Here is a 109455-nt window from a genome sequence, read left to right as displayed (position 1 = left end):
CATTTCTTAGAGTGAATGGGACTCTAAGCTTGGTATTTTCCTGAATTACAAACATTTCTACAACACTGTCATGTAATGTTTTGGAGGAATTGGAAGCAGCTAGAAGGCAGAGTGGTAGCATTGCCATCTGTCAAACTCTGTTCATATATCAGCCCAGTTATTCTTGGATATTGTGATATTCCTAGAGTGGCCATAAAAAGTTAGCCCATCCCAGCCAGTGTGGTTCGTGGTTGAGCATCGACCTATATAAACCAGGAAGTCATGTTTTGATTCTGGGTCAGCACATATGCTTGGGTTGTGGGCTTGATACCCAGTGTGGGATATGCGGGAGGCAGCCAATCAATGATTCTCTCTCATCATTGTTTCTATCTCCCTCTCCCTTCCTCTCTGAAATCAATAAAAATATATATATTTTTTAAAGTTAGCCCAAAACAAAAAACATACAATCTTTATTTGTCAGATTCTGCTGCAAAAATCCTTTCTCCAGACTAATCTTTTCATATCATCCTTATTGGTACATGGTTGCATTTGCTGCTAGAATTCTTTTTTATTTTAGACTCTCAAATTTTCAACCTCTTTGGACCTAAGCATATTTTTTTTCATGATGTCCTGTGGTTGGTTAATGAGCCACTTATTGAACTGGGGGTTGATTTTTATTGATTTTATTTCATTTATTAGTGCCTACTATGTACAGATCACTGCGTTAGGTGCTCTGGGGTGTCCAAAGATGAAACATTCAGAAGAACTTAGAATACCGCAAGGAAAAGATGCTTACGAACAGTCATCAGTTGGATTTTGGCATCTGAAATAGAGTGTTTCTTTTCTCCCTAGTGACACTCAGGAAATGCTTGTCTCCTGCTGTTGATGAATAATTTCGGAGTACTATGGATCATGCTGAAGAAACTGAAATCCTTGCAGCGACCCAGAAGTACTATGTGGACAGGCCTATCTTTAGTCATCTGGCCCTCCAGGAAAGACTGCACACGAAGGACAAGATTCCGGATTCCATTGGGGATAAGCTAAAACAGGCATTCACGTATGTTGTGTTTTAATCTGTTTCCTTTATTCTGTCATTCAGTTGTGAGAGAAACAAGGTCAAGTGTATAAGGAAAATCTGGCGAAATGGAGGGGGGAAATGGTGAGCACTTGTGATTTGCAGAACTGTCCACAGGGTTGTCCGTGATAGATATTTGATTGAGCACGAGCTTCATTATGTATTTCACCATATTTATTAAATTCCTACTGTGCCTTGGGGATTATGTGTAAAGGCTCCTATAAATAACCCACTTCCAATTCTCCACCACATTCAGAATATCCACCTTTTCCCTTTGTCTCTCAGAATGCTCCAGCCATTCTCTTTTTTCTACCCTTCTATCTCATTTGGCAAAGCCCTGAATTTAAATCCCCAACCTATGCTGTAAAGGACCCTCACTGTCCTGTGACTCTTAATTTTGGAGACACATGCACAGCCATGTTGCAGGCCTGAGAATGTCAATACATGTGTGCCTATTGATACCTCTCAAATTTCAAAACCAAACCATTTGATTACTGCCTCCGGAACACTTGATACTACACCTTCTGTGTTCTGTGTTCATTTAAGCTTCACCTTTCAGGAGAGGTGAAAAATGTATGCACTGGAGTCAGACTCGCTGAGCTTTAATCCTAGTCCCAACCACCTACCAGCTGTGTGCTTGAATTTCCTGGTCTGTGGTAATAATAGTACTTACATCATAGAGTTACTAGGGGATTAGGCTTATGGCAAGTATTATATAAGTGTAGCTATTATTAATATCTCAATTTTCTAAACAAGGTATCAAATCTAATTTGTTTTATTCAAAGATATTGTTCTTACCACAGTTGCCTCACATTTTGCTTCTAATATTTTCCTTCATCAAATTGCCAAATACTCTTAACCACTAAAGATACTGTATAAAAATACCATGCATGCTGCAATAATATATTATATTTTGAATGGAACAAATTGTTTCCTTGTCACAGGGAACACTTAAAATTTTCACAGTGGCCATAGAACTCATCTGTCCATACTGTTACTCGGTGATGTCTTTGATCATTGGCGTAGCCTGGCAATAAAATTGGCCAAGGCCCATAGGGATTAAATGCAAGGCTTTGGTTTTATCAGCTTGGTCTTCCAGTTAACCAAGACAACCAGACATAATAGACTCAGCTATTACACTCCAGTGACAAATGGCATTTTGAGTTTACCGAATCAAAGACCCTAAAGCAAGGGACATATGTTAATAAAACTCAAAATACCTGTATAAATTTCCTTGATTTTATAAGGAAAGGGGAAAACTAATGGGCAGATGCTGGTCAGTGGTTCCACATTCTTCAAAAGTTAACTCAATCAGTAAATAATTCCCCTACTTCACTTTTATACCAACACAGAAAGTATAGTAAGGATTGTTTCTATTAAAATAATAGCTTCTGAGTTATCTCAATTATTCTGAAGCTAAATTTTTCTTCTTTTTCATGGTCACTTGTAGAGCATTATTATGGAGCCGATTTAGATGTCCCCAACAACAACAAATTGCAAGAACAGCTCTTCTTGTCTCTGATCTCTGCAGAGTGAAAGGTTATCCTCAGCACCAGCGTGAATGTTTTCTTACCATTCCAGGATAAAAGGAAGGGGAAATGCCTTGGTTCAAATTCTACAGAAATGTTCCTCATTTTTTTCTCTGTCTTTTTTTGTCCTCCCAGATGTACTCCTAAGAAAGTAAGAAATATCATTTATATGTTCTTACCCATAACTAAGTGGTTGCCAGCATACAAATTCAAGGAGTATGTGTTGGGTGACTTGGTCTCAGGCATTAGCACAGGGGTGCTTCAGCTTCCTCAAGGTCAGTAGAATATTATTTATTTATTTTTGTTCATTTCTCTTACTACCATATCCTCAAACAATTGCTTAATTGACCTTTCTGCTTAATTTCATCATGATTGCAAATTCATAGTTTTTATCATATCATTCTAGTAGCCTTTACCTGTCTAAAAGAATTCTCCAGAAAAAACAAACAAAAAAAACATAACCCTTAAAAAGCCCCAGAGCTAGGAGTAGTAGAATATGGTGATATTGTTTTGCAGATCAGTACAGTTAGGAACTGGCTGGGTTAATCAGTCACTCTGTGAAATGCTCTTGGGGTTGTCATCATTAAGGTTTTTTACGATAAGTTCATATTCTAATTGCAAGAGATCATGAAATGTTGAATCCTCTGCATCTGTGTGATTTTTATATGGGATATTAAGAATTTAAGAACATCTCATTAATTTGTTCATCTATTCACACTTGTTTATCAAGATCTGCTTGTCCCTCCCTGTCTTCATGGAACTAACTCCCTAATCAGGGACAGAGACCTGAATCAAATAAAAGCACATATACATTTTTATGTATAAACTAGAGGCCTGGTGCACGAAATTCGTGCACGGCTAGGGTCCCTAAGCCTTGCAGGAGATCAGGGCTGGCTGGGGCCTCCCTTCCCCAGCTGCTGGCTGGAGCCTTCCTTCATTCTGTGCCACCCCCTGGTGGTCAGCACACGTCATAGCAAGTGATAGAACTCCCAGTCTCCCAGTTGAACTCCCATGGGGACACTTTGCATATTAGCCTTTTATATATAGATAGATGATGTTAAACACTATGAAGGAAAATACAAGATACTATGAGATAATCACAGGGAGACCTAGTTTAAGAAGGAAAATCACAAAAACCTCTTTAAGGAAATGAGATGTGAGCTGAGACCTGAAGGATGAGTAGGAGGCAGGTAAAGAATGAGAGGTATCCAGCCGGTGTTGCTCAATGGTTGAGCATCGACCTATAACCCAGGAGGTCAGGGTTCAATTTCCAGTCAGGGCACATGCGGGGTTGTGGGCTCAATCCCCAGTAGGGGGCGTGCAGGAGGCAGCCAATCAGTGATTCTCTCTCATCATTGATGTTTCTATCCCTGTGCCCCTCTCCCTTCCTCTCTTTGAAAACAATAAAAAGGATGAGAGGAAGGAATAGCATGTGTGAAGGCACTTGGCAGAAAAAGAATGGGGTGTTTGAAGACATGATTTGCAGAATTAACAGGAAGGCAGTGCTCTGGGCGTGAGGTGGGCAGGGGCAGGTCAGCCTGGCCTTGTTAGCCACTTTTGGATTCATTCCGAGTGCAGTGAAAGCTATCAGCGTGCTTTTCACTTGGATTGCCTTTGTAAGAGGTCACTGAGACTGCTGTTTGGGGAATGGATTTGGTTGGTGGGAGGGGCACCAGAATGAATGTGGGAAGTTGATTAGAGGTGGCTATGACTCCTGGAAAAGAGGAGATGGCCAGGGGAAATCCCAGCCTGGACTCTTTAAACACAAGGCAGCATAATGTGTATGTTCAGGGTAGAAGGTCGGGCCGGTGAGGACACTTCTGCTTAAGTTAACATGGTTGTCACGTGTTCATCAGAGATAAAGAACCAAGAGGAAACTACATATAAACCTCTTTTCTAATGATCTCCCTTTTTCTGTCTGGTGTTGAATCCCACAGGCTTAGCCTTCGCAATGTTGGCAGCTGTGCCTCCGGTGTTCGGCCTGTACTCCTCATTTTACCCTGTTATCATGTATTGTTTTTTCGGAACCTCCAGACACATATCCATAGGTAAAAGCTTATACTTGGTACTCTAGCACCTTTCTGTTCGGATTGTTCAGCTTTGCAATGTGCCGAAGACATAGCATGTTTGTTATTAGAACATCTGCTTAATAACAAGTTGTTACTGCATACCCAGTAGGTACTTTAAAATACATTCCCCCCAAGATTTCTAGAACTAATAGCTTTCTTATCATCTTGGCGTAATGGGGGGGAAAGGACAATTTTCTTGTGTAAAAAGAGCAGTTGTTAAAATCTGTGAAATACGTGTTTTAATTCATAATACAATTTACTTGCATCTGGTTTTTCTTTCTATTAGTGGTACTGCAAGTTCCTAATTACCACACGTGTATTGCATTTTCATCTGACTTTAGGCTCTGGATTCCCTGTAGTGTAGTTAGTGTATTTAGGATCAGATTTATAGGGATTTCATAATAGCCTTGGTGCTGCATGAGGCAGCCCCCAGCAAACACAGGCACAATGTTTCAGATATCCATTCCGAGGTAACAAATACCCCCAAATTTAGCAGCTTAAAGCAAGAATCACTTCATTGTGTCTCACAGTTCCTGTGGGTCAGGATTTGGGAAAGGCTCATCTGGACAGGTCTGGCTCAGGGACTCATGCAGTTGAGGGTCAGAAGGGAGCTGGGGTTAGAGCAGCTACAGGAAGCCTGAACCTCTTTCTCTCTCTTGTTCCCCCTCGCCCTCTCCTCTTGCCCTCTGCTCCCTCTCTCTCCCAACTCCCCTCTCTCCTCTCCTTTCTCTCCACGTGGTCCTAATTGGAGTTTTCTCACGCTCAGGGCTGCAGCACGAGCAAGTGTAACAGCTCTCAGGTGGAAGCTGCATCACCTTTTGTTACCTAGCCTCAGAAGTCAACAGTATCACTTCTGCTGCATTTTTTTAAATTTATCTTTATTGTTGAAAGAATTACAGACGTCCCCCTTTTTTTCCCATTGACCCCTTCATCTCGCACCTGCCCCTCCCAGGTTTTCATCACACTATCCTCTGTGTCCATGGGCTATGCAAATCTGCATATAAATTCCCCAGTTAATCTCTCCCCACCCGATGCCCACCCCCACCTCCCCTCTGAGATTCGTCCGTCTGTTCCATGCTTCTGTCTCTGGATCTATTTTGTTCATCGGTTTATGTTGTTCATTAGATTCCACATATGAGTGAGATCATGTGATAGTTATCTTTCTCTGACTGGCTTATTTCGCTTAGCATAATGCTCTCCAGGTCCCTCCAGGCTGTCTCAAAGGGTAAGAGCATTCTTTTGGTTACTAATATGTCACAAGTCCTCCCAGATTCAAGGAGAGGGGGATTAAAAATTAGTCTATCTATTAATAGGGAAATGTCAGAGTTCTAGAAGAGTCTGTGGATGGAAGATGTCTTCATGGTCATTTTTGGAGAATACAATCTGCACACACACCGTTTACATATAAACCAGGAGCAGTGGTTTAATGCTTAAGGAGAACAGTGCAATTTTAGTTCAGTGATGATTTATTGACCTCACCCGTGTTCTCTAGAGTATTGGCAACAATCACATCAGATACACTGAAACTGATTTCCTTGATTGATGCGTCACTATTTCAGGTCCGTTTGCTGTAATTAGCCTGATGATTGGCGGCGTGGCTGTTCGATTGGTACCAGATGATATAGTCATCCCGGGAGGAGTAAACGCAACCAACGGTACAGAAGCCAGAGACGCCTTGAGAGTGAAAGTCGCCATGTCAGTGACCTTACTCTCAGGAATCATTCAGGTAAGACTCTGAGACGGGGAATGGGCTCTCGTTTGTTCATTTCAGAAATATCTATTGAGCGCTCTTGGCTGGTCTGGGTGGGTAGGATCAGCCTGCAAGATCCCCGAGCTCAGAGCTCCCAGCACTCAGGAGCACCAGGCCGATGGTATGCCCTCCTGAAGTTGATATGTTTTAGGAACTAGCAGGCCTCAGCTGGGTACTTTAGAGATCCCAAAAGCAAGAAAAGCTTGAAGCAGAATTGTTTAGTGATGGGAAGAGGCTTCTCAGATCTGCTTGGAAGGAACAGGAAATGACATTGACTCACCGTGTCCCCGGTTCTGAGTGTGCCTGATGCTCTTGGGACTCCAAGCCACTCCAAACCTTCCAGTGTGTTTTGTATAATCAGGGATTGATTTGTTCGCTGCTTAACTGTTGCAGGTGCAAATGTGTAGTGTTAGAAAGTAGTCCAGAAAGAAATGTGTATGTTTTCTGTTGGTTTTCACTTCCTGATCTGTCATGTGATTTATTTGTTTCTTTGTCATTTAAAAAAAATAGTTTTGCCTAGGTGTCTGTAGGTTTGGATTTGTGGCCATATACCTCACAGAGCCCCTGGTGCGTGGCTTTACCACCGCGGCCGCTGTGCACGTCTTCACCTCCATGTTAAAATACCTGTTTGGAGTTAAAACAAAGCGGTACAGTGGGATCTTTTCAGTGGTGTATGTAAGTAAGCAACTTCCTGGTCCTAGTTTTTCCTTCCTTCTTTTCCCTCCTCCTCTTCTATATCCCTTTTACCTTCAAGGCTCACTTTTCTTTTTTCTAAGAATTTTAATACAGTGGGAAAGACTTGGTTATTCTAAAGCTTTTCTGAAAAGAGCACTACAAAATGAATTAAACCTTAAACTCTCATTTTATTAATGTGCGATACTGCCTGCCTTACAAGGAATTTTTTGTTATGTCTTTATTTGGTGGCTACACCTTCACCCTCATTAGCTGAAAAGACAGCTTTTTCTCGGGACAGAATTATATTCTCTTTGGGAACTAACAAATAATTTAAAAGCGTTATGGGGGAACCTAACTCTCTCAAAAACTGCTTACCCAAGCAGGCAAAAAGTAAGTCTATAAACGATTGGGCTAACCCAATTAACCAGTTTAATCTAATAAAAAATATATAGACCTTTGCACCCAACTCGGAGAAAATATAAATTCGTTATAAGCACATAGGGAACAATGGTAATAACCAATTGTGTTGAAACTTACATGTGAAACTGATCACGAATTCTAATTTAGTATCTTTTACACAGTATAGTATAATTAGTAATCAGTAATTAAATATAGCTTTAAAACTCCCATACATTTAGAAACAAAAAACAAACGCCTACTTCTGAGTAACCCATGGGTAAAAGAAATGTTTAAATAATTAGAACCAAATGACAGTTAAAGTACTACTGAAACTTACGAGATGATGCTAAAGCTATTCTTGGGCCTAAAGACCTTGGTAGGTATTTATGTGCCAGACACTGTGCTAGGCCCAGCAGTGAGTGGGCAGACATGGCCGCTGCCCTCTTGGAACTTAGTCCAATGGGAAGACAAATAGTAAGCCCCTAATTGCATAAATGTGTAATTGATTACAATATTGTTCGAAGCTGTGAAGAGAAGGCACTGGCTACTAGGAAAGCTGAATAGGGAGACCTTTAGATTAGGGGTCTAGGAAAGTCACTTTGGGGGTGCCATTTAAATTGAGTCCTGGGTGGATTCAAATGGAATCAAACCGTAGGAACATTCCCTAAATAATTAAATTCTGCATTTCCCACAATAGCTGATAGCATGCTTCTTACTCTGAGATTTTTCTAAATGCCTCGTCACACAGGAGACAGAACAGACGGGGACCTGAGTATGCCGTAGGCATTGCTAGGAAAGGTGTGTAGCCGGGGCTCAGGGGTAACCTACTTTCCCAGGGTCCAGATGAGAATTGACTGTATTTGGGGTGCTGGGATTGCAACCCTAGGATAAAATTAAATGGCTTTCTTTAACTCCCCTGGGCATCTTTTTGAACTTCAGCACCCTCTTGCCTTCAAAGCCCACCTCATTCCTCTTTCATCTGCTAACCATGATTTCTCTCTCTTTCAGCTCTTAAAAGTTTTTCTGTGTCTTTACCTTTGTATTATGCTGGTATCAGCCCCTAATCCTTTCTCAATGCTCAGGACTCAGTACAAGGGTTACTCTTCTGAATTTTATAATACTACTACATTGGCACATGAGCATGTCAAAGAACACTGTAAGATGGGTGGATAAGAATTCAGCTTTAAAGTTGTCTGACTGACGAGGAACAAAAGGCTCCAAATTGGGGGGAGCTACAAAGAGAGCGATTTGAGCCTGAGAACTCTTGACGAGAACGCCCGGTGCTGGGCTGCTGTGTGAATTAGTGCACTAGTGGCTGTCCAGGGCTGCTGCCTGGTGTAAACCCCAGTGTTCACTGTGTTACAGAGTACAGTTGCTGTGTTGCAGAATGTTAAAAACCTCAACGTGTGTTCCCTAGGCGTCGGGCTGATGGTTTTTGGTTTGCTGTTGGGTGGCAAGGAGTTTAATGAGAGATTTAAAGAGAAATTGCCGGCACCCATTCCTTTAGAGTTCTTTGCGGTAAGTCAACTTTCAGCTATTTCTGAGAGGGGTGCGGAAGTGGACGGGAGGGGACAGGGCGTTAGACCTTTTCCCTCTCAGTTCTGCCAAGAGAAGGGTAGAATTTGAAAGGGGAACTTTTACAAATACACTGACAAGAAAGAAAAATCATGAGAGCACTGAATGGATGAGTTTTAAAATATAGGTGAACACTGTAAATATTTTAATAGGAATTATCTGTGAGTGATTAGATTAGGGAAGATTTTTCTGCCCCAGTCTTTTGTTGTCTAATTCTTTTGTAATGAACACATAACTTTAATAACCTGAAAAAATTAAGCTGTTTCAATTTTGAAAAGAGCTAAAAAAAAACAGTTCCCAAACTTTCTTGGTTCCTGGCACTCCTGGGCCAAAAGAAATACCTAACAGTTTCATTTAGTAAGTAGTTAGGTCCAAGCAGGATATTTATGTCTAACAACGTAGGAACTGTTTGTACAAATAATGCACCTAAATTGAAATATGTATATTTATCACGCTGTTAAATAACCGCAGTTATTTATTAATGGGAATGTGTCCACTTCACAAATCCTCATGTCAGATGGGCACTACTGTCCTCCATTTCCTCTTCACTTTGCCTTTGTGCAGTACCTGCTTTCCATCGCAGCAACCACTGAATGCCCAGCTTTGCAAAGATAGAGTATGATCAAAAGGAGTGTGGTAGGAACTGATGTGGAAACTGTGAACTACCTCAAACTAGACGTGTGCATAGTGTCTGATGCACGTCACTGTTTCCCTTGGAAGTTCTATCCCACGGTGCCCTGGTGAGTTCCCCTTGGTACCCTGGGGCACCTTGGTGCGTAATTCGAGAACCATAAGGACAGAAAATAAAAAGTATAGGTGTCTGACCCAAATTTAGCCAAAAGTTTGAGCCACGATAACAACAGGCCAACATTACAGCTCAGGAAGAAACCAACCCCTCTGGTTCTTTCCCGTGCTTTGGTCATGTCTCCATCCCAACAGGACTGTCTAGCAGTTTCGAAGCCTGTTCTCTCATTGGGGCTGGGCACAGAGTTCCTGCTTCGTCCTGGAGGACAGCACGATGCTCTCGGCTCCTTCGCATGGCAAGGAGTCGGGCAGGCAAGGCCTAATTGTACAGCAAATGGTGAAGGTTGCCTTTCCCGGCCTGGGTTCCTGGTTCTGTCCATTTTCCAGGTTCCCTTTAATGGATTCCTTCATGTTTCCCAGGGCAGTGGTTCTCCAGAATTTTTATCATTGTGATTATAGGAATCCAGTGTTCTTTAAATTTCTTATCTAAGTTCTCCTCAGAGCAAGGGAGAGAGAAGCCATACTGGAAAATTTGGGAGAGTCTTTATGACTCCCTTTAAACATAAAATTTCTTTTTTACCATAAAAACACTTTTGAGTTTTGCATTCTATTTCATAATATATGTTTGTGTTTATCAAAAAGCAGGGTTTAAATTATTTTCCACTATATAAAGTTGAGGCAATGGAAACTTAAGCCACATTTATCCTGTGGATTTGAATATTCTGGGAAAATACCCCCCTCCCTCCCCCCAGTTTGAGATGCACAACTAATACAATGCAGGGTGACAGACATAATTGTGACCCCAAAAAAGGGGAAATTCGACCTGGCCAGTGTGGCTCAGTAGTTGAGCATTAACCTATGAACCAGCAGGTCACAGTTCATTTCCCAGTCAGGGCACATGCCCGGGTTGCTGGATCGATCCCTGGTAAGGAGGCGTGCAGGAGGCAGCCGAATATCTCTCACTCCCTGTCCCTTCCTCACTAAAATCAATTAAAATATATATATTTTAAAGAACAGGGAGCATTTCATCAAAGGGGCCAGACGCACCCATGCACTTGGTCTCTCAGGCTGTTGTGTCAGATAAGCTCACCTCATTATGGGTTCCCTGCAGCTGCCACCACCGTGAGGGACCGCTCCCTTCCCTGGACAGCCTTAATTCCTTCTCGGCAGCCCACTCAAAGTCCTGTAGCTGTAACTCTTCAGGATGAAGAAAATTGCCATCCTTCTTGTTTTTCTCTTCTTGTAGCTCACTAAGGGTTGTACTTTCCACACCAACTGAATCTATGCCCTGGCATTCCAGGAAGCTTACGTATGATGAAACGTGTGTGATGGGCACTTGCACTCTGACCCTGACTGAACTGGGAGGAGGCAGCTTCAGGGTGCTCCCCACACATGGTGCTGGAACAGGATCAGCAGGACGATTGCGGATCCAAACATTTTTTTGTTTTATTTTTATAATTTATCTTTATTGTTGAAAGTATTACAGATGTCCCCTTCTTCCCCCCATTGACCGGCTCCACTCCCCACTCTCCCTCAGCTCCCTACCCTCCTTCTACCCCAGGCCTTCACCCACACTATTGTCTGTGTCCAGGGGTTATGCATAGATGCATATAAATTCTTTGGTTAATCTCTTCTCGCCTCGCCCCACTTTCCCTCTGAGATTCGTCAGTCTGTTGCATGCTTCCATGTCTCAAACTCTTTTATTCATCAGTTTAGTTTGTTCATTAGCTTCCACATATAAGTGAGATCATGTGATACTTGTCTTTCTCCTATTGTCTTATTTTGCTTAGCATAATACTCTCCAGGTCCCTCCATACAGCTGCATAGTATTCCATGGTGTAAGTGTACCACAGCTTTTTTATCCACTCATTGCATTTTATGATACATTGTCATTGTACCCCTCTCCCCTTCACAATACACCCCTCAGTGACCTTTATTCATGCCAGGTGATCAGAGACGCATTTCACCTGGCCCACATGCACAGCCAACTCCTGAAAGGTTTCATGGCCTTTTCTGTTTGCAGTCAAGTAGCCAAACACTTCAGCATGGAACAGACCAAAAGGAAAAGGAAAGCATTCCAGGCCACAAGAAAACTAGAGCCCATTTTAATTTTGGGGGGAGAGTCGTCAGGAGAATTTAGAATTGCTAGATGCTAACTATAATTCTTTTTAAAACTGAAAGTTCAAGTGAGAATAGATTTGGTTTGGCTCACATTGTTTGAAGAGCTCATTTTTGTGGCGTTTGAATTCTCATCTGTAAAGGACGTTTGGGTTTGTGTCTGTTCTAGGTGGTCATGGGAACTGGCATTTCAGCGGGGTTTAGCTTGCACGAATCGTACAACGTGGATGTCGTTGGGACACTTCCTCTGGGGTAGGAACACAATTTGAAGTAACAGTGTGACTTGAATAATCAATGGGTCTATTATGGTTTCTAACTCCTGCTTTAGTGATCTTGCAATGAGAAACTCCTTTTATTCCTACCTATCAAATAGCTGAGGGTTTGGGGGGTGGGGTTTGGGGGTTTTTGTTGTTTTGGTTTTTGGCTTTTAGCATGTGCATGGGTTGTTGTTGTTTATTGTGGTTAAAAAAAATAACATACAATTTACAATTTTAATCATTTTTAATTGTACAGTTCAGCAGTGTTAATTATACTCGTGTTATGAAACTCATCTCCAGAGCCTTTTCATCCTATAAATCTGAAACCCCATGCCCATTAAACAAGAACTCTCCATCTCCCTTCCTCAGCCCCTGGCAACCACCATTCTGCTTTCTGCCTCTCTGGATTTGACTACCATAGGTACCTCAGATAAGCAGAATCATACAGTGCTTGTCTTCTTGTGACTGGCTCATTTCATTTAGCATAATGTCCTCAAAGTTCATCCGTGATGCAGCACATGCCAGGATTTCCTTCCTTTCTAAAGCTGAATAAAAGTCCCCGGGGTACATACCAGTTGCTGTTTACCCAGTCATCCGTCAGTGGGTAGCGGTGCTGCTTCCACCTCTTAGATGTTGGGAATCGTGCTGCTATGAACACGGTGTGCAAATATCTCTTCGAGACTCTGCTTTCCGTTCTTTTGGGTGTAACTGTGTGAGGAGCCTCCATGCTAGTTTCCATACTGCCTGCACCCTGTTACAGTCCCACCAGCGTGGCATGTGTTGTTTGGTTGGTTTCCTATTGTTTAGCACTTACCAGTTTTTTAAAACTCTCCTTGGGAGACGTAGAAATTAAGAGCAAAAAGACCTGAGTCTCGCCTGCCACTTTCTAGCTGTGCGACCTTGGGCAAGTCACTGTCCTCTCAAAGCCTCCGTTTCCTCTCCTGCCTGGCAAGCATGGTAACTGATGCCTATCCAAGGCCCCTTGAGAGAGCCCAGGAGATATTAGTGTAGCAGCTAATACGCTGTCAGTGTTCAAGACACAGTAACCAAAAGTTCTGTGGCTCATTCTTTGAACAACTTTTCTAGTTTCAAATCATGTATTACTTCTTTGCTTCATTTTTTTCCCTTTTATCTAACTCTTTAAATTTATTATTCCCTTTATTTGAAGGAGCAAGAGTGACTATGAGCCTCTCCTAGTCTAGCCCTGTTCCTCTCTGACACTCTCTGGTGGTCTCTGTATCTCTCTGTGTCTCTATCTCTTATACTATCTCACTTACCACCCTCTTCTCTTTCCAAAAAACCGAGTCAGACATTTGCCCCGATGTCGGAGGTTGACAGAACCTGGCATGTCCCATCAGACCTTGCCTCTAGCCCCATCTATGAACTTGGTGGGAATCACAGGGAGCAGGAGTTGCTCTTTAAGACAAAGTTCACTCGACAGAGCAAGTGTTGAAGGAGGAAGCATGAACTCAAGTATAACACAGTAATAATGCTTGATTTTCTATTTGGACTTGTAATTTATAAAATACTTTAGCCCAGCCAGGGTGGCTCAGTGTTTGAGCATCGACCTATGAACCAGGAGGTCAAGGTTCAATTCTCAGTCAGGGAACATGCCTGGGTTGCGGGCTTGATCCCTTGTGGAGCATGCAGGAGGCAGCCAATCAATGATTCTGTCTCATCATTGATTTTTCTATCTCTCTCCCTCCCTCTCTGAAATCAAAAAAATATTTTTAAAATACTTTAATACTCGCCTTCTCAGTTGCTGCTCACAATAACACTTGTGACCTACATTATTCCCATTTTATAGATAAGCAAGTTCATTTATTCAGCATGTGTTTATTGAGTGCCTATTATATGCCAGGGGCACAGCAGTTAAAGCAAACATGTGAGCATAAATGCCTTTGTTTTCATGGAGCTCATATTCTCCAGGGGGAGACGGGCAATAACCACATAGTGAGAAGTGCTATGAAGTCAGGGGAAGCCAGGAAAGGGGTAGGCGGGGCTGGGGTTGCTGTTTTGGGTAGAGTATCTGAGAAGGTGACATTTGAGAGACATGAATGAGGTTTGGTGACTCCTGGTGAGTCCCAGCCTGGACCCAGCGCTCAGTCTTCCGATACCCAGTTGTGTGCACTTTCCATTACCTCACACCTGAGTCACTAACATAATTAGTCAAGTGATAAACATTAGTCTTGACTGGATCCAAGAGATAACCCTACTGAATAACTAATCACAAATAATCGGGATAAATGTGAATTCTCACACTTAGACTTCTTTTAAAAATTCACATGCCACCCATATACTTTCCTGATCACATTGTACCCAAACCTGCTTTCCCTCTGTCAGAGTCTTTCTTTTCTAAATAACATTTTACCTTTCTAAAACTTGGCTACTCAGGAAGTTTATCTTTCTGGAATTTTGCCCAAACCCAAGCAGGAAACCAATAATGCCTGCCTACCCACCTCTCTGTCTCTGTATAATCACACCGTTTCAGTTATCTGTGAGTCTGATCGGTGCTTAAAGCAGCATCCATTTCTTTGTGCACAACTCATCAGTCCAGGTGAGGCTCCGCTGGTGGTCCTTTCGCTGCTCTCACATGGGGTCTCTCGTGCAGCCATAGGTGTCTGACAGGGGGCTTCACTCACAGGTGTGACACCTCAGCCGGAGGGCTGGGACTGCTGAGGGCTGGCTGGCCTCTTCTCTCCACATGGTGTCTCTACGTGGTGGCTCAAGGCAGGACAGAAAAGCAGAAGCCGCTTAAAGCACCCGCACAACATCACTTTCACCACATTCTGTTGGTCAAAGCAAATCACAAGGTTTATCCAGAGGAGAAACAGATTCCACCTCTGGATGGGAGAGCAGCATGTACAAGGATGGGAGGAATTTTGGGTCCTATCACAGTTATTTACACACATGCATGTCACTCTTGTCTACACACACGCACATGAGTACATACACAATACAGGGTCCAGAAAGTGACGGTTGACTATTAAAGATCCAAGTTGTGGCAGTACATTCTGTTTCTTGGTTTACTTTCCTTCCTTCATTCCAAAATCAACCCTTTTCTCATATTCTTATTCCTCAGACCAAAGCTGCTCCCAGGCCTTCCCTCTTGGTTAACGCTTCTGTAGCAAAGTGCAAGGGAAAGACAGGAAGTTTTAGAGTCAGACCCCTTGAGCTTGACTACCTGCTCCATCTTGGGCAAATTACTTGACATCTGCAAGCATCTATTTTTTCCACCTATAAATTGGGATAATAGTGGTACCTATCTAGTAGGATTATTGTGAGGACACATGAGATGACATATGTCAAGCATGTAGCACATAATCTAGGCTTTTATGTTGGATTTCTCTCCTCTCTCGCCTCCCTTTCCTTTACCCCAGAACTTGAGACATCCCCTTTGTCGCTGTGATGACATAGTAAGAGAAATAGGCACAGGGAGGTGGATTCTTCGTGTTTTTTGTTGTGAGCTGTTTGACCTGGGACAAGTTGCTTAGCCTCATTGTGCCTCAGTTTTTTTATCTGTAAAATGGCCATTATGGTGGTGCCTCACTTACAGGGCTACTGGAGGTAAATAAGCACAGAACCTGGCACAGAGGAAACACCTAATGATTGTTACTGTAAGAATAATATTATGCATCACTTAATTGGTGGTTGTTACTGTTATTATCTAGCCCAATGTCTCAAATGGGAGCAGGTGCCTTTGAAAACCTTTATTGCTCCTTCCCCCAAACTGTTCTAGGGGATTCCTATTCTTTTCCTTTAGGAAGGAATTCCTAAACTATAAAATGGACCACAGAAATTAGGTTGCCCATTGTTGGGGCTTCAGGAGTCGCATGATTGGCCCCTTCAGACTCCCAGGTGAGACCCAAGGAGTATAATTTGCTGCAGCTCCTTTCTGATGTTAGAAACTCACCTCAAGGGATCCTGGGAAGAAGCAGTTACGTGACATAACAAGGGAGAGCAGTGAGTACCTACTGTTGCTCGGACAGTAATTCTCCTCCAAGGTGACCCTTGTCCGATACCCTCCCTGCCCTCAGACTTTGGTTCGAATGTCTCTTCTTCCTGTTCTGGGTCTTACTTACACCTGCCATGCAGGTGCCATGAGGTGTGCGGTTACTCCTTTTCTAAAGAAAACGGCATCTGATCTCTGCTGATAGCCCATTCAGGTAGAAAGCTGGTGCCCTGGGGTTGGGGCCTGGAAAGAACCTCCGTGTGTCCAGAAGGGCCCTCCTTTTTGCCAAACGAGAGCAAACAAGTATCCAAGCATTGATCACCTCCTTTGTAAATAATGCCCCTCCGAAATGCGCCCCTTTCATTGCTTGTTTGTTTCCCAGTGGTCACAGCACTTGGGTTAAAGTCAGCTTGGTCTTTCAGGCTACTACCTCCAGCCAATCCGGACACCAGCCTCTTCCACCTCGTGTACGTGGATGCCATCGCCATAGCCATTGTTGGGTTTTCAGTGACCATCTCGATGGCCAAGACCTTGGCAAATAAACATGGCTACCAGGTCGATGGCAATCAGGTAATTTTGTGCAGATGTTCCCTAGTGATACAATGGTCATGCTCTGCTATCAAAGGCAAGTGAACTTGATTCCTCTGTCTTGATCAAAAAACGTGTAGTTTGATGGGGGATGTATTTAAAGCATGAATTTATTGAACATTACATTTTTTTCATAATTAACGTAGATCAGATCATTAGAATACTGAGGTACAGTCCTACCTCACCCCATGGGCAGAGGTCCAGCTAGAAAGGTGAAATCTCCAATCTGAGGTTCACAGTTTGCCATACTGCTATTGATGTTATCACTGTTTTTGTTTTTTTTTCAATTTCAGTTGTCATTCAATAGATGGGATCACTTTTTAAAGGTCACAGATTGGGAATAAAATGTTTTTCCAGAACCGTTTTTACTCCTCAGGAAACCTTCTCTTTGGTCATGATTCATCACTCAAACTCCACAATATAGTCTTTGTCACCTTCTTTTATAACATAGCTACAGATAAGGCATTTAATCTGAATGCCATAAGCTGTAATTTTGGCATGACGGTGTGTGTTTTAACATGCTCTGTGTTTCTAAGAGGAGACGAGATGATCCACATTCATATGAAGCACAGTAATCCAACCAGGAAGACCAGAGGAGCCCTGAGAACAGGACTCTCTGCCCCAGGAGGACACTGAATGCCCCAGGCATTCAAAAGATGTCAGAACTACACACCGCAATCCTATATACCTTAACCAACAACAAAAAAGTTTTATCCCTAGTTAATGGACACAGACAGTAGGGGGGCGAGGGCATATGCTGGGGGGTGCGGGAGCAGCCGGGGAGAGGTCAATGGGGGCAGGGGGGAGGAGACATGTGTAATACTCTCAACAATAAAGAACTTAAATTTTACAAAAGTATTGTCCCTTCGAGAGTATTTGGGAAAGAAGGGCTGAGTGCAGCATTTACCTCCAACACTAAAAATTCAAAGTGTTTCCCACCCCCACCTTAAATTCTGTAGTAATTCCTGTTTTGAGCTCATACTAAACCATTTCTTATATCTGAAAAGACAGTGAAGAAACAGCCTATGCTGCTGAAAATGGATATTACGTGGGCCGTCACACCTTTCTGAAGAATAACGGGTCTCTTGTGTGCTTTGTTTCCACATGGAAAAGGAGCTCATTGCGCTGGGACTGTGCAATTCCATTGGATCACTCTTCCAGACTTTCTCGATTTCATGCTCCTTGTCTCGAAGCCTTGTTCAGGAGGGCACTGGAGGGAAGACACAGGTATGTATACGACTGGCTTCTCAGGACTGGTGATTTGGGTGGTGATTTCATTTTAATCCCTTGGTTCTTTTCTGAACCCAAAACTATTCTGCCTGAAGATCCGTGCTCCAGTGAGCTGTGTAGTGAATCAGAGAAAAGTATGATTGATGGAGGCAAATCCCAAGGAGCTAAATCTACAGGAAAGAGGTATACTCTCCAGTTAAATAAAAAAATTATACGATACTCCTTGGCTCAGACTGAGTATGGGAAGGATGCCACGCTATCCAATAGAACTTTGACCAATGATGGAAATATTCAGTATTTGCACCATCCAATATGGCAGCCACTGGCCACTTGTGGCTCTTGAGCACTTACAATGTGACTAGTGCTGGCAAGACCTTAATTTTTTACTTTAGTTTAAATTCTTTTCATTCAAATAGCTGCGTATGGCTAGTGGCCACCACATTGGATAGCAGAGTCTTATCTGACCTCTTCTGGCCCTTATGGGTCTCAGATCAGCACCAGACATCTCCTTTCCCCACCCCTGGCAAGCAGATTTCAGTCCGGGTAGTTCAGCTTCCGTTTAAAAGCTGTAAGAGGAACAGAACTTCAGAGGAGTGGGAAGGAGCTAATAGGTGTATGTAATGGTTTGGGTGACATATATGAATCCATCTTTTCTTGATCGTCTCACATTGGTTATCAAAAGACCAGGACCCACCTAAGCTGGCCTCGCACTCTCTCCTAAAAGCCCCCTCCCTGTGTCTTTTCTCGTGCAGCTTGCAGGTTGTTTGGCCTCGTTGATGATTCTGATGGTCATATTAGCCACCGGATTCCTCTTTGAATCATTACCCCAGGTGTGTAGCTTGGACTTGGTGTGAGGTTTTCTGTGTGTACAGATTTTGCTATTTTATTTGTTTATATTTTTGCAGATGTCTCATGGGTTTTTACTGTCACCCTAGCAGGGTGGTATGAGAAAGGGCCAAGGCTAGGACCAAGATCCTGGTCCACAATCTACCAGCAACTGGGACCTTGGGAAAGCCATCTCAACATCTCTGGGTCTCAGTTTATCTGCTAACAGGGTGTTTGCACTGGCTACTCTCCAAGGTCCCTTTCGCCTTGATCTTCTCTCACCTTATACTTCCTTTTGAAATCTGAGATGGCCTACACTCATAAGACATTTGTTTACTGATATATTTAATCTAGTAGAGACAAAGAGCAATGTTAGAGTAAAGGAAATCAATGTAGAAAGGCCATGGGTGAACTAACTCCTTGAGTACCAAGTTTAATTCTGAACCTCTTGACTACCATGCAGGTTTGCTGCTAGGATATAAGCCTGGTTTTCCAAGGCCCATTTTAGCTAACCAAGTCCTGAAAATCCAGGTGTTCATGGCTCCAAATGTACCGTCACTGCCGCGTAGGAAGTGAGTGGGGAGAGGGTGTGGGAGGGCAGCAGGAGGACAGCGAGGAGCCAGCAAACGGGGCTGTTAGGACACATGAGGAGAGGCAAGTATGGATGTGCTGTGTTTCAGGCTGTGCTGTCGGCCATTGTGATCGTCAACCTGAAAGGAATGTTTATGCAATTCTCAGATCTCCCCTTTTTCTGGAGAACCAGCAAAATAGAGCTGGTAAGTAACAAAGGTGATTGTTAGGTGATTGATCATAGCAACACAGGGATTCGTGCTGATAAAAATGTGAGAATTATAATTTAGTGCAGTCAGTTGTTATATGCAGTATCCAGTTAGGCAAGGTTAGGTACCGTGTGTGTGTGTGTGTGTGTGTGTGTGTGTGTGTGTGTGTGTGTGTGTGTGTCTAGGAAATTGTTAACAGGATTCCTCATAAAGCTTTCTGTGTTTTGTTCAGACCATCTGGCTTACCACTTTTGTTTCCTCCTTGTTCCTGGGGTTGGACTATGGTTTGATTACTGCTGTCATCATTGCGCTGATGACTGTGATTTACAGAACACAGAGGTGAGTGTCCTGCCCAAGATTGTAGTGTTGACTTTAAGTGGATTGTATCTGTCTACAGACTGATCATCTTGACCTTGAAGGCGGTATTCCTAGAGTCCAGAATCAGGCACATAGTGTGTTCTCTGAATACTTATTGAGGGAATTCACCCAGAAAATCAGCTCATGTTTGTATTGTATATTCTAACTCACAAAGCACTTGCCTCTGCATGCTAAGAAACACCAGGACATACTATCAAGACCATGGAATGTCAGATCAAAGACTTTGGGACATATTCTGGCTCTCAAAGCTTCCTGACAACTCACCTTACCTAACTGGGCTTCAATTTATCAAACAAAACTTAAGAAAGCTTCTATGTTAACTGGAGATTTTTATTTTCTCCCCACCTCTTCAGTTGACTACCCACACCCCGGTCAGAGACTCCTAGAAACAGAAAGCAAACCTATTCTTACGTAGAACAGGATGACAGTTCTATCTACTGAGTAGAATGAGAACTTGAGTCATGTATGGCATGACTTGAACTCTGCACAATTCATTTTTAGCCCCATCTTTAAATGCCCAAGTCTTTTGTCCTGACCAGATCGTTGGTGTGGTAGGTGTGTGGTGTGTATTTGTATGGTATGTGTGTGTAATTGCATTGTCTATGTGTATGTGAAGGGTATGTGTTGTATGTGTTTCTGTGAGTTATTTGTGTGATGTGAGATATATTTGCTGTATGTGTGTATTGTGTATGTTGGGGGTGAGGTGTAGGGTGTGTGTGGTTTGAGGTGTGTGGGGAATGTTAGGTTTGGAATGGCACTAGGAATGTGAAAGTCACCATATAAGGATCAAGTATTCCTGAATTCATAGCCCATCCATACGTGACATTTAAATGTGCACAACTTCATGTTTCAATTACATACTGGGTCTCAACACAATGGTATTTTAACACATTCACTCTCTCTCTTCAGTCCGAGCTACAAAGTCCTTGGACAGCTTCCTGACACTGATGTGTATATTGATATAGATGCATATGAGGAGGTAGGACCTTTTCTATCATTTTAAATGGTTGTAAGCAAGTGATGTGATGTAATGTGATTGGCTAACTAAATTTTATTTTCACCTAGGACAAAAAGGGGGGGGTGAAAAGGAAAGGGGTGTACTGGTCAAAGAGAAAATCCTGAATATTTATTTACTCTCTGGATTCACTTTTATAGCTTACACTGTACATTGTACCATACATTAATTGCTCAACCTCCTAATATTTATTTTTCTCTTTTTTTAATGAGGATAAATATATATTGTTGGAACTAAGGTATATATTTACAAAATACTGAAACTGAGAGGATGGTTTGTATGTGCATGATTTTTTTTTCTGATGATTTAAACTGATGGTAAAATATTAACTATGTAAAATATAGGTTAAAATCAGGGTTTAAAATATCCTTTATTTTGAATGTTCTTATGTGGAATCGCAAAGACTTTTATAAAATCTTTTAATACTAGTTTTCTCTGTTTCGTTTTTGCTGGAGAAGAAATTCTCAGATTCACTGTAAGATATTAGGAAATGAGATTGTATTAGGATTACTGTTTTCTCCTCCTTCCAAAGAATTATATGCTGAATTACTTGTTTCCAAACTGCATTCTAGAGTTCAAGGCTTTTTTTTTTAAGGGACAGAAACATCAATGATGAGAGAGAATCATTGATCAGCTGTCTCCTGCATGCCCCACACAAGGGTCCAAGCCCACAACCTGGGCCTGTGCCCTGACCGGGAATCAAAACGGGACCTCCTGGTTCATAGGTCGATGCTCAATCACTGTGCCACACCAGCTCGTCTCCCTGTGTTTGTTTCTATGTATTAGGTAGAGCTGCCATGTCTCCTGGAATTGGTAGAGTGTCCTTGTGTAGTAGGTATCCTGTAGGGCCCAGTGGCTCAGCCCACCTGAGCTGAGCACACTAGGTGTGCCCCTGTGTAGGCTGTGTACACAGTCTTGTAGTTGAGCCTTGATTGCTATTGGCATCACTGGGAGGAATTAACCTCCAGGCCAATTGGCTGTGAGGATCAGCTGTGGAAGACTACAGTGGAAGAGCTGCTGTTCAGAAGACAACCCTGTGGAGTAGGACTTGCTTCGGTGAGGCGTTAGTGTTCACTGAATCTGTCCCTTGAGGGTGTTGCTCATGGATGTGTAAAGTTATGATCTGGTATGGTCTGAAGCTGTCCATCGGATACACTGGCTCTGGGGCCTCCCAGGAGGTGCAAAGTCAACTACTCCCTGGGGCCACCCAGCAGGAGCCACAGAGCAATCTGCAGATGGCTGCTACTTGTGTGGGGCTTAGAAGTGCCCAGGCTAGGCCAAGCTGTGAAGCAAGGCAGGCTGCTGCTAGTGCCAGGTCTTGCTGATGGCCAGCTGCTGCTTGTTTGAGAGATTATAGGTAAGTCTGAAGTCTGAGCCAGGACAGACCATTCATATGGAAAAGCCACTGCAAACAGCTTGAGTGGGGCTGCAAATTGGATGGGGTGGGAATCTCAGGAAATCACCAGGACAGAGCAAACAGTATGAGAAACTCAGATATGGCTGCCAGTCACCTCTGCAACAAGGGGAGGTCTCAGCATAGGAACAATGACTCCAGCAAGCACCCCTGTCTGGGAGAAAGCCACCCCTGAGTTCTTGCTCCAATGCCAGATCATCCAGTTTCTCCCATATGTTTCTGGATCCCCCCCAAGCTACTGCCCCAGCACTGGAGTTTACAGGAAGCAGGACCATGTAAGTTCATGAGCTGTCCTTTAAGAGGAACTGCTGGGTCTCCAGCAGCCTCAATGTCACTCAGTCACAGATCCTGCTGCTTTTACAGCCCAAGTTATAGGGACTTCTCTTCCCAGCTCTGGAACCCTAGGCTGTGGGTCCAATGTGGGTCTAGAACCCCTGGCTTCTCATAGGAGTCCTCTTCAGCAGAGATATCTTCCCAATTAAAAAAAAAAAAAAAAAGCCACACATAGTGTCGGACCAGCCCACTTGTCGCCTCTGCTCCTCCTACCAGTCTCTATATACTTTCATCTTTAGTTGTAAGACTTCCATTTAGCCAGATTTCGGGCAGTTCTGAATGATAGTTCTGTATTTTAGTTGTAATTTTGATGTGGTTGTGGAGGCAGCGAGTACTGGCATTTACCTATGCCTTCATCCTGGTTCTCTAATCAAAATGCGCATTTTTAAAGGCTTTCTTTTCAGTCTCCCTCCTCCAGAGCATGATTAGGGAGACATTATTTTATCTAAACACTATTAAGAGGGCCCTTAGCAACCTCTGTATGAATTTTTAGGTTAGAAGAGGGAGGCTATTGCAGTTTTGATTCTGAAATATATCCATGTTTTAAATTCACTAACATTTTATTTCTCAGGTGAAAGAAATTCCTGGAATTAAAATATTCCAAATAAATGCCCCAATTTATTATGCAAATAGTGACTTGTACAGCAGTGCATTAAAAAGAAAGGTGAGTCACAAAAAATTTTACATTGTTTCTCTCTACATTTTTGTATATATGTGTGTGTTTGTATATATATATATATATATATATATATGTATGTATATATATATATAACCTTTTAAAATGTGTGTGTACATTTTTGTTTATATGTGTGAGTATATATATATGTATACACACACACATATAACCTTTTAAAATTTTTTTAAAGAAAAGGTGAAAAAATAATTTTAGATTTCTTGCTCTTGGGATCATAAGGGTTTCTTTGGTCATGATTAGAACTTGACCCTACACTTTCCAGTTTATAGGAAATCCTCACAATCAACCCAAAGTCTCTTAAATATAAGAATCTGAGAAATCTAAGTTTGAAAAAATGCTACTTTAAATTCTCTTTAATACTTTAGCTTCTGGTTGGCTTGAATCAAGACCAAGAATAAGAAAACGTACTAAAATTCTTGTAATGAGGGAATAACTCAGTTCAGGGATCTGAGGGAAAAGTAGAGAAAGGTTTGGGGTGGTAATTTCGCATAGAAAACCATCAAATGGGCACATTTAAAGATTAACTGTATTTGGGTGGGTTCCTGGGAGCCAAGAAGTGATTTTGCAAATAATGCTCTTCTGTAAAGACGGGAGTGAACCCAGCACTTATTATGGGAGCAAGAAGAAAGGCCATGAAGAAGTATGCTAAAGAAGTCGGGAACGCAAACATGGCCAACGCAACCATCATCAAGGCGGTGAGTGGTCTCTTCCGTGTAATTTTCCCTTCTCTCTTAATTCCTAGTGGCCCCCACCTTTATTCATGATTGAAATTTTAACACAGCATGAAGTCCCTAAAATAAGAAAGCTGAGAAATAATCTAACTATCCTTTCTGTATTAAAAACGCATGAAAAAAATAAAAATGCATGACAAGGTCAGTTATGAGAATGCTTCTGAAATAAGTAGTGATGTAGGCTCAGGAAAACATTGTTGTTTGTTATTTCATTAATCCTCACCCGAGGATATTTTTCCTTTAATTTTTAGAGAGCGTGAAAGGGAGGGAGAGAAACACAGAGAGAGAAACATTGATGTGAGACACATTTATTGTTTGCCTCCCACATGCCCCTGACTGGGGCCAGGATCAAGCATGCAACCGAAGTACCTGCCCTTGACTGGAATCGAACCCAGGACCCTTCAGTCTGCAGGATGATGCTGTATCCACTGAGCAAAAGCGATTAGGGCGGAAAATATTGTTTTAAAAAGTAAACATCATACAGAACGTTAATAAATTTTATCATTAGTACTTAGCCATAGATTCATTCAGCTTATAGTCAAAGGTTGGTTTTTACTGTCCAGGCTTATGGTAACTTACGGTCTATCATGCTGAATAGAATTATTTTAGAAGTTAGGGGGGAAATGGACTAAGAAGAGTGGGTTTCATTGAACCAACAAAAGGGAAATAAACTGAGCTAAAATTGAATATTATGCATGAAAAATTTTTTGTCACAAGGCTGAGATTTGGCAAATATTTTAGAAAAGACCTGGTATAGTCCATAGCTTGAGACTCTAAGGACTAATATTTCCTTATAACTCTCAGGACCAAAATATATAGACTTCTGGTGTGATTTAATTTTTGACACAGGATGGAGAAGTAGACGGAGAAGATGCTACGAAGCCTGAGGAAGAGGATGATGAAGTAAAATTCCCCCCCGTAGTCATCAAGACCACAATTCCTGAAGAACTGCAAAGATTCATGCCCCCAGGGGATAATGTCCACACTGTCATTCTGGATTTCACACAAGTCAATTTTATCGATTCTGTGGGTGTAAAAACTCTGTCGGGGGTAAGCATCATCATGAACAAGTCATTTAATCTCTCTGTGCCCAGTTTTGCCATCAATAAAAATCAGACAGTTGAACTTAGAGTCCCTTTTTGACTCTTAAACATCTTTTGTTGTTGTTTTTCAACTTTTGATTATGGAAAGTTTCAAAAATATTCAGAAATAAAGAGCATAGCGTAATGAACCCCCGCATAAGTATCACTCAGCTTCAACAATTATCAATTTATGGTTAATCTTGTTTCACTTGTCCCCCACACCCACTTTCCCCTTCTCTTATTTTGAAGTGCATCCCAGTCGTCACATTATCTGTAAATATTTCAGTATACTGTATATCTCTACAAGAAGATTCTTTTCAAAGTCATTATATCTTTATTAGACCGTTATACCTTTATTAGACCTAAATAAAATTTAACAAGAATTCTTTAGTATCCCTAATTATCACTGTCCGTATAAAAATCTAAAAGAAATATACAGTTTTTAAATGATTAGCTCAAAAATGCATAATTATTGAAGCAAAGTAGTTCAAGTGAATGTAGTAGAGTGTCTTATATCGGTGAAATACATATTGGTAAAAAGAGACTTACATTTGGCACAGTCAAGAGAAACTAAACTTTATTTCAACATTATTACAGATTGTAAAAGAATATGGAGATGTCGGTATTTATGTGTATTTAGCAGGATGCAGTGGTAAGTACATTTCTAGAATGAGGAGAAATATTACCATTTTTATTTTTTTCTCTTTTTTTCAGTAACTGCATTTGGAAATATTTTTCCCTAATTTTAGTCTTTAGTGAAAATGAAAATCATTCTTCTGAAAATCACCCTAAAGCTAGCTTTGAAATTAGTCACGTACAGGCACCCCTGTCACTGGGCTCCTTGTGGCAGCCTCCTGAGCTGCCGTTGGTGGAGAGGAGCTAATAGGCCATTGCTCTGGGCTAGCATATTTTTTAGTAATTATTTAATGGCTGCCATAAACTTACTTATATAAAATCATGTAGGTTTTTCTATACAATGCCTGCTTTCTTGTTTTATATTACATTTTGGTTAAAACACTGCTTGAAAAGGAACTCTACATAATAGCATAAAGGAAAACTGCTTGACAATGTGCTCTGTAGGCAAACTGTGGAAGAGCAGGCACTCTCAGACCTTGCTGGTGTGAGCGCAAAATGGAACAGCCTCTGCGGAGGCTCTCAAAACAAAAAACACATTTGCCTTTTAACCCAGCAAATCCAGCAATGTGCTACACATGCTTAGTAAGAAACACTTACATGGTTGTTGTCACAGTACTGTCTCTAAAAACAACAGAGGGGAGCCCTAACCGGTTTGGCTCAGTGGATAGAGCATCAGCCTGCGGACTGAAGGGTCCCAGGTTTGATTCCGGTTAATGGCAGGTACCTTGGTTGCGGACACATTCCCAGTAGGGGGCGTGCAGGAGGCAGCTGACCCATGTTTCTAACTCTCTATCCCTCTCCCTTCTTCTCTGGAAAAAATCAAAATATATTTTTTTAAAAAACAATAGAGGGGAAAATCTCAACTGTCAAAAGGGACCAAGTAAAATAGCTAGGCTACATCTATGAGATTGAATACCATGTAGTCATAAATATTAAGTGAGAAGATAGAATTTTTTAAATATTCAGGATAACATATAGTATGCTTTCTTCTGGGTGAGAAAAGGGGGGGAATAAGAATAAGTGTTTATATATTTACTTATATTTGCATAAAGAAATACTGGAAAATGCATTAGAAAATAATGAAAGTAGCCACCTGCGACTGGGGGTGTGATGTCATGGGGACAGGATCTGGAGTGAGACTTATTATATCATCTTAATATTTGAACTATATGAAAGTGGGTTTGTTTTTTATGTTCAAGACTGATGCCCAGAGTGTGCACTAATTTTCTTTTCTTCTTTTCTAGTACAAGTTGTAAATGACCTCACTTCAAACTACTTTTTTGAAAACCCAGCCTTAAAGGAGCTGCTGTTCCACAGCATTCACGATGCCGTCTTAGGGAGCCAGCTTCGAGAGGCGCTTGCTGAACAAGAAGCCTTGACTCCTCCGCCCCAGGAGGATGCAGAGCCCAATGCCACTCAGGCTGAGGCATGAGGAACTCAGCCTGGGATAGGGTAGGAGCCTCTTCCAAAACTACTAATTTACACATTTTAAATACTAGACAGGAGATATTTTTTTCTAATAGTAAATACGAGTAGTCAAGGCTTGATTTGGAGGGTGAATGACGCATAGCAAGATGTATCTTACTTGTGTGGTTTTCTTTTAATTGGCTATTTCCAAGATAAATTGGCCTCTTAACCTGAATGTATTGTGCAGTGACATTTCTGTTAATTTTTACTATTATCTTTGTCAGCTAAGCACTTAAGAATTTTTCTCTTTAAGCACTTTACTTACAAATCAGTTATGCTGTCACCAGATAGGTAGTGTGTTCCTTGCTTTTGTACTTGTTGCCCTGCAGACTTTCTGTAATGAGAGTTATTGAACAGAGGTTGCATACCCACGATTTTCTAGTTCTTTTTTAGAAATAGGCTTTTATTTTTACAGATGCAATATAGTGCATTACAGAAAAACAGAAAAGCAAAAATGAAAAAATAAAACACGATACTGCCACCACTCAAAAATTACCGCTAACAACTTAATGCATATCCTTCCATATCTTTATGAATACATTTATCTTTTAACCAAAATAAGATCATAGGCCACATAGTGTTCTGTAACCTATTTTCTTTCACAATTTCCATTTTCTCATTCCAGAACATTTTTACCATATTCAAATTTACCCCACTTGTCCCCAAATTTGTAGTTGATTTGTCCAAACTAGTATCCATTCTATGACCTTCCACTATCACTGGTCATATCCCTTTAAGTCCTTTAAGTCTATCTAGCACAGTCCCTTTTTTTATGACATTGATTCATTAAAGAGACTGGGGCAGTTATCCTGCAGAATCCCATATTGCTAACGTGTCTACTTGCTTTCTTAAGGTGTTATTTAGCTTGTCCTTTTATATCATGAACTACCTGTTATCTAGAAGTTGTATCTAGAGGCCTCATGGATTTGAAAAAATATATATTTATTTTGCTAGAATATATCATAGATGAGACACATGCTTTAAATTGTATCACATCAGAAAACACATCATATCTAGTTGACCCTACCATTAAATGCTAAGATAAATCTACTAACAGTCTAATCCTCTCAATTACATTTTCACCTTTGTGTCTAGTAAGTTATCAACATGGTGTTCCTTTGGCATCTAATGAATTCCCAGTTCTCCATGAGCCATTCATCCAGGGTTTTAACATCTGGTGATAATACTTGCCTAAACCAGTAAATGTTAAGGTTTGTGAATATTTTTTCCAATTTTCTTATTCCTTCTGCATTTATTAGTTGATGTTTCTATGTAAACTATAGCTTTCCTTCCTCAATTTGATCTCTTTAGTCATCCTTAAACCCAGTTCTTACTAGAAAGGCAGGTTTATTTTTCCCATTTACTTATCAACTTCAAAGAATTTGGTTTAATAAATAGAAGGTGACAAGTTAGGTTTCATTATAAATATAGACTCGTGAATTCTTAATGTGTTTCAGTCTGTTATAGTTACTCTTTTGGTGCTAAAATGGTAACAGTTGTGACCAGTAGGAGCCCCTAGAAATGTTTCTAATAGTGAAGTAGTCTTAAAGACCATGTATTTAACAAAACTAATGCCTTCGCATAACTTACTATTTTCCTTAGAAGTCCAGAAGAGTTATCCGTTAATTCATCAGACTCGGTCTTAAGCCTATGAATGAGCAAAATGCTTATTTCAAGCACTCTTTGAAATTGCTCCAAAGGAGTGGGGGAGATGATTAAGGCAACCTGTCATCAAAAGTTATTGTTGTAACAAATCACTCAGATTCGAAGCACAAATATTAGCTAACCTGCCTAAAGCCTCCTATGCTAAGATTCCCTGCTAATAGTTTGTCTTCTTTATATGTTTTTCTTCTTTAAAAAGTTTTCTTACTGACTCATCTTAATTTTCATGAAGAAAACACGCAGGAGAAAAGTGGTCAGATGCTAGGAAGAACTGTGTGAGCATGGGTCTACTCAAAAACAAACTCTATGGTTTGTTTGCTTTAACTTCCATGAGGCTTCTCAGTAATTTTACTAATTTAATTCAAAGTAGACCCCTCCCTTTTAATCAACTCTTTCCCTAGATCTAGAGTGAAATTAGATTTACATCCAGTTATTTCCTTGGCAATCATCACACGCAAGATCCGATACATCTGCATTCTTATACAGACTGCCTTCTGAAAAAGCATGTAGTTGTAGAACCTCACCTTGTACTAGAAATTTTTGTAAAAGGGCCTGCATCATTTTGGCCATTAAAGTAGAACTTAAGGATTGTAAGCAAGATTATAAAATAGTTCATTGCATATTCCTTAGAACCAGCCTTCAACAAACACTTTACACATAATAGTGACTCAAGTCTTAGTTGATAGGTTGAACGTGTACAAAAATAGTATTTGTCTAGATCTTACAAACTTATGTATTTTTTCTGTCTTTAATGTTTAACCTAAATAGAATTCTACCATGTACATAAAAAGCACTTGTCTTACTGAAGGAAAATTTTTTCAGTATACCTCGGAGAATCTAATGCATTTCAAAATGTATTTTATCTATATGTAAATATTTTGGCATCGTTCACTTAGAATTACTTCATATAGTGGAAAATTTCTTGACCCTTTTTTACTTGTCATATTTTGTCTCTACCTTCTTTCTGGATTTTAATAGCTGCTAGTGTATGCCTTTCTGTTTTTCAGCCCTGGTTCAAATTCAGATTCTTACTGCCCTGTCAAAATGGGCATAATGTACATCAATAAATATAGGGACTAGCCTTTCTTATGGTAGTAGGGGAAAGCTGTTTTCAGGAAGGTCCCATATAGAGAAATGCTTTGTCTTTCTCAAATCCTGCGTAATACGACAGTGGTTGATCTCTACCTCATGGATGGATAGAATGTTTGAAAATATTGTGAACCAAGACTCAGGAAGCTAGTTCATGTCACAGACATTGTGTACTCATATGGCAGCTGATGGTGGGATCCCAATTGCCAATCTCATCTGCAGTGGGACTCAAAGAAACAGTGGATATGAATCCTCTGCAAGCCCTGGAGTAGCTCCTTTGTAGTTTTCAGGTAACATCTAAAATATCCACTCCGTGTGGTTTGATCCTGTACCCTTACCTGTTTATCAGAGAAAGGAGGTGCTTGCCTCCAAAGGTACATTTTGAGAAAATGAGTCTGCCCTCGTGTGTGCATGGAGGGCTAGCAAACCCAGATAATTTGCCCTGGAGTGGGTAGGTGTGGGGGTTTTTTTGTGTTTTAGGGGGTAGGGTGGGGGAGGGGGGGTGTGCCCTTGTGTGGGGATGAAGGAGGGAATGGTATGTGGTGGGAAGGCTTTACTTCCTATGGCTGCCCCTTTAAAGATAGTCAATTTAAATTCTAAGATCCAATAATACTTACTTGGTGTGAGCCTGTATGTTTTAGTGAGTGCAAAGTGCTGTTGTCCTTTTTAGTGTACCTTTCAGGAATGCTTTTAGGATTCAGTGTGTTTAGATTCTTGATATGGTTTGAGTGCTGATACAAGTTGATATGAGAACTGATAAAAGTATTATCTAATTCTCCAAATATAACCAAAATGCATGCAATGGTTTTGAAGCCCCTCAAATCCCAACAAAATGTTCAAAAGCTAGCTGCCTGCTTAGTAACTTGAATGTAACCAAGTTTGAGCATCTCACAAATCCATCTTGCCTTTGAAAAAGCTTACCAACTTTTTCATTATACAGCATTTACTTTATGTAACAGATGAATCTGACCCTTGTGAAAATTAAATTTTTATAAATATGATCACATTTTTAATGTTAAGAATATTTTTTAAGTATTACTCCAGTATTATTTTTCTAGTCATAAACCCTTTGTATTGATTTATCTATCAGCACCCTAACATGTATAAACATACGCCTGCATCTCTACACAGATATACACATGCATATTTTAGGTGGAGGGAATTACTGGTGAATGTATATTTTGTTTTTAAATATGGTATAAGCATGCTAATCTAGATAATATTGATACTATCTGCATATACATGCCTGGGTAAAAACACCCACATTTTTCAAATAAATTATTGTACATTTGATGCATGGCCAGTTAGATTTTTGTCCTGTAACTGAGATGTCAAGATTCAGAGCTTATAACATGTTGGGCCTGAGTGAGGGCAACATGTCCAATTTGAGTTGTCTCAAATTGATGCATATGATGTATGTGGCTATATGAAAAAGTGGTAAGACTTCAAAGAACGTATTCTAAATGCTTACATTTATCAAAATGTTAGAGCAAACCATTTCTAGGTTCTGCTTATATTTTATACCTTATGAAAGACTAGGGCAGGCTTAGGGGAAAATTTTTCTGATAAATTTCACAAAAATGAAAAATCAAAAAAGAATGTCGTTGGATTTTATGAATAAAGGGCTTTAATTTTTCTCTTTGAAAACTGTCCATGTTTTAAATATTTCAATGTGATACTTATAGCATTTTCTATGTTGTCAACTTTTTTGTGAATTAAACTGTATCCACCTCTATTTGGCATTACTTATAAATATTGAACTGCAATAAAAACATTCTTTATTGTGCTTGAGACTCAGAATTTGGGGGAAGGACGGAATTGTGGAAGGGATTTGGTGGTGTTTGCACAAGAAATAATTTTAAAGAAGTCTGTTGAAAATTTCAATGCAACTTATATTTAGATCAGACGTCTAACAGGAATTTTACTAAAATGAAACAAGTACTTATCTGTACAAAGCCAATTCTGGATTTTCTAAATTAGATTATGTGTATATACTTTTTGATTTCACTGTAAATCAATTCTTCTTGATTAATTTGAAATCAAGTCAAAATAGCAAGGCAAAATATATTACATAAGATGCTTCTTCCACTTTAAAAAAATGTTTGGCCAAAGCTTTATTATTCAACGCAGTAGGGAGAAATCATGGAAATGCATGTGATCATGTAACCAGATGAGCTATTCTGGATGAGGGCACAATAGCACACTGGTTAGGAGCACAGGGGATAGAGTTGATAAACTTGTACTTGAATCCCAGCTCTGCAACAAGTCAATTTGGTAGGCAAGTTTTTGCATTCAAGATCCATTAGATCTACCTCACTGGGCAGATGGGAGGATGTAATGACATATGTACAGCACCCAGCCAATATATGCCTAAGACGTACCTGCTCTAAGCAAGCACTTTATGCTATGAAACCCTTAAATGGTAGTGGAGCAAGAAATAACATACACTGTAATAACCTTTTGTGCCTAATGATACTAAATATCACCTTTTATTATACTACAGAGAAAAAGTATCTGGAAAAAAAAACATTTTAAAACCATTTATTTTTTGTGTGAAATGGTTATTAACAAGTCTATATAAGCTTAGGATTCGAATTAAGTGTTTTCATGAGAGCTTCAGGGCTCAGTTGTATGTCATGTAGCGGGGAGTAGCACTGAATTTGGCATAGGACTTAATGACCTTATTTACAGCTTCCAAGAAATCCTTCTCAGTAGCTATTTTTCGCCGGGCTCTGATGGCAAACATACCAGCTTCTGTGCAGACACTTCTAATCTCAGCACCTTCAAACAAAAAGAAAATAATAGGCTTCATTAAAGCAGCCTGGACAGACAGACCAGCAATATAAACAAGACCTTTCAACCTACCAGTGCTATTTGGACACAGTCGTGCTAACAATTCAAATCTGATATCTCTTTCAACACTCATTGAACGCGCATGGATTTTAAAAATGTGAGTCCGACCCTAAAAACAGGGAAATTGAAAAATATTACAATGGAAAACATCACAGGAAGAAAAATTTAAAAAATCCCTTTTCTCAGAAATGGTTTTCTGACCTCTAGATCAGGTAAGCTAAATTCAATCTTCCTGTCCAGTCTCCCTGGCCTCATCAGTGCTGGATCCAAAGTGTCAGGTCTGTTAGTGGCCATCAGTACTTTAATGTTGCCGCGAGGATCAAAACCATCCAGCTGGTTGATCAATTCCAACATCGTTCTCTGTACTTCATTGTCACCTCCAGCACCATCATCAAAACGAGCCCCTAAGATGAAAGGAAAGACTTATCCGGTCACAGGAGCACTAGCATAACCTGAAAGTACTGTTATTCTCAGCTCAAATCATGGCCTCCAGTGCAAGGGAATATCCAACTTTAAGCAAATCCTACAAGAACTGCCTGCTTTTCACAAAACTAATTAGAAAGTGAATCTTTCAAAAGGCTCGTCAGATTTATTTAATATAGGCTTCATTAAAGTATTTTTTTGCCCTAGCCGGTTTTGCTCAGTGGATAGAATGTCGGCCTGTGGACTGAAGGGTCCTGGGTTGATTCCAGTCAAGGGCACATGCCCAGGTTGTAGGCTTGATCCCCAGTAGGGGGCATGCAGGAGGCAGCTAATCAACTGATTATCTCATCATTAATGTTTCTATTTCTCTCCCTCTTCCTCTCTGAAATCAATAAAAATATATTTTTAAAAATAAAAAAGTATTTTTTAAATCCTCTTCAAGGAACTCTGTTGTTGTTGGTTTTTCAAACTGAGTGGAATTTTATTTTCTCTTCTTGTTCCAAACTGAAAGGGATCCTTCTCCCTGCTTCCCCAAATGAGAGGATCCCATCCACTTCATTCCTCAAACTAAAGGAGTCAGGACCAACTCATCCGTAAACTGAGGGAGACCAGGCTAGCCACTATCTCAAGGAACTTTGTTTTTAAATCAATCAAAACACCAGTTGTTTAACAATGTACACCAAGACTAGGCAGCAGAACACATGAAACTTCCACCTATAATGTAAGAAACTGCCCCACTCTTCCACATTTCTCAAAACTCTTCTTAAAAACACGGCTAGAGCCATAATACAGTAGAAATATAACCTACACTATCACCCTATTTTGGATACATTAGTGTACTCTCAGATAAATGTCTGTCTCATTTCAACCAAAATAGCAAAAACAAAACCAAACAAAAAATAAGCCTCCAAGTATATATTTTCATTTTAAAATTATAGAGATACATACTGTTATATTAACATATTATGTACATTATAACACAAAAAATTAAAAGTTAAAAAATAAGCCGAAACCAGTTTGGCTCAGTGGATAGAGCGTCGGCCTGCGGACTCAAGGGTCCCAGGTTCGATTCCGGTCAAGGGCATGTACCTTGGTTGCGGGCACATCCCCAGTAGGGGGTGTGCAAGAGGCAGCTGATCGATGTTTCTCTCTCATTGATGTTTCTAACTCTCTATCCCTCTCTCTTCCTCTCTGTAAGTAAAAAATCAATATATTAAAAAATAATAAAAATACATAAAATTAAATAAGGAAAAATTGATAGTATTTTCTTCCTGCACCCTAATACTATTTTATACACAACCCACCTTGGAAAGCATAACTTCAGAGCATCCTGACATCGTAAGGCTTATGGCTTATTCCAATGACACTATAAAAATTACTTCAGTCACCACACTGCATCAATATACTGGGCTCAAGTTAACCACTTGAGGACATTAACTACAGCCTGTCCCAACTCCACAACGTCCATCCAGTATAAAAGCAAGACTCTATGTAACCTGACCACAGTCCCCTAACAGTGTTACAAGGTCCACGATATTTTCAAGTAATTTTCATCACTAAGTTCCTTAAATAAAAAATGTCTGGACATATGACACTTCTCTATAGTAAGGATTATTCCTCCTATAGACTATAACAACAGTCAAGGCCTATAGAAGTTTCATTTTCAAAATCTATCACACTACTTTACAGCTCTCAAAAATCCATGAAATAAGCAGGGCAGGAATTATCATGCCCGTTATAAGATGAGCAAACTTAAGACTCAAGAGTTAGTTAAAACAACTGGTCTAGATCGCACAGCTAATAGTGTATTTCATCACATCTATGAAGCCAACAGTAACTATTTACGTACACTTTATGAAATACCACCACCAATTAAATTATGCCCCAGTGCTTTCTTATCACATTAAGTGAAGTTGTATCCCAAGTTAGGAATTGTTTAAGCGTGAAAACGTGTCACATGAATGAAATTAGGAAAGTACAAAGATAAAGACTTTGAAAAATAGCAAAGCTATGTCACATTTCTTTTTACTTTAAAATAACATCCATACCTCCAATAGCATCAATTTCATCAAAGAAGATAAGGCAGGCTTTTTTTGTTCTGGCCATTTCAAAGAGCTCTCGAACCATTCGTGCTCCCTAATGGGGAAAAAGAAAATCATTAAGTTAGAGTTAATTTTTAAATCTTTAAAAATATAATAAAAAGTTATACTTCAAACTTTTCAATATTGCTAAAAGTATCCTCAACTATTATTATCCCAGGCTTTTTCCAAAAAAACAACTGCAGTTTGTTACCTATTCCATCAAATTAATCTTATTCACCTTAATCTTGTTAGCCTTAAATAATTTTATGATTCTGTACCTAGTAAATAGCCAATAACTGTAAGACCTGAAGAGGTCAAATTAATAAATAAAGCCACCATTTCAATCAGTAACACTTGAGGAAATAAAAGCATCTGACTTATCACTTGGCATTTCTGATCACTGAATTTGATTTGTAAGTGTTGCTCAGGGACTAAAAGTACTGCATAGCTCAATTCATGCAGTTCCTTTTCTAATTCTTATTGTAAGTATTCTAATCATTAACATTTCAGATACAATATATACAGCCCTAGACTTACTCTCTAATGAAAAAATCTGTGTGTGTGTGTGTGTGTGTGTGAGAGACAATGTGTGTGAGTATAGATAGATACTCCATGTTCTTTCTTTCTCAGTAGACCATAAAAGGTTGGCCCTAAAGCGAAAACACACTTTTGAAAGCATTCACCAGGCATTTCTGGGGTATTTCTCTTACCAAATTTATAGAAAACGTCATATTTCTGAGGAGGATGCATGGTAATTAAAAATGTTAAGCAGTTGTTTACTTCCAAATGACCACAAGGGAAAGCTGGTGGCTTCTACATCTACTAATTACAATCCAACAATTAAGAAATTTCGGGTCTCAATCTTTCTATGTGAAACTGCCATTTTAAATTTCATCCCTCCTTTATAAATTTTTCACAGCTACAAATCCTTTGATTATGATCAATTTACTTTACCTCACCGACATATTTCTGTACAAGTTCAGATCCAATAACTCGAATGAAGCAAGCATCAGTCCTGTTAGCAACTGCCCGAGCACAGAGTGTCTTGCCTGTACCCGGTGGGCCAAAGAGAAGCACGCCCTTGGGAGGCTCAATGCCAAGGTTAACAAACCTCTCTGGCTGTGATGGAGACACAATATTTATAATTATCACACTTCTATATAAAATATTTCTACATCAATATATTTAAACCAAAACTATTAAGTCCACAATCTATATACTTGATCTAAATAAGAACTTTACTTATTCTAAGATATAAGATATAAACTAGACTCATATCTATAATAATAAAAAGGTAATATGCTAGTTAGACCGGACGTCATTCTGGACAGGGCTGCGAGGGAAGCCTGGGTCCCGGGTGCCAGAGGGAAGCCAGTGCCGGCAGCCGGGGGAAGGAAGGCCTACTCTTGCACGAATTCCGTGCATCGGGCCTCTAGTAGATACATAAGGCTGAATGGCTTTTAAAGGCATTTCTGCTACCCAGGCTTAACAATTCTTTTTTTCTAATTTTAAAATAATTGCAGTGTTTAAAGAACAAAAGTTATTTTCTGGTATTTTATATACTAGCTTTCCATTATCATCCCAAGCTTACTTCAATTCCATTAAAGCTCATTTCTTCTTGATATCATTCAAGCACACAGTTTCTTCTACAATAAACTATAACATTTAACATACTCCTAAAGGTTATACCTCAAACTCCTGTGTCACTAAAAATAGAAAATCTTTTTTTAATTGGCTTGACCACTCAATCCTTTTGCTTTCTCTTCTCGAACTTACCTATTCTTCACACCTCTACCCTCTATCCTCTATCCCAGTGATGGGCAACCTTTTGAGCTTGGTGTGTCAAACTTCGCCAAAAAACTGAGCATAACTCGGGTAGTGTGTCACTTTGAGGAAAAAAACATTATTTCACAAATGTTTCATCCTCAGGAGCAGCAAATGTTTCATCCTCGGCATGTGGCCACCTCAGCGGCCGTGTGTCATCAGAAATGGCTACGCGTGTCAGTGCTGACACGCGTGTCATAGGTTCGCCATCACTGCTCTATCCCCTCAAAAATTTCCATTAAGGAAATTATAAAATTTAAAAAGCTACCTTATAGATAATTTTAGTGCACAGTGTACAACAGGCTATCATATCTTTATACAAAGAAATTTAAAATGCAACATTCAGCCACTTACGTGAAGTAGAGGGGTTTCAACTACTTCTCGAAGTTTCTCAATCTGTTCCTTACAGCCACCCACATCACTGTATGTGACATCAGGTTTTTCCTCTACCTAAGAGAGGGAAGAAAATGTACAACATATAGCCACAGATTTTTGAATACTAGTCCAAAAGTTCTATCTAGTAGAGTAGACCCAATACCCTAAAGAAAATCAAATTTATAGCAAGTAATAATTTTTTTAAATGGAATATATCGCCCAGTGCACTAGAACCACTTGCTATATTATGATATTGATAAACTAGCAAAGACTAATAAAGACTTTCTCAACTGAAAAGTGATTTAGAAATTTTGGGCAAATCAAACATACCAACATATTAACAATATATATCAAAGTTTCAAAATTTCTTGAGATGGATGCAGTTGTATTCTAAGTCATGCCATTTCTTTTCCCTCCATAGTTTCTTACCTGCATCATGGTAACTGTTGGGTCAATCTTAGGAGGCAGTGGAATGTGAATTTGATACTTATTTCTGTCCACACTAAAAAGGTAAAAAAGATGCTAAGACATTCAAAAAACTTCCTAAGTGAATTATGTATTCTGTAAACATTAATTACATTAACTCAATCCTTATAACTATCCTCTACTTATACCATGTTATCTTAAATAGGCTGGCACACTCACCTCTCAAATTCTGCATTTACTTTGATTATGACATTTGAAGTCATTCAATAAAAGCCATAGTGGGGGTGGGGGAAAAGAGGAAGGTGGGAGGTCAGGAAGTGGATGCAGAACCAAGGATGTTCAAATGGAAGTACTCTGCTAGATCATCCTTTGGTATTCCATGGCAACCAGCACATTCATTCAAAAGATAGCCAAGGGTGTGAATGTGACATGGTATCTTTAATGAAAAATTAGTATTATAAACAGTAATCTTACCCAACTCTCATCCCTTCTTCAATGTCAGTAGGTGCTACCTGATCACTGAGGTCCACCACAAACTTGGCAAACTGCTTCACGTTGATAATGTACTTTGGGTCCTCCGAATCAGCATTGATTATCTTTGTACATCTAACACAGCAAAAGACTTGATTAGAGTAAGGAACCGAAACCACTAAAACGAATTCAAGTAACTAGATTCTCCCCTGGGCATGCAGCACACTAAAGAGCAGGTGTAAACTAGAACTGCAGAAACTGGGCCACTGTTAAAAGATCCTTTTCTATAGATATGCTTAATTCCAAGAGCCCACTCAACTTAAGCCAAGCCGTAACATTTTTAAAAGATACATACCCCTGGAAATTTAACCCAAATATTTCATCATTAGGAAGTTCTCTAATTTCTTGATTTTCGTAACTATATTACTTTATTAGTGATACTTCTCTATGTCTTAAGTCAGCAATTTGCAACTGGTGTGCCACAAGAATTTTTAAAACATGCAGCACTGACCTCATTTCCCTTAGATTGTCAAGTAAAAAAAATGCTAACAGCCAACACAACAAAAGCCATCCAGTTGAATGAATAAAAAGTATACCTTTTGTCAAATTGGCAAATATATTTTTTGGTGTGCCACAGAATTTTAGTAATTAGTTTGTATGCCATGAGATGAAAATGGCATACAAAACCGCTGTCTTAAGTGACTTTCCTTTTTTATTTTCCCTATCAGAAGACAGTCATCTTGTCTTACACTAAGTAATAAGTGTTTTTCCATTCTTTCCTGAGTTTATACAACAATTTTTATTGTTGTTGCTGTTTTTAACTTAAATGTATTCTTTTTGTGTGCCATATGAAGGAAAATTTATAATAATGTGTACATTTTATAGAAAGTACTCTACTGCCTTTCCTCTTCCCTATTATTTGTGTACTGAAGAAAAACAAAAACAAAAGACAGAACTCATGTTAGCGAGAACTCATGTCATAATCTGTAACAACAAATACAGGGAAATACAACAGTCTCTGGAGTATGCATATGGGTAGCACCGACAGTAAGGTAAAGATGTTTTGTCCTTGAAGCATAACTGTGTGACAAAACTCTGTTTCCTGTTACTAGCCAAGGTCTACCAGGGAGGTAGAATCACATATATAAAAGTATTTATCACTACTTTATCTGACAGACCCTGCCAACACTGTATGCACAGATACGGAGTTTTTAATCCACAGCTGAAAAGGTATAGACTATACAGGGACCTCAACTTCCAGAACGGTGCAATAAGAACCTTTGAGAGTATGCTCCTCCTTGAAAGTTAAGTGAATGCTGGCAAAAATAGTTTTAAAAAGCAAGAAAGATTAGCATATTAGAAGAGCAATCACAGAGGTCCAATATTCAAATAACAGAAGTCCAAAATAGAGGACTTCGATTATTTGGATATTAGAAAATGGAAAGAAGGAAATTATTCAAATAATTTCAAGAAAATGTGCCACATTGAAGGACATGAGAGCCCAGCATCATGGATGTACATACACCAACATCAAGGCACATCATCATGAAATTTCAGAACAAGTGACAACAAGAGAAGACCCTACAATTTCCAAAGGAAAAACAGGTCACATAAACCGAAATGAGAATCAGAATGGCTTCAGACTAACACTACAGATGGAGGACAATGAAACGATGCCTTCAGACTTTTGAAGGAGAAAGAACTTTATACCAGCCAAGACATTTAAAGACATATATGGTCTCAAAATATTACCTCCTAAATGACCCTCTTTCACGAAGCTACCAGAGAATATGGCCCATCTAATGAGGGTGAGAGTAAACCAAAAAGAGTTGGTACACAAGCAATAGGAGAGAGGCAAAGGGAACCTCCAGAGTAAGATGCTTGGATGCTTGTGATGCAACAGGTGTAAAGGGCAACTGGTCTAACTGAAGCAGGTCAGAAACTGCTGGGGAAGATCAACCTGAGAGCTGCAGCTGGTGCACCTGAGGTATACACGAGAGAAAACCTGAAGGAGATGGACCTAATGCATCTGAAGAGCAGTTTGGACACCAGGGAAAACTGAGGGGTTGATTTAGTAATACACATACAAAACCAGGCAATTATGACAAGTAAAACAAAAAGTGGTACAAGGAAAAGAAATCACAGTTTATTTCCTGGCTCTTTATGAATAGGGTTTATTTAGCCATAATTATACTGAATAGTGATCTAACCTAAATTTTAATATAATTACATTAGGAGGATGTTGGGACAGGAAGCTATACAGCAGGATTAAGAGGACCAAACTATTTTCAGTATTTGTTATGTCTGAGAAAGGGACAGTGGGACAGTGAAGATAGAAGGGAAGATTTTCACATCTGCCCTGCATCTTTCTGTATCACTTTGAATCTTTTATATGATTATGGCTTCACCTATTCTTGAATAATTGTTTAAGACATACAATTTTAACCCCAGATACTTTTGTAGAAAGCTTTATTTACTTGGGATTTAGAATGAAAATTCTTTATGAACTATCACATTATACCTGAGACTCAAATAAATTTCCACAGGACATACCTCGCAACCTGCAAAGGCTGTTCACTCTGGAGTGTTTGCTTATCTGCGGCCAAATCCCAGAGTGCTGGTGGGGCCAGGCCGGTGTCAGACTCTTTAATACCTACATAAAGAGATTATAAAATTCACTAAAATGTAACGCATCCCTAAAGCAAACTTTCTCAATCTTTGCACTAATGACATTTTGAACTAAATAATTTGTTGTGGATGGTGTCCTGTGTATAGGATGGTTAGCAACATCCCTGACACTAGCCACTAGATGCCACTAGCACTGTCTCCCCCTCAAGCCCTGAGAATCAAGACTACCTCCAGACACTACCAAATGCCCTGAGGGGTGGAGGGGGGGCAAAATTACCCAGCTGAAAACTGCTGCCCTAAAGTAGTCATAAGCCAAAACTTTAATAACATATTTGACATTTTTTGTGGTCAAATATTATAAAATGTCACCACTGAAATTCCTAAGAAGAAGTTTCCAATTACTAGGCAATAGCCCACTTACTTCAAGCAGTACCATGTGAGATCTTATTTTTATTCAATAAGAAACTTTAACCTGTCTTAAGAGTTTTGGCCTAGCCGGTTTGACTCAGTGATAGAGCGTCGGCCTGCAGACTGAAGGGTCCTGGGTTCGATTCCGGTCAAGGGCACATACCCAGGTTGTGGGCTCAATCCCCAGTGAGGGGCATGCAGGAGGCAGCCAATCAATGATTCTCTCTCATCATTGATATTTCTATCTATCTCTCCCTCTCCCTTCCTCTCTGAAATCAATATTAAAAAAAGTTTATTAAATATGGCTTTGACCAACAGAAACATTACTTGCTTAAAGGATGATGTTATTTAATTGCTTAAATATTAAACTTGTTTGTAAAAGTAAAAGAGATTATTAAATGAGATCCAATTTCTTAAAAATCTGTAATTCATGAAAGAGCAACATTTATATTTAAAATCCTTTGATGTGATTAATATATTACATCTAGAGAGAGGAAACAGGAATTAAAATATACCAGTGAGCTCATTAATTTTCTTGAGAAGTTGTTGAATGTCATCTTCAACCTGCTTGATCTGCCTAGAGTAAGTGCTCTGACCCTAGGAGATAAAGCCCAGTTTAAGTAGAGTATCAGAAAATCAACAATTTATTAAACTACAAAAACATTTAATAGTTTATACATTTCAAGTACAGTAAATATTTGTGTAAATTATTTCAAATCTTTCTAGAGTTCCACATTGTAATTACAAACAGTATAAAAATAATGTATAAACTTAGACACACTGAATATTTACACTCTGATTTATTCTAGATAGAATCTGTAAAAAGGTGACTTTATTTCAGTTAAGATTACTATAAACTTCTAGATATTCTCTTCTAATTATTTTGGAAGAGCAATACCAACAATAGTTCTTATTTCAACATAAAACATCTATGTTTTGTAGACAGTGAAAGGACTTACATAAGTTTTCAGCAAGGCAATATCACCCTCATCCAAAGCTGGAAAAAAAAAAAGAGAGAAAACACATAAGATTCAAACAAGAGAAATTAGAGCTAATAATTCTTCTCTGTTTAAATCCAAAGCTCATTAGCTGAGTGAGAAAAAATGTGCAAAGTTGTAATGATATAACTACAACCTTCAAATAGTTCCTGGAATCCTGGATAATTGGGTGAAGGTGGATTTGAAAGAATACACAGCCTAGCTGCTGGAGAGACTCAATGTGTTATGATCCATTAAGAACATGAGAGGCTGAAGTTATATAGAGAGGTAGCCCAAAGAACAGTTTGAGAATCAAAACAACCTGGCACTAGTCCCAACAAAGTCAAGCATCTGCTAAGTTACCTTAGAAAAATCATTTAATCTCTGAGCATCAGTTTTCTCATCTGAAAAATAGAGATAATGGTCCTTTCCACCGTGTGAAGACGGTCAGAAGGTGCCTGTCTGCAACCTGGAAGAGGGCTCTCACCAGAACCCAATTATGCTGACATCCTGATCTCAGACTTCTAGCCTCCAGAGCCAATGATCAGACCATCAGATACATGCATCCAAGAAAGGACCTTCACCATGATGCCCTCCACAGTGGGTTCATCTTGCACAACAAAGTTAAACCCAAAATTACATAACTTATAGCAAAGCACATAAAGAATGACTTTACCCCTTGGCCAGGTAATTCAGTTGGTTAGAGTGTCCTCCTGATATGCCAGGTTGCAGGTTCGATCCCAGGTCAGGGCACATACAAGAAACAATCAATAGCCCTAGCTGGTTTGGCTCAGTGGATAAAGTGTCCGCCTGCAGACTGAAGGGTCCCGGGTTTGATTCCAGTCAGGGCACATGCCTGGGTTGTGGGCTTGATCCCCAGTAGGGGGCATGCAGGAGGCAGCCGATCAGTGATTCTCTCATCATTGATGTTTCTCTCTCTCTTTCCCTCTCCCTCTCCCTTCCTCTCTGAAATCAATAAAAATATATTTTAAAAAATCAATGAATGCATAAAGTGAAACAACAAATTGATGTTTTCTTTCTCAAAAATAAATAATGACAAGAGATAATTTATCCTCAGTGTTGCTATAAAGATCACATAAAATATGAAGAGCATAAAATACTATATACACGTTAGCCATTAACTGTATCCAAGGGATAAATTTATTACTACGTTGACAGAATAACATACCCAGAGAAATGCACAGAAGAAATGTTAAATCTCTGTAACTAAGTTTTCCATTGGGTGACTGAGTACCTCTGGGGTTTACAGTGGCCTAAAATATTTTCAAGGGCAAGAGTAGAATATGAGATGAATGTAGAGAGGGAATGCTCCTTCTTTGAGGAGAGGTTGGAAACAGGGAAGAAAGGGCACTAGGAGAGGTTGAAGTTATTTAGAGAGGGAAGAATAAGAGAAAAGAGAAAAAAACACCATAAGAATGCTTTAAAATAGTCTATAAGGAACAAAAGAAAACAGCATAAAGAGGAGACTACATAAGGGGTATTGGGAAATGGTGCATGAAAATGGTGTGCATGTCTCATGCACTGTGTAAAAGTGTACAGTCTCTAGGAGACTAATTTGGCCGTTTCTATCAAAATTACAACTCCATTTCTAAAATTTATCCTACAGCTTGTGTTTGTGCATGCAGTAAAAGTTATATGAACAAGGTTACTCACTGCTCTGTAACGGCCAACAGACTGGAAGAAAAGTGTCCATGAATAATGATTAATTTCATACAATACACCCCCAAAACTGGAGTACCATGCAGATGCAGAGAGACATAACACTGACTCGACTAGTATATAACATGAACTTATTTCTAATACATATTAAAACTGAAAAGCAAGATGTACAGCATGCTGCATTTATGTAAAAAATAAAATACACGAGCAAAATTGCTTGTATATGCATAGAAAATGTCTAGTTGCTTCTGTGGATAAGGGGTGGCTGGGGCCAGGGATGAGACATTTGTCAATGTACCTTTTTTCTCCCTTTTGAGTTTTAGGCATGTAAATGTATCATCAAGTTAAAGGAATGTTTGTTTGTTTTTTAAAGAAAATTATGTTTCAGGATCCTGGCTCTGCGGTAGGCAGTTAGACATGAGCAGAGCAAGGATGATGGGTCAGGTACAGAAATTCACCAGGGCAGAAAGCCCTGGGTGCCTAACAGAGGGTAGGACCTTGCCTCCAGTGTGACCTTTCCTCCCCTTGCATATCACTGGTCCAGCGGTTTGGACCCCCTGACCTTCCCTCCCTGGAGCCCCAGGCCCAAAAAGGCAACAAAACCAGACCAGGCACCTTATGGCTGACCTCAGGACAGGCTGCATTGGATAATGACCCCCTGCCCTGACGCCAACCAATCAATTAGTGGAGACCTAGACGCCGAAAGGACACACCTGGAAAACTGCTGAGTATGCCATTGAGATGTTCCCCTAGTAGTGGTTCTCAACCTTTCTAATGCCGCGACCCTTTAATAGTTCCTCATGTTGTGGTGACCCCCAACCATAAAGTTATTTTCGTTGCTACTTCATAACTGTAATTTTGCTACTGTTAGTGAATCGTAATGTAAATATGTGTTTTCCGATGGTCTTAGGCTCTATGGGTCGCGACCCACAGGTTGAGAACCGCTGCTGTAGAGCCTAAGACCATCGGAAAACACAGATATTTACATTAACAGTAGCAAAATTACAGTTATGAAGTAGCAACGAAAATAATTTTATGGTTGGGGGTCACCACCACATGAGGAACTGTATTAAAGGGTCGCGGCGTTAGAAAGGTTGAGAACCACTGCGGGACCTTCCCTAAAATCTCCCTTCTTAAAACCCTTAGGACTGAGGACCCTGTCCCCCCCCCCCCCCCCCCCGCCAGGCGCATTACCTTTACCTTCCTCACTCCCGAACTCCAAGGGCCCTTCCTTCGCCTCTAAAACGAGTTGCTTAAATCCATTTCTTCCACAAATTCCTTCTTCTACCTTTGTGATTTTCCAAATAAATGTTCTCTTTATAGTTTGAGTCTTGGCTCTGAATTCTTCCCTAGCCAGAGCCCAGGTACAGAGGCTGCTGAAGCCAGGCGCGGTCGGACCCCACTCCCGCCCACAACAGGTCCAGGCTGTCCCACTGGAGGGGGCCAGGGACAGCAAAGAGGATCCCGGTGACCAAGCACCACTGGGCGGGGTAACTTTTCAAGGCCTGCAAGGCCAGGCAGGGTGCCTGCCTTCGCCAAGACCTGAGAGCTGAACATGAATAACCATGTCCATCAGCGGGAGATGCGTAACAACTTGGAGCGGATGAAAGAGACAGAAAGGGTTGGCGGGTTAATCCGGCTGCTGCCCCAGATCAAATCACCAGCCGCGCAAAAAGGAAGCGAGGACCGAGCGCCCGATAAGGAATCCAGCCTCGCCCCCAGGACCAAGCCAGGTCCGAACGCGGCCCGCCCGGAACTCCCGCCTCTGTCAACTGACCTCGGATAGGCTTGTCCTCCTTCTCCTCCTCTTTGGTTTTTCGCTGATCCGCACCGAGGTAATCCGGCATTTTAGCAGATCCAGCTGCCTCGGCTCCGCAGTAATTACACAGCACCTTCCTCGCTTCCGGTGGTGCCTGCCTTTTTCTCCCCCCCCCCCCGGAAGTAGAGCCGGCTCTGCGGGCCCCTTTCCTCTGCGCACCGGAAGTGGAAGAGCGCCCTGGAATACGCGCGCCGGCGTCGGGGGCGTCGGGGTCGCGGTTGTGCGAAGTAGGAAGAATTCCCTGTTAGAAGAGACCCCCAGTCCTCACTACTCCTTCCTCGAGCAACAGATTTCAAGACCAGCCCTGGCTCAGCCGCTGAGTTTAAGTTCTGATTTAGTTATTTATGTATTGTGTATTCTTGGGCACCTTCTTCACATATGCTTTAATTAACCCTGTACTTCACACTGTGGCGGAGGCTTTAAATAACAGTGTTTTATTGCTTAAATAACAGCGTATTAAATATGCAATAACAGTGGCTAGGTCTACAAGTAGGGTGTAGGTAAATAGGAGTTTACCTTCTATTTACCTTGAGTTACAAACTTGAGTAAACTCGGGATGGGGAGGTAAATGTTTTCAATTTTTTTAAAATACATTTTTATTGATTTCAGAGAAGAAGGGGGTGGGGGGAGAGAGAGAAACAGCAATGATGAGAATCATTGATTGGCTGCCTCCTGCACACCCCCTAGGGGGGATCAAGCCCACAAGCCAGGCATGTGACTTTGGCCACCATCAACCTGGCCGACGCTCTGTCCACTGAGCCAAACTGGCTAGGGCTGCTTTCAATTTTTGAGCCTGCTCCTAAAGCAGAGTGGTACCATCCTCAGATACAAAGAAGTCGGGGAAAAGAGCAGGTTTTGAAAGAAGTGAGTTTGGGAGATGAGGAATGGAAGAGAGCAATTAGGAAACAATTGTAGAGTTTAGAAATAAAGTCTGGCTCTTCTGAGTACTAGAGGACGCAACGTGAAAAGGAGAGGATAGTAGTACAGGATAGGAGAAAATATTGCAAATCATGTGATAATAGTTAATATCCAGACTATATAATGAACTACAACTCAACAAGAAAGCAAACACCCGGCCTTAAGAACTTGTAAATGTGCCCTGGCCGGGGTTGCTCTGTGGTTACTGCACCAACCTGCGCAGGGAAGAGTTGCAAGTTTGATTTCCGGTCAAGGGCATGTTCCTGGGTTGCAGGTTGCATTCCTCATCCCAGTCAGGCCCATTGGGGAGGTTGGGCTGGGGGGGGGGGGGGCGCGCAACCAATCCTTGTGTCTCTCCCACATTGATGTTTCTCTCACCCCTTCCCCTCCACTCTCGCTAAAAGAAAAATCAACGGGAAAAATATCCTCAGGTAAAGATTAACAAAATCAAGGGGGGTGGGGGTGGGGGATGGACTTGAATAGACATCTCTCCAAAGAAGATCATATACTAGTAAATGCCCACCAAGCACATGAAAAAATGCTCAACATCACTAGCAATTGGGGGAAAATGAATCAAAACCATGAGATATCACCTCCTACTCATTAGAATGGTAACTATAAAAAAGAGAAAAAGAAAATAAGTGTTGATGAGGATGTTGAGAAAATGGAAACCTTGTACAGTTCATGGGGAACTAAAATGGTGTAACTGCTATGGAAAATTAAAAATAAAATTGCCATATGATCCAGCAATTCCAGTTCTGAGTATATACCCAAAGGAATTGAAAGCAGGATCTTCAAGAGATATTTGTATTTCCTTGTTCATAGAAGCATTATTCAAAATAGCCAAAAAGCGAAAGCAACCCAATCAACAGATGAATGGATGAATAGAATGTACATACAAAGGAATATTATTCTGGTACATACCACAATTGTGAGGCATTGTGCTAAATGAGTAAATCAGTCACAAAAATGACAAAGATTGTATGATTCAACTTATATGAGGTACACAGAGTAAAATTCATAGAGACAGAAAGTAGTCCCCTAACCGGTTTGGCTCAGTGGATAGAGCATCAGCCTGCAGACTGAAAGGTCCCAGGTTTGATTCTGGTCAAGGGGCATGTACCTTAGTTGTGGGCACATCCCCAGTAGAGGGTGTGCAGGAGACAGCTGATCGATGTTTCTCTCCCATCGATGTTTCTAACTCTCTATCCCTCTCCCTTCCTCTCTGTAAAAAATCATTAAAATATATTTTTTAAAAAAGAAAGTAGAATGGTGGTTACAGGGAGTGGGGGCAGGGGATGGAAAGGGAGTTGTTTAATGGTATAGAGATCGAGTTTTATAAGATGGAAAGAGTTCTGGAGATTGATTAAACAATACAGTTAATGTACTTAATGCTCCTAAACTTTACACTTTAAAATGGCTAAGATATTAATTTTCATTATATAAATTTTACCACACTTTTTAAAAAAGTATCCTTGCCCTAACTGGTTTTGCTCAGTAGTTAGAGCTTCAAGCACGGACTAAAGGGTCTTGGGTTTGAGGTCAATGCATGTACCTGGGTTGTAGGCTCAAGCCCTGGACCCAGTCGGGGCACATGCAGGAAGCAACCAATCGATGTCTCTCTCTCACCTTAATGTTTCTCTCAGTCACTCCCTCTCTCTTTCTCTCTCTCTCTTTCTCATTCTAAAAAAAAAGTGCCCTTTATGACCTTAGAGTGATGATGAGAATGGATGGGAGAGATGGGAGAAAAAATTATTAATATTAAGAAAGTAGAGTCAGCCGAAACCGGTTTGGCTCAGTGGATAGAGCGTCGGCCTGCGGACTGAAAGGTCCCAGGTTCGATTCCGGTCAAGGGCATGTACCTTGGTTGCGGGCACATCCCCAGTGGGGGGTGTGCAGGAGGCAGCTGATCGATGTTTCTCTCTCATCGATGTTTCTGACTCTCTATCCCTCTCTCTTCCTCTCTGTAAAAAATCAATAAAAATAAAGAAAGTAGAGTCAGGTTACTTTGAGACTTAGAGCCTCTTTTCACAGTGGCTGCATTAATAAATGAGTCAGGAAGAGTATTGGGGAGATGATTAGCTTCGTTTTTGAAATGTCAGTTTCTAAGTGACCATTTTGTCATTCAGTAACATTCAATATATTTAACAGTAAAATGTGATTCTCAGAGAATAATTTGTTAGTTTATGACGCTTTTTCCCAAAGAGTAGCACATCATGCCTTTGATTTTGCTCTACCTATTCCAGCTTGAATGGGGGGATTAAGGAAGTGAATCTTCACCCACTGGTTTCCTTTGGCTAGTTCTTGCTTTTGACCCCAGTACAAGAAGGAATCATATAGTAGGAGTACAATTGATTTTATTACACATTACAAATTAAGTTCCAGAGTCCTGTAATTGGGAAAATCTTTACAGAAAACTTCATGCTTCAGAGCAGGAGAAAAAGTTGCTGGCTTTTTATTAGAATCTAACACTAGATAGAAAAGTTTCTTCTCCAAATATTATGAGGATTAAACTAAATGATGTAAGTAAATTACTTAGTTCCAGCACCAAAAAAAAAGTTAGCTGCTATTATTATTTAGGTAAACACAAATGCATTACAGGTATATGTAATGTAACCCATAGAATTCTCTATGGATGTATAAACTAGAATCATTCTCAATACAAACATATCTTTTCCATTTTGATTATGCAAGTAGATCTCCTGGAAAAAACAGCGGTTAGTTAGGTTCAGACAAATATAAGTAGGAGTAACAAAAACAAAAAGAATATAGTAAAAGCTGCTTTAGAAAATTATGCTCTACATTTTGCACCTGGATGAGGAAAATTCGTCATCCTTTTTACCAGGGAACTGATGAGTCTAGGAATCTTTGTCTCCTGAATCTTGGTACCCAGCCGGAACTGAATCAGTGGACGGACCAGGCTGCCGCACACGCTGGCGGCGGGCTTGGGGGTCGAATGGCCCCAATTCACAGGAGAGATCCGACCCGGAAGTAATTACTGGTTGTCTCCAGGCGCCGGTTCCTGGGCGTCGTGGAGCCAAGGCGCGAGGCTCAGACCGGGAGGTAGAACTGTGGAACGCTAAGCGCGCTCCGCCCGGGACCCGAGCCGCTGCGCCCGCGGGGCCGGCCCCGGCGCCATCATGCTGCTCCTGCCAAGCGCTGCGGAGGGCCAGGGCACCGCCATCACCCACGCTCTGACCTCTGGTACGTGTCCACTCAGCCCCGGCTCCGTCCCGCCTCAGCCCCCCTGCCTCAGCCCTCGACTTCCGCGACCCCGAAATCTCTCAGCCCTGGCCCCGGGCGACTAGCCCCGGGACGTGTGGGGCCGTGACGAGCGCCTTTTTGCTCCCTGCTAGACCGTCATCCTTCCCCAGCCTGCGAGGGAGGGGGCGTCTCTTTTCTGCCCCTACAGATTTCTCTCTTCTCGCGGCCGCTGACTCACGGGTTGGGCCGAGCGGTTCGGGACCGAACCCTCCAGTACCCTGCTGCCCGCTGCTCGCTCCCCGGGGCGTGGGGTCGGACCAGACCCTTGCTGCCGGTGCTCGGCACCTTTCCCCCTCTCTCCGTTTGCTCCGCTTTGTTTTTTAAATGTCATAACTCAGACGCTGGTGCACACGCTCAGTAGGAAAAGACTGGGCTGCTGGTGAGATCCGGGTAGGACTCTCAGCACGGTCCTGCAGGGAGACGTGCCCTGTGCTGGAGGGTCCGGAGGGTGACAGCCCCGGACAGTCGTGTCCATCGCCCACGCGAGCCCCCGGTTTCAGCCATCCACATGAATTACTACAGCCGCCTGTACACACGCTCGTTGAATGCGGTTGTGAACGTATATCATGGCACGTGTTGCATTTCGTGCGCATAGAAGTGTCTGTGTATATCACGTTGAAAGCAGAGGGAAAGGCTTGAGAGGTAACGTTCTTAACCATTACCGGTGTGGGCCAGTGGTTGGCGCCGCCTCTGGGACGCGGGAGGCCGAGGGTTCCATTCCCGGCAGAGCACCTACCTGGGCTGCGGGCTGGATCCCCGCTGCGGCGCCCAGGGGAAGGCGACGGATGGATGTTTCTCTCTTTCTTCCCTCCCTAAAATCAATAAGCATGTCCTCAGGTGGGGATTTAAAAAACAAACAAACGTGGTAAGAAAACAAAGTCACATACACAGATAGTGTGTATGTTGGTTTCACAGAGGAAGGGAGAGGGAGCGAGAGATAGAAACATCAATGATGACAGGGAATCATTGATCGGCTGCCTTCTGCACGCCCCCTACTGGGAATCAAACCCGCGACCTGGGCATGTGCTCTGACTGGGAATTGAACCTTGCCCTCCTGTTGAACCTTGACCAACTATAGGTCGAGGCCCAACCACTGAGCCACATGGGTGGGGCAGTACTTATTGAACATTACTGTTTGAATCCTCTCCCGTGTGTGGTAGAGGAAATCTTAATTTCCACAACTAATTAAAATATAAAAAGTCAGTTATTTTTAGAAAATTGTGGCTTTAGGTACAAGGGAACATTTACATCTGAGTTATTGATAACTGAACAAAGTAAAGCTTTTGCTTTCATATGGAATATGAAATTAGAATTAAGATGTTAACTTTTTTCCCTGACCTAAATAACATTTTTTGAAATGTTAATGTACAAATTTACAGTGACTAATGTTAAAGCCTTACTCCGAAGTGCTTCCACGGTTTGTCAGTCAGTCTTCCAAGGAATCATATAAGGTAGATCTTTGCTCCCGTTTTGAGTTGAAGACATCTCCGACTCATTTCACGTAGCCACTAATGGTGAGACCTCGACTAAACTCCAGCGCCTCTGATTTCAGGCCAGAGCTCGTTCCACTATAGCAGTTGTTTTAGTAAGTCCCCTTAGCTGCTGGACAGTTGTCTTTCAGAACAAATCACTCCTAGTGAATTCTTAAAATTTTAAAAGCTATTTGAACTCAGGGTTTTAAAATTAAGATACATTTAGTTGCTTTTAGAAGGTTGTCTTGTTTTTTGACAAGGCTAGCTCTTGATGATTATCATTTATTGCTTTATTACAATTATTGGTCTCAAAGTAAAAGTTTGCAACATTTCTCCCTGTTCCCCACCTTCCTCTCAGATCCCCAGGAAAGTGTTGGTTTATTGTTGACATTGATGAATGTGTTGTTTTCTCAGCTAATCGGAAGAGGTTTATTGAATACTCTAAATTTATTGCCAACCCTCATGTTAACTGGATTATTGCAGCCATTTTCTTAGTTGATGGTTTTAAAATTATATTCTGATACTATCACTGTTTTGATCTTATTGCCTTGAAACAGATTTATTCCATGCAATACATTGAAGCCTCTCTTAACACTTTCAATCACAGCCTCAACACTCTGTCAAGTTGAACCTGTGGGAAGATGGTTTGAAGCTTTTGTTAAGAGGAGAAACAGAAATGCTTCTGCCTCTTTTCAGGAACTGGAGGATAAGAAAGAGTTATCAGAGGAATCAGAAGATGAAGAATTGCAGTTAGAAGAATTTCCCATGCTGAAAACACTTGATCCCAAGGACTGGAAGGTATTTAATAACTGAATCTTTTGTTCAATCACATGCTTTGTTAGACACAGGCAATTTTCTCATGAGTTTTCCAATAATAAACCACGTTTTAAGATGCTTCAGTACGACAACTATAGTTGAGCACCTTTTCATTGTTAAGCCTTGAGTGGGATAGTCCTAGCCGTAGGATGCTCTTTCTGCTGAAGAAGTCTAGGAAGGCCTCACAGAGAAAGTAATGTTTGAGCTGGTCTTAAAAGGATGAGAGGCAGTTTGTGAAGCAAAGAAGGGAGAAAAGGTGTTCTGGGCAGAAGGAATAGAGATGCAAAAACACAAAGGCGTAAAAGAATATGTACCACCTTTTTGGGATTAGTTAAGATTAGGGTAAGGGTTGTTCTTGAGGGAAGGTGGTGAGAAATTCCGCCTAAAACAGACTCTAGATCAGTGGTCACCAATATTTCAGACCTCACAGACCACCAGTGGTCCGCGGACCACTGCTTGGCGACCGCTCCTCTAGATCAAACTCTGTAGTGTCCTTTTTATGCCATGCTAAGGAAGGAATTTTATTTCAGGGCGGTAGGAAGTCATTAAAAGTTTCTAAGCTAATTTTAGAAAAGTAATTCTCCTGGCAGCACAGAAAATTGCTTGAAAAGGGAGGGCAGGTCTGGAGGGGAAGTGAATAATTTGCTAGTGTAGGCCTAATGCAATAATTTAAGCCTTCAAATGAATGCCTGATGCTTGAATTAAATTTGTGGCTGGGTTTTGAGGAAGAGGGGATAAATTTGGGGCAGAGGGGAGGTAGTCTTGAGAAGTTTTGACCTTGTCTGTATGTCACAAGAAAAGGGAATGTATTCAGAAGACCTCTGTGCATTTGGGTTTGTTACCAACACTGGTATGCAGGAAAAGGAAGTTTGTGGGGAGTGGTGTTTTCAGATTTGGTTAGGTCAAAATTGAGGTTCTGGTAACATGCTGGTGAAGTTGTCTGTTGGTGGTTAGAAATTGGTCTGTGACTCTGCAAAGAGGTTAGAGGCAAAAAGCATTTGCAAGTCGTTGGCACATAGGGGATAGTTGAGGCTGTGGGAAATGGAATGACATCAGCCAAGGAGAAGAATACAGACAAATAGGTATTATTGCTTAAGTAGGTGCTAGTATAATACTTAAATGTACATACTTTGGAATTAGAGTGCCTGAATTCACATCTGATTCTGCCCATTTAGTGTGCTGGGACCTTGGGAAAGTTACCTGACATCTCTGCACCTCATTTCCCTTATTGGTACAATGATATTGTTAACAGCTCAAAGGATTATAGTGAAGATTAGTGAAATGATGCATATAAGGCACTTAACTAGTGCTTGGACACATGATAAATTCAAAACAAATAGTATATAATAAGAGTTCCTATTTCATTGATTGAAGTGAGTGTTAAATGAGGTAAGGCATATGTATACAGCACTTAGAAAAGTATATAAGCACTGAGAAAGTGTGAATTGATCCTCCTGCTATCATCATCAGTTTTAAAAGAAAAGAACAACATCGAGGAGCACAGCACCGATAGATTTTTAAGGATGGTTATAGGAGAAGAAACAGCAAAGGATACTAAGAAGAGTAAAAGAAGTAGAAGGAAGACCAAACATTTGCTTAACAAAGTTTCATTAAACATCAGGCACTATACTCTTCCAAAAATTAAGGGAGGAGGAAGTCACAAGAAGAAAACACAATCTCCAGTGTCCTGCTTAGGAGAGAGGTCAATCACATAACATAAATAAAGATAAAGAGCCACTGGGTTTGCAAATGAAGTTTAGGTGACCACAGTGAAAGCTCTTCTAGGGAAATGATTGGGATAGCAAGAAATTGCAGTGGGTTGAAGAGTTATTAGGAGGCAATAAAGTGAGACCTAGGTGTAAAATACTCTTTCAAAGCTGGGTTGTAAAGAAAATGAGAGAAAACAGTAACTTGAGGGAAAGGAAGGGTCAGGAGGACATAGAATTGGGGGGCATTAAGATAGACAAGAGAGAAAGGAAGAAAGAATGAAGAAGATCTTTGGTATAGAAAAGAGTAGATGGCATCAGAGCAAGGTGGCGGAGTTCATACATTCTTTTAATTGTTTCATTCAACAAATAGGGATCAAGCACCTGCTGTGTGTTTCAGATACTTTTCTGGGTGCTAAAGATACTGTGCTGAATAAGATAGTTTTGCTCCTTCCACAAACCTTATATTCCAATGAGGAGACAGATAATAAGCAAGCAATCAGGAACATGGCCACTAAGTGCTGGGCAAAGAAGAACAGAGTGATAGAGTGTTCAGATGACTGTCTTAGACTGAGTAGGTGGGGAAGGCCAGTAGAATTGACATTTAAGATAAAAACTGGATGATTTGCAAAGATCAGGAGAGTGGCATTCCATGCAGAGAGCTTGTGCTGAGGCAGAAAGAAGTTTGGAACGTTCCAGGAACTGAGAGAAGGCAAGTGGTTGAAACAGAGTGAATGAGGGAGGGTCGAGGAAGTCGGGAGTAGTGGGCCTCAGTGAAGAGCCATTGTAGAGTTTGAAGCACTGGCAATCTTTAAGAACTTAGGCGGGTGGGGGAGGGACAGGAATGGAGAGACGTGAACATTTACACGGTTCTTACCATATTCCAGCCCAGCATTCAATCAGGTCACCTAGGATCAAAGTATTGAGAGACCAAAAGAAACCTCAGGACTGAGCTTTGCAGGTCATTGATTAACTAGTAAAAATGACTGAAAAAGCTGAAAGGTAGGAGGAAAACATAGTGGATTCACAGAAACTAAGGAAGATAATGTTTCAATAAAAAGAGTTGGTTGTGCTGCCAATGGGAGTTGAAGCCAAGTGAGGGCAGATAGGTGATCTTGGATTTGGTACCTGGAAATTGATATTGAAGAGAGCAACTTTGTAGCACCTGGGCTAGAAGTGGACAGAGCTGAACCAGATTGGAGTGGTTTGAAAATTAATGCTAGAGGAGACAGCTTCTTCAAGAAGTTTACCTTTGCCCAGCCAGTGTGGCTCAGTGGCTGAGCATTGACCAGGAGATCAGGCTCAATCCCCAGTGTGGGTCGTGCAGGAGGCAGCCAATCAGTGATTCCCTCATCATTGATGTTTCTCTCTCTCCCTTCCTCTCTGAAATCAATAAAAATATATATTTTTAAAAAAAGGAAGTTTAACTTTGATAGGCAGCTGAAAAATAGGGTGGTAGCTGGAAAAGGGGTCCGGGAAAGGTTTTTTTTAAAGATGAGATATAATAGAGCATCTTTTTATACTGATGAAAATAACCCAGTTGAAATTAGGAGGTAGCTGAAAGATGCTAGTATTTGGGGAGCCTTGGAAAAGGTGATATTCAGAACCAAGACGAAGGAGTAATTTGTCTTGGTAGGACAGGCTTTCTCAATTATGAATAAAGGGAAAGGGGGGAAAAATGTATGGATGCAGGTAGGATGGTAGAAAGAAGCTGGAATTTGATTAGTGTAATTTAATTTAAGTTTTTTAGTTAGGCAAGAGGCATGGACATTGATGAGAGGGTTGAGAAGGATCTGTAAGGTTTAAAGAAAGACCAGAAGACAGAAGGTACTAGTATGTAATAGTAATCTTGAGTGGAAAGGTGAACTAACTGAAAAAGTGTGGTTGCCAGGTCTAATAAAGGGGCCAATCCCTATGAAACTTGCAGGGAAACCAGTCAGCCCTATTTGACTTTTTTCTCCTATCTTTTATGCTCGTAACTCCCCTTCCTTCCCACTCATTCTCCAATACTAGTGTTCTGTAAGGAGCCTTCACTCCAGTTGCTACCCCAACTTCTAAATTTGCAATGCTGTTAACCAAAACAGAAATGAAAGCAGGTACTTCTATTGAGAGAAGTCTCACCCCTCGGTTTCTCAAAATTTCCATTTAACCTACCTTCTTTGGTCCCTGTGGCTCCTAGTTTTTGCCTATCACTGCCCTAGGGCTGCTGTAATGCTCTCTTCAGATCTGAAATCTTCCTGGCTATACTTTCATTTAAGAATGGCCATAGGATATTAATAGATTTTAAGAGGAAAAGGGGTTCTATGGTCAAGTAAGTTTGGAAAATGCTGGGTTTTACAGATTTGTTTTCTTAATTGCAGAACTTCTCAGAGCCTTTATTAGGCTTTTGTGCATCAAATCATCAAAATGCTATACAGGAGTCTGCATTTCCCAAACTTAAATGACCACAGAACCCATTTTATACAGAATGTCTCACTGGACTTCTGTCATTAGAACATCTTTGGGAAGCACTGTTTCCCGGTGCCAAAATACAAGAGGTAGTATATATTGTTGCATTTTAAACTTGACTCCCTTTTATGTCTTTATCAGAACCAAGATCATTATGCAGTACTTGGACTTGGCCATGTAAGATACAAAGCTACACAGAGACAGATCAAAGCAGCACGTAAGTATTTAGTTATTTTGAAATAATCCGATATCTGGTATAGGAAATGTTTTCCTTTTGAAAAGATGTGCAGGATCATAGTCTATAGCCATAACTCTAAATTGAACCACATGTACCATATGGTTATACCAATGCCTGACCACACTCTCGTTTACCTTCAGAACCAGGAAAAAAGCAATCAGTCTCATGAGTGGCCTTTCTCATTAGGAATAAGAAATCAGGGTTGTAGGTGTGTGTGCTGTGACAGGATAAAGAACATACTTCAGCCCAGCCAGTGTTGCTCAGTGGTTGAGCATCAACCCATGAACCAGGAGGTCACAGTTCGATTACTGGTCAGGGCACATACCCAGGTTTTGGAATCAACTGCAGTTGGGGCATGTGTAACCGGCAACTGGTGGCCTTAGCTGGTTTGGCTCGATGGATAGAGCGTCGGCCTGTGGACTGAAGGGTCCAAGGTTCGACTCCGGTCAAGGTCACATGCCTGGGTTGCGGGCTTGATCCCCAGGGGGGCGGCATGCAGGAGGCAGCCGATCAATGATTCTCTCTCATCATTGATGTTTCTATCTCTCTCTTCCTCTTCCTTCCTCTCTGAAATCAATAAAAATATATTAATTTTTTTAAAAAAAGGCAACTGGTGGATGGATATCTCTCTCTCTCTCTCTGTGTCTCTCTCTGTCTCTCTTCCCCTCCCCCTCCATCTTTCCCCGTCTCCCTCCTCCTTCTTTCTAAAATCAAAGAGAAAAAATAACTTGACCAAAATCAAATAGTTCTTTCCTCTGTACCATATACCACTTCTAAATCACTCTACAAGAAACAATAATAGTAGAAATTAGGAATGTAACTTGATTCATTAAAAAAAAATTCTTAAAAAAACACTTCACTTGTATTTAGTAGAAGCTGCCTTGTTACTTAGGTTTTTTTTTTAAATCTTGTTTTGTGATCACACCTTTGTTGATACCACCCTTTCTCTTCTGTGCAAGAAAGAGTTATTCAATGTTTCATTATTATTTTCATTGACAAGGTTAAAAATTTGGGGTGGAGGGGTTGTTGGGAAGCCAGTGTTCATATGCCTTACAAAACATCATCCCCTTATTGCTTCTAAATGTCCTGTCTTTTCCATTCCTGTGGACATAATTCCCTGTACAGCATTTGGTTCAACTAACTAGTAAAGTTTCATGAAAGAGGTGAAGGTGATTAGTTTTCTGTGTTTTATCTTAGAAGAATGTTCTGCCCTCCACTCTAGAGAATGGATGTTGAGGTTAGAGGAGAAGATTGTGGCCATAGGGAAAAGGAATAGGGAGTCAAGGCCAGTCAAGAAGAGAGAATGTTGTATGTTTAGGAAAATGGCTGAAGGAGTCCTATCACATGTTGAAAAATGCTAATTGATAAATTAAAAATTTTCTCTATTAATGGAAATCACAGAAAATATTCTTTAAGAAGATAAAGGAATTTATGAGATTACTTTAGACCTATTATTGAATTTCTTTAACAGCTGACATGATTTTAGACTATGCATATGTTAATACACATGAATAGTCGTAAAATACATAAATGCCAGGAAAATTAAGTTGCCATAGAAAAGTATTTGCAAAGTCTTACTGTATTAAATAATAGCATACAAATACCAAATATGACTTCATACATATGAATTTGTGTGATTTAGAACTATGAAAATAGTTGGTGTTTTTAGGTGAAAGAATTATTCCTTTCTCTAAAGATAAAAAAAATTGTAAAATAAATTGTAAAAGGAACATCCATTTGCTTCTGTTAAGTCCGTTCTTTTTATTGGCATAATATACATTTTTTAATTCTGTAGCCAAAAGTTTTATAACCCCAGTGCACAGGTTATTAACATTAAGTGGAGTTATAATTCACTCTCTGGTTGAATATTCTTATTGTTTATTCAGAAGGAAACTATTGTTGTCTTTCCTCTATAACTATAAAATAGACAGTTGCTACATACTGCTTTCTGAAATCTTGTCCAGAAGTGAAAATGCCAACTTAGTGTTTTCAGATCTATATTATTAATTAGTACAAACAAACCTAATCAGAATGAAAGTCTGATAGCATTTGAGAGCCTTAGAGTTCTTGCATCGTATTGCAAACACAAAAGAGTTTTATTTCTGTTTAATGTATTTTAATAGCTACATTGAAAATTAGGAAGTCAATCAAGGGTGAATAAAGTTAGTGGTCTTTTTTTCCTTCTCTGCATTTCTGAAAAGAATAAATTACTAGAGAAGTTGAATAATGATAGGTTAAGAGAAAGTATTTGAATACTAAAGGTGATATTTCAATTGCTTATATAATTTTGAAGTAAAATTGCCATTCTGGTAAACGATGTATGTAGGTTTGATATTCTTCGAATGGAAATAAAGTCTTTGGTAATTTGAATTTTTTTAATTTAATACTTTTAGCTTAAAATATTCCTGATATTTTAAACTGGAAGCTTTCACATTAAACTTCTGTAAAATTAAAAATCATATTGGAGGCTTTTTATGATAACAGTATGAATGTACAATAAAGGCCCCTTTGTGCCCTGGCCAGTGTTGCTCGATGGTAGAGCATCATCAGCTCATGCACTGAAGTGTGGTGGGTTCAATTCCCTGTCAAGGGCACATACCTGGGTTGCAGGTTCAATCCCCAGTCCTGGTTGGGGCACGTGCAGGAGGCAACCAATTGATGTGTCTCTCTCACATAAATGTTTTTCTTTCTCCCTTCCACTCTCTAAAAATCAATGGAAAAAATATCCTCAGGTGAGGAGTAACAATAAAAAAAAAAGCCTCTTTGCTAATGTATCCTCAGGACACCCCAGAAACTGTCTTTGCTTGGGGGAAAGGAAGAAAAGAAGTCTTTGAAATTTCAGATAACAGCTGCTCTCAAATTTGTTTCTTTTTCAAACCAATAATGTTCTTGGTCATTTTTACCTTATTTTTAATACCAGGTAGCATCCTTTGCCTGCTCAGGGACAGCATATAAGACAATCTCAGGACCCCCTAATGTGCATGGGCAACTAAAGATAATGCAGAAAAATCAATGAATAAAAAAAATAGTGCAGCACAAGAGGAGACTATCCAACAAAAACTTGAGATATCATCTCTCTCAGGCTTTTGTTGTAAGGTTCAAAAGAAAACTTAAATCATGTTGGCAGTGTAATGTGAAGACACTGCTTTGGGGGCAGTGTAGACATTGCAGGAAGAAAATAGGGGAGAAATAAGTAGAATTGCCTGGAAACAACATGAAAGCAGAGTTTAGAATTACAAAAGCTGACATACAATTAGAAAACGCAGTAAAGCGGAGCACAACCTTGAGGAATGTTCCCAAGATTCGGTGAGAAAGAATAGAGAGATGACAGATTTCTCTAGGGAAGAAAGCAGAATAAATGTAACAAATAGTAATTGCAAATAAAGAAGAAAACTTACCTAATTTACAAAAAGATATGTCTTGAAATTGAGAGAAAATATTTGTAGTCATATAACTTAGGTTTTACTACTCAGCACACACTTGCAATTCAAAAGGGAACAGTGTTTAAATTAGGCCTGAGCTCTCCAGTGGTGTGACTTAGTGGTTGAGCAGGGGGTCACGGTTCAATTCCTCCAGTGTGGGGCAAGCAGGAGGTAGCTGATCAATGATTCTCTCTCATCATTGATGTTTCTCTCTCTCTCTCGATCTCCCATCCTCTCTGAAATCAATAAAAAAAATTTTTTTAAATTAGGCCTGAGCTGTGTAGAGTATGTTTTGCCAGCAGGAGTGGAAGAGCACTACAAAGAGAAGCCTATGGCTTTCCCTCAGGCCCTGGCAGTGGAAGTAGCCTGTGCGCAGTTTCTGCAGTGCCAACCATGGTGCGATCATCATACCGCCAAACCGTCCAATGGGACATATTATTCCTGACTACGTGGCCTCCAAGCCTAATAATAGTCTGGCTCAGAGTTTTGTGAACTGTCTAATAACCATTAATAAATTCTTTTTCTGCTTAAACCAGTTAAAAGGTGAAAATGCCTCTTCTTGAGTGTTAATGGAAGCACTAATATACCTGACTGTAAGAAAAATCTTGGAGCTCAAGAAAAACAATAATGTTTATGTCAGTTTCTTGCATTATATGTAGAAATATGCCCATGAAAGCATTTGTACAAAACTGTGCACAGCAAATTTATTCACAGTATCCCAAAATTGGAAAACACCTAAATGTTCACCAACAGAATCTATATATATAAAAGCCTAAGCAAATGTTACAACCGTCGACTGAATGACTGGTTGACCGGTCACTATGACATGCACTGGTGGTCAGTGTGCTCCCACAGCCAACCTCCCACGGCTGGCCAACTTCCCGCGACCCCTCCCCCTAGCGGGCTGGCCCCCATCAGCTCCTATGGGGACTGGGCGAGATGGCCCTGATCACCAGCCATGCATGAATTTGTGCACCAGGCCTCTAGTATATTAATATAACTAAATTTGTTTATAGCTTAGATAATATTATGTGATTTTCTTTTTATTTATTTATTTATTTTTTTAAATTTCTTTATTGATTAAGGTGTCACATATTTGTCCTCATCCCTGCATTCCCATCCCACACCCCTTCCCACAGATGCCCCCACCCCCCGGTTGTCCTTAACCATTGGTTAGTCTCGTATGCATGCACACAAGTCCTTTGGTTAATCTCTCCCCCCTACCCCCACCCTCCCTTTACCCTCCCTCTGAGGCCCGACAGTCCGATCGATGCCTCCTTGCTTCTGGGTCTGTTCTTGTTCATCAGTCTATGTTGTTCATCATTTCCCCTAGATGAGTGAGATCATGTGTTACTAGAAATATACTTATAAGAACCGAATGTGAGACGAGCAGTAATAGTTATGCTGACAGGCAAATGAATCAGTCTGTAGTGAGTTTCTTTCTGGATTATGTGATTTTCTTAAGTAGATATCCATGCCTTTTTGATAAATAGAACTTGGAAAATAAATGCAGTTAATTCCCTACTTTGAAAAGTATTTTAGACCATATTACCATTAAAATTTATAGGGGGAGCTAACCTGCCCATTATTTTTTATGCTATGTTGTGAGTGTGGGTCAGTGAGTTAGATATTAAATAACAGAACTATTCAGAAAAAGGGAAGAAATATATTTTTGTAGGAAATATAAACCTCCTAGAAAAGCAAAGAGAGTTGTATCAGGTGGCTAGATGCAGGAAAAATATGCAAAAATAATATGCAGTTTTGAGAATTTATCAAGTATATTGGAAAATAATGGTCATTTTAAAGTAAATCCTGAGGCAAGGGTAGGTAATCAGAATCAAACCCTGGTAAAATTTACTATGGGATGAGGACTTTGAAAAATGACAAATTTAGATATTTGCTTGACTATATTAAAATTTCAAAAATACTTAAAGATTTTTTTTTTAAATTTTCAGTTCTAATCATATAAACTATCAATGAAACTAGAAATATATATCAGGCTTTTGGAGAAAAAAGGGCCTTCTAGGTATGAAAGAAATTTCTTCTGGAAGAAATTATAAAGGAAATAATCAGTAAATATAAATAAAAATAATTGAGTGTTTTTTAAAATGTAAGCTCAATTCCAGCAGCTGGGAAAGCATTAGTATCAAGCAGGAAGGACTGAGAGGCACCATACAATCACAGGCTGAGGTGTCAGGGTCCCTGGGCTGGAGCCCGACTTAGCAGGACTTTGGACAGGTTACAGTGTTTAGTTACTTAATCTCTCTCTGCCTCATTTTCATCATCTGTAAAATGGAGAAAATAAGAGTATATTCCTTATGAGGTGATTGAAAAGATTAACTGATAAATTATGCCTGGTACATATTAAATGCTCAATAGCTGTTAACAGCTAGCTATTACTGTAAAGTGACTCACACAGACTCAGAAGAAAAACTGACTTTTCCTTCCTCCATAGATAAAGGATGAAAGATAGAAACAAGAAAAGAATTGTTGAATACAAGTGATGATCAAAGACTTAAATAATTGCATCCAGTGCTGGTGAGGCTGTAGTGCATAGGATGTTCACATAGAATGAAGTGGTATAACTTTAGAAGGGAACTTGTTTATACATTTTCAATCACTAATTTCACTTCTGTAAATATGTCCTAAAAAAAACTTCTTAGTATCAAAAAATACTTGTCTAAAAAATTATTAAAATAGGGATTTTTTTATAATAGAGAAAATTTTGAAACAATCTAAATATCCGTAGGTAGAGAAATAGTTAAATAAATTATGGTAGCCGAAACCGGTTTGGCTCAGTGGATGGAGTGTCAGCCTGAGGACTGAAGGGTCCCAGGTTCAATTCTGGTCAAGGGCATGTACACTGGTTGCGGGCACATCCCCGGTAGGGGGTGTGCAGGAGGCGGCTGGTCGATGTTTCTCTAATCGATGCTTCTAGCTCTCTGTCCCTTTCCCTTCCTCTCTGTAAAAAAATCAATAAAATATATTTAAAAAATAAATAAATAAATTATGGTAAATCTACTTGAAATGTTGTACTAAGCACTAGCAATCATTTAAAAATTTTTTGAAGTTTTTAACAACATGGAAAATGCAAATACTCTAATTTTAAGTTGGAAAAAAGCAGAATATAAACTGACATATATGATACAATTATACCTAAAATTTTTGAAGCATATGCTTAAGGGAAAAAAGTCTGTGGAAATACACTAAAATGTTAACAGTAATTGGGTTTAGGTGCTGGCACTTTGGCCACTTCTTACAATGATTCTTTGTTTCTCTAATTACCACATTTAATAAGCTTATGTTTTACCATAGGCAAAATATTTTTAAATTAGCATTATGATTTTAGAAATGCTATTTAGCTCATCTTTATTCTTAGTTTTGATGTCTAAAGTAACAAATTATCTATATCTGGCTTATTTTGTAGATAAAGCAATGGTTTTAAAACATCACCCAGACAAACGGAAAGCAGCTGGTGAGCCAATAAAAGAAGGAGATAATGACTACTTCACTTGCATAACTAAAGGTAAGGAAATATTTTAGAGTCAGGAATTTCTAATAGTGATGATTACTCATTTTCAGTTACATGTGGTTATTTTTGGTAATTTTCCCCAAAACCTCACTAAACAAAATGAGGTTCTCTCTACCAGCAGCATCAGCAACACCTGACAGCTTTTCAGAAATGCAGAAGCTCAGGCCCCACCCCAGACCTACTGAATCGGAATCTGTATTTTAATGAGATCACCAGGTGATTCTTTTAAGTAGCTCATCCTAGGGTGAATTCATACCTGTTACATCTAATAATGAGAATACTAAAATCTTTCTCATTTCAGATACTTTATGGGACTAAACTGTTGCTCAGACATTTTACTAATTTATATTAAGAAGTTGTTTGTATCCTAATATAGGACCCACAAATGTTTATTGGTAATTACATAACCATTTCCTTGTTAAGCAGATTAATATATAGGTGCCACCATTTCTAAATGTTTCCTTAAATGTGATTTTACATTTTGATGCTAATTTTTTAAAAATTGTAACACACCTTTTAAACACATCCTTATTGGCCCACTTTTACACAAATGCTCAAGAAGCCTGAGATCCTTTGATCGTTCACAAGCTGGGGATCTAAGTTAATTTTCTAACAATTTGTTTTTCCTCAGAGTCATGTTTTCTTAAGGGATGAGTATTTTTTTACTAATTTTTTTATTTTTCAATTACACTTACAATATTAGTTTCAGGTGTACAACCCAGAGATTAGACATTTATATAACTTACAAAGTGATCACCCAGTAAGTCTAGAACCTATTTGACACCATATGTAGTTGTTGCAATATTACTGACTATATTCCCTATGCTGTGCTTTATAAACATCCCCATGACTATTCTGTAACAACCAATTTGTACTTCTTAATTCCTTCACTTTTTCACCCATCTCACCAACCCCCCTTCCAAAATGTTCTCTCTCTATACGAGTCTGTTTCTCTTCTGTTTGTTCATTTATTTTGTTTTTTGGTTTCCACACATAAGTGAAATCATATGGCATTTGTCTTTCTCTGTCTGACTTATTTCAGAGGGGTTTTCTGTAGCAGTGTCCTATAGAGTCCAGTGGTGCACCCTCTTGGGTCACCTGAGCTGGGTGCTCCAGGTGCATGACCCATGTGGATTGGCTTCAAGCACTGGGCGCAAACACCATGGAGGATCTGCTGTTCAGGGGCCAACACCACAGAGCAAGACTGGCTTCTATGGGGCTCCAGTGCCTAATGAGTCTGTCTCGAGTGTGTTGCTCATGGAGGTGGTTGAGTGGTCCTTCAGCATGGTCTGAAGCTGTTCACCAGGTGCACTGGCTTTGGGGCCTCCTGAGAGGTGCAGGCCAAGGTCAGCCACCACCTGTGCCTTTTCTAGAGCTACTCCGCATGAGCCACAAAACAATCTGCAGATGGCTGCTGGGCTTGGAGGTGCCTGGAGAAGAAAATCTGTGTGTGTACTGAAGCCGGTCTAGGACCACTTAGCAATATGTATGAGGCATACAGAGGCCAGATGCTGCTTGTTTGGGGTTTGTGAACCTTCTAGAGATTGTGGGGAAGTCCGAAGCATGAGCAAAGACAGGCCGTTTGTATGGAAAAGCCACTGGAAAGAAACAGCTTGGGTGGGACAGGGTTTCAAGAAATCACCAGGACAAGGTGAACAGTGTTGCCAGGTTGATGGAGACTCAGATAGGCCACCTGTCTGCTGATTCTGTGGGAAGAGGCCTCAGCAAAGGAACAATGGCCTCTGCCAGCATTTCTGTCTAGGAGAAAGTTACCCCTTCAGCTCTCACCCTAATACCAAACAATTCAGTTCCTCCCCGTATGTCCCTGGTGTCTTTCAAACTGCTGGCCCAGTGCTAGAGTTCAGAGCAAGTGAGTTGTGTAAGTTTGTGTACAGGCCCTTTAAGAGGAACACCAGGAACTCCAGCAGCCCTCCATCTCAGTCACCATCCCTGCTGGTTTTTAAGCCAGAAGTTATGGAACTTCTCTTCCCGGCACTGGAACCCTGGGCTGGGGAATCTGGTGTGAGGCTGGGACCCCTCACTCCTCGGAAGGAACCTCTGCAGCTGAGATAGCCCTCCTGATTTTTATCCACCACATGTTGGTGTGGGACCGCCCATTCCGCCATCCACATCACCGCTCCCAACCGGTCTCGATGTGGCTTCTTCACATCCATAGTTATAGGACTTCTGTTCAGCTAGATTTCAGGGGTTCTGAATGATGGTTGTTTTGTAACTTAGTTATAATTTTGATGTGATTGTGGGAGGATGTGAGACCGCATTTACCTGTGCTGCCATCTTGATCAGAAGTCAAGGGATGAGTATTTTTAACTGTTGTTTTGTCATTTGCCTTCCAGAAGAGCCACTTAAAGGGGTTAAGTGCAATTATATCTACTAGTGCTAGAGCTTTCTTTACCTAGATTAAATTCTACCCCCCAAGCACATCAAATTTTAAATGTGAAAAGTAATAACTTTTTTTAAAGGAAGGGGAATTTTTTTTTTCTCACAGGGAAAAAAAATGTCATGTCATGGTAATATGACCTTATCATTTTTTCCTCAGCTTATGAAATGTTATCTGATCCAGTGAAAAGACGAGCATTTAACAGTGTAGATCCTACTTTTGATAACTCAGTTCCTTCTAAAAGTGAAGCAAAGGACAATTTCTTCGAAGTGTTTTCCCCAGTGTTTGAAAGGAATTCCAGGTGAGTTAAGGCATCCCCTTGTGATCATTATGCTCTATTGCAGCAATTTTCAACCTTTTTCATCTCAGGGCACACATAAACTAATTACTAAAATTCTGCGGCACACAAAAAATATATTTTCTTCCCTATCTGACAAAAAAAAAAAAAAAAAGGTATAATTTTGATTCATTTACACCAAACGGCTATTGTTGTGTTGGCTGTTGTCATTTTTTTATTTGACAATCTAAGGGAAAAGAGGTCAGTGCCCCTGACTAATAGTCAGGTATTGCATGTTTTAAATATTCTTGTGGCACACCGGTTGAAAATCATTCCTGTATTGGCCTGCTGCTTTTAGTCTCTAGGTTTTTGTTTTGCTCTCTAAACAGAAGTTTTACTTTTCCATAGTGAAATTCTTTTATAACTCATGGAATGTTTTTCTTTTGAGTTTTCCTTGGGGGCAGACTGCTTTTATGTAGTGTGATACTGTTACTTAGGTGACAGTAATTTCCCTTTCTTTGTTTCTCTTTTATTATCAGTGAGTACATTACTCTATTTGGCCCATTATCGCTTGAAAAAAGCTTTTCTTTTTTTATATACATTTTTTTATTGATTTAAGAGAGGAAGGTAGAGGGAAAGGGAGATAGAATCATCATTGATGAAAGAGAATCACTGATTGGCTGCCTCCTGCATGCCTCACACTAGGGATCAAGCCCGCAACCCAGGCATGTGCCCTGACAGAAAATCGAACTGCAACTTCCTGGTTCATAGATCGACACTCCACCACGGAGCCATGCCGGCCAGGCTTTTGTTCTATTTTTTGAGCATCTGTTTATCATAAGGTTCTTTGACTAAGGATGATTTATATTTAAGATTAAAGCATATGTAATTTATTTCATTTAAATCAGTTTTTACATAGGGTGTACCAGTATTCTAAATTTTTTGGTTACATCTGCATTGAAAGATTTTTTATGGAGTACATCTGGACTGCACATTAATTCAACTGTAGAGTGTGAAAATTTTCTGATACCTGGGTTCCACCTAAAGAGATTGTGATTTCAATTTAATAGTTTTCGAATTCATGTAGGGTTTTTAAAGTTCCTAGGTGATTCTAATGTGCATCCACGTTTGAGAACCACTTTGATTAGCCATTTGGTGTGGTCTAATATTTCTTCTAATCTTTCTCTTCACATTTGTTTTGTAACAGTATTGAAGGTGGTAAAAAAAAAAAAGACAGTTATTTTTTTGTAGAATGGTTTTATAGAATGGAAAACAAGTCAGTAAGTAGCCTTAAGATCCTTTTACTATGTGATGTGTGTGATGGGTGAGGTACTGAACCTAAAAGTCTGACTTTTAGGGGGAATGTGGTGGTGATGAGGGGGTGGAAAGTTATTCCCTCTGTGAGGATTAACATTTTAAAAGGCTAGGCCTGCAGGTGGCTGTACTGCCTGTTGACAGGCAGGAGCCTAGTGAGCTTGGGAAAGGGGGCTTAGCGCCTGCTTTTCCTAGCCAGCCACTGGCAGCTGCTACAGTCTTGTAATTTATAGACTGTTGATAACCTGCTGGTTAAAACACCATGTCATTGTTTGCTCGCCCATTCCTATCCATCCTTGTCCTCTATTGCACCTGTGTTGTTCTGCACACCACTCCTAATTTTCCAGCTCCATCTCTTTAGTCTTAGAGGACCTAGGAGAGGAAGATTTAGGGGTTAGTAAAAACTGTTGTTTTTAATAAATTTGTCTGTTGAACTTCTGTACCAAATTTTTAATTGAATTTTCTTTTAATGTTTCAGATGGTCAAATAAAAAAAATGTCCCTAAACTTGGTGATATGAATTCATCATTTGAAGATGTAGATGCATTTTATTCTTTCTGGTAAGTGAATACACTGATTTTATGGTGCTGTCATTTTTTTTAAAGGCTAAGTATTCAGTAAATACTTGATTGACTGTTCATAAATTAATCGAGGGATCAAAAGCACTGTGTTCAAAAATTAATAAACACTCTATTAGCTCCTGTATGATAGTTAGGTTTTTATGATTGTTTTTTCAATGTTTTCTATTAATCAGATTTCTAGATACCATGCACACTCTAATGGTAAAAAATTAAAACTGAGTAATCATTTGAATTGAATAAAAATAAATACATCTTGACTAGCTATCTTGCTATTAAAAGTACTTGAGTACGTGTGGATGAAAGAGTACTATTTGTCTCTTTAACTAATTTCTTAATTTTTAATAAGCATAATATTCAGTGCCACTTTATATGTGCTGTATTTTCTCATTAATATCTGATAAATTAAAACATAAAATCGCATAAAACAAAAATGACAAAATTTAGCTCTATCAGTTATAGTTACTAAAAATAACCAACCACTACTATGGTTACTTTAAGAGTTGACAGAGGAGCAATGATGAAGGCAAGGAAGACTTAACAAGTCCCCAGTGAAAGAGAAACCTAATAGAAGACCTAACAAGGAGGTGTGATTTTTTTACTGGAGGGGAATTATAAGTATATTTTAGATTTTTCATACCAAATACAATGTCATTAAAAAAGGAAGAAAAGACTTGAGCATAGTGTTAATTCAGTACCAGAACGGAGTGGAGGGGATTTATTAAAAAAAAACACCTCATTCACTTGCCATTAATATTGGGGTTTTTGTTTGTTTGTTTTGTTAATCCTCACCCAAGGATATTTTTCCTATTGATTTTTAGAGAGAGTGAAAGGGACGGGGGGAGGGGAGAGAGAGAGAGAAACACTAATATGAGAGAGACACATTGATTGGTTACCTCCCACACACACCCTGACTGAGCTGGGGATTGAACCTGCAAATCAGGTATGTGCCCTTGACCAGGAATCGAACCCGAGACCTTTTGGTGTACAGGCTGATGCTCTAACCAATGAACAATATTGGCTAGGACTGCCATTAATGTTTTTTAAAATTATATACCTCTTAAGTTAATTTTAAAGAGTTTGTTTATTTGTTTTTATTTTACTTATTTTTGTCTACAGGTATAATTTTGATTCTTGGAGAGAATTTTCTTATCTAGATGAAGAAGAAAAAGAAAAAGCAGAGTGGTATGTATATCAATCATTAATAAAGGAAGATTTTTTTATTTTTATTTATTTATTTTTTAATATTTTTTATTGATTTTTTTACAGAGAGGAAGGGAGAGAGATAGTCAGAAACATCGATGTGAGAGAAACATCGATCAGCTGCCTCCTGCACAGATGTCCCCGCAACCAAGGTACATGCCTTTGACCGGAATCGAACCCGGGACCTTTCAGTCCGTAGGCCGACGCTCTATCCACTGAGCCAAACCGGTTTCGGCAGGAGGATTTTTTTAAATTATATTTTTATTGATTTCAGAGAGGAATGGAGAGAGAGAGACAGAGAGAGAGAAACATTAATGATGAGAGAGAATCATTGATCGGCTGCCTCCTGCAAGCCCCGTACTGGGGATTGAGCCCGAAACCCAGGCATATGCCCCAACTGGGAATGAAATGTGACCTCCTCCTGGTTCACAGGTCAACGCTCATCCACTGAGCCACAATGGCTGGGCAAGGAAGATATTTATTTGGCTTTTTGGTATTTGTAATGATGTCAAAATATACTATATATAAATGAGTTTTTGATATTTTGAGAGCCCTCCTCTCATATGTTAAGCTAGATGAGGCCAGATCAGTAGTCGGTTAAGATATACTAATGCCATGGAATATAGAATTGTCCAAAAAGCTCAATTCAGCAAATTCTTTTTCTTCTGGTTGCTTAACCTATGTTTTATTTTAGTTTTCCCTGGGAAATTGTTTGACATAAATGTTCCAAAAATATTAATCCAAATTAATTATAAGTAAAATCACGTATTAATGTTAATAGCATTATAACATAGCATTATGACCTTCTCAGACATTATTTACATATAAAATTATGTTACATTTTCAGTCATATCTGAGCAATATTTTGTTTCCAATATTATCTATTTTATAGTCGTGATGAAAGGAGATGGATTGAAAAGCAGAACAGAGCAACAAGAGCACAAAGAAAAAAAGAGGAAATGAACAGAATAAGAACATTAGTTGGTAAGTGTAATTAATTTTTTAAGTTATTTAATTAAATGTTAGAAATTCAAAAGATTAACTTTCTTTCTGGTAGACAATGCATATAGCTGTGATCCGAGAATAAAAAAGTTTAAGGAAGAAGAAAAGGCCAAGAAAGAAGCAGAAAAGAAAGCAAAAGCAGAAGCAAAACGGAAGGAGCAAGAAGCTAAAGAAAAAGTAAGATGACATTTGATGAAGTTGGACTTTAATATTCATAAAATCTTTAATTTTCAGATCTAGTTTAGAAACTATAATGGACGCAGAGAATTAGTTGCTACTATGAATGAATCATGACAAGTTGGTACAATTGAGAGTTAGAGGGATCTTTACCAGCAAATTTTTGAGCAAAAACTTGATATAAATTTCTTTAATATCATGCTTATTTCTAATATGTCTGTTATGCATTCCTAAGTGTGTTTGTAGAACTTTACCAGCTGCTTTTCCCAGTTCAACCTTCAGTCTTCAATACATTGATGTATCATCTTTTTTAAAATTTATTAAAAGATTGAATTTTTGAATAATATTATAGAGCATTTAGGAATTTTAATTTTCTTATTAAAATGATTTTATTCCTCCCCATTTTAAAGCAAAGACAAGCTGAATTAGAAGCTGCTCGATTAGCTAAAGAGAAAGAAGAAGAGGAAGTTAGACAACAAGCATTACTGGCAAAGAAGGAAAAAGATATCCAGAAAAAAGCCATCAAAAAGGAAAGGCAAAAACTTCGAAACTCATGCAAGGTATGTCAGACTGACCAAGCAAAGTTGCCGATTCCACTTTAAAATATTTCTTTTCTTATGCTATGCAAATATAATTAAACTGTTGTACACATTTTATCTCAAAATGTAAAGGTTTTTAAATTCACTTTTAAAAAAATTTCCCACATTTATATTTTAATATCCAACTCTAATTTTTAAATTTTTTTTATTTAACTGCCATGCCATTTTCAAAGTTTAAAAACCCCCACTTATTTAATATCCTAATATTTGGTCTATATTCTTGTTTCCTTTATTATCTCAACAATGTCTTTTTATAGTTGATTTATTCAAATTAGAATCTAAATAAGATCATTTAAAGGCTTCAGTTATGTGTCTCCTAATTTGGTCTGTAACAGGCTCCCTGTCATCACCATCTTTTTCCCTGCCCACATGGCCATTAATTTGTTGGAGAAAACAGATCATTTGTTCTGATAATACACCACAGTTTGGTTTTGGCTGGTTGCTTCCTTAATGGTGTAAAGTTCTTAAATTAGAAAATGTTCTTTTAGAAGTTAAACTTTGGTGTTTTTAAGGATTTAAAAGCTTTTATTTTTATCTAAATAAAGGGATATCATTTGGGTGAATACTGATAGTTTGCATTCAAGTACAGTTTTCACTAATAAATATTGGTGAATAATACTAAAAGTTTTCAAGTGTAGTTTTGTCCAAGAGATGTTCTTACATCTTAAACTGGTAGAGTCAAAGACTAGTAATATTGTTCCTTATCAGAAAATATGAAGTATTTTCCTTAGATTTCACCTAGAAAATTATTTTGAGAAGGATGCAGTGTATCATAGTTATAAAGACCATTGGCTCAGGGCAAGCTGCTTGGGTTTTAAGTCATTCTCTACTTACTACTTGTGGCCTCAGGAGGTTGCTTCAAACCTTTTTGTTCCTCAATTTCCTCACCTATATAATAACTGAAAGGTTAGATGAGATAATTTACATATAGTGCTTGGTACATTTGGCATATGATGTGAAGTCAATACAAAAATTTAAAAGGCCAATCTATATATATAAAAGGCTAAGTGTCTGTCTGACTGGTAGCTGTGACACGCATTGACCACCAGGGGGCAGATGCTCAACGCAGGAGCTGCTGTGACACGCACCAGCCATTTAAAAATAAACAGCACCACAGACTTGGGGCCAATAAACCAACACTCGGCTTCCCCCCCCCCCCCCCAAGTGGGACACAGGCCCCGCCACCACCACCCCAGAGCGACACCCCACCAAATCGCAGCCAACACTGCCAAGACTCCATGGTGCAAATGCAGCCCACAGCCCAGCCCAAATGGTCACTGTGGGTACTGTGGGTGCCGGGTAATGATGTCACGTAGCAATGCCCAGCTTCCTCTCCCTAGCGACTAGCCTCCTTGGAGTTTCTTCAGCCCAGGAACCTGACTTGCTTTATAGCCAGGTGCAAACATTTTACAGTTTAACTAAATGTTTGTGAAGCATTTTCCCATGTCTCATCTCATTTGATCCTCACAGAAGTCCTGGAGTAGGTAGATAGACTCAACAGAATCCTATTTTCTTTGCATTACAAGACGCGAATAGCGATATTAAAATGTTTCTTCTAATTAATTTCCTTTCAATGTGCATGAATCCGTGCACTGGGACACTAGTTAGAAAATAAAAAGCTTGAATAGTTCTTAAAGATGATGTTTAAATGAGGTTAAAAGTTCTGACATTTGATAACTTCGTTTTATTGCTCCTTTCCAGCGTGAGTTCATTTATTTATTTATCAAATATCTGATGAGCATTTACTATGTGCCAAGCAGTTATAATTGATGTGAATATGATGAAACAGTCCTTGCCTTAAAGGAATCCACTGGTTTATGATGGAGAATGACACACAGCTATTTCTAACACTTTAAGCACTTTAAGATGAGTACGAGGATAAGAAGGTACCGAAAAGGTAGTCAGGGAAGGTTTTCTGGATCTAGTAGGATTTAGCCAGGTGAAACAGAGTATGTATGGGATTAGCAATTAGAGGTCTAGGAGCATTAAGAGAATGCAGAGTTCCAGAGGAGTGGGTTTAATGAGCCAGAGGCCGCTCAAGAGGTGAGGAGGAGCCAAGTCTCGAAGGACATTATATGTCTTTTTAGTGTAAATCTGATCCTGAGTTGGTTTTGGTCAGGATGCTGAGAGAAGACTAGAGTTAGAGAAACCAATTAGGAGTCTTCTGCCATAATCCAAGTGAGAGAGTATTGTGGCATGAACTAAGGTGAAGATGATAGGAATAGAAAAAGGTAGATGAAATGAACCAACATTTAGGAGGCAGAATAAGCTGTTGCCTATTGGGTATCAATTATGTGTTGGAGATAGTAGAGGAGTGAAGGTTAATATATGTCCTGGTTTCTTGCATGGAATACTGGATGGGTGATGGTATACTTCAATAAAATAGAAAACAAAGGAGGAGGAAAAAGCTAGGGGGAATGATGATTTTAGTTTCGGGCATGTTGGGCGCAGACACTCAAATGAAAATAGGTGCTAGTGTGTATAAGTCTGGAGTTCAAGAATGGAATCATCCAGTCCAGCTGGTATGGTTCAGTGGATTGAGCATTGTCCCATGCACCAAGAGGTCACCGATTCGATTCCTGGTCATGGCACATACCTGGATTGCGGGCTCAATCCCCAGTAGGGGGTGTGCAGGAGGTAGCTGATTGACTCTATCATGTTTCTATCTCCCTCTCCCTTCCTCTCTCTCTAAAAAAAAATAAAAACATCTCAGTGGTGCTCTGGCTGGTTTGGCTCAGTGGCTTGAGTGTCGGCCTGCGGACTGAAGGGTCCCAGGGTTCAATTCTGGTCAAGGGCACATGCCCGGGTTGCAGGCTCAATCCCCAGTAGGGGGCGTGCAGGAGGCAGCTAGTCAATGATTCTCTCTCATCATTGATGTTTGTATCTGTCTCTCCCCTCTCCCTTCCTCTCTGAAATCAATAAAAATGTTTTTAAAAAAACTCAGTGGTACTAGAAACCTTGTGATTAGATGAGATCACCCAGGGAGAGGGGAGAGTGAGGAGGGTGAAACCCTGGCAGACACCAGTAGTAAAGGTACTGTTAGAGGAAGAAGAGCCTGAGAAAGTGACTCAGACAGGTAGGAAGAAAATTAGTGCTTTTAGAAGCCTAGGGAAGTATCAGCAGTAAGACCCATTGGAACTTTAGTGAAAGCCAAGCTGCCTTGCTTAAGGAAGCAAAGAAAAGTGAGGAATGGGAGGCATAAGTGTCAACAGTATTGGAAGTACTTTCCAATTGTACATCATGATGTTTTATTCTAACCATAATTTTTCTAATACCTCCTATTCCTTAACACTTTATCTTTTTCTTTAATTTCAGTAAATTTAAAATTTCCATGAAATTTTCCAGTTCAGCACACACTAGATTTTAATTTGAGTCATCATACAGAATTTGATTAAGTGATTCTCAGAGAACTCATTCTGATTTTTATAACATCCAAAAGTCTTCTGCACCATCACCATTTTTGTTTTGCTCTCCTACTCAAAAGGGAATGCCTTTTTATTGCTAGCAGTCAGGGAGAGCCCTGGGAATACCCTCAAATATGGTTGTTATGGTCAGAAGGCCATATGTTCATCTCAAGAACCTCTTGAGAACATCATGCTTTGTAATTATGTTTATGAATGTATTTTGCAGTGTCACTAGATATGATGAAAATGTTTATGTTTGTGCTTTTAGACCTGGAATCACTTTTCTGACAATGAGGCAGAGCGTGTTAAAATGATGGAAGAAGTGGAAAAACTTTGTGATCGCCTTGAATTAGCAAGGTATAACTACAGAACTAACATTGAAGTCTTCAGCCCTGGTCATGTAGCTCGGTTTGGAGCATGCTGCCGATATGCCAGTGTTGCGGGTTTGATGCCCTGTCAGGGCACATAAAAGAATCAATTGATGAATATGTAAATAAGTGGAACGACAAATCAGTGTTTCTCTCTCTCTCTCTCTCTCTCTTTTTCTCTCTCTTCCTTCCTCTCTCTAAAATCAACAAATAAAAATTAAAATAAAAAATCTATTGAAATCGTTTCCTGGGCTTAGGATAAAGTTTCATCCTTTTCCCGCCCTTAGTTTACAGTGCTTGAATGAAACACTCACATCATCTACAAAAGAAGTAGGAAAGGCTGCTCTGGAAAAACAGGTAATGGAGGAAAACATCACTTCTATTTGTATTTAACATTTAATTCTGCTTATAGTGTTGCTTTCACCTCAGTATTTCCTCACCTAATGTAAGTTACTATGAGGGCAAGAGAGCATTTCTCTTTGGGTCCCCCACTCTGCTTTGTTGATAGGAAGTGGTATTGTTGATTTAAATTTTATTCAGTGATATGGTTATATAACGTTTGATTTGTGGTATCCTAGCACATTAATCATAGGTTTTTGTTTTGTTTTTTAATCATTCTCAGAAAAAAAATAATTGTTTTGCCTATTCCTTGAGCATTTTTGTAGGATAATAATATTTAGAACCAAAAGATACATTTGTTCTGTCTAGTCTCTACACCTTTTAGTTTACCGATGAGGAAACAGGCCCAGGAATTAAATTCAATGCAACAAGCATTAGTACCTGCTATATTATTGCACTACACCCACATGATTCATAGAAATGCCTAATGCTATTGCTGCACAAAGGAGTTCAGGAACAATTATGCTGAAGAGAAAAGGCTTAAGGACCAAAAGATGGAGGGCCCACAGTAAATGCTGTAGGTTAGACAGCAAGTGCCAACCCCAGGGCAGAGTGGTCAGGGAAGGTTTAGTGAAGGGTTTGAGCCAGCCTAAAAGGAAAGGCTGTGAAAATGAAGATCAGAGTAACAGCATGAACTATAAAATACGGGTAGCTGTAGAAAGTTAGGGGGAGATGAAGTTGGTTAAGAAAAGTAGTGCTAAATTAAGTATGTTTTTAATGTCATTATTAGTTTCCATTACTGCAGATCTTTGAGTAGGAAAGGGTTAACATTGCACTATTAATCTGGCATTGGTGGGCAGGATGTATTAGGTAAGTGCAAGTGACTGTAAGAATGGAAGGGCTTGGACTGGGAGAGTGATGATGGGAATCATTGGGATTTTGGTGATTGGTTCTGAGGGATTGAGGTAAGGAAATGAGTCCAAGATGACTCCAAGATAGCATCCACAGAAGCAACAAGGGTCAAGAAAAGGTTTTCCTTTTTTTACTTGTGCATGTTGGAGGAAAGATTTTATGTAACAATGTAAAGGGTAGAACTTCAAGTTAAAGCAGAGACCACTTTGCTATGCTGTTACCTTTTTGTTGAAAAATAATTGAAAGTATCTGCTGAAAGAGTGGGTATGAGCTTATTAAACAGAGGTTTGAAATGGCCTTGTGTGGGTGAATAACCCAGTGACTGTAGACTTAAGTAGTGTTGAAGGCACATAGAAATCACATGATAGAAATACAGGGTAGGTCAGGCAGAGGGTGGTTCTTGGTTCCTTAAGCAGAGCTTTGCAGCCGGAAGCCAGAGTGAAAAGCTGATGCCAGTTTTGGGGTTGGCCTGGGTCATTGTCAGGATAATACTGAGAGTTGAAAACCACAAACCCCAGCCAGAAAGGGAGTGTAGAGTAGCAAGATGCATTAAGTTCTTGACTTACCTATTATATTTGTAGATAGAAGAAATAAATGAGCAAATTAGAAAAGAGAAAGAGGAAGCTGAGGCTCGTATGCGACAAGCATCTAAGAATGCAGAGAAGTCAGCTGGTGGAGGTGGAAATGGCAGTAAAAACTGGTCAGAAGATGATCTGCAATTACTAATTAAAGCTGTGAACCTCTTCCCTGCTGGAACAAATTCAAGGTACTGATTTTAATTAAATTTCTCTTCAACCCAGAGCTTGGGGATAATCTAGACAAAGCATCCAAGTAACAGCATTGGTTATAGCAGGAACTTCCAGAGATATGCTTGTCTAGACAGACTGCCCTGTTCTAAATTCTGTGCCAGAGGGAAGTGTGAAAAGCAGAGTGCATTTTGAACCTCCTAGTCTTTTTTTTTTTAAATTGATTTCAGAGAGGAATGGAGAGGGAGAGATAGAAACATCACTGATGAATCATTGATCAGCTGCCTCCTGCATGCCCCACACTGAGGATGGAGCCCACAACCCGGGCATGTGCCCTGATAGGGAATCTAACCATGACCTCCTGGTTCATAGGTTGACGCTCAACCACTGAGCCACGTTGGCCGGGCCGAACCTAATAGTCTTATCAACTTACACCAATACACACACATATACATACAGCAGTATGTTTCATCAATTTTTCAGAAATTAAAAATCATAAGAAAAACCTTGACTGTTTTGTTGGCTTATTCCATCATGGCTTATATTAGGGACTAGAGTGTGTATTCATAGTCTTAATTCATTGTTGCTTCTGACTTCAAACCCGAGCTTATTGCAGTTCTGAGTTTAGAACTCAAAGAAGCCTTAGAGATCCAGATTCCCTCATGCTTTACATCAGGAAACTAAAGCTGTTTTCAGAATTATTTATCTCCTTAAGTGTGTGTCCAAATGGTGGGATACACCAAAGTATGGTTTTTATTTCCATTGATTTGTACACAGAATCTGTAAGGTTTTATACAGACTTGAAATCAAGATTATATGACAGTTGATTTAAACATATGAAAAGCAAAAACTATAGTCCAGGCAACAGTGATGACTAGACCACCAATTTAGAGCCAATTCTGTAGATACTATAGCTAACCCTTCTGCATTAAAAATGTTAGTCATGCCCGGCCGGCATGGCTCAAGCGTCGACTTATGAACCAGGAGGTCACGGTTCGATTCCCGGTCAGGGCACATGCCTGGGTTGTGGCTTGGTCCCCAGTGTGGGGCAAGCAGGAGGCAGCCGATCAATGATTCTCTCTCTTCATTGGTGTTTCTATCTCTCTCTCCCTCTCCCTTCCTCTCTGAAATCAATAAAATATATATATATTTTTAAAATGTTAGTCATTCTGGTTTTTGTTTTGGTGTTTTTTGCCTTAATTACCCTATTGATTGTTCTAGATGGGAAGTTATTGCTAATTACATGAACATACATTCTTCTTCTGGAATCAAGAGAACCGCCAAAGATGTTATCAGCAAAGCAAAAAGTCTTCAAAAACTTGGTGAGTTAATTTTGCTAAATCAGTTTCTTTGTTACCTTGATTATTTTAAAATAATCTATGCAATTTAATGAAAGATTAAATGAGATGATCTGAAATATATTTAAATTTTTTCATTCCTCAGACCCTCATCAAAAAGATGACATAAACAAAAAGGCTTTTGATAAATTTAAAAAAGAACATGGAGTAGTGCCTCAAGCAGACAATGCAACACCTTCAGAACGATTTGAAGGTAATTAAATTTTTTCTATAAGTAGAAGATGCTAGCCATATATCCACACTGTGTTAGAATATACAAGACCTAAGGTCTGTGTTCAGAATGATTGGGAGATAAAATGGTTAGACTGAAAGATGTAAAGCAAACATTTTCAGGACAGTGATAGACTTACTTAACACCACTGAGAATCACAGTTCCTCCATTTCATATGCCGTTAGGGGAGAGGCTGTGTTTGTTTTCCTCACCAATTTTACAAATCAGTGCTAAAGGATATTGGGACAATTGAAACTTGAGGTCTATAAACTAGATAATAGTATTTTATCAAGGTCAATTTCCTGACTGAAAAATCCTATATAATAAAAGGCTAATATGCAAATTATCCCCTCAACTGGGAGTTCAACCAGGAGCTCTTCCAGGGGGCGGCCCCTCCCCTGATCAGTCCCCACCAAGATCAAGGGTGGGGCCAGCCTGCCAAACGCCCACAATCCCCCTTCCCCCACCAGCCGGCCTGATTGGTCCCAATAGGGGCAGGCTGGCCAGACCCCACCCGTGCATGAATTCATGCACCAGGCCTCTAGTACACTATAAATGTGTAAGAAAATGTCCTTGTCTTTAAGGAAAAATGTATGGAAGTACTTAGGAATAAAGGGGAAGCATGTCTGCAATTTACATGGTTCAGAACCAATGTGTTTATAAAGAGGAAGAGGAAGCAAGTATGGTAAAATGTTCCTATGTGGGGAGTTTGGATAGGATACATCAGGATTCTTTATACTCTTCTGAAATTATTTCAAAATGAAAAGTTACAAAATGTTAGGGTGCTGAGAAGATTGTGTTGGGTATTCTAGCCAATTTTATTGCTCTGGACCAATTTACAGTGTTTAACTGTAAATCATGACCCAGCCTCCCCAAGCCTCCTTCATAAGTGGGTCATGAATAGAAAATGTCATAGAGCATTATAACTATTTTATAAGTGAGTATTATTTATGAAACTTTTGTTCATGTATATATGTGTGTTTTGGGATGTGCCATTATTGAGTTGCTGACCAAGTTTGAAAAAGTTCTCTTTCAGTTCACACATTTGTGAACCACCAGTCCTTTCTCCCTTAAACAGACTAATCTTGGATATGCTTTCCAGATCATAGTTCCAAATGTGTTTTGGGATTAACTAACAGCCTTGACTTTTTTTTTTTTTTAAATATATTTTATTGATTTTTTACAGAGAGGAAGGGAAAGGGATAGAGAGTTAGAAACATCGATGTGAGAGAAACATCGATTCAGCTGCCTCCTGCACACTCCCCACTGGGGATGTGCCCGCAACCAAGGTACATGCCCTTGACGGGAATTGAACCTGGGACCCTTCAGTCTGCAGGCTGACGCTCTATCCACTGAGCCAATCTGGTTAGGGCAACAGCTTTGACTTTTACATGTTAATCTGTCCCTGGCCTTTAACAATCCCACTTTTCCTGTATTCTTAAGATTGGTTTGGTTTATTATCCCAAAATTTCAGTTTGAAAATATTAAGAACTTATGTTCTGTAGAGTATTGTCCCAATAAGCCAAGGTTGCAGGTACAATCCCAGTCAGGGCACATATAAGAATCAACCAATGGCCCAGCTGGTGTGGCTCAGTGGTTGAGTGTCAACCCATGCACCAAGAGGTCGCAGGTTCCATTCCTGGTCAGAGCACATGCCTGGGTTGTGGGCTCAATCTCCAGTAGGGGGCAGGAGGCAGCTAACCATGTTTCTCTCTCATTGATGTTTCTATCTCTCTCCCTTCCTCTCTCTCTAAAAATCAATAAAAATATATATTTTTAAGAGAATGCATAAATAAGTGGAACAACAAATCTTTCCCTTTCTCCAAAATCAATAAAAATATAAATTTTTAAAAGAGCCTTTGAGATATTTTTTTGGCATGTGAGCTATTTCAAGTTTTTCTCCCTCTCATTAATATTTAGAGATGTGTCTTATGTCTAAAAATTTGTTTAAAATTACACATCACAGATTTGAATGGGCACTTACCAAGATACCTGTGCACCAGAAGACTCACTGGAAAGGTGTTCCAAGCATTTTTCTAAAACTGGGGTTTTCAAATAAAAATTTTTCTTAAGCAGGTCCATGCACAGATTTCACCCCTTGGACAACAGAAGAACAGAAACTTTTGGAACAAGCCTTGAAAACATACCCAGTAAATACACCTGAAAGATGGGAAAAAATAGCAGAAGCAGTGCCTGGCAGGACAAAGAAGGACTGCATGAAACGATATAAGGTTGTAGATGTTTTGAGTTTATAGATGTTTGCTTACTTCAATACCACAGTAGTCATGGGCCATCTTAGAAACTTTAAGAGCTCTGGGAGTTAGTAAAATCAACCTTTAAGTAGTATCTTTAATCATAGATTTATCCAATTTGAATGTTTTACATATTTATACCAAACACTAGAAATGCCTGCCAATTCTAAATAACACCTTTCTCCTTTCCTAGGAACTTGTCGAGATGGTAAAAGCAAAGAAAGCTGCTCAAGAGCAAGTACTAAATGCAAGTAGAGCCAAGAAATGACTTAAGACAATCTTTGTTGTGTGTGCATTTTTATAATAAAACTGAAAATACTTTACAAATTTTCATTCTTGTAATTATACTTATGGAGATAATTTGAAAGTGTGCTGTTCCAACATAATTTCTCAAGAGATCTACCATTCACTGTGGTAGCATTATCCGTTGAAAGTTTGATGCAGTATTTCATTCAAATTTCCAAGTACATATGTTCATTTTTATGTTTTCCTTTGGGGACTGATAGCTTAAAACTTGCCAGTCTCTATTAATTTTATAAATATATATGTTCAAAATATTTTGCTTAGGAGCATTTTAATTGCGAAGCCAGCACATGTTACTGCGAATCCTGTTAAAATCTGGTAGTTGCTCAATGGGACCTAAGGATGAAAAGAAAAGAAAGTTAAAACTGACTAAAATGAAAGTACTTAGCCAGCTTTCTACATAGGAGAAAAGTGACCAGCTTACCAACAGCAGCAATAGCTGGACTCTTGTCATAAATATATTTGGAACATACTTCTCGAATTGTCTCAGCATTCACAGCCTAAAATAGAGAAGATACTAGCATTCAGAGCTTTTTACAGTAAAAACAAATTCGATACCTGGAATGATACATATTTTTAGCTTTTGTAATAATATTTTTACACAAGAGCCAATAGTAAGTATGTAAGAACTACTCACATCTACTCTTGCTTCAAGCTCAGGGATGGGAATTCTTCTATTATAGCACAACATCTGCCTACCAATATCTTCACAAATTGGAGTAGAACCTGTTTAAAGAGAAAAAAAGCTAAGCATTGGGCTATAGATCAATCATATGAAAATAGAATTTACATCTTTATTCTTACCATCGAGTTGCAACAACATGTTTGTTTTCAGAAGGTTTTTGGCTCGTGCAACTTCACTTTCAGTGACACTCGTACAGAGTCGTATCCTAAAAACCAATTGGAAAAATCAAAATGTCAAGTAGCTGGAGTATATGTTTTATAGTAATGATCTAAAGAAAGACATACTATATCCTATGTATTATACCACAACTTGATTTCAACTTATAAAAAACTTGAAATTACTAATGATCCCAATAGCTAAGCAAAAGCTAATCTATTACTGATTATTTTCCTGGTATTGTTAATTTCTGAAAATGATATGGCTAGCAAACAAAAGATCAATAAAATATAAAAATAGGCTAGCCCAGCTGGTATGGCTCAGTGGTTGAACATCAACCTATGAACCTGGAGGTCACGTTTGGATTCCCGGTCAGGGCACATGCCCAGGTTGTGGATTTGGTCATCAATGTGGGGCATGCAGGAGGCAGCCAATCACTGATGTTTCTATCTCTTTCTCCCTCTCCCTTCCTCTCTGAAATCAATAAAAATATATTTTTAAATAGCCTAACCATATTTTGAGAAATGCTATAACCATTTTGAGACTTCACAAATCCCCATCTGCTAGGCTCTGATATGCAAGAGCAGTGGTCAGCAAATTCATTAGTCAACAGAGCCAAATATCAACAGTACAACGATTGAAATTTCTTTTGAGAGCCAAATTTTTTAAACTTAAACTTCTTCTAGCACCACTTCTTCAAAATAGACTCTCCCAGGCTGTGGTATTTTGTGGAAGAGCCACACTCAAGGGGTCAAAGAGCCGCATGTGGCTTGCGAGCCGCAGTTTGCCGACCACGGTGCTAGAGGATAGTTTGGTAGGCAACTAGTTTCTCAAAAGAATCCAATTGAATTTAACTTAAACCTGATCCTTAATAATTATACCCCAGTCAACTAGATTTAGAGAGATGTAAGCCATTTAAGAATGGTGGAGAAAAGGAAATGGTGGAGGAAATTTTCCAAGAAGCTGTGGGTCTTTCTGCTTCTGTCTCATGGTCCTAGTTTTGACTACAAAACACTACATTTTTCTTTTAGCAATGGCAACTTCAGATTCATTTTCATAAAACTGCCTTTCCAAGCTAGATAACTTTTAGAGATATTTTCCAAACTTCTAGTTGGTATTTATTTAAACACAAGAGGCCCGGTGCATGAATTTGTACACCAGGGGGGCCCCTTGGCCTGGCCTGCAGGATCAAGCTGAAACCGGCTCTCCAACATCCCCCAAGTGGTCCCAAGTTGCAAGAGGGCACAGGCCAGGCCGAGGGACCCCACAGGTGCATAATTGGGGCCAGGTAGGGACCGCGGGAGGGCTCCAGGGCATGTTCAGCCCGTCTCGCTCAGTCCCAGTCTGCTGGACCCCAGCAGCAAGCTAACCTACTGGTTGGAGCGTCTGCCCCCTAGTGGTCCATGCATGTCATAGTGAGTGGTTGAGCAGCTTTAGCATATCATTAGCATGTTACACTTTGCATATTAGGTTTTATTATATAGGATTTTAAACTTCTAGGATCTCCTTTCTAAAGTATTCTTAAAGAATTTTCTATAGTTGAAGTCAGTGCAGCTTCACATGAGACTTAGAGGAAACATCTGTGATCTTTAAAAACATGGCTGCTGCTAGTCTCGTTCTTTTGATTACATATTTATAACATCAGTAGAAAATAATCAACATGAACAGTGTATAGAGGAAATTAGGTGTGAATTCTGGGCAAGATTTATTTTCTTACCATTCTTTTTGAACAACATGTAACATGTCTGCAACAGTGGCTGGTTCACAAACCATATAGATTCCCCATAATCCAGTATCTGTGTAGCAAGTATTGAAAGACTGGAAGCTATGGCAGAGGTTGCCATGACAGGTTAGCTGGGCCAGCTTACTAGATAAGTTCTGTAAGGAAAATAAAACTGTCCAAGAGAACTATAGATATACATACATGTCCAATTTACCAGAAAGAATAAGGAGATATGAGATAAATCATGAATGACCTAAGAGCCTGAGTTTCTCAGTTTTATCTATCAACATCTGTCCAATAATTTAAAATTCAATGAGACAAAGAATTATACTTATCTCAACAGCCCAATGCACCCCCAGAAAAACTCATAATGTAAAAAACAATGTATCTCTATAATTAACATAGTTACACTCCTAAAATAATACCTTGTTATCAACCCAATCTGTAGTGCTCTTGGCTATGTATGCTTAAAGATTTTAAATTATAGGGCATGTGAAACCTAAGAAATAAAATGTATTTTGTTGAAATCTTCGAGTACAAATTTACACTTTGTATTTTGATATAATCTCAGACTTACAGGAAAGTTATAAAAACAGTGAAAAGAATTCCCTTTATTCAAATTACCTAACAATTCTTATATTACCATGCTTGCTTTATATTACTATCCAGTCACTGAAAGTCCTAGAATGCAAACTATCATTCTTTTTAACATATTTTTTCAGCTATTTGAGAATACTTTGCAGATGTGATGCTTTTTACTCTTAAATACTTTTTAGTGTGCACTTAAGAAAAACAAGGAAATTAAAATTAACTTCACAACAACTACTAAAAATTAGGATGTAACTTTGACTGTTAACAAATTCTATCCTTAATCAAATCTTGCCAATTATCCCACTAATAAACTTTATGGCAAAAGGAAAAAAAAATTTTTTTCTGGCTCAGAATTTTAAAAGTCAAAATTCTTAGTACAGAGTTCTATCTTGCGATTATTATGAAAAAACTTGGTTTCTGTTTTTATTTTTGTTAATCTTCACCCGAGGATATTTTTTTCCATTGATTTTTAGATAGAGTGAAAGGGACAGGGAGAGACAAAAGAGAAACATCGATTGGTTGCCTTCCACACATGCCCAGATGGGCTGGGGATGGAGCTGTGCCCTTAAGGTATGTGTCCTTGATCAGAATCGAACCTGAGACCCTTTGTGGGCTGAAACCACTGAGAAAACTGTCTAGGGCTGAAAAAAAATTTTAAATCACTTACCATTCCTCCTCCGAAAGAGCGATCCCAGTTGCCAATTAGTGTGTTTGCAACCATGAGACAGATTGTATCCGGATGTGCCCAACCAACAGCTTCAACCGCTATTGCAAGATGTGCTAAAGGCATCTTGTCATCTCTGACTCGAATCTAGTTAAGATAAAGAAAACAAAACACTACATAACATGCTTAACAAGAAAGAAACAAATTCACCATGCCCATTAATTGCAAAGTTAAAATGCTCACCATGACTTATTTTGGTTTAAACTATTAAGCCTCATTACATTGTACAATCTAATCTAGAAGAATTTCATGAGTTAGGGACTTTCATCAAAAGGTCTTCAATTGAAATACTAGACATAGCCACCAGATGGTTACTGGTAAAAAAGGATTGCATTATTTTACTGATAGAAACCAATCTTTTGTGTTTGTTGATCTGAATTTTTAAATCGGAATTTAAGCTTATTTTTGTACTGCCAATGCTATGTTCTATTTAACTGCCAACATCAGGCCTCCTTCCAGACACTACTTTGAGTATGATTCCTAATGTGGCAGACTAAGCCTCTACTAAGGCTTAAAACTAGAGCTGACAAGTGGCAGATTTCCTGCAAGTTCTGGCTCTACTGGGCAGAAGAAAGAACTTAACCAAGAGTAAACCTAATGTGAAAGTCAAAATTTGGGGTGTTTTTAAAATAAAAGTTTACTTTTATACCTTACAATATATAAATGGGCATAGTGCCAAAGAAAAGCACAAAAAGACTAAATTTGCTGCCCTTAAAACCTTGCTTCCTTAGGAGAAGTAGGTGGTTAAATAATATGAAATTGGAATGAATATAAGCAAATGAGTCCATCCTCTTCCCTTTTTCGGTTTAAGCTTTTGGTTTCTTCCATTTTACTCCTTTTGGAAACATGCACATTTTGTATACTCATTCATAAATACAACACAAGAAACTCAAAAGGGTTAACTACTAGCTTAGGAGGTTTGCCCTACCTCACTTCCTGTGAATTTGCAGGGAGGCAGAGCTGGTATTTCTCCTTTGTGTGTGGACAAAGAGTCACCAAAATGAAACTTTGCTAACTCAAGCAGTTCATCATGGCAAACTCCTAATTAAAGGAAAATATTTTACATATATAATAGCAGTACAATCAAAGCAGAGAACTAAATACTTCAGTTTACAATAACGAAGGTGATGTAATGTGATATAGGTTACACGTAACTATTTGCATTCACTAAACCATTTAAGAGTAAGCTCATACAGCACACCTTTTCCCCTGGTGTTACAGAGTTTTGGTTGCACAGCTTTGTCATTCTGTAGAGCAATCAACAGTTATTAACATACCAGTGGATTCACAGGAAAAGATAAGGCAACTTGAAAATACCATATTCCATATTAAATCATGTTATATTAAGTCACTGAAAGTGCTAGAATGCAAACTAGAAAAAAAAAAGTAACATTTAAAGTTTTTTAAGTGAAAAAGTGAGCTCTAACACTTAAAGAAAGCTGGATATACAGATATGCTTTTCTCTGAGCTCTGCTATCAAATTTAGGAACAAAATAATTTCATCTAAATTTCCAAATAAATCCCTAGCTATGCAAATACTTATTACTTGCTATCCAAAACTTAAGAAATACTTAGATGCTATATCCCTTACTATCCAAACTCGAGACCCAAACAGATTCAATCTTAGTGAAGGATTTTTAAACAAAAATATAAACTTACAGAACAAATTTAGGCATGTATAAATGGTTTAAAAAATATTGCCACAAAATCTCTTTAAATAAAACATTCTAGCCCAGCTGGTATGGCTCGTGGTTGGTTGAGCGTCAACCTATGAATCATGAGATCACAGTTCAATTCCCATTCAGGGCACATGCCCGCGTTGCCAGTTCAATTCCATAGAAGAGGGCGTGCCAGAGACAGCCGATCAATGATTCTTTCTCTAATGTTTCTATCTCTCTCCCTTTCTCTTTAAAATCAATAAATATATATTTTAAAAATAAATAAAACATTCTATTAGAATATAAAAGCACAACTTACACCCATATTTTCCAAACAAATCTGTGGTACGAAACAAGACAGGGCAGGGCAAGCTTGTACATTTTCAGAATCCCTATATAGGAGAGCCACCTTAGATATCAATCCAGAGGGTGACAAAACAAGGGAAATCTTTGTGGTACAAGAATGACAGGCAGAGAGTGAAAAAACATGAACATGCACATAGTTCTCAGCACCTGATGACAACTGCTTCTACTGTTCTATCACCTTGACCTGTAGCCCCCCTGGCTGGGCGTTCCAGACTCAGCTGCTCCAATACCAACTCTACTTACTACTACCTCTATCCAAAAGGCAGGAGAGCAAATAATTTTTTTTAATGAAGCTAAGTCTTACCTATTTCATTGAATTCAAGATGCCAATGTTTATAAGGCACATCATTGTTTATGTATCAATAAGAAAAAAGGCTAATTGATCTAGGACAAACCATTACTATAAGATATCCTAACTTCAGTAATGTTAAAATGAACTCATGAACTACAATAAAACCCATTGTGTCCATATGCTACAACAACAGCAGAGACATTCCAGACAGCTTGGATGTTGACGTCCCACCTAACCAACAGTCCTTCAGTTCCCAAGAGAATTTTGGAGTGCACTGCTTGCCATACACAGATAACATAATTTAGCTGAGAGCCACAATGAAGAATATGTTTGAGATATTTAACCCTCCTTTTCATCTTCTCCATTATTTCTAAGTAATTAGCTCATAAGTCTATCCAGAACAACTAGAATTTTAATTTACTATCATTTCCAATGGAAGAAAAATTAACACAAAAGTATCTATACTTTATCTATCTTCACTTTGCCCTAAAGAGAAAGAGAAAAAAGAAGAAAAAAAATTGGAAACCAATAAAATGTACTGTTTGCCTGAATTCAGAGTGCCACGAAATCTAACAGAATCTAATGTGAATTTTCTTATCATTCACCGGCTTTAAACATGTCCCCAAAGAAGCCTTGTCCTAATGTCAGCCACGTGGATTGCATGTTTGGATTCCCATTAAACATTCTCATGGTTCCCTATGTACTTCCCCTTCTCAGTAATATTAGATTAATGGAAGAATGAACAAATGAAAGAATTAAAGAACATAACATACCCATTCCATGCCTGACCAACAATGAAGCTGGTTCTCAAAAAGTAATTTAAAATCTTGAAAGATTCCCTAACTGCAGGGCACTGCCTTCCAAGTGTCATTGTCTCCCAGTTCACTCGTGCCCTCTCTTGCAAGTAAATTCCTTCATGTATGTACACTTACGTAGTAGAGAGTCCATACATTTTCTATTAAAAAACTCTACTATAAAGTAGAGGGGCAAGTCTGGTTCCCCTTACCCCTCTGTAAATACTCTTAGGACATCGCCCAACGGAATCAAACTGATAAGCACATTACTCTGTTTAAAAGTACAGTAAACACTTGATTTAACAGACTTCAGATTTAACAGACAAAATTTCCGGTCCGTATGTCCTATGTGAAAAATTAACACCCTGTTGATTTTAAAATACTTTTAACCAAAATTTGCTTAAAATTAAATTAACAGGTTACTTTTTTATTAATTCACTGTTATTTTAAACAAATTTTAGCAAAGAATCCATTATATTGGAAAAAACATTGTAGTAATTTCACTGACAGATATAAATATTACATACCTACTATAGTCTACATCATGGGTGGGAAACCTTTTTCTGCCAAGGACCATTTGGATATATATAACATCATTCTGGGGCCATACAAAATTATCAACTTAAAAATTAGCCTGCTATATTTGGTCAAACATTTAGTTAACTCATCCCTTGGCAGGGCCAGACCAAATGATTTAGTGGGCCTAATACTGCCTGCGGGATATTCCCCACCTCTGATCTACATATTTAAATCCAAGTGTCAACTGCTCGTAAACAATGTTCAGCAAATGATTAGTACAGGATCACACCGCACAGCACATGGTAATTGGTTCTGTTTCTGCAGCAGTTTTAACATGTGCCAGCCAATGTTCCAAAGTGTGCTAAGCCACACCCCAGACGTGTGCATCTGTTTACTCAAGGTGACTGCTGAATGTGCGCATGTACTAGACCTATTCAGTATAAATTTAAAATTACAGTAATACATATAGAAAACTTTTCTGTGAAACTAAACTTTTCATACTTAATTTTAATTACACAAATGTGTCTACTTAAGTAAAAACAGGTAAACTAATTTGTCAATTTTTTAACATATGCATGTAGAAAACCTACTTTATTATATATAATGGACTTTCGGCTTTAATAGACACTCCCTTGCCCAAATTAGCCATTATATTGTAGTTTTACTGTAATAGATATTTAAATCAACTAACCTCCAGCAGCAGCAAGTACTATCCTTGGTCCCTTATAATGTGTAGTTATATAATCCACTAAGTCCTTACGATTTATAGATCTGTGAAGTGGAGTAAGAAAAGTAATTAAACGGAAATTAAAATGCACAGAACTTCACATAAAATACCTGAAATTAAATCAGACCTTAAAGGAAATCTAAGTTAAACACAGTTAGAAAGCCTGGCTGGTGTGGCTCAGTGGTTGAGTGTCAGCCTATGAACCAGGAAGTCATTGTTCTATTCCCAATCAGGGCAAATGCCAGGGTTGGGGCCTCCATCCCCAGTGGGGAGAAGGAGGGGGTGCAGGAGGCAGCTGATCAATGACTCTCATCACTGATGTTTCTATCTTCTCCCTCTCCCTTCCTTTCTCTGAAATCAATAAAAAATACATAATCCGAAAAAATATATTGGCATCAAATATCAAAAAATTCAAACTTTTGTATATGAAGAAAGAAGCCAGATGTGGTACCATCACTTGTTTTTTCCAGAAGTAGATAGGAGCCCAGACACTGGGGAGTTAGGTGTGGCTAAAGTATAGCTAACTACAATTTCATTCAGATTATCATGGGTTGGGGGTTGGGCGGGGGAGAGGAATTACTTTTTGAAACATATTTTTTGAATATTTATGAATGTTAATTTTCACAACTCATAAGTTTTTCTCAAAAAAAAAAAATCTGCGAATTATACTTACTTGATATTTTCAGTTGGTCCCAAAATTGTCCGTCCAAGTGCAGTATTTTGATAAGCTGTGGCATGAAGATAATCGAAAACTACTTCCTGTAAGTTGGTTTCAACTTCCTGCATCTCTCTAAGGATTACTCCTCGTTCACGTTCAATCTCTGCTTCTCCCAATGTGCTATTTTGTATTATATCAGCAAGAATTTCTACAGCTAATAGAAAATAAAGCATAGGAAATACTAAGAATCTTAATATTCACTATTAAAATCTAGTTAACTAGCACCAAAAACCATGATACTGACCATCACTCAATATTGACTAAATAATTAAACTTAGAAGAAACACATTTTTCTATACATTCAATAGATCTAAAAGGACAATATTAAAAAAAAATTTTAATATATTTTTATTGACTTCAGAGAGGAAGGGAGAGGAAGAGAGAGACAGAAACATCAATAGAGAGAATCATTGATCGGTTACCTCCAACCCCCAGGAGGGACCAAGCCCCCAACCCAGGCATGTGCCCTGACTAGGAATTGAACCTCAACTTCCTGGTTAATAGGTCAAAGCTCAACCACTGAGCCACTGCGGCCAGGCTTAACATTTTTTAAATGTAAGTCTGCCAGAGGACCCACACACTTAATGACTACCTACAACCACTTCAAAACTGTCATGGACGCCCTAGCTGGTTTGGCTCAGTGGATAGAGCATCGGCCTGTGAACCAAAGGGTCCCGGGTTCGATTCCAGTGAAGGGCATGTACCTTGGTTGTGGGCTCCTCCCAGGTCCAGGCTCTGGTCTGGGGTGTGCAGGAGGCAACCAATCAATGTGTTTCTCTCATATCAATGTTTCTCTCTGTTTTTCCCTCTCTCCCACTCTCTCTAAAAAAACCAAAAAGATCAATGGTGAGGATTAACAAAAAAAAAAAAAAAAAAAATCATGGTCCTAGCTGGTTTGGCTCAGTGGATGGAGAGTCAGCCTGCAGACTGAGGGGTCCCAGGTTCGATTCATCAAGGGCACATGCCCAGGTTGCAGGCTCAATCCCCAGTGTGGGGCGTGCAAGAGGCAGCCAATCAATGATTCTCTCTCATCATTGATGTTTCTATCTCTCTCCCTCTCCCTTCCTCTCTGAAATCAATAAAAATACTTTTTTTTTAAAAAAAGTCATGGACACCTGCATATGTGTAAATTGTATGAAAGTTACAAAACAGAAAATTAGCCATATTAGAACATCTAAGAATGGGTGAACTGTTTTGTTTTTGTTTTTAGTTAAAATAAAATAACTAAAAAATAAATTAATGGAAAGGAAGGTCAAAAAGAAGCGCACTCTAGGAGAAGGCTCTAGAATGTTAGAATGTGCAAATGCAATAAAGAAGTAACCAAGTTTTGCCCTGGCCAGGTGGCACGGTTGAAGTGTCACTCAGTGCACCAAAAGGCTGCAGGTTCAATTCCCAGACAGAGCACATATCTAGGTTGTGGGTTTGATCCCCAGTTGGGGCACATATGGGAGGCAACAGATCAATGTTTCTCTTTCTCTCCCTCTCTCTAAAAATCAAAAACATATCCTCAGGTGAGGATTAAAAAAAAAAAAAGCAAGCAAGTTTTGTTCAAAAAACAAAGCCCAGCAGTCAGTAAATATAAAACGTGTTCAGGTTTATAGAAATAAAAAATTCAGATAACAGTATAAAGTGAGGGAGGAAAAAACAGTCGGCATAAATAAATAAATTCAAACAATTAAAAATGTTTACACAGATATGGCTCTGGAGGAAGTATTTTTAAATCAAGCATTAAGGCCTAGTTTACACAAGTCTTGCAGCCTATAAACCAGTGATGGCAAACCTATGACACGCGTGTCAGCACTGACACGCGTAGCCATTTCTGATGACACGCGGCCGCTAAGGCAGCCGCATGCTGAGGATGAAACATTTGCTGCTCCTGAGGATGAAACATTTGCGAAATAATGTTTTTTCCTCAAAGTGACACACTACCCGAGTTATGCTCAGTTTTCTGGCGAAGTTTGACACACCAAGCTCAAAAGGTTGCCCATCACTGCTATAAACATACATATGTATTTTTTTGTTAATCCTTACCCAAGGATATTTTTCCATTGATTTTTTTTAGAGAGAGTGGTAGGGAGGGGGAGACAGAGAGAGAAACATCAATGTAAGAAATATCAAACATCAACTGGTTGCCTTCCGCACAAGCCCTAACCAGGGCTGGGGATCGAGCCTGCAATCAAGGTACACGCCCTTGACCAGAACTGAACCTGGGACCCTTCAGTCAGCAGGTTGACTCTCTATCCACTGAGCCAAACCAGCTAGGGTGCCTATAAATATTTTCTATCATTTGTCATATTGGGAGAAAAAACAAATTTTTCTTTTTACACTTCTGGGGGTTACCCTTTCACAACAGGCAGAATAAAAACAGTACTAAATTTTCTTAATACTTATGAAAATTACATATCTGCAGTATAAATAACAACAATACCTCTTGGCAAGTCTTTAGAAAATGCTTTGGCATAATATACAGTCTGCTCTCTGGAAGTATAGGCATTGAGATGAGCGCCCATGTTTTCAATTTCAAGTTCCAGATCTAACTGGGATCTCTTTTTGGTGCCCTGAAATAAAAGAGGGGGGGGGTGGTTATGATACCTGCCTTTATCCCCCATCTGTTCTAAATACTTTAGACAATGAGTACGAGGACATAAGTCTGTCAGTTTCAGGCAAGGAGCAAATTTGGTTTCTAAGGCTTCAGAAATCATGGTATATTTTCAGATAACCCTTACATCCCAAGAGAAAATTCTGTTTCAATATTACAGAGCAATTATAAGTAATTACTTCCGATAATTATTCTGGAAAAAAGAAAAGATTTTAAAAATAAAATATGCCATACTGTTGAAGTTTTTCATGCCTTAGAATGAAATTTTGTGCTCTCTTAAAACAATGCATTCTTATAAAATACTAGAGGCCCAGTGCACGAAATTCGTGCACTGGGCGGGGGAATCCATCAACCCGGCCTGCACGTCTCACAGTCTGGGATCCCTCAGGGGATACTGATGGCTTAGGCCTGCTGGGAGTGGGCCTAAGCAGTCAGTCAGACATCCTTAGCGCTGCTGCAGAGGCGGGAGAGGCTCCCACCACCACTGCTGCATTTGCCAGGTGTGAGCCCGGCTCAGGGCTTCTGGCTGAGCAGCTCTCCCCCTGTGCAAGTGTACTGACCACCAGGGGGCAGCTCCTGTGTTGAGCATCTTCCCTGCTGCTGGTCAGTGCGTGTCATAGTGACCCGTCGTTCCACCGTTCATTTGATTTGCATATTAGCCTTTTATTATACAGGATGTCAGATAACTTGCCTTGAAAGCCATATGCTCCAGAAAGTGAGCTGTTCCATTATTCTTCTCATTTTCATATCGACTTCCAGCATCAATCCAGAGTCCAACCTTAATGTAACCAAGGCACAATTAAGTAAAGCACCATTTCCTTTCTTTGGGGAAAATGGCAGTGGGAACCAGGGAGAAGGCACCTTCCTTTGTCTGACAAATGCTTTCTAGTCTTAACACTAAAGTTTTCCTGACTTGAGTGGATTGATAGTATATTGCTATGAACTATGCGATTTAAAAATTTTGGTCATCCATACTCTGCTGGATGCTTCACTGAGGACCCAGATTCTTAGTCCAACTTGTACTATAGCCATTAACAACTATAACATAAAGAATATCAGGTATTGTCAAATATAAGTTCAAATCCTGGTTCTGGAATGTATTAGCTGTGTGACCTCGGACAAAACCACTCAAGGTCTCTGAACTCGTTCCCCTGCTGTAAAAAGGATGACGATGCCTAAATACAAAGAACTGTTTTAAAGATCAAATAAGAAAATACAGTATGTAAAAGCAGCTGGCACAGAGCAGCCCAGCAAATATAACGTTCATTACTATCAACATTACTAACAGCAAATAATACAATAACAGGCTACAAAAGCCAGCTGTAGACGCTTAAACTGGGGGCACATGCACCCAGGATGGCAGTCTCCCCGGAGCAAAGACTCATAAGCCACATGCCGGCCACCGTTTTCCAAGCGCCAGCCCACCAAGCAGCTCAGGTTAAAACCAGCCATCGGCTCCCCTCCCGAGGAGCCACTTACTGTGCACGTGGACAGCCCCGAGTCCTCGGAGGCCACCCGGAGGCCGTTCTCCAAGTGGGTCACTCGTGTTTCGGGAACATTCAGAACCACCTGTGCAGCCGCCTGGGTGCTTCTCAATCTGCTTCCTCCAAAAGGCGAAGGCTGTGGCGGGGGAGGAACCAAAACACGCCATCATTCCGATAGTCCATGTCGACTGGAACCCTGAATCTGTCTCAGACAGGCTCTCTCCGTGCAGTGCGCTCCCCTCCTCGGCTTCTGTTCGGGGGGGCCACCCCTGGGCTCTTCTGCCACCAGCCCTCTCCCAAAGCCAGAGCAGCCAGGGGGGCCGTTACCACCAGGCAGGAGGGGAAGCCGAGGAAGGGGGAGGACAATGTGAAAGGACGTCTACACGACACCCACCTGGGCAGAACCATCTCCCCTCGCCATTCCCCCGTCCGCAATCACTGGTCTGAGTGACCAACGTGCACTCTTTTTTTTTTTTTTTAAGTATAGAGGGCTTTTATTATTTGTAACATAGGCACAATTATTTAAAGTTAACAAACCCTTATTTATTTAAGGAATTTCACATGTTCTTAGTTCTTCCACTGCCTTAGTTCCTCCTGAGTTTGAGTCTTAATCACCTTACTCCCTTTTTTGCTCAATCCTGATGTCATTCCGGTGTGTCCACAATTCCTTTTAGTTGAGCTTCTTTGATCTACACTTGAATATGGACACGCTTCAAACACTCCGCACCTATAATCGTTGGGAACTAATTTCCTCAAGCAATTTACTTTAGGGCCATGGTTAGGGTCTGAGCAGATGGATCTGCCTGTGTTTTGTTTTTGTTTTTTTTTTTTCATTTCAGACACCCGCTAAACATGAGTAAGTGCAAATCTTCACTCCTAAGCTATCGCTCCCTAGAACAGTACAGATCTTCAGGATATAAAAAAAGCACCTAAGATGAAAGAAATCAGAAAGATGATTAAGTCTGTTGCAGTTTTAGCAGCTGTCCTGTAACTCCTTCCCCCAGATCTAACAAACAGTTCTGTGGACAAAGGCAGCACCGCACTTATTCTATGAGGCGTCTCCAACGATGTGCGTCTGCAGGAAAAGACCCATCGGGACAGACCGCAACCAACGTGCACGCTCTGTGGTGCCTCCCGAGGACCGGGGCGGAGGGCCCATACCCAGGGTCATCCCACCAGTCACCGCAGGCCTCGCGCAGCGGTGACCACGGCCAGCCGCCCCGGCGGGAGTGCGGCGCCGACGCCGCGGCCGGGAAGGGCGCCTGCGACGCGGGGTCCGCCGGAGAGGCCCGCCCGCCCGGGGCGGCACCCCGATGGAGGAAGACAGCTCACCCGTCCGGCAGCGCCTCCGGCCAGGAACCTCCGGGCGAAACGCCAAAGCTGCGGCCGCGCCGCGGGTAAGACCACCGCTCGGGCCGCCGCGGCCGCCATCTCTGCTGGGCGCTGGGTGGAGGAAGTGCTTCCGAGGTCGCGACGGGGGCGGGGTGAGGGGGCAGGGCCCAGAGGAGAGCGAGGGCACCACCTTGTGGCCACGCTGGGAAGGACACTGCTCGAAGTCTACCTGGGCCTGGTGCCGAGCGGTCTCGGTCTACTCCAAACAACACGCGATAGGGAGTCTGTGGAAGCCCTGCGTCATCAGGTACCCCAGTCGCCTAAGCCGTAGGCCCTGAGGGGTGCAAGGCACAGATGTGGAGGAGGGGACGGCAGCCTGGTGCGCCCTGGCCCGTGTGCCCCAGTTGGTTGAACATCATCTTATGCCCTTTCAAGGTCCCCGGTTGGATTCCCGGGTCTGGGCACATGCCCTGGTTGTGGGCTCCATCCCAGGTAGGGGGCATGTATGAGGCAGCTAATCTATGTTTCGTTCTCATATTGATGTTTCTCTATCTCCCTCTCCCTTCCTCTCTCCATAAAAAATCAGTAACGATATATACATGTTTTTTAAAGGTAACCTGGTGCCCAGCCGTGTGACTCAGTGGTTGAGCATCACCATGAACCAAGAGGTCACTGGTTGGATTCTGGTCAGGGCACATGCCTGGTTTCTGGTTCCATCCCCGATGGGGGGCATGCAGAAGGCAGTCAATCCATGTTTCTCTCGCATTCGTTGATGTTTCTTCTATCTCTTTATCCCTCTCCCTTCCTCTCAAAAATACAGTAAAATGGTAACCCGGTGCAACATATCCCATTGATGGCTGAAATTGACTGGAAAAGGTGGGATAAGACCCCAAACTGACTCTCATGAAAGGAAGCATCTAATGGGAGAGCCTGGCTAGTCAGGGCAGGGAAGGATGTATCAGTGTCCACCCTAATTACTCTTCATCCCTTTACAGTCATTTCATTGCATAGAGATTGCACTTGGTGAGGCCACTAATTGCTGAAAGATGGACACTTTACAGACCTTATATCGTATTGGCGGAATTTGACATGATCGCTGAAATTTTCTTTTTTCAAAATATCTTAGAGCTTCTCCTCCTCCTTCACCTTCTTGGGCAGCTTTTTATTCATAGATCGTTTAAAGAAACGAAAAACAGCATGCACTGTTCTGTGTTATTGTTATGCTCATTTTACAGATGTGGAAACTAAGGTAAAATAACCTGCCTTAGGTCACAATGCTAAGAACAGGCTGCCTGGCTCAAAAGCCCGGTGCTCTGAAACACCACACTAATTTGCCATAAAGCTTGGTCTCCCCGGGGTTCTGGATCTGGGCCTCTTCTACTGCGCACTTCCTGAGGGTTTCCATTTCCACCTGAGGACTTCCCTGCCTACCCAACCAGACCTTTCTCTTGGGCTCCGTGCCCACTTAACCATTCAATTACTAGAAAACTGCATCTGAATATCCCATTGTCACCTCAGTATCAACTTGTCCAAAATGCAATTCACTATCTCGCTCCTCAGTCTCTTCCTATAATATCCAATGCAAAGCAGCCAGTGATATCTCCATTCACCCAAACGTTCCAACCAGGAACCTGGATTTCGTCCTCAAGTCAAAGTCAAAATTAAAATCCCAAAGAGATACCATTTACCTCCATTAAGATGGCTTAAAAACGAGAGAGAGAGAGAGAGAGAGAGAGAGAGAGAGAGAGAGAATATCAACAATTGGTGGTGATATAGAACCCTCATGTACTGCTGGGGGGTGCGGGTGGGGAATGTAACATGGTATAGCCACTTTTAAAAATAGTCTTGGTGGTTCCTCAAAAATTTAAACATAGCCCTGGCCAGTGTGGCTCAGTTGGTTGAGCATAGTCCCAAGCACCAAAAGGTCACTGGTTTGATTCCCAGTCAGGACACATGCCCGAGTTGCGGGCTCAGTCCCCAGTAGGGGCATGCAGGAGGCAGCTGATCAATATTTCTCTCTTACATGGATATTTCTCTCTTTTGCTCTCTCCACCCCCCTCCCTTCCTTTCTCTTTAAAACCAATAAAAACCTATTTCAAATAAAGTTAAACATAGTTATGATTTAACCCACCAATTCCACCCCAAGGTTTACCCGAGAGAAATAAAAGCATACGTCCACTTGTATACTAATAACTTGTTGGAAACAACCCACATGTTCATCAGCTGATGAATGGACAAGTAAAATTTGGTATATCCATACAAGAGAATATTAGTAATACAATGAAGGACTTATACATTCGACATGGATGAGCCTTGAAAACATTATATTAAGTGAGTGAAGGCAGTATATTCAATGATATATGAAAGACCACATATTTTATGATTCCACTTATATAAATAGAATAGGCAAAAATCTATAGTAGATTAATGGTTGCCTAGGGTTGGGGAAAATGGGAGGATTAAAGGTTGACAGTTACTAGGTATGGGGTTTCTTTTTTGAAGCGATTTAAGTGTTCTGAAATTAGTGAAGATGGTGGCACAACTTTGTTAATATCCTGAAAGCTATTGAATGATGTACTTTAAGTGGGTGAGTTATATAGCATGTGAATTATATCTCAATAAAAGTTTTACCAAATATTGGACACAGGATTTAAATAGATATTCCTCCAAAAAAAGATATACAAATGGCCAATAAACACATGAAAAGATGCTCAACATCATAGCCATCAGAAAAATGCAAGTCAAAGCTAATGCTAAGGTTCTGTTTCATACACACTGAGATGGGTATAATGAGAAAGACAGACAGTAACAGTGTTGACGAGAATGTGGAGAAATTTCAACCCGTACATTGCTAATGGGAATGTAAGTGGTGTAACTGCTGTGGAAAAGTTTGGCAGCTCCTTACCATTTGACTCAGCAATTCCACTCCTAGGTATATACCCTAGAAATGAAAATATATGTCCACACAAAAATTATACACAAATGTTTGTAACACCATTATTCATAATAGTCTAAAAGTGTTCATTAATTCATGAATAAACAAAATGTGGTATATGTGTACAATGGAATATTATTCTCAACAAAAAGAAATGAAGTATTGGTACTTGTTACAACATGGATGAATTTTAAAAACATTATGCTATGAGAAAAGCCAATCACAAAAGGCCAAATATTATATGTTCCATTTATATGTAATGTTCAGAATAGGAAATTCATAGAGACAGTAGATTAGTGGTTGCTAGGGGCTGGGGGCAGGGAGAAATGGAGAATGACTGCTAATGGATATGGAGTTTCTTTAGGGGTAATGAAAATTTTCTGAAGTTAGACAGTGGTGATGGTTGCATAACCATATGACTATAATAAAAACCATTGAATATTACATTTTAAAGGGGTAAATCCTAGGCTATATAAATTATATCTCAATTTAAAAAAAAATACCTCAAATCTCATCATCCAAAAAGTATCACCATTAACATTATGGTAACATTTCAGATATCTTTTTATGCATGTATATGGCTAGAAAGGTGGATTAGATGGATGGATGAATAAATGGATGGATGGATGGATGGATGGATGGATAGCTATACTGATTGAATACACAATTAGTACTTTTTAAAAGAATGGGATAATACAATAGATGCTGTGTTTATTAAAAAGTATCTGGATATCTTCTTTTTGTGCCCATGTTGCAGAATCACCTCCCAAAATTCGGGTTCATGTACCAGATGCCCTAGTAGGCCAAAACATTGGGACACTGGTACTTGGAGTCAGAGAAAGATTTATTGGATCTGGCTGATGCAAGAGGATGACAGGAGAACAAGATCTCTCAAATCCAGCTCTCTCAAAAAAGCAAAAGTAGGGAGTTTTTATGCAGCTAGGGAGTAGGGGAGGGGGAATTCCAGGGAACTGAGAGAGAAGTCTGTGTTTCTTTAGTCATAGTTTTTTTCACATCACAGTCCTGGGAGGCAGCAGCTGGTGACAGAAACCTTGAAGACATTCTTCCTTTCTGCAAAACAAACTCATAAATTCTCCATGTGACCCTGAAGTTATCTCTTCCTGCTTGACAAATAGCCACCACATCAACAACTTATGACTACATTCATGAGAACAAAAGGAGCTGAGCAGAAAGAGTGATTAACATGTAAACAAAGGCCTACTTAAGAATTAAATTATTTAAATCTAGCCTACAGAAATACTAGGGGCATTAAAATCACAAAGGGCTAGGCTATAGCCACTCCTCACCCTTTTCATTCTATCCTGTGTTTTAGAACGGTGACCTGCATAGATTGCCTGATTCGATTGGTTTCTAGCTGGGTTTAGCCAGTAAAAGTCACAGCAGGACACAGAAGCCTGGAAAAGTGAGGTGAGTACATTTATCCCTCAGATTTCTCCCTGGGGGTGGATACATTTCTCCACGTAGGCCCCAGCCTTCATACAGCTGCCCTCTCTGTGTTCTAGTGGCCTTTCCTTTCTCTTCTACCTTTGAGACTAAGTGGATACAGGTCTTAGCTGTTACTAGTTCTGCAATGCTGTAATCCCCCTTGTTGGTTTCTTTAAACCCTGCCCCTGCATTTGTAAATAGTACCATCATTAAACCCTCTTCAAATTGATGAGGAACTCAAGAAGTTAAAAATATTTAGCTTAATTATATAGTTAACTAGTGGCCCGGTGCACAAAATTCGTGCACATTAAAAGGGAATTAATTAGAGGAAATATTTTAATATTGCTATTTGCCCTTTCTCTATAATAGAAGTGTCAGAGATGAAAGAAAATTAGTAAAATGTATATGAAAATCTCCCTCCTGTCAGAGTCTGGGGCGCGCCACGGGACCCAGAGTCAAGTCCCCACCCACCCGTGTGCGCCTCGAAATCGCGCAAGACCCAGACCCGGCTGGCCCCACCCTACTCAAGCCCCTCCGGGCAGGGGGCGCAGCCTCAGGTCCCCCATCAAGCCCCGCCAGATGGGGGGGAAGGGGGACATGGCCTCAGGTCCCCTGGTGCAGCCTCAGGTCCCCCCCCCCCCCGGTGCCGGGGCGGGGGGCGCAGCCTCAGGTGGGAATGTAAAATTCCAGAGTGGTACAGTCACTGTAGAAAATTGTTTGACAGGTTCTTAAAAAATGAAATATGTGCTTAATATACAACCCAGCAATTATACCCTTGGGCATCTATCCCAGAGAGATGAAAACACCTATATGAATAGTAATAGCAGCTTTATTCATGATAGCTCAAAACTGGAAATAACTCAAATGTCCTTAAAAAGATAGCCTCGCTGTTGTGGCTCAGTGGTTGAGTGCTCATCCATGAACCAGAAGATCACTGTTGGATTCCAGGTCAGGGTACATGCCTGGTTGCAGGCTTGATCCCCAGTAAGGGACGTGCAGGAGACAGCTGATGAATGATTCTCATCATTGATGTTTCTCTCTCTCCCTCTTTCTTCCTTTCTCTGAAATCAATAAAAAAATATATATTTTTTTTAAAATATATTTTTTATTGATTTTTCACAGAGAGGAAGGGAGCGGGATAGAGAGTTAGAAACATCGATGAGAGAGAGACATCGACCAGCTGCCTCTTGCACACCCCCCACCGGGGGATGTGCCCGCAACCAATGTACATGCCTTTGACCGGAATCGAACCTGGGACCTTCCAGTCCACAGACCGACGCTCTATCTACTGAGCCAAACCGGTTTCGGCAATAAAAATATTTTTAAACAAAGGTAAGTGGTTATGCCCTAGCTGGTTTGGCTCAGTGGATAGAGCATCAGCCTGCAGACTGAAGGGTCCCAGGTTCGATTATGGTCAAGGGCACATGCCTAGGTTGCGGGCTTGATCCCCAGTAGGGGATGTGCAGGAGGCAGCCGATCAATGATTCTCTCTCATCATTGATGTTTCTATCTCTCCCTCTCCCTTCCTCTCTGAAATCAATAAAGATATATATATATTTTTTAAAAGGTAAGTGGTTAAACAGTAGTACATCCATACTATGGAATATTACTCAGCACCAAAAAAGAATGAGATCTCAATAAATGCAACATAGATGGGCCTCAAAAGAATTATGCCAATCTTGAAAGATTATATACTATAATTCCATTATATAAAATTCTTGAAATGACAAAATTACAGAGATGGAAATGGGATTAGTAAGCCAAGCTTCCTGCACACCCGGGCCCGCCCAGGCCTCCGCTCAAGGCTACAAAGTTTCAATTATAGAAGATAAATAAATCCCAGATACCAGGGCCTCTGCTTGGGTCGCCGGGGGGTGTGGCCGGCCTGCAAACCACCACAGGCCCCTCGCCCAGGCCGCCTCACGCCCCAAAGGAACCCCCACCCTGATCCAGGACACCCTTCAGGGTAAACCAGTTAGCCCCCACCCGTGCACCAGGCCTCTATCCTATCTAATAAAAGAGTAATATGCAAATTGACCATCACTCCAACACAAGATGGCTGCCCCCATGTGGACACAAGATGGCCGCCACAAGATGGCCAGAAGGGGAGGGCAGTTGGGAGGGACCAGGCCTGCAAGGGAGGGCAGTTGGGGGCGATCAAGCCTGCAGGGGAGGGCAGTTAGGGGTGACCAGGCCTACAGGGGAGGGCAGTTAGGGGCAAACAGGCTGGCAGGGGAGCAGTTAGGCATCAATCAGGCTGGCAGGGGAGTGGTTAGGGGGGTGATCAGGCTGGCAGGCAGAAGCGGTTAGGGCAGTGGTCGGCAAACTGCGGCTCGTGAGCCACATGTGGCTGTTTGGCCCCTTGAGTGTGGCTCTTCCACAAAATACCACGGCCTGGGTGAGTCTATTTTGAAGAAGTGGCGCTAGAATAAGTTTAAGTTAAAAAAATTTGGCTCTCAAAAGAAATTTCAATCGTTGTACTGTTGATATTTGGCTCTGTTGACTAATGAGATTGCCGACCACTGGGTTAGGGGCAATCAGGAAGGCAGGCAGGTGGGCAGTTGGGAGCCAGCAGTCCTGGATTGTGAGAGGGATGTCCGATTGCCCGTTTAGGATCAGGCCTAAACGGGCAGTCAGACATCCCTTGAGGGGTCCCAGATTGGAGAAGGTGCAGGCTGGGCTGAGGGACACTCCCCCCCCATGCATGAATTTTGTGCACCGGGCCTCTAGTTTCTAAATAAAAAGTTGAATTAAAAGAAAAAGTGATGGGAGAGTGTGGAAGAAGTACACTTTCTATCTATTGATCATCATGTTTCACAGTCACATAATCATGCATTCCAACTCGTGCATACACACACACACACACACACACACACATCACATCACATCACATCACATCACATCACAGAGGTTCTTGTACAAATTGAAATAGGAAGAGAAATTCAGAATTGTTCATCTGGCCATAACTAATAAGGTCATACAGGGAACTGCAAATGAATTGGAGCAAAAACTCTTTGCATGTTTCATACAGCTTTCCTGATTCAACTTTTTCTACAATGGGCCCCCGGTGAGGAGGGAACGATTTATGCATAATGTGACAGTTTAAGTAGCTCCCTGTGTCTGGCTGTGACGCTGGCAGCCTTGAGCCCAGGCTGGACGCATTGAAGTGCTTCAGCTTTATTTCTTTTTGTCTCTTGCCTCTTAATGGAGGTTATACTGAATAGGAAGTAGGCCCTGAGCTGAATGTATAATCAGTATAATCACCATGGGAACTGAGACCACAATAAAATGCCTTCTTTTAACACTGCCCCCCTGGCCACACATTTCCCTTCCACAGAGACAAGCAGTAACTCCTTCTCATGACTCCTCTGAAAGGGTGACCAGTATATACCAGCAAACATATATGTATACGTAGATCTTATTCTTCTTTCTTCCAATTGCTCTCCCTCCCTTACTTTCTCTTTTATACAAATGTTAGCATGTTGTACGACATTCAGCTTCTGCTTTTTAAAAATAACATATCTCAGCGAGCACACTATAGTACGACATAAAGATCTTCATTTTAAATATGCAATGACATAGCATTCCACTGAATTGATGTCTTATTATTTATTTAACCAATCCCCAACTGATGGATAATTAGTTTACTTTGAATTTCCTGCTATTACAATGCTACAGTGGCTGACTGCACACACACATTGGTTAGTACAAGCCGTGTTACATTGAAATGATCTCCTTCCTAGTCTGTCCTGGCTTAGGCTGTAGGTTCCTCGGAGACAGGAAATGATGCATTCTGCATCTCTGAATTTACCTGCTCTTAGCCGGGCCTCGCGTGTGGTAGGGGTGCAGTTAAACTGGTTGGACTGAAGGAGTAAGCTGATCTCCACGTGCTCTGCCACCTGCACAGGTCTGAGAACCGCCAGATCTGCGGGCCTTTAAGAGTCTGTTTGGTTATTCTGTTTGCCCTCTTCCACCCCAACTAGTCTCTGTCTCTCTACCTGATCTGGGTACTCAGGAGGGAGCTAAGCCTTACTGACAGAGCATCTGGGCACCCCTCCTCTGGCTTCTCTTGGGGTTTAGTCAATGGAAAGCACTGACAGGGGGTGGACAGTGGGGGAAGAGGGAGATGGACGTCCTTCTTGCCTGCATCCCCAGTTAGGTTCCAGCAGTGGCTGTGTCTTCCTCTGGGTCGGACGGTAACTCCCTCCATAGCTCCAGCTCTCCCAGTGCTCAGCACTGTCTTCGGCCCTTGCCTTTCAGACCTCGGGTAGTAACAGCCCCACTGATAGTCCTGGGGGCTCCCTCATCCTTTGTGGGTCCGTTAACCCTGTCCACATCCCTATAAGCCATCTTGCCAATAAACTACCTTCAGTTAAACAATTTGCATAGAACTCTGTTTTCCGCCAGAACCCTCACTGACATAGGGTCCTTTCTGAACCTGAGATTCTACCATTCTAAGCCTTGATAGTGAGTTTCCCAGCCACTTTTTTTACATATAAAGAAATGTAACAAAAGCTGGCTACACAAGCAATCAAACCATACCTGCTCCCCAAAGCTTTATAACAATGGTAATAAAAAGTATTGAAAAGATGAAGCACCTACCTCCCCCTTTTCCCCCCCGCACCTCCCCGCCCTTGTTCGGCTGTGACTACTTTGCCAGCATCAGCGTTGGCGATTCAGCCTGAAATGTTGAGTGTTTTGGTACCTTCACCTAGAAGTTCTTTCTATTCATTGAAGCAGCAGATAGGAACTGAAAAAAAAAAAAAAAAAATAGAGCAAGCAAATAAGACGAGAAAGATTTTATGGGAATTAAGCACTGTTTCACTTTATACATTCCTTATTATGTATATAAAGTGTTTTCAATGTGAGCATTTATTGAATAAGCTGCTCATTAGTGGGCTGTGAAATACTCTTTTATATCTACAGCTTGTCTGTCCTCCATCCAATTAAGGTGAAAATAGTCCCCTCCTCCCCCAACCCGCCTGGATTAATCACTGAGCAATAACCTGAAGAGCCTTCAGGGCATGGAGATTGAGTCTTTGTACTTTGGAATTGTAAGGGACTCTGCTTTAAAGAAAACACAATGGCTGCAGATCGCAGTGTTGCTCATTAGCAAAGTTCATGCTTTTGAAATTGGTGATTAGGATTTTCCTTTCGGGAGAATCAGGCTGCAATGCCTACATACACAGTTTTCGCTTCTAGACATTAGCTACCAAGAATTTTAAAAGACACACAAAAAGTAGGCCTGTCACTTTGTCTCAAATCAGGCTGCTTCTCAGATAGCAGGGACTTTCTCAGGCATAAAAAGATAGTTTGAATGGTTCATGGGGAAGAAATCCTTCCCCTACCTTGAAAATAATGGGATGAGGGAATGACAGACAAAACGATTCATTTATTTGCAACACATAAATGGAAATCCCTTTGGGGAAATATATACTATATATAAGCTCATGTGTATATGCACAAATAAAAACATACACAAGGAATGCAGACGCTTTCTCATCTACAACTCTTTTCATTTAAAGCCAGTATTTATATCGGACTAAATTTAATAATATGCTTATTTTATTTGCTCTTAGATAATTACTTGTACGTATCTTACATCAAATCTTGCCGAAACCGGTTTGGCTCAGTGGATAGAGCATCGGCCTGCGGACTCAAAGGTCCCGGGTTCGATTCCGGTCAAGGGCATGTACCTTGGTTGCGGGCACATCCCCAGTGGGGGGTGTGCAGGAGGCAGCTGATCGATGTTTCTCTCTCATCGATGTTTCTGGCTCTCTATCCCTCTCTCTTCTTCTCTGTAAAAAATCAATAAAATATATTTTTTTAAAAAAATCTTATATATGCATGTTTTTCTTAAAAATATTTTCATTTAGCCTGAGCCTGGCCAGTGTGGCTCAGTGGTTGAGTGTTGACCTATGAACCAGTAGGTCACGGTTGGATTCCCGGGCAGGGCCCCTGCCCGGGTTGTGGGCTCCATCCCCAGTGTGGGGCGTGCAGGAGGCAGCAGGTCAATGATTCTCTCTCATCATTGATGATTCTATCTCTCTATTCCTCTCTGAAATAAATACAAATATTTAAAAAAATATTTTTTCATTTAGAATAGCATTGATGTACCAATAATAGAAGACAATATCTTTAATTTTAATCAGGTGGGGACATTGCATTCATACATTATACTAATTTGTTCTCCTTTCTAGTTGACTATGTTATCTTAAAATATGCCAATGTTATGGTTTTAAAATTCATAATGGCCATCTTTTACATTTGTGTTTTCAATCTCATAACACCTAGTATGTTGAGATTTATTGGGTGTCTGTGACCAACTTTCTTACTGCCAATGAGTGCAAGTAATATGGTTGTGTTTCTATGGAGAACTAGGCCCATCTATTATTATAGACTAGCGTTCCCGTTGCAGGAAAAATCCTGCAATAGGGTTTCCTGCTGCACTCTACCCCGCCCCGCCTCCGCTCCTCCCTTCTCCGCCAGCCCGCCCCGCTCTCCTTCCTTCTCCCCCGGCCCCGCCTCCGCTCCGCCCTTCTCCTCCCCCCCGGCTTGCTTGCTTCTCCACAGCTTTGCTCCCTTCAGCATCTCTTGGCTTCTTTCTATGCTGTCTTGATATGTAAATTAGCCGTCATCTTTGTTGGGGTAATTTGCATACTCATCCTGATTGGTTGGTGGGCGTGGCTTGGGCATAGCGAAGGTGCGGTCAATTTGCATATTTGTCTATTATAAGGTAGGATATAAAAGTGATATTATATGTACAATTAATAACTACTCAGTTTATATGGTAGTTTACAGTTCATGAGACCTTTCTCTTTTAGTCCTGACAATTACCTAGCAATCAGTTAATATGATCACTGCCATCTTACAGATGAGGAAATTGAGGTTCTGAGAAGTTAGGATCACATAGGTTGTAAGAAATCGAGGTGAGGTGCTGAAAAGAACCTGGATCTCTGACCAAATCCTATGATTTATGGACTCCGTTATTCTAAGGCTTTATCTTCACAAGATATCTGCAGAAGGAATTTCCCAGAACAACCTTGGCCTTGAATTTTATGGTATTAAGGGCATGAATTCACTTAATGTAACGAAGAAAAACTTGTTCAGGGAGATTCTCCATAAGATATCTTTCCTGTTCTGCTTTAGAAGATCAATGTAGAAATAGGAATAGTCTTGTGATAGCTGGTTTGGCTCAGTGGACAAAGCGTCGGCTTGCAGACTGAAGGGTCCTGAGTTTGATTCCGGTCAGGGGCATGTGCCTGGGTCTCCTGTGGGGGTGGGGGGGGGTATGCATAGGGTGGCCGATCCCGTGATTCTCTCTCATCATTGAAGTTTCTATCTCTCACTCCCTCTCCCTTCCTCTCTGAAATCAATAAAAATACATTAAAAAAAAGAAAGAAAGAAATGGGAATAGTCTTTACTAGCACAGCACAACTTAATGGGACCTGGCATACTGGTCCTCACACAAATAAACAATTTTATCCCTGGAATCAATAACACCAGTTTCAGTAACATCTAAGTGGCCTTTATTAAGTATACTATATACTTACTATCACCTTTCCTTGAATTGTCTTAAAAACCCACATAAGAATCCTTCGAGGGAGATATCATTTTACCGATGAGTGCAACAAGGTGTAAGAAAACAGCCTTTTGGGGGTGAGTCCTCACTGTGAGAATATGCAGAACTCGGAGCTTCAGAGCGCAAGAGAAGTTTCAAAACAGCAAGCAGTCAGGACTCCAGAAGAAAAAAATGGCAACTGTTTTTCTCACAATACTGGTTAAAACCAACAGAAAACACCCTGCTGGTGAAATGGTCACTGTTTGCTAATAGTGACTTAACTGTACCATTGTGATTCAACCAATTGTGAAGCCTGTTCGACTGTGGATCGTCTGTGGATTTGGAGTTAAAACTGTGTGTAACCTCCATTCCTCGAGACCCCACCAAACAGAGCTGATCACCTGCCGCTCTTTGGATCACTTTTCTGTTCCCTGTTGGACAGTAAAACCAGCTTACACTCACTCTGTCCCCGAGACTGTGTTGTTATTTTGTTGTTGTTAATCCTCACCTGAGGATATTTTCCATTGATTTTTAGGAGAGTGGAAGGGAGTGGAGGAGAGAGAGAGAGAGAATAGAATCATTGATGTGAGAGAGATACATATCATTGGTTGCCTCCCGCTCGCCCCCTGGCCAGGCCCGGGGATCGAGCCTGCAACTGAGGTACCTGCCCTTGACCAGAATCGAACCTGGGACTTCAGGCCTCTGTCCACTGAACCAAACCGGCTAGGGCTCAATGTTGTTGTTATTAATGTTATATCAATTACACCGTAATTCAAATGGCAAATTATTTAAAAAATAGCAGCTAGTAAACTTTCCAGTAAAGATTTCTTTAATCATTCATTCACTCTGTGGATGACTGCTCTGTGCCAGGAGCCGGAGTAGACCTTGGGGAACCAGAGGTGGCATGGAGCCTGTTTGGGATTCAGATACCAACTAAATGGCCAAACACACAAATATAAAGCCAGGATTGTGACCTGTGCTAATAGGGAGGTGTGCAGCGCCTTAAGTTCTCACTGGGTGGGAGTTTGGCCTCTTCGGGGTGGGTGGGAGTTTGGTCTCTTCGGGGTAAATGGGAGTTTGGCCTCTTCGGGGTGGGTGGGAGTTTGGTCTCCTCGGGGTGGGTGGGAGTTTGGCCTCTTCGGGGTGGATGGGAGTTTGGCCTCTTCAGGGGGATGGGAGTTTGGCCTCTTCCTCTTCGGGGTGGGTGGGAGTTTGGCCTCTTCGGGGTGGATGGGAGTTTGGCCTCTTCAGGTGGATGGGAGTTTGGTCTCTTCGGGGTGGATGGGAGTTTGGCCTCTTCAGGGGGATGGGAGTTTGGCCTCTTCGGGTGGATGGGAGTTTGGCCTCTTCCTCTTCGGGGTGGGTGGGAGTTTGGCCTCTTCGGGTGGATGGGAGTTTGGCCTCTTCAGGTGGATGGGAGTTTGGTCTCTTCGGGTGGATGGGAGTTTGGCCTCTTCAGGGGGATGGGAGTTTGGCCTCTTCGGGTGGATGGGAGTTTGGCCTCTTCCTCTTCGGGGTGGATGGGAGTTTGGTCTCTTCGGGTGGATGGGAGTTTGGCCTCTTCCTCTTCGGGGTGGGTGGGAGTTTGGTCTCTTCGGGGTGGGTGGGAGTTTGGCCTCTTCGGGGTGGGTGGGAGTTTGGTCTCTTCGGGGTGGATGGGAGTGTGGTCTCTTCCTCTTCGGGGTGGGTGGGAGTGTGGTCTCTTCGGGGTGGATGGGAGTTTGGTCTCTTCGGGGTGGGTGGGAGTTTGGCCTCTTCGGGGTGGGTGGGAGTTTGGCCTCTTCGGGTGGATGGGAGTTTGGCCTCTTCCTCTTCGGGGTGGGTGGGAGTTTGGCCTCTTCAGGGGGATGGGAGTTTGGCCTCTTCCTCTTCGGGGTGG

At 40.4% G+C, this 109455-nt stretch overlaps 4 protein-coding genes and 1 non-coding gene across 8 annotated transcripts; 2 read left to right on the top strand and 3 right to left on the bottom strand.

Annotated features, from left to right (window-relative positions):
- Positions 1-884: 884 nt before the first annotated feature.
- Positions 885-27259, top strand: SLC26A5 (solute carrier family 26 member 5). 2 transcript variants are annotated; one of them, XM_008149811.3, is made up of 18 exons: positions 885-1036; positions 2719-2858; positions 4521-4631; positions 6212-6378; positions 6913-7077; positions 8842-8994; positions 12083-12165; positions 16545-16692; positions 17824-17937; positions 18693-18770; positions 19446-19541; positions 19777-19883; positions 20832-20901; positions 23256-23348; positions 23966-24073; positions 24959-25159; positions 25789-25843; positions 27072-27259. In XM_008149811.3, the coding sequence occupies exons 1-18, from the start codon at positions 885-887 to the stop codon at positions 27257-27259; spliced, it is 2229 nt and encodes a 742-aa protein (XP_008148033.2). The 2 variants fall into 2 exon arrangements, with proteins under 2 accessions (XP_008148033.2, XP_054581987.1); XM_054726012.1 differs by lacking the exon at positions 19446-19541.
- A 5311-nt stretch (positions 27260-32570) lies between these two features.
- PSMC2 (proteasome 26S subunit, ATPase 2) lies at positions 32571-46118 on the bottom strand. The gene is made up of 12 exons (XM_008149799.3): positions 45969-46118; positions 42494-42531; positions 42050-42131; positions 41052-41151; positions 38502-38633; positions 38031-38103; positions 37581-37676; positions 36357-36521; positions 35370-35457; positions 33100-33302; positions 32911-33007; positions 32571-32826 (listed from the first exon to the last, which is right to left on the bottom strand). The coding sequence occupies exons 1-12, from the start codon at positions 46036-46038 to the stop codon at positions 32669-32671; spliced, it is 1302 nt and encodes a 433-aa protein (XP_008148021.1). The 5' UTR covers positions 46039-46118; the 3' UTR covers positions 32571-32668.
- Positions 46119-49928: 3810 nt separating this feature from the next.
- Positions 49929-81250, top strand: DNAJC2 (DnaJ heat shock protein family (Hsp40) member C2). 3 transcript variants are annotated; one of them, XM_008149780.3, is made up of 17 exons: positions 49929-50132; positions 52272-52462; positions 56776-56851; positions 63722-63820; positions 66384-66525; positions 68294-68374; positions 69512-69577; positions 70488-70579; positions 70653-70774; positions 71185-71334; positions 75046-75134; positions 75433-75502; positions 76978-77162; positions 78364-78464; positions 78586-78693; positions 80788-80942; positions 81157-81250. In XM_008149780.3, the coding sequence occupies exons 1-17, from the start codon at positions 50069-50071 to the stop codon at positions 81229-81231; spliced, it is 1866 nt and encodes a 621-aa protein (XP_008148002.1). In that variant the 5' UTR covers positions 49929-50068; the 3' UTR covers positions 81232-81250. The 3 variants fall into 3 exon arrangements, with proteins under 3 accessions (XP_008148002.1, XP_028014331.1, XP_028014343.1); XM_028158530.2 differs by having other exon boundaries at positions 80785-80942; XM_028158542.2 differs by having other exon boundaries at positions 49931-50132; positions 52361-52462; positions 80785-80942.
- On the bottom strand, positions 81244-95744 carry PMPCB (peptidase, mitochondrial processing subunit beta). The gene is made up of 13 exons (XM_008149769.3): positions 95635-95744; positions 94298-94438; positions 93510-93596; positions 92648-92777; positions 90175-90373; positions 89466-89545; positions 86074-86186; positions 85089-85232; positions 83825-83985; positions 82071-82156; positions 81904-81992; positions 81691-81766; positions 81244-81602 (listed from the first exon to the last, which is right to left on the bottom strand). Exons 1-13 carry the CDS (start codon positions 95731-95733, stop codon positions 81538-81540), a joined length of 1470 nt encoding a protein of 489 aa, XP_008147991.2. The 5' UTR covers positions 95734-95744; the 3' UTR covers positions 81244-81537.
- On the bottom strand, positions 95281-95411 carry LOC114235040 (small nucleolar RNA SNORA18). Its single transcript, XR_003621224.1, has one exon. It is a non-coding gene; the product is annotated as a small nucleolar RNA SNORA18 (small nucleolar RNA).
- Positions 95745-109455: the final 13711 nt, after the last annotated feature.

Source organism: Eptesicus fuscus, chromosome 14 (assembly GCF_027574615.1).
Source record: "Eptesicus fuscus isolate TK198812 chromosome 14, DD_ASM_mEF_20220401, whole genome shotgun sequence".
Lineage (NCBI taxonomy): Eukaryota > Metazoa > Chordata > Mammalia > Chiroptera > Vespertilionidae > Eptesicus > Eptesicus fuscus.
This window is presented reverse-complemented; position numbering and strand designations above follow the sequence as displayed.

What these genes read in the sequence shown, in the direction of transcription:
- PSMC2 (XM_008149799.3), bottom strand. Translation starts at nt 46,038, where the DNA reads ATGCCGGATTACCTCGGTGCGGATCAGCGAAAAACCAAAGAGGAGGAG. An exon ending in GAAGAAGGGATGAGAGTTGG is followed by an intron (nt 38,104 to 38,501) that starts GTAAGATTACTG and finishes TTACCTTTTTAG; the next exon opens with TGTGGACAGAAATAAGTATC. An exon ending in ACTGTGTCCAAATAGCACTG is followed by an intron (nt 32,827 to 32,910) that starts GTAGGTTGAAAG and finishes TTTTGTTTGAAG; the next exon opens with GTGCTGAGATTAGAAGTGTC.
- SLC26A5 (XM_008149811.3), top strand. Translation starts at nt 885, where the DNA reads ATGGATCATGCTGAAGAAACTGAAATCCTTGCAGCGACCCAGAAGTAC. An exon ending in GGTGCTTCAGCTTCCTCAAG is followed by an intron (nt 2,859 to 4,520) that starts GTCAGTAGAATA and finishes TGAATCCCACAG; the next exon opens with GCTTAGCCTTCGCAATGTTG. An exon ending in ATATAGATGCATATGAGGAG is followed by an intron (nt 20,902 to 23,255) that starts GTAGGACCTTTT and finishes TTTATTTCTCAG; the next exon opens with GTGAAAGAAATTCCTGGAAT.
- DNAJC2 (XM_028158530.2), top strand. Translation starts at nt 50,069, where the DNA reads ATGCTGCTCCTGCCAAGCGCTGCGGAGGGCCAGGGCACCGCCATCACC. An exon ending in CAGAATAAGAACATTAGTTG is followed by an intron (nt 70,580 to 70,652) that starts GTAAGTGTAATT and finishes TCTTTCTGGTAG; the next exon opens with ACAATGCATATAGCTGTGAT. An exon ending in ACCTTCAGAACGATTTGAAG is followed by an intron (nt 78,694 to 80,784) that starts GTAATTAAATTT and finishes ATTTTTCTTAAG; the next exon opens with CAGGTCCATGCACAGATTTC.
- PMPCB (XM_008149769.3), bottom strand. Translation starts at nt 95,733, where the DNA reads ATGGCGGCCGCGGCGGCCCGAGCGGTGGTCTTACCCGCGGCGCGGCCG. An exon ending in CCGGAGGCGCTGCCGGACGG is followed by an intron (nt 94,439 to 95,634) that starts GTGAGCTGTCTT and finishes CCCCCGCCACAG; the next exon opens with CCTTCGCCTTTTGGAGGAAG. An exon ending in GCTCTTTCGGAGGAGGAATG is followed by an intron (nt 83,986 to 85,088) that starts GTAAGTGATTTA and finishes TTTTCCTTACAG; the next exon opens with AACTTATCTAGTAAGCTGGC.